Source organism: Dipodomys merriami, unplaced genomic scaffold (assembly GCF_024711535.1).
Source record: "Dipodomys merriami isolate MVZ:Mamm:240054 unplaced genomic scaffold, mDipMer1.0.p SCAF_16, whole genome shotgun sequence".
In the NCBI taxonomy this organism is placed as follows: Eukaryota; Metazoa; Chordata; class Mammalia; order Rodentia; family Heteromyidae; genus Dipodomys; species Dipodomys merriami.
In genome coordinates this window covers 1,105,334-1,247,352 of record NW_027202937.1, presented here as the reverse complement: position 1 = coordinate 1,247,352, position 142,019 = coordinate 1,105,334, and the positions used below count along the sequence as shown (strand labels likewise).

Here is a 142,019-nt window from a genome sequence, read left to right as displayed (position 1 = left end):
CGAGGGGCTGTGGCTCAGGTGGGGCAGCGCCAGCCTCGGGCCCTAAAGATCAGGGGCCGCGCCCGGCCCCAGGACGGGCACCACATTAATAAGTAAAACACTCGGGAGTAGACGAGCCCAACGCAGAGCGGCCCCGCATCACCGGGCCCGCACCGCCGGCCCCGCACCGCCCGGCCCCTCCCGGAGCGCCCCGCACCGCCGGCCCCGCACCGCCCGGCCCCTCCCGGAGCGCCCCGCACCGCCGGCCCCTCCCGGAGCCGCTCTGGACCGCGCTGTCTGGTGCCGTCCCGCCTCGCCCGGGCCGGCAGCGCTGGACGTGGTCGCACGAGGTCATTCTGCGGACCCCGGGCTAACGAAGCGGGTTAAACCTCCGGACTGCGGACCCACGCGGCGGGAGGACGGCGGATCCACGCGGCGGGAGGACGGCGGATCCACGCGGCGGGAGGACGGCGGATCCACGCGGCGGGCGGCGGGAGGACGGCGGACCCACGCGGCGGGAGGACGGCGGACCCACGCGGCGGGGCGGCCGGTGGTCCGGGGTCAGACGCAGCAGACTTGCACCCTGAGCCTCAAGCAGAGCGGCTCGGCCGGAACGGCCGAAGGCTGCGGGGGACGAGCTACACCTCTGCGTGCGACAGAAGGGCTGCCACCCATGCCCTCCTGCCTGAGGAGCACAGGCCACATCTCTGGGATGGTACCTGTGCGTGGGGGGGGGGGGATATGGTATGGTGTGGTATGGTGTGGTGTGGTGTGGTGTGGGGTGGGGTGGTGTGGGGGGGGATATGGTATGGTGTGGTATGGTGTGGTATGGTGTGTGGTGTGGTATGGTGTGGTGTGTGGTATGGTGTGTGGTGTGGTATGATGTGTGGTGTGGGGGGGATATGGTATGGTGTGGTATGGTGTGGTATGGTGTGGTATGGTGTGGTATGGTGTGGTGTGTGGTATGGTGTGTGGTGTGGTATGATGTGTGGTGTGGTATGGGGTGGTGTGGTGTGGTATGGTATGGTGTGGTATGGGGTGGTGGTGGGGGATATGGTATGGTGTGGTGTGGGGTGGTGTGGTGTGGTGTGGTATGGTGTGGTATGGTGTGGTGTGTGGTATGGTGTGTGGTGTGGTATGATGTGTGGTGTGGTATGGGGTGGTGTGGGGGGGATATGGTATGGTGTGGTATGGTGTGGTATGTGTGGTGTGGGGTGGTGTGGTGTGGTATGATGTGTGGTGTGGTGTGGGGTGGTGTGGGGGGGATATGGTATGGTGTGGTATGGTGTGGTATGCGTGGTGTCGTATGGGGTGGTGTGGAGCAACACAATTTGAGCCATATTTCCAGCGCCTTTTGCCTTAGGTTAGTTTCCAGACAGGGCATCTTTTTTTTTCCTAGGCTGGTCTTGAAATACAATTCTCCTAGTCTCTGCCTCCTAAGCAGTTGAGCTCACAGGTGTGAAATAGCACACACAGCCCATTCGCAGAGGTTAATGCCCTGTGGTTCTTACATTCATGGCCAGATAAAGCTTATTTTCATGGCTTCATCCCATTTCCTATTTGATCAGAAAACCATTTGAAAAGGTTGTCACAATTTCCTCCCTTGTTGCTTATTTACTATGGCATAGGATTGTGTCAGGCTGATATATTGGACCCCAAATATCAACAAATATCACAGAATTGCTGATTATGTAGCAGTAATCCCAATAAAATGGCTCACGGTTTAAAAAATAAAAGAAGGTCTAACACTTCTGTCTCACTCCTAAGAACACGGAAGGGAAAGACTGGGCAAAGTTACCACCCTGTGAACAAAAGAAGCTCCACTAGGATTTCCAGTAGTGCACCTGCCTCGGCTCTCACCTGTAACTTTTCTTTTTGCCATAGCTTTTCCCATCCATGGTCCCATATCATTTCCCCACTAATAGGAGAGGTCACGAGAAAGGAGATCTTCTCCTTCGCCCTTCTTGCCTTTGATAAAAGAGTTAATCCTTTAATCAAAAGAGACTCATTTGGGAGAAACCCCACATAGTATATTAAACCTCCAATTTACTTCAGTGGTAGATAGAGTGAATCTCTTCATCTCTATGAGTTTCATCACTTGAGGGCTGGTTACAAGCTGTCCCACCATGGTGACAGAAAGAACAAATGAGAGAAAATGAGTACAATTCTCAATCCAGGGCTTATCCCTTACTGAGCACTCAATAAATCAACGCCTCTGCTAAAATTCCTAATTGGGGAAAAGAATCATTCATAAGCTACTGTGATTATAGAGGAGAGACAATACATTGGGGAGTTTTTAATTTCTTCAGACAGGTTAGATTTTAGGAAACATACATTTTGGGGGGGGGAGGTCCGGTCTTGGGGCCTGAACTCTGGGCCTGGGCGCTGTCCCTCAGCTCTTCAGCTCAAGGCTAGCGCTCTACCACTTGAGCCACAGCACCACTTCCAGCTTTTTCCTTTTTGCTTCTGTGGTGCTGAGGAATCGAACCCAGGGCCTCATGCATGCAAGTCAAGCGCTCTACCACTGAGCCACCTTCCCAGCCCAACAGTACTTATTTTTATGATCCCTAGTTGGGTTCAAGAAAAGTAAGACCTGATTGCTGGTCTTGACTCTGGAATGAACCAGCTACATGACTTTGGACAAATCCTTGCACCTCTCTGTATGTGTCTGTTGGTTATTTTAAGCTTCCTCATATGCACATGTGATCATTGTAGGCTTGTGTTTGTTTGTGAGGTTGCAGATCAAACCCACGGCCTCAGGCACACTAGGCAAGTGCTGCGCCCCCACTGTGCTGTTCCTCCAGCTCTAACGTTACCCTTTGTCATCCTTTACGCCAAATGGCTCATGGTGGGGTCCACCAGGCCTATGGAATGAGGCCCCCATGAAAGTCCAGGGCAGATTTGTGAGCACTTCCTGGGTGCTCAATCCTCTGTGCAAATGTTTTTCTGCTCAGGCAGACGAGCCAGCCTCAGATAGAAGTCTCCTCTTGCAACCAGGCTTTGCACTCTCCTCAGTCATAATAATTATGACCATTTTTTCCCAGGCAAATTGTAAATGGAATTTCTAGTCCCTGGTACTATCTTGCCTGGTGGGTGATTTAGACAAGAAACTAAGCCAGTGGAAGCCATTAAGAAAAAGTCACAAGCGAGTTATTAACCTAACATTGATTGCACAAGTAGCAGGGAGAGGGGACCTACCTAGCCTTTGAGGTGGGAATGAGGGTCGCCTGCTGATGAGGTCAGGGCGGTGGCCTGGATTCCGGGCTGCATCCACTCCTGCAGGAGCCAAAGGGTGCTCCAGCATCTGTAAATCCTGGGTGGAAGGCCGCGGGAGTCTGTCTTCCCATCTCACATGACTGCGGAAAAGGGCGCTCCCTGCATGCACTCGCCTCCAATACTTCAAGTTCCAGTTTTGCAACCAGTAGTTCAAGTTCCAAAAAGAAAAGAGAAGGAAATGAAAAAGGAGTGAGGTTTCTCTCTAAGGTCATCCCTTTCCTTTAGATTTCCATGCTCACAAAGATGTGAAGAGGCAGGAGGTGGATTGTGGGGTTTTGGTTGGTTTGTTTTGTTTTGTCGGTCGTGGGCTTGAACTCTGGGCCTGGGCGCTGTTCCACAGCTTTTCAGCTCAAGGCTAGTGCTCTACCACTTGAGCCATAGAGCCATTTCCAGTTTTCTGGTGTTTTTTTTAATTGGAGATAAGAGTCTCACGGACTTTCCTGCCCCCGTTGGCTTTGAACCACGATCCTCAGATCTCAGCCTCCTGAGTAGCTAGGATGACAGGTGTGAGCCACTGGTGGCTGGATGGTGTTTGTGTACCGCACTAACTTCCCCCACAATAACAGAAATAGGTTCTATGAATTTCTCCCTTCCCCATTGCAGAAATTCAGTGAAGATGGCAACTTTCCACCACTAACAGGACAGTTAGACAGTGGATGGGTGGGGAGAGTCAGATGTGAGGGACAGGAATTACTGAAGAAGAAAACTGAGCCCAGAGAGGGTAGAAGCAATCAGGACATTAGGAGGAGGAGCTGGGAATTGGTGCTTTCACAGTGGTCCTAGTCCTATCTTTCAAGTGTACATAATGGGTCTGGTGCCTTTTTCTCCAAATGCCAGTGACACATGTGAATACTCAGGTGAATACTCCTGTCTCCACTGGCAAATTATGATGAGCGTATGTGCTGAGCAGGGTAAGAGTGGGCCAGCTGCAGGGGAAAGAAAAGGAGGAGGAAGAAATGTGTTTGAGGGTTTTGCAGGACAGGATGACTAATGCCAACTACTTGACACCATGCAGACTTCTGCCATGTGATCAATCAACCTACAACACAGAAGCAAACAAAAAACAAACAAGAGACACAGGGATGTGTGTCCAAACACATCGTGAGCTTCCATCTTAGTGGGGCTTCGGCTTTCTACAGGGAGCACAAGGAAGGCCCAAGGACCAGGGCATGCCCAGCTAGGACCCAGCTCCTAGAAGCCTCTAACCAAATCTGTTGAAGAAAAATAAAGGAGAGAAGAAACGAAGATAAAGGGAAAGGATGTAAATGCTCAGACCTCACTTTTAGAACCAAATCTCGATTTACTTAATGCAAAGGTGGTTATGAAAATACAAGTGCTCCAAGATTCAATTTTCACTGACAAATTGTCAACAGAGGCACTAACAAAGTTACAAAGAATGAGAAAAATCTGCCTTGGCCTCACTCATTACTTCCTGGACATCGGATGCTATCACCAACACATCAGCAGTGTGCAAAGTGACTTTCAAACCCTTCAAGATGTCTCAGAGAATTGGATGTACATGGGAGAGAAGAAAGTTGTGTGTAGGGGAGGTCAACCCACTGGTTCTGAGAGCACATGATAATCATTCAGGTGTGTGCCTTCACACCCTTTCCCTCTATGAATTCCCCTGCCTGAGAGAGAGAGAGAGAGAAAAACACAGAGAAGGACCAAACTACTGCACCATAGGCATTGTACACACCCCCCCTCCAAACTGCTCTCCCACATTCTGATCCCCATGCTGTGAATTTGGCAATTCTTCCCCGGAGATGCTGCATTCATAACTACCCAGGAGGCCACTTGATTTGCCCCCCAAAAAACTGGAACTTATTCAGTGTTAAGTGAAGTCTAAGCAATTTTTTTTCAAATTCCTGCAGTGATGAAAATGTTCTCAAATTGGATTCCGACGATGTTTGCGTGATTCTACAAATTTACTGAAAATTGTTGAACAGTACACTGAAAAGTGGATAGGTGCAATGGTGTGTAAATTAATCCTCAACAAAGCTGTTTAAAAAAACAAAAAAAAAAGGAAAAAGAAAAGCTTCGTGGGTCTTCTGTACCTCCACCAGTGAGAACGGCTGTGCCTGAAGGTCTGACAGATCGCTTTGCTCATATTAAGTGTATAAATTAAAATGTAACTGGATTGAGTTAAATGTATGGAATGAACACCTTCTACAGAGCAGACAGAATGAAATTACATTCCTTTGAAGGCTCTAAGTCCTTCATAGAAATATGTGTGACACTTGGATCCCAGGGCTGGCTCAGCCACTGGCTTCCTGGGGCCGACAGTGATATTAAAGCCAGAAGACAGCATGCATTTTCACCAAGCAGAAGTCTGGGCCTTCCTGCCCTGGAGAAACTTGCAGCCTCTCTTTTTATGATGAGTCATGGAGAAGCTGTTAGGTTATATGTCTTCAAAAATGTCCCAGTGGCTTAAGGATTTGATATTATATTTAGCTATCACACTTCTAGCAGTTACACTGTCCTTTCTTACACTTCTGTTCATTAAACTGTTTTCTAGATTGGGGAACACGAGGGTTAAATCACCTATTTTTCTGATTTGTTATATCATAATAGACCTACATGGGATTTTTTTTTAATTTTTTGTGCCGGTCCTGGGGCTTGAACGCAGGGCCTTAACACTCTCGCTACGCCTTTTCTGCTCAAGGCTGACATTCCACCACTCGAGCCATACCACCACTTGGACCATATTTTAAAACATACAGGTTTTGTCCAGGGTGTTTTATTTTCCTTTTCCATATATACTTCACACGAGCTTTTGAAATATTTTCTTTTTGAACTCTACCCTCCCACTTGGTCTCTACCTCATTGAGCTACTGGCCAATTTAAACAAATGAATAGTACCGTGTCTAAAACCGTGTCTGGCTTTTACCAGAATAATTCAAATGATGTTTTGTGTTTTGAAAGCTCATCTGATTCTAAAGCTGCCATGTAAGGTAATCAGAAAAGCCTGACAATGGCCGGCTGCACTTTTAGCTGCATGTACATGCCTAATCTTATTAATCTTCTTTAAGATTTGAAATGTGTCTGTGTTCATTTCTCCAAAAGATTGAGTGGATAAGAGAAAAATAATGAGAATTACACATGTAAGGAATTACATAGTAGATGCATTTTAAGAAGTTAAAAGAAACCAGTAATGATAATTTTAATAACATTTTATTTAACCCAACGTATCTAAAATATTGATATTTTAGCATATAATTAATATAGCACAATTATTGATGAGTTGCCTATTTTACTTTATAATTTTATTTGTGCCAATACTGGAGTTTGAACTCAGGGCCTGAGTGTTGTTCCTTAGTTTTTCCATTCCAGTCTGGTGCCTGTTGACCACAGCTCTACCTTTTGCTTTGGCCAGTCCTCAGGCTTGAATGCAGGGCTTAACACTCTTGCTAAGCTTTTTCTGCTTAAAGCTGACATTTTACCACCTAAGCCATGCCACCACTGCTGGCTTTTTTTCTGGTTAATTGGAGATAAGAGTCTCTTGGATTTGTCCACTGGGCTGGCTTCAAACCTTGTTCCTCAGACCTTAGCTTCTTGAGTAGCTAGGATCACAGGCATGAGGCACCTGCATCCAGAAAGTACCAGTTTTTCTAGGCACCAGGAAGAAGCAGAAAATGAGTTCAAGAAAAGGAGAAGAGAATTTGTGTCATAGATTTCCTGGTAAGGTAAGAGTGATACCATGAGACATAATTGAAACAGTAAAATAACCACCTTCAACTCCACCTGATGGGTAAGTTCCAATAAAAGAGACATGGGTGGGGACAGGAGTAATCCTGAAGAACAGGAAGGCATAATAGTGTGTAAATACTGGTTGGAGTGCCTATCTTTTTTTTTTCTTTTTTGTCGGTCATGGGGCTTGAACTCTGGGCCTGGGCACTGTCCCTCAGCTCTTCAGCTCAAGGCGAGCACTCTACCACTTGAGCCACAACACCACTTCTGCTCCTAAATAGGCTGTATTTAAAACACAGGCTTCAAATCTCAGCTTTCTGAGTAGCTAGAATTACAGGTGTGAGCCACCAGTGCCTGGTTATTTTAATTCTTTAATGCTTAAAAAAAAGTTAGCATGAAAAAAAAAAGTTAGCATGCACTTTACATGTTGCTTTGAGTGAGCCATATTGCAAGCAACTTTTTAGTCATAGTAGCTAGGTACCTACCCTCCACAGCACTGTGCTAACACAGCACAATTCTAGGCTCACCACTGTTATGATGCATGTCTGGTATTCTTGTTTGCTGGCCTTCTCCCTCCGGATGACAAGCCCATAAAAAACAGAGTCTATCACTGCTCGTGTCTCGTCATGCCATCTAGCATAGAACCTAAGATATATATGCTTATGAACATTGAGACATTCGCTTTTGTGGTCTTATTCCCTTCAAAGGTATTTAGAAAATGAACCAGAATGCCCTTCTGTGAAGAAATATCCACTGCCTCTTCTCTCATTAACATTAATAATCATCGCTATTCTCAGTCAGTTTTTTTTAAAAATTCCCATTATGTTATTTGATGACAAATTTATGTGAAATGGAATTCATTTTGTTCTCCCTCATTTAAAGTTGAAGAATGAGGCTCAGAGATACTAAATGACCAGTTCAACATCATACATCATGATGTTTGCTTATTTCTATTTATTTGTATTCATCGAACCATCCTTGCATCACTAGAATAAAATCAACTTATTATAATGTGTGATTTTTCCCCCAGTCAAACATACATTTTTTTTTATTTTACAAGTATTTTACTGAGAAGTTTTGCATCTCTATTTATGAAGGAAATTGGTGTATAATTTTTTCTTCTGTTGCTATTATGTCTTCATGTGGTTTTGGTATCAGGCTAAAACCAACTTCCTAGAATGGGTTTAGTAGTAATGCTTCCCTTCCTATTTTTAAAAATAAATTTCAATGTTTTTGTACTCACAGGTTTTTTATAAATTCATTAAGTAAAATTATTTACTTTAAAAGCCTCAATCCTGGGCTGGGAAGGTGGCTCAGTAGAGTGCTTGCCTTGCATGCATGAGGCCCTGGGTTCCATTTCTCAGCACCACATAAGCAGGAAAAGCCAGAAGTGGCACTGTGGCTCAAGTGGAAGAGCACTAGCCTTGAGCTGAAGAGCTGAGGGACAGTGCCCAGGCCCAGAGTTCAGGCCCCATGATCTACAAAACAAACAAACAAACAAACAAAAGCCTCAAACTCTGCACTTTGTCAGAGCATATGGCAAGGCACTGATAATGGTCTTAAAAGTGAATACGATCAATCATTTTCCATGCTCCCTTTTAATACTTTTTCCTTTTATGTTTCACTCCCCTATCCCTAGACCTTTTTTCCTCCCCCACCTACTGTCAGGCACATCCCCTTCCAAACAGTCCTCCTTTTACAGTAGTGACCTTTGCAGTCTATTCTAATTTGCATTTGAAAACTGACCTTCTAGGTATGAGTATGGCTACTTCTGCTTGTTTTCAGGATCCATTTCAATCCATTCATTTTAAACCTCTATTTGCTCTTTACCAATGGAGGTAGTTTCCTGTAGGCAACAATGATTAGGTCTTACTTTTAATCCAGTGAATAGTTCTGTTTCTTTTTTTATTGGAGAATGGAGACCATCAACATTCTCATTTGCTTATCGACTCATGTATGGATAATCATCTTCCTTATATTCTCATGCTTGTGCTTACCTTGCTCTTCTCCCTGTAGGATTTCTTTACATATATCCTGCTGTTCTGTATTCATGGTCATGAAAGCCTTTCATTTTTGTTTACAATAAGTGTTTTTTTTTCCTTCAGTTATGAAGAGTAGCTTTTCCAACAAAGTAATTGAGGTAGACAGGTTTTTTCTTTTCAGAAATTGTTCTCCTTGCTTTTAGAGTTTCTGTTGAGAAAGTTGCTATTTTTCAAATGAGTTTGTACATGATTGCATGCTTTTTGTCTTGTAACTTTCAATAGTTTCTCCTTTCTCTGTATAGTTACTGCCTTACTATAGTAAGATTTGGAGCTCTTTTCTAATCATATTTGTTTAGATTCCCTAAAAGCATTCAATACCTGCATGACCATCTCAAAGAAGATTTGGAAAACTTTCTGCTATTTCTTTGTTACGTATTATTTCTATGCCCATGATTTGTAAGTTTGGTCTTTTAACAGTATGTGAGAGGGAGGTTGTCAATGTTATTTCTGTGCCCATCATTTATAGGTCTAGTCTTTTATTGGTGTCCCAAGAGTCTTTAGATAGATAGATAGATAGATAGATAGATAGATAGATAGATAGATAGATAGATAGATAGATATGTATATATACATATATGTGTGTGTGTATATATATACATATATGTAAATGTTTTAACTCATCTGCTCTGTTTTCAAATTCTGATATTGTGACTTCAATTTAACCAAACCAATTGGTGAGGCTTTCATCTGTCATCTGTGTTTTTCTCTTTGATTTATTTAGCTTTTTATTTCCAGAATTTCAGTTTGATTTGTGTGTGTGTGCATGCACATGTGAGTGTGTGGTGTTTGTGTGTGTGCATGTGTGTGCGTGAGCACTCCTCAGTCCTAGGACTTGAAATCAGAGCCTCCATTTCTGCCTTTTTCCCCATGCTCAATTAGAAGAGCCTCAAGGACTTTTCTGCTCAGGCTGGCTTGGAACCAAGATCCTCAGATCTTAGCCTCCTGAGTTGTTAAGGAATATAGGTGTGAGCAATAGGCACCTGACAATGTTTGATTTTTCTATTTTAAAGAATTTCTTCAAACAAAGGAGGAGGCAACAATGTTTAATAAGAAATATACTCATTACCTTGCCCGTGTAATTGGTATTCTCACAATAAAAAATTTAAAAAAAAAAGAATGTCTGCATCTTCATTGAATTCCTCTTTTATATCTTGCATTATCTGCCGCCTTTCAATCACCTGTTAATTTTTACTCTCTTGTAATCCACTGACATTTTTAATCCCTTTAGATTTATTGGTTAGTTTTATATCATTCTTTTGAATTCTTTCTCAGGGATTTCATCCATCTCATGATCATCAGTGACCATTATTGTGGATTTGTTGACTTTTTGCCTTGGTTTTTTATTTAGTGGGTTTGTTTTTTGTATTTCTTTGGCTTCTGCATTGCAATTTTCCCATCTAAAACCAAGTCATTGGTTCAAAGCTTCCATCATGTGCAATCTTTCAGTTGAAGTATTTTGAGTGTCCTGGCAGGACTGTGTAGAAGTAGTGCTGCAGTGTAATTTCTAGCCACTGAGCTAAGTATAGAGCTCAATCGTAAAACATACATGTGCTCAGGACATCATACCTGATCCCCAGCACCATTCAAACAGAAGAAAACTATCTGCAGTCTCATATGCTTCCTACTGTTCAGGTTGGCATTATGTGTGTGTTGGGTTGGGGCTGATCAAGGGTCAGGCTTTTCACTTCTAGCCTTCATCTACTCTTGAAGTGTCTCTTCTGTGTATACTAGGAATCCTTGCTGATAAGATGGAGTTCACATCCATGCGTCAGGTAAGTTACCACTTGCTCCATGAGGCCCCCACTTTGTACCCCCAGGGGCAAAGCCCAAATCTAGGAGTATCCCTCGAATGCATCCGGAAGTGGAGCAAGCAAACAGAACATGAGTTCTGCACAACTACAGGAAACCTGAGGGACATGGGCACTCTTCCTATCAATCTCAGTGCCTTCAGACTCTGCCCTGCAGTTTCTCAGTCTCCAGGTAAGGAAGAGCTGGCGAAACTGTATGATTCACACACAGCCAAGTGCTGTGCCATCTGCAAGTCTTGGGCTCAGGGCTGTGCTTCCCAATGACCCTCAGGTGATGGATCTCATAACTGGCCAGGAAGGACAGGACACCAACTGCCATGGCCTTAGCTGTCTGAGTTCCCCACTGCTTAAACTTCCCACCCAGCAGATTCACGTCAAGCCCTCTTCTCTCCACCACCACTCCTTGTGGTCCTCTCTCCCCGAGCCAGCATGTCAGGGTATCCCAAAGTTCTCTGAGCAGTGATTAGTTTCAAGTCCCCAGAATGGCTCTGTCTCAAGCAGCAGGCCCTCTCTCAAGATGGTGCTTTGCGATAGCTCTCTGAGGTAAGAAATGTCCTTCCTCTTTGAAGCCAGCCCGCCATGCGTGAGCAGCCATCTCAGGAAGGTTACCCACTGGGTGTAAGGGTTATGGGCAGTGTGGGGTTACCCTCAGGACGGCACCGCATGGCTTCCCTTGTGTTTGTGTTTTTGGCGGCTTCTTCCCACTTGAGGAGCCAGGAGCTGTGGACTGCTACTTTTATCTGTTATTTTTCAGGTTGTCTATATTTTTTGGGTTGTCATTCCATCTGAAGATACCTATTTATTTGTTTATTAATATTTCTTTTAGGGAAAAAAAGTGAAAAGTGATGACTTTCTCCTCTCTGTCTATAATAGCAGTGAATGAGCTTCATCCTTTTCCTCCCCTGTGTCAGAAACAATAACTCCTACCAGTTTTCAAGAGGTATAATGAGGCATGTAATTTGCATAGGTGTCTCAAATTCTTATAATCATCCTAAAAGGTTTGTATGATTATCCCCATTTAAATCAAGGAAACAGGGATGAAGCATTTAAGTGATTTACAAAAAGAGCCTCAGCTGATAATTAGTAAAACTGGGATGTGAACCTGAATCTACTTCGCCTCCAAGTACATTGTGTCTGTACCACGCCTTCCTGAACCAGACAGCTCGCTTACACAGCAGCCTCTCTCAGTGCCTTTTCTCTAACCCTCCATTCCACATTTCCTTGTTTGCTTGGACCATTCATGCCAATCTCAGTCTGATCATTGAGTGAGCAGCACCTGGCATGTGGGCAGATAGGTAATTAAGACATTTCCACCCCCTGCCCTCTTTGGTTAGACAAACAGCAGCTAATGAAGCTATGCTGACGTCAAACCTGAAGTCCTGTGGGAAGGGGTGGTGCTCACACACCCATTTTACAGATCAGCTGGGCAAACAGAGGACTAAAGACCAGACCTATTCAAAACAAATAAGAAGAAAGCCTAACACTTGGTCCTTCGGCCTCAATACAAATGCCTGTTCATCCAGATTGCCTCGGAGATAGTGTTAATATTCCACAGCTTTACATAGAGAGGTGCATTTCAGTATTTTTCCACAAAGACAAGTGATTTCAAGGGTGAAGGAGGTGGTTTCTCTCTGTGCAGACTTTTTGAGATGACTTGATCCAATTTAGCATTTCCCTTCATGACAAATAATGCATTCTTCACCACAAAAGAAGTTTAGAGGACTGGGAATGTGGCTTAGAGGTAGCACGCTTGCCTAGCATACATGAAGCCCTGGGTTCAATTCCTCAGCACCACATAAACAGAAAAAGCCAGAAGTGGTACTGTGGCTCAAGTGTTGGAGTGCTAGCCTTGAGCATGGAGAGGTTCAGGGACAGTGCCAAGGCCCTGAATTCAAATTCAAGCCCCAGGACTGGCAAAAAAAAAAAAAGGAGTTTAGATATGTACTTTAAAAAAAAAAAAAACAACCCTGCAGTGGCATTGAAGAACTTATAAAGATGGATACAGAAGGCTTAACTGAAGGTGGCTCAGTGGTAGAGTGCTTGCCTTGCATGTATGAGGCCCTGGGTTCAATTCCTCAGCACCACATAAGCAGAAAAGGCTGGGAGTAGTACTGTGGCTCAAGTGGTAGAGCGCTAGCCTTGAGCTGAAGAGCTGGGCACTATGCCCAGGCCCAGAGTTCAGGCCACGAACGATCCCCCCCACCATTTTTTTTTTAAAAGCAGGCTTTCTTGATAAAAAGAAACCACCACAACCTGTCATGGATCCCTGGGGACACACGGTAAAGTTTCAAAGCCAGCATGTTAGACAAAGTATGGCGTAGAAGCAGGGTTTGGGCTGACCTCTGACTGTTGTGTGAAGGGCAGGCCTGAGCTTCTGTATCAATGAGGTCAAAGTCCTGTTTCCACCCATCTGTAGGGCCTAAACCATCGTTTTTACCACCTCCTGAAGACTATGAGCTAATGCGTGGATCATTTGTTTACTGACTTGACAACTGTTTACTGAGCCTCTGCAAGGTACAATAAAACTCGCTCCAATGTGAGAAGTCACAGGCAGACAATCTCAGCCCTTCTGGAACCAGTAATCCAATGGTGAAGAATGATATTATTCAAGGAGCCACAAGAGCACTGAGCGTGCTGGAGATAACCGCACCGAAGCTCTGTGAGGAAGGGGAAGTTGAAGTCATTCTAAGCATGGAAAAACCAAGACTTTAACTTTTTTTTGGAGGGCTGGGAAGGTGGCTCGCATGCATGAGGCCCTGGGTTCAATTCTTCAACACCACATAAGCAGAAAAAAGCTGGAAGTGGTGCTGTGGCTCAAGTGGTAGGGCTCTAGCCTTGAGCTGAAGAGCTGAGGGACAGCGTCCAGGTCCAGAGTTCAGGCCCAACAAATGACCCAAAAAAATAAATAAAAAATAAATAAGATTTTTTTTTTTTGGAGCCATGAATGTAGAAAGTCTAATTGACTTGGACTTGACTCAGCTCTACAGACCCCTGCATCCAGTGCTGTATCCAAACGTGGAAAAATCAGTTTCCATTTGTATCACTGGTGGGCTAGACCAGGGGAATCCCTGCCGTGATAAATGCATAGCTATGCCATTCATTTCCCGGGAGAATCCCACGGGCCTTCTCAAGAGTGTCAGAGCACAGACCTGAAGAGACTGAAACACACCACCTAGTCTGACTGCAGACTGCAGTCCTGTTTTTGTCCCTCTTGTTTCCGAATGGATGAGGTAATTAGCGGTGCCCATCTGCCAGCGTACAGGCATTACAAATGGGATGGGGAAACTGAAAATGAGGGCCACAGCTCCACCCAGACCTGCTTCCTGTGGTTTCAACCAACACCCTAAGTGAGCCTCCCAGCTAAGACAAGCCTGCTGAGCCAGGCACTTGATGGCGAAGGAGAATGTCCCAGATCATGGACCTCCATGGAACTAGAAAGCTCTCCTCAGTGCCCTTTCTCTCTAACACTGTCACAGGGTTTCAACCACTCCGAGAGCAATAGAAATGGAAAAGAAATGCACCTGTGTGAGAATGGTACGTGTACTCCTTCCTGGAGTGCCCCAAAGCTCCCCTCACCAGCTGCATTCCTTGTAATCAGTGATTCACTGGTGATATGTCTTGAAACTCAACTGTTTGCTAGATAATCCATACTATTGTCTTTTTACTTCTAAATCTGGAAGTGGAAAACAAGCTATCTGCTCTCACTGATTGAGCTTCCCTACTCACCAGAAATCATATTATGTTGTAGACAAGAAGTTAAAAAAAAATCTCTCTTACTATTCTTCCTCCTGAGTTTTCTGGTTAGGGTCTTGTAAATTGGAAATGGGGAAAACAGCCCGAAGTTGATCAGCCTGTGCACTGTACTCACATGAAGTACCTAGAGCTGAGTAACTGGAAGGATTGGCTTGAACTTGGGCCTGTGTAGCATCTTAGCAAAACAAGGATAACATGGTCCCTAAGCAGTGAGATCAAAGAACAGAGAGCAACTTGATCAGGTCCGGGAGCAGTTCCAGCAGAAGGTGTGGGGCAGTCTTTTGTGCCATTTATCCTTACTGCAGATCAGACGGCCGGAAAACAGTGATGAGCCTCTGGAAGAAGAGAGTTCTGGAATGCAGAGGATGAAGGCAGTGCAACGATCGGCATGTCAACCACCAGAACAGGGACGAGAACCGAGGGGAGTGGACAGGGGGTGCAGAGGTCTATGCCGTGGAATTTTTTAGGCTGTAGTAGGAGCCCTTCAAGAGTCCTGGAACACCAGGAGCTGTGTGCTTCAGGTTTATCATTCCCTTGCATTTCCCTTCCAGTGGTTTGGAGACTCAACCTAGGAGCAGGTGAACAGAGGTTAGGAACCTGGAACCTTGCCTCCCATTAGAGGAGTTAATTACAAGGGCATTGCCAGAGCAGTTGATTGTGAAGTACCTGTTATTATCTTCTCCTCCTCCCCATTTTCTTATCTGCCAGAGGCAGATGCCACCTTCGGGAGCTTTACTACTTCTCAGAACACACCCACTTCTCAGGAGGAAATCATATTAAGGTATGCCCTTATCATGGACGTATGATGTTCCTATTTGCAAGGAAAGAAAAGCTTCACAAAGATTATTTACCGTACCAAGTGCCACTCAACAAGACTGGAAAAAGAGGCATTGCTACGCAGTACCCTGTGTCCCAGTGTAGGAGCTCTGGGCAACACTCCAAGACACGTGGCTTGGAGATACAAGGAGCCAAGTGTGCACCAAGGAAGCAGAGGCTGGCCGAGAGTATTTCTTCAGGAAACGCTAGTAACACACTAGCTCCCACGACAAAACACACCTCAAGGATCTGAGAAAAGTACCTTATGTTTTTTCCCCCTCCTTGTCTCTTTTCTCTGAGTTTTTACTTCCTCAAACCCGACCACCACATTATTAAATATATTTTATGCTGTCCTTTCACTGTCCTGAAATCCGAAGATGGTACTACCTCGGCTTGCTTGTAAAGTCGAGCAACATTCCAGGCTCAGATAATCGCACACAGGTTTGTAGCCTACACAAAAGCCTTCAGAGTCCCACACAAGTGGAGCGCAGCTTTGGGAAGCTGTGCAGACAGTGGCACGTGACGTGGGGCACTCCGCCAGCCAAGCCTGCCATTGTTCATCACTCCAAAGCCCTAAGGTCCTTCGGGCGGACTCATCGGTAAGTGATAGAACTGGCATTACCCAAGCTAGCCCCTCATGGCCGGCAGGATTTTGCTGGTCCCTCTGTGCACATCGATTGACCACCAAGAAGGAAACAGAGACTCAGTAAGAGTCATTATGCAAGGTCATCATGGCAGACTGCTCTCCTTCATCTCAGGCCCCAATACGCAGGGACCCAGCACCTAGTATATGCAATGTATGAAGGGACAAATAAAAGATTGGGTACGCTGTGACTCTTAAAGGGAAATAAAAATCCCCAGACACCACAAGGCAAGCTTTATGCTATTTGAGTTTGATTTTGACATCTGAGACTGGGAGTGTGGCTCAGTGGTAAAGTGTTTGCTTAGCATGCATAAAGCCCTAGGTTCGAGTCTCAGCACCACATCGGCAGAAAAAGCCATAAATGATGCTGAGGCTCAAGTGGTAGAGTGCTAGCCTGGAGCACAGAGAGATTCAGGGACAATGCCCAGGGCCTGAGTTCCAGCCCCAGGACTGGCCAAAAAAAGAAAAGAAAAAGATTTTGAAATCGGAGGTTCCTAAAACCAGGGCCATAAAGAAAACTGGAAAATCAACGATGATAATGATGATGATAGCGTAATGTTTGGAGTAGGCCCTCCTCTGTGGGTCCCTGCAGGGGATTCCCTAGACTAGCTTTCCCTAGAAAACATCAGCAGGAAGTATTCAGTTACCACCCTGGGTACCCACTGGCTCTCTCTTGGTTCTCTCTCTGCAGTCTCTGTTCTCATGGGCGTGATGGTGGGTGGAGAATGGTCACTCAGAAGGCTTCGTCCTCGTTTCATCTAGAAAACATGTCTCCAAGTACATTATACAGGAGTATTAAATGTCAAAATGAAACCCATTCTATTGAACAACTAATATATACAAATCAAAATTTTAAGATAAAAATAAAACAAAGGCAAAAAATTTAAAAGATGAACACAATCACTGTGATTAAGATTAAATGAAACAAAGACAAAAAATGAACACAATCATTCACTGATTTCTGTAGACAGCAACTTCCCACATGGCTATCCACCTAAGTTATTATTGGGGGTGTGTGTGTGTGTGTGTGTGTGTGTGTGTGCACGTGTGTGTGTGTGTGTGTGTGTGTGTGTGTGTGTTGTTCCAGTACTGGAATTTGGGGTTTTGAGCTCTGGCTTTTTTACTCAAGGCTGATGCCCTACCGCTTGAGCCACACCTCCACTTCCAGCTTTTTGCTGGTTAATTGGAGATAAGAGTCTAACAGACTTTCCTGTCCAAGCTGGCTTCAAACTGCAATCTTCAAATCTCAGCCTTCTGAGTAGAGAGGATTACAGGTGTGAGCTGTCAGCTCCCAGCCTCTGCCTAAATTTAACAAAAGTGAATTTCAGATGGGAGCATGGCTCAAGTGGCAAAGCGCCGGCCTAGCAAGCTCAAGGCTCCAAGTTCAAAACCCTGAATAGAAAAGAAAGATGAGTTCCAGAAAAACAAGGGGAGAGTAAGATGTCTACAAGTGAGAATGGAGCATTCCATCCATACTGGGTTTTTAGGTTGTTAATGAAATGCCAGGAAGGTTATTTCCTGTTCAACTCTGTATGAAACTGAAGGTTCTTTCACATTAGGAAAACACTTAGGGTTTGGTTAAACTTCTGTAGCAACAGAAATCCTTTGCTGTGGATGTGGTTTGCTTGAATTCAGAATTTTGGCATAAATAAAATGAATCTACAACTGAATATAAAAATAGGTAATTTCATTAACTATACTAAGTCAAAGGACAGAAACAAATATTTCTTCTTTTCCTCACTCATTTTCATGACATTCTTACAATCCCAAATCACTTTACCTTCCTCTTTATTTCTCCTGTACGCCAAAGAAAAATTCCCAATCAGCTGAATACTCAGGGTCTTGTCTTTTTAGCACTCAGCAATATGGAGGGTTTTTAATTTTTTTTTAAATGTTTGTTTCCTCTTTTCATTTCAGGGAGTAAAGATTATGTGAAAATACCACTATACTTTTTCTTTTTTTTGCTGTGAACAATCCCTGAATTTAGACTTTCAAAAGAGCTAAGTGTGGAATTGGGAGTTGGGACGTGGCTCAAGCATCTGCCTAGCAAGAACAAGGCCCCCAGTTCAAACCCCAGGACCACCAAAAAAGAAAAGAGAAAAGAAAAGGCTATATGACTTATATTGGGTTAAATCATCACTTTGTATCAGAGAGTAAGTTTAGGGAGAAATATTTTGTAAAACGAGACATCAAAGAAAGGATTTAGCAAGTTGAATGCAAACCCACGCCTTGAGGTCTTTTAAGACCTGAGACTTAATATATTTTAGGTATAAAAACAGATCACCTCAAATGTGTCTGCCACAAATGAGAAGAGATGTATCTACCATAGACAAAAACATCAACTATTGTATTTGCTGAATTTTTCCCAGTTCTAGGACTTGAACTCTGTGCCTGAGCCTCTGTGCTCAAAGCTACCCCTTTACCACTTGAGCCACAGCACTACTTCTGGCTTTTTCTGAGTAGTTTATTAGAGATAAGGGACTCACGGACTTTCCTGCCCAGGCTGCCTTCTAACCGAGAGCCTCAGTTCTCAGCCTCCTGAGTAGTAGCTAGAATTAAGGCATGAGCCACTGATGTCTGGCTGAAATTGTTTTTAATTGTAGAAATTTTACGCATAGAAAATATATTTTAAAGCCTAGTTTCTAGTGATCTCAAACCATACTACAGAAGAATGCCTCTCATGTTTTTTTTTTCCTTGTCTCTATTTATTCTTAAGTCCTAAGTCTTTCCAAGACAAAAACTGCAGGGAAATGTACTGGCTCCAAGAGCCCCATTTCTCCTGGAAACTCACTGATATGGAAAGTATGAATATTGAATGCAGTGAAAGAAGTTGGGCGAGGTGGATTCCCAGGAGACTTGAACAAATAAACAAACTTTGTGATGTTTGGGAAATGAAATAGGCAATATTAATAAATTATATATAAAACAGCAACTTGAAAAAATACAGAGATAGGCAAGTGGAAGAAACTACTTCTATCTACTGATTTTTTTTTCAAATAATGGGAGGGAAGATGAGAAGATAAATAATAGATTGGATGTTCTTTTTTTTTTTTTTTTTTTTTTTAGATTGGATGTTCTTAAGAGCCTTTAGTAGCAATCAAAGTACACAGTGACAAATCTTATTTTCTTTCTTTTTCTTCCTTCCTTCCTTCCTTTCCCTCCCTCTCTCCCTCCTTCCCTTACCTTCCTTGCTTTCTTCCTTCCATTCTCTCTCTTCCTTCCTTCCTTCCTTCCTTTCTTTTTCTTTCTTTCTTTCTTTCTTTCTTTCTTTCTTTCTTTCTTTCTTTCTTTCTTTCTTTCTTCCTTTCTTCCTTTCTTTCTTTCTTTCTTCCTTTCTTCCTTTCTTTTTCTTTTGTGCTATCCTTAGGAGTAAAATTGAGACCTCACACTTGCTAAAAATGTTCTACCACTAGAGTCAAGCTCCTCCTCCTTTTAGTTTCTTTTTTTTTCCAGGTTGGATTGCCTGCTAATTTTACCTGTGCTAGCCTCGAACCCCAATCCTCCTACTTCTCCCTTCTCAAATAGCTGAGATAAGCTACCACCATGTCCATCCAGAGTTCTCAATCTTTACTACAAAGGAACATGTTTTTGTTGTCTTGGCCAAGCTTCTTCAACCCAGTTGGCAGCCAGAAACTCCCATTATGAGCAGTTCATGCTTATTTTTGCTTCTTCTTCTCCATATTTTAGAACCAGCATCCTCTGCACACATTTGTCCCTCTCTGAAAGCATGTCCTCTCTCTGGTGGAAGGATGTATGAGTGGACAGAACTCAGTGTCTTCCCTGGAGGGGGAGCAAGGTAGACTCTGGTAATGCTTATGACTCCAGTGCAGCTTGATGGGCAATGGTCCCACCTAGCCAATTCACCCCACACTGGAGGAATCTCTTGAGAGCTTTCATAACTTCCTTACCACCCCTCCCCCCCACCCCCCACCCCCGCATTCCTAAAACCCTTGAACCCAGTAATTGCTGGCTCATGAGCTAATAGTCCATTTTTCATGACTGTGGTTAATGGAGAGAACTTTCCTCCAGAATTCTCTGCAAGACTGGGGGCCTTTGTACCTTGCTGGTAATGAGATTAAGCCCCGGGGAGCTGTGGAGGAAAGTGAGCCTGTCTCAAATGTCATGTTTCAGAATCTCAATTATGAAAATCCATGATTGGCTGCCCACCCCCTTTAAGAACAGCAAGAAAGATGACTTGTCCACTCCAAGAGGGAGGTCGAATTGGAAAACAAGGGAAGAACTGTTGCTGTTAGGGAAATGAGATTTTTTTTTTAAGTGATCTAAGGACAACGGATGATGGAGTTCAAGGAATAAGTGTGCACATGTGAGCGCCCAACCCTTGGCACATTTTCCTCAGGAGAAGCCTTCTAAACGAACGCTGGGCTGCCCTGGTCCGGGCAGGGAGTTTGAAGGTAACCCGCTGGGACACTCAGGTTTGGAGACACAGTTTTGAACAACTGACCTTATTTTTGAGCTGAGTGAATGTCAATGTTGAATTTCTGCTCCGCTGGAACCAAATTCTTTCCTAGCCGTCTGGCTCACGAGTCGGCAGCACTTGGCTGAAATTCTCTGTGTCACTTATGCAGAATTAATTTGAGGTCATTGTAAAGTCTTTCCTCTTGGGCCTGGATGGGCGGTGCAGGGCAGGAAGCAGCAAGAGTATTTGGGTCTCAGGTGACACCTTGTGGTGGGAAGCTTTGCAGCTTCCTTCGCTGGCCACCAGTAGTGGATTGCCCAAACATGTATGTACGTATGTAGTATGTATGTATGCATGCAGGTACTCTGGGCCTGGGACCTGCCCCTTAGCTTTATCACTCAAGGCTAGCATTCAACAACACGAACCAGAGTTCTACTTTCAGCTCTCTGCTGGTTAATTGGAGATAAGGGTCTTGTGGATTTCCCTGCTGAGCTGGCTTTGGACCCCGATTCTCAGATCTCAGCCTCTTGAATTGCTAGGATTACAGCAAGAGTCACAAACGTCCTGAAACACAGCCCGGCAGAAGAAAACTCTCTACTCTACTCTAGAAGCTGGCAACTGACAATAGGAAATATCTAAGTAAACAGTAGCACATGGCAAATCAACACAGACAAATCACGTGGCCTGTCTGGGAAGCGGCAGAAGGAAAGAAGTCAAAACTTCAATACACATATTAAGGCAAAGCAGCTTTCAGACCAAAGAGAAAACACATGGCAATTTCCGCATTTTTTTCTTATCATCATCTATAGCCAGGATGAAGTGGTAAGCCTGTCTCATTTAAATTCTATTATATCTCAAATCATTAGAAACCCACGCATAAACTAAAAGCGGTTTGGGTCTCTAAGATGAAGTACAGCTTTAAAGTTTTCTAGCTGAGGAAACAGTCTCTTTGGTCACTTGACTGAAAAAAGCAACAGAGAAAGGTTTCCCCGCCCTCGTGGACCATGAAACTGGAAAAGTAGGGAAGCCAGACTCCGGCGTGCAGGCCTGAAATCTCGCTGCTCAGGAGGCTGAGGTGGGGGGACTGCAAGTTCAGGGACAGCCTGGGTCACCTAGCAAAAGAGAAAAGGAGGCAGGGACCGATCGCCCACCTCTACAACCCCAGCCAGACTCAGTGCAAAGCCTGCCTGGGCAGGAAAGTCTGAGAGACTCTTGCTTCCAATTAACCAGCAGATAAGTGCCGGACATAGAACGCTAGCCTCTAGCAGAAAAGCGAAGCACAAAGCACTGAGTTCAAGCCCAGTACTAACAGAAAAAAAAAAGAAAAGAAAAGCAGAGGGAGAGGGGGGAGAGAGTCATGCTTCTTCTTAAGTTTGGCTGAGGAATACTCTGATTTATTAAGAAAAATACCATGCACAGCCAGGCGCTGGTGGCTTACGCCTGTAATCCTAGCTACTCAGGAGGTTGAGATCTGAGGATCGCGGTTCAAAGCCAGCCCAGGCAGGAAAGAACGTGAGACTCCTATCTCTAATGACCCACTAGAAAACCGGAAGTGGTGCTGTGGCTCAAGTGGTAGAGCGCTCTCCTTGAGCTGAAGAGCTGAGGGACAGTGCCCAGGCCCAGAGTTCAAGCCCCATGACCAACAAAAAAAAAAAAGAAAAATACCATGCGCTGTTATAATAATGTATGTATATATGTAATAATACATATTACATGTACATAGTATAATGATATAACATAATAGTACATATATAATACATTATACTATATTATAATATGTACTGTAATGTAACACATACTATGATTATCTTATATATAATTATATAGTATTTGAAATATAATAACATATTATATACTATATGTAATATAATATATACTATAATACAATAGTATATATTATAGTATAATAGAACATATTATGTTATAGTAGTATAATAGAACATATTATATTATACATAGCATTTGTACACACATGTAATAATAATATTATATCTATTGTAATAGATGTAATAGTAACATGTATGTGTAGCAATGCATATATGTATCTAACATAAATGTGTGGACATGTGTCAATATGTACAATGCATATGTATTATGCAATGCAGTCATAGAGCAATTGACATCAATGACCAAGTTATCTAATCTTTACATGGCAACTTTTGGCACACAGGAGCTCTCTTAAGGTTGTGACCCTCTAAATACAAAAATAGCATAGGTGAAGCCACGCCTCTGGCTGTCCAGGGCTCCAGGAAGCAGCTGGCATGTGAGTGAAATGCAGATATTTAAGGCACCAGCTGCTCTCCACAAAGGGAGCATTTGGGGCCTCCTAACTTGAGAGGTGGATATTTCCAGAACTTTAATTCTAGGCTGCCTTGTTCTTGTGTGTGCAGCACACACCCTCCGTACGAGGAAGAACTGTCCCAGCCAGGAACAGCAGTGGTGACCGTCCACTCCCTCCTACCTTCACTGGGCTGGCCAGCTGGCCTGCCCTGGACTCGCACCAGCACACTGAAATGCCAATCAGTGGTTCACTTTACTGTCACTCCTAAAATGTACACTGGCTGTGCACCAGTGGCTCACGCCTGCCATCCTAGCTACTAAGGAGGCTGACATCTGAGGATCGCAGTTCAAAGCCAGACCAGGCAGGAAAGGCCGTGAGACTCCTATCTCTAAATAACCACCAGAAAACCAGAAGTGACGCTGTGGCTCAAGTGGTAGAGCGTTTGCCTTGAGCTGAAGAGCTAAAGGACAACACCCAGGCCCAGAGTTCAAGCCCCACAACTGACTAACTAAATAAATAAAATTGAAGCTGTGTAATGGTGGGGCTCACCTGGAATCCCAGCACTTGGGAAAGGGAAGCTGAGCCAGAAAAATCACTACTGTGAGGTCAGCTTGAGGAAGGAAGGAGGGTAGTGGAGGGGAGGGGAGGGGAGGGGAGGGGAGGGGAGGGGAGGGGAGGGGAGGGGAGGGGAGGAAAGAAAAGAAGAAAGGAAGAAAGAAGGAGAGAGAGAAAAAAGAAAAAAAGAAAAGCCAAGGATCCTAAAATAATCCCAATCCAATTTCAGCAGCTTCACCAGAAGTAATCTGTCTTTCAAAGGCAATTTGTGAGGCCAGACACTAGCGGTCCATGTCTAAAATGTGAGGACTGCCATTCGAAGCCAGTCCAGGCAGGAAAGAAAGTTCATGAGATTGGTATTGGTGTTTGTTTGCTTTCCTGTTTATGCTTTTGTAATTGTTATTGTAAAGGTGATATACGGGGGGGGGGGGTTAATTATATAAGTCAGATAACGAGTACATGTCTTATCTCCAACCAACCACCAGAAAGCCACAAGTGATGCTGTGGCTCAAGTGCTAGAGTGCCAGCCTTGAGCAAAAAGCTCAGGGACAGCGCCCAGGCCCTGATTTCAAGTCACAGGACTGGCACACACACACACACACACACACACACACACACACACACACACACACACACACACACACACACACACACACTCATGTGCATAGAGAGTGGTTGTGATTGTCAGGAAGCTGTCATTTCTGTAGCCAGGGTGATTCTTTCCCTTCATTGTCTCAATATCACTTCACATATCTGACTCAATCTAGGGCGAGGGACAGGACAGATGGAGAGATGACCGCCATGATGGTGTGGGCAAGAATGAGGGCATCGGGAAGCAGAGAGCCCGCGTGGATTCCTGGTAGCAAGCCCCAGGTAAGAGCTTCTGGCATATCCCAAGTCCCATGTGTACAGCAGGTCATACAGGCAGGTTTCAGAATTTCTGTAAATCTGTTAGGCAGAAATCCATAATGATACTAATAATGATTCTTTTTTAAAAAACAATTTTATGAAACCCTGGGGACAGTTTAGTTACTATTTTTAAATTTCCCTTTGTTTTGTTTCTCTTAAACTGAAGTAGCCTGGAGCTATTTAAGATCTGGTCTATTGAGATTTTCCAAGCTTGTTGTCAACTCTCAAATATTTTGATTTACTAAGGAGCTCAAATCAGATAAGGCATTCTGGGGGATGAAGAATCATCTCAAAATTGTTATTTTAAGAAATTCAGCTCTTTTCTTAGGCATCTGCCACAAAGAACATGCCTTAAAAAGCTAGCTTTCTGCTAGCGTTTTACTTCTGAGGGTGTAATAACCCCCGAGGTCTGATATCTGGATTAATTGCTGATAAGAAACTCCCCTAAATAGAATCATACAGCCTGCTTAAAAACTTCTCAAAGTTTTGAACTCTATGAACTTCAATAAACCTCTGCATATCACACACTGGTCTAAGATGGCTTTAGAAGTGATTTCTAACATAAATAAACATGGTTAACTTTGAATTAGAAGAGTGGCTGAAGTGGTAGAGCATCGGCTTTGGAAGAATAAAAACAGGACTTGGAGTTATCTTTGTGGTAAGTTATTCTACCTAAAATGAGATGCCCATTCTTTTTGTATTGCTTGTATTGTGCTTCAAGTATTTCCCACGTATCAACCCATGCAGCTAACCCGATGGAAAGAGAACTGCCTATTATTAGCCCCACTTTTCAGCCAAGGATTAAACAGATAGTGAATGTAGTATTTTGAGTCAATCTCCCAAGCTGTACACGTGTCTCCTGCCATCTTGGTGTCAAAATAAATCACATCTGTGCCTTGGCCTCCTACATCAGAATCACTTAAGGAGTACGCCAGCCAGGTTTCCATTGCTGGGGCGAAATACCTGAGAGAACCATCTTGGCGAGGGAGAAGGGACTTGGCTGCAGAAGAGCTCTACGCATAGAGGCCAGGTCAGGAAGCAGCGAAAGAGAGCAAAGCTGGGCCAGCCGTGAGGCCAGCGCCCTCGTGATCCAACCGCTTTCCACAAGTTCCACCTCTGAATGCATGCACATTCAACAGAAGCATCCACGCAGGACCTTTTGCCAAACCTTCCTTATCTCACCCGTAACAGAGAGCTTATTGAAGACGTCCTACCTTCAAATTGGCCACCCAGAGCTCACATCTGTAACCCAAGATAGTCAGGAGGCTGAGATCTGAGATCAGTTGGTTCAAAGTCAACCCTGGGTAGAAAAGTCTGTGAGACTCTTCTCTCCAATTAAGCAGCAAAAAGCCAGGAGTGGAGGTGTGGCTCGAGTGGTAGAGCCCTAGTCTTGAACAACATAGCCAAGCAAGAACTAGAGCCTCTTGAGTTCAAGCCCCAGTACCAGCACACCAGCGCGTGCATGCACACACACACACACACACACACACACACACACACACAGAGAGCTTCAATTTGCGCGCGCGCACACACACACACACACACAGCTTCAATTTCCTGAAAAAACCATCCTTGTGGGCTGCTTCACAGGGTGAAGTCATCTTCCTTTCAACCTTTTTTGTTTAAAGATATCCCCGCTATGTAACTTGGACTGAACCTGAACTCATCACCTTCCTGCTTTGGCGTCCCAAATGCTGGTATTACAGACATGTACTGCCTCATCCAGCTCTTTTCATTTTCTGAAGCCTGAGATTATGAAATGTTGTTGAATTCCAGAAAAACTGTGAAAATAGGGTACAGAGTTTCTATATATCTCATACACCAATTTCCTTCTATTAACATCTCACACTACTGAAAATGCATAAACCACCACGGAAGTCCGTGGCTTGCTTTGATTGTCTTAGGTTTTACACGTCTGTCCTCTTGCATCACGCTATTCCATTCATAATACTATATTCAATTTAGAAGCATGCCTCCTTTACCTATCAAACTGTTTCATAGTTGGTTTTTGAAGAGTTCGGTAGTTTTGAGAAGTATTGGTAAGGTATTTTGAAGAATGCTCGCCACGTTAGATTTATCTGACGTTTTTCTCCTGAGCAGACTGGGACTGTGAGTTTGGGCATGAAAAGCAGAGAGGTGTCATCTTATTGTGTCACGGAAGAGTGCACACGGCACCACTATTTCTGTTCATGCTGACCCCGTGGCTCAGACTGGTCAGGTTTCCCCACGGTAGTGCTGCCCTTCCTCATGTTTCCACGCTCTTTGTAGCTTAATTGTAGATACATGCTACGGCATGTGTGAGCCTGAAATGTGTCATGCGAAGAGAAAGAGGCCAAGTGTGAAAGATCATACAGTGCCTGATTCCATTCATGAGGTGAGTGGAAAAGGCAAACGGATGGAGGCAGGAAGTGAACACGGGGCTGTCTGGGGCTGATGTTGGAAACGCGGAGTTGACCGCGAAGGAAGGAGAGCCGGATTTCCTTTGGGTTGATGGAAAGGCCCTAAAATTAGACTGCAGAGGTGGTTGTATAATTTTGTAAGTCTGCTTTCTAAAAATTTCACTGGATGGTGTGCTTGACCTGTGTGGATTTTATCATTCAGACACGTTGCTTTAAAAGAAAAACCCTATCTGCAGAGACATCGGTCTCTTCCGCTGCTGCCCTCAACCCCTTACGAAAGCAATTTTGTCAGCTGCTGTTCACCCACTGGTTTTCCTTCATCAGACATATAAAATGTATCCAATGATGTTTGAATCACTCTGATCTTACTTTAAATGTTGGTGTGGGGAAGGAGGTTGAGAAACCTTCCTTGGAGATTTGTAGAAATTCTAAAGAAAGACAACCATGCCATGCCACAAAAGTTTTGATGTAGCCGGGCACAGCGGCTCATGCCTGTAATCCGATACTCAGGAGACTGAAATCTGAGGATGGCAGTTCAAAGCCAGCCCAGGCAGAAAAGCCTGTGAGACTCATCTCCAATTAACCATCAGAAAACTGGAAGTGGCCCTGTGGCTCAAGTGGTAGAGTGCCAGCCTTGAGTTGAAGAGCTCAAGGACAGAGCCCAAGACCCATCACTGACAAAGGAAAAGAACAGTTTTAACGTTTTATGCTGTTCATGGTGACACATGCCTGTAATCCCAGAACCTAGGAGGTAAAGGCAAGAGAATCCATAGTTCCAAGCTAGGCTACACTAAGGAGTGGTACACCCATTAATAGACAGATGATTAGATATAATAAAGAATAGTGATTAGATATAATAAAGAATACTGATTTCTCTGTGTTAAATTACTTTTGAAAACACGAATTTCACTCGTTTGAATGAGGGGCTCACAAGCAGAGAAGAGAAAAAGTGAAAAATGAAAATAAAAGGCTTTGTAGGAAAACAATTTAGTAATGATGCAAAAGACAAAAGGTGAGCGAGTGTGTGTGTGCATGTGTGTACGAGTGCGTGTGTGAGTGTGCGCGTGTGTGTGCACGCGTGTGCATGTGTGTGCATGCGCGTGTTGGCACATGTGGTGTCTGAGTGTGTTCAAATGTAGGATGGCTTTTGCTAGGCTGTGCAAAGGCACCAACAATTGTGCAGCTGTGAGAGGAAAAAGCCATTCTGCTGCCAGCCTCACATCTTGACCACCAGGTGGCAGCATTGGCCTTAGCTGGTCCTGCGCTTGCACACAGTAAAACAGGTGTTTGAACATCCATCACTGTGAACCTGGTCCTGTGCACTGCAAGCACCTGTGATGGACAAGAGCCAGGCGGTAAACAGAGATGCAAAAGTTCCCCCAGGGTTGTTATCGCCCATCTATTTTCCCCCCAGGTTTTTAAAACAACTAATCTTTTTCAAGTTGACATATACATTCCAGGAAACAAACACCCGAGCAAGCAAAGAGTACTCAAGTCTCCCCTGGCCACAGGCGGTCAGTGGACAGAGGGAGCATTCACTTCACCTTCCATCTGAGGGCTTTCCGGACATGAACGCGACTCTCTTCAGTCATCCTTTCCTTGACTGGCACGCTCCCATGCTAGCCAGCATGTGACCATCTGCCTGGGAAGGTTTCCTTTCCTGTCAAAACTGCCTTCTTGTCTGCCACTCCACCGCCCCCGGCACCCCATCTCGGGAGTTGGGGTACAGAGTAAGGTGAGGAATGGCCGGGATGAAAGGGGTTGGGTGCTGCGCCTCGCTCTTCTTCCCGTCTGGCCAGGGCGGGACCAGCAGCTCCCATTTTCAGTGGTGTTTCCGTGAGGAAGTTTGTCCTCTCCAGCACCCCATACACAAGAAAAGTTTTTCAACTCCATCGCCATCTGAATTCAAACCACATTCCAAGGTTTTGTTTGGTGAGGTTTAACTTTACTAATATTAAAGGCAACAGGAAACCAAACACAAACTGAACTGTAAAAAAATAATCAAAGAGCAAGATACAGCGTGAGGGGAGGGCGACACTGTCTGAAAAGAAATGTAGCCATAGCCCCTGCATATCACCTTCATCATAACAATCCAAATTACCTGAGAAGAACAAGAGCAGGCCTGGGTGGCGCACGCCTGTAATCCCAGCTACAGAGGAGGCTGAGGTCTGAGGAGAACAGTCCAAAGGCAGCCCAGGCGGGAAACTCTGTGAGACTCTTACCTCCAATTAGCCACCAGAAAACTGGAAGTGGCGCTGTGGCTCAGCTGGTAGAACACCTGCCTTGAGCTGTAGAGCTGAGGGACAGCGCTCAGGCCCAGACTTCAAGCTGCATGCCTGATAAAAAAGGAAACAGAGGGAAAGCGAAATGAAAAGGGAAAGGAAAAGGGAAAGGGAAAGGGAAAGGGAAGGGCAGGAAAGGAAAGGAAGGGAAAGGAAAGGAAAGGAAAGGAAAGGAAAGGAAAGGAAAGGAAAGGAAAGGAAAGGAAAGGAAAGGAAAGGAAAGGAAAGGAAAGGAAAGGAAAGGAAGGGAAAGGAAAGGAAAGGAAAGGAAGGGAAAGGAAGGGAAAGGAAAGGAAAGGAAAAGAAAGGAAAAGAAAGGAAAAGAAAGGAAAGGAAGCAAGATACAAAGCTTCAGAGTCCCTGCTGAGGGGCCTCATAAAAGGAGTGGTCCCTGGGGTGCACGGGACTGTGAAGGAATGCTTTGATCATTTTCCTTCATCTCCAGACATTCTACATCTTTCTACTTTTTTTTTGCCAGCCTTGGGGCTTGAACTCAGGGCCTGGGCACTGTCCCTGAGCTTCTTTTGTTCAGGGCTAGCACACTACCACTTGACCCACAACACAGCAGCACCTTTGGCCTTTTCTGTGTATGTGGTGTGAGGAATCCAACTCAGGGCTTCATGCATGCTAGGCCAGCACTCTAGCACTAAGCCACATTCCCAGCCCCTACAGCTTTCTTCTTGGGAGCTCTGCCAACCTTGGAATCTTCGGTCCTGGAGGTGCTCACGTTGACTGGCCTCCCAGAGATTTCCCCACCACCCCAGCCTCTCTTCCTCCCTCTGGTGTCTTTCACTGCACGCACAGAAACCTGTTTCCCATGGGCTACGACGAACTACAGATACAGGAGGAATGACATGAGCTTTGATTACCTTCAGAAGAAACAACCAGATTCCCAGCCTACTTTTCTTCTTCAGGAAGGAAGTTGTTTTAAAAAAATCCAAACTAGGGGCTGGGAAGGTGGCTCAGTGGTAGAGCACTTGCCTTGCATGCATGAGGCCCTGGGTTCGATTCCCAAGCACCACATAAGCAAAAAGAAAAAAAGCCGGAAGCGGCGCTGTGGCTCAAGTGGTAGAGCGCTAGCCTTGAGCTGAAGAGCTGAGGGACAGCGCCCAAGCCCAGAGTTCAGGCCCCACAACCGGACCCCCCAAAAAAAATCCAAAGTAAACCTGTAAGAAATAATAGAAGTTGGAGCCAGGTACCTGTGGCTCATGCCTGTCATCCTAGCTGCTCAGGAGCTGAGATCTGAGGATCGTAGTTCAAAGCCAGCATGGACACAAAAGTCCCTGTGAGACTCTTTTCTCCAATAAGTCACTCAAAAACTGGAAGGGGAGCTGTGGCTCAAGTGGTAGAGAGCTCGCTTTGAGCACTAAGAGGCTCAGAGACAGCACCCAGGCCCTGACTTCAAGCCTCACAATGGACAAAACACAAAAATGAAACATCAGATGCCGCGGACCGGGTTCTGTCGGGACGACGGAGGATACCTAGGGGAGGAACCTGGAATAGGATGGGGAGATGGCAAACAGACAACTCACACACATTAGGAGTGGATGCTGAGTGCTGAGTGCGATTTAATGCAGAGGATAGCAAACTTTTATAACAGAAGTCTCATGAGAAAGGGCAAAAGGTTACACAATCTTGCTGCATGGCTTCATTCTTGGGTGGTCACCAGCTGGTCGCCTGATAGGCATTTGTCTCCGGCTTATCTCTAAGAAATACAATGTGTTTGGGTTTCGATGTTTGTCACCAATTAACCATTACCTATTTTTATAGAGGCCTTAACTTTCCCATAAGATCTTTCCTGTCTCTTCTTTAATAGTAAACTTTAAGGAGACCTAGCAATTCTCTTAGTAAATAGCAGGAAATTCTCTCTCCTAAATAATTATCTCAGCAATTGCCATACATTCTTTCTATTTTAGCTGAGCCTACTGCTTCTTGTAAGTCCCTTACAAACAATTCCTTCTGCTGAAGTGACTTTGTGAAACCCCCAATACTTTTATATTTACTTATAACTTGTCCACTAGCCTTCATAAGAGGGGTTTCAGGGTAGCACTTAACTATGGTGAGTTAGTCATATTTTTTAAGACACTCATCAGATATTGGAGTCTTCAACACTCTTAAGAAAGAGCTTTGAATAAGGGAACGTTGACAATGAGCAAGTACATAAAGCAGTAGAAGCAGTAAAAGATTAACAGGCACTCTTATGAGGAAAAGATAGGCAGAAACACATCTTTTCCAGGGGTTTTGCCAGCCTTTTCCCAGGAGTAGGCCTCTTAGAAGCCCTATTCTCCGAGGTAGACTTCGGTGAAGTCCCAAAACTTGGAGATAGGTCTCGAAGCCCCTATCATGGTCTGATAGATGGTTTCCCATGCTAAGCAGACTCTACTGGGGTCGGCGTGGCACTCAGAAAAGTAATGGAAGTTGGAAATGATTTCTAGGGAAACAGAGCCCGAGTCCCATTCTGCAGGCCCTCGTCCCTCTGTCCTGCCAGCTCCCCCACTGAGCTGTCTGCGGAGTCCCATGCCAGGTTCTGGCTAAGTCCTCTCTTCCTAACTGGCTCTATACCTCCATCTACCTCCCGGTTCTCTAGCCAACAGTGCATTTGCTGGTGCTGTTTGGGTGGACTCCACATTTTGCCTGTTTGGATTTACAGTCACCACCACCGCCAATCTGCATGTGTTGCGAGTCATACGTGCCATGTGTGGGAGCCAAGATGGCGTGGGGCGTGAGTCCCCCCGCAAACCCCTGGGCTTTGCTACAGCAGCCCCAGTCTGAGGGTCTGTAGCTCAGACTGGCCTGGAACTTGCTATGCAGCTCAGGTTTGTGTGGAACGCATGGTGGAACCTATGTGGAATCCCTACTGGGATTGCAGGTGTGAACCCCACAACCAGCACACAAGTTTTCCAATGGAAGGAACAGCTGGCCACTCAAAATGAAAACACCAAGCGTGGCTGTGCCGAACGCATGCTCTCAGTGCCTAATTAAGACCCATCAAGCATTGCAGGACAGCCGGCCACCCCAGGGCCAGAGAAGACAGATGTGCAAGGCCTATGCAGTGTACAGGGCTGGGCCAGAGCCCTGGACACACTGGACATCATTTGGATGTGACTGGAGCAGACTGCTTGCCTACCAGACTGGTTTTCAGTCATCAGCCAGTTATATTACTTCTCTCAGTGATGGTGCAGATTTGACACCCTCCAGCGAGATTGGTGTTCTGATTAGTGTTCATCCAGACACCTCTCCCTGTATCATGATTGTTCCTCATGTGCACCATGACTTGATCCTGGAGCCACACTCCTGCCAGGATCGTGTGTCTGAATCCTCTGAGGTCACCACACAGACTGGGTGGCACATGTGCTGCTTGAAATGTATACAGAAGATGGATTTCCACTGCCTCACATACCTATTGTCCATGTGTGGCCTAGGTGTGCATCGGGGAGGACATTCATACAGAGGAGCCCTGGACCCGTGCTATCCCAGAGCAGCTGGAAGAGCAGGTGACATGGAGAATGAACTTCAGAGGCTCCCTGATCAGCCAATGCTGTCAAAACAATAGGACGAAAGCTGCATGAAGAAGACAAGAAGACATGCATGTGGGCAGAGAGCTGTGTTTTTTGGCACTACTTCCTGAAGGGCCATTTGAAATGTGGGGGAAACTCTGGTGACCACAGTTGTGTGATGGAAGCCAGGAAAGGTGACTTGGAAAGTTATACACCTATCCAGCTAAAGCAGGTCCCCCCACCCCACAACCAAACTGGTCAGGGGGCACGGGGGAGGGGCTACAGGAGCAGCTCTCACGGTGACTCCACCCATCCTGCCTGGATCACAATCGCCTGGCCACGCCCCCTAGCTTTCGTGTTTCTCTCTGACCAATGGGAGCTCAGAATGGAGGCCACACCCACATTCCCTGCAGCCCAGAAGCCCTGGCGCTCTCCTCTCTCGGCTCACACCGCTGGGAGCAGTCGAGGGAGGTGGAGGTGCTAGCGGTGCTCAGCGAATCGAGGTAGTTTTGGCGACACATAGGAAGGAGACGTAGTTGGAGGTGATTGATTGGAGAGTAGAGGAGGTAGAGGAGGTGATTGGAGAGTAGAGGAGGTGATCGGAGAGTAGAGGGGATTGCAGACAGCCTGGGAATGTGGCCCCCACATCTTCCCCGTCCCAGCGCTGGCATGTCCGAACAAACCAGACGAGAAAAGGTAGCAGCAGGAAAGAAACTACTGCAGAAATACCAGCAGAGGAAGGGTCCGGACGGACCTGGAGAATCCAAGAAAAGGAAGAAGACCAACAAGGGAGGGAACCCCAAGACGAACACCACTGGGGACGGTCATCCAGCCGAGGGTGCGACCAGAGACCACGCAGACCCCCAGCCTCCCTGGCCTTTGCGCACGGGCGGAGCGGCCCTGGGCAAGAGTGGCACCGGCCCCAGTCACACCAAGGCCATGGACAGAGGCGACCAACACCCGGAGCTGGCCCTGGACTCCGCCAAATTCCTGCGGCTCTGCAGTGAGATCCAACAAGTGAAGCAGGAGAAGGAAGCCCTCCAGGATCGGCAGGGGAAGGAGCTGGAGACGCTGGCCTGTGCCCACGAGGCCCTGCGAGCAGAGCTGCAGCAGCACCAGCTGTCGGCACAGAGGTGGGTGGAGGAGAAGTTAGATCTGCAGGCCTCCCTGGCCCACCTGCAGCAGGAGGCCCAGGAAACGGCGCTGGAGCAGGAGGGGCTCACCAGCCGCCTGCAGGCCGCGCAGCAGCGCGTGGAAGAGCTGGAGACGAAGCTGTCTGCGGCCTCCAGCACGCAGAGTGAGATGGAGCTCAACAACCTCGAGCTCACGAAGGCGCTGAACCGCGTGACGCTGCAGCTCCAGCAGAAGAGCAGAAGCTGTGAAGACCTGGAGGACGAGAACACCGAGCTGCGGGACAGGCTGGACGCGCTCCTGACGCAGAAGGCCAACATGAAGATCCAAATCAACAAGTGCCAGCGGGCGCTGGTGGAGCGCGCAGAGTTGGAAAGACAACTCAAGAGCATGAGAGAGCTGGCCACCACCTTCAAGCTGGAGAGAGACTCTCTGGAGGAGGACCTGAGGGTGGAGAGCTCTATGGGTAAGGAGAAGGCCCGGCAGCTCTTAGAGGAGGTGGGCAGGCTGAGAGAGGAGAGAGAGCAAGGGGCCAGGCAGGTGTTGGAGCTGGAGGGCGAGCTGGCTGAGCTGAGAGAGCAGCTGGCAGAGCTGCAGCGCCCTGCGGGGCCATCTCAGGCTGAGCAGCGGCTGCAGGCCCAGGCCCTGCAGTTGCAGAAGGAGCTCGAGACCCTGGAGGAGCACCTTCACCTCCAGGTGGAGGAGAACCAGAGCCTCCATCTCCAGAGCCTGGAGCAGCAGCAGCGGCTATGGCTACTGGAGAAGAAGGCGGAGGAATGGGAACAGCATGCCGAGGACCGGCGAAAGATCCTGGAGACCATGGAGAAGGAGCAGGAGACCACGAGACGCACGCTGGTGTGCAACCGCGAGCTGAACGAGCAGCTGGCCCAGCTGCAGGACGCCTGGCAGAGGCTGAGCGCTGAGAAGGACTCGCTCGCCGGCCTCCTGCACGCCGAGCAGCAGGAGAAGGAACATCTGCAGGAGAAGCTGGAGCAGCGGGAGGAGACGCTCAAAGAATGGAAGGAGATGGCTGAGTTCAAGTGCCAAGAGGCCGAGGAGCTGCAGGATCGGTCCCTGGCCCAGCTGCAGCAGCTCAGAGCCACCTGTGAGCAGCACCTGGCCGCCCATCAGCAGCTGAGCGCGGAGAAGGAGGCCCTGCAGCAGCACCTGCCGAGGCAGACCCAGCGGCTGGAGCAGCTGCAGCAGAAGCAGGTGCAGAGCACATTGGAGGACCGGACGGTGCCTCCAAAGTTCCAGGACACACTGACGTGCCTGGAAGCCACGAGGCAGGAGAATGCGCAGCTGAGGGCCCAGCTGAGCCTCCTGACTCTCCCTAGACAAGGCGAAGGAGTGAGCAGAGGGCACAAGGGGGAGGAGGCGGCTCCCCCCGCTGTGACCGTCCCAGAGGACGTGGACAACCCACATACCATGTGGGATTTTTACTGTGCAGCACTATCCGCCGCTGAATCTAAGAAGGCGCAGCTCAGCCGTGAGCTGCAGGAGCAGCAGGCCCGCTGCGAGGGCCTGGCCCACCTGGCAGCCCAGTGCCAGACAGAGCTGGCGTGCCAGGCCCTCTACCCCAAGACCTGGCACCACAGCCCACCTGGGGAGGGAGAGCAGGACAGCCAGAGTCCCACAAAGCAGCTGAAGATCTGCTTCACCTACGACCTGCCCGGCCAGGTGGGCCAGCAGAGTCCAGCGGATGACCTCCCCCGTCGCTGCAGCCTGCTGTCAGAGCGCATCAGCGCCATGGAGGAGGAGATGGCGTCCTGTGAACAGCAGATGGCCGTCCTGGATAAGCTGCAGCGCGAGAAGGACGAGCGTGTCCGCCGGCTGTCGCAGGAGAAGAGGGAGAAGAAGAAGGAGCTGCAGGAGCTGCTGCTGCACCTGGCAGGGCAGGGCACAGAGGGCCGGGAAGCGAGGCCGGCCGCCGCCCTCACCCCTGCTGCAGAGATGCCCGCAGACCTGCCGGGCCCCAAGGAGACGGTTGTGGAGGAGCAGCAAGGTTTTGAGGAGGAGCAGCCTGAAGACAACATGGAGCCTGAGCAAGGAGAAGCGGAGGTGTCTGGCCCCTCTGTGGTGGACAACCCCACCCTAGAGCAGAGGGTGCCCCCAGAGCCTGCAGCCCCGGGCAGCGAGCGCCCCCTCCCCTTCTTCTATAGACTCACGCAAATGATGAGTTTGACATAGTTGCCGTCGGCAGACCTGGCGGGGTCGCCTGCAGCAGCAGGCCGCTGCCCACCGACGTGTGCTTGGGGACCCAGCAGCGGGGGGCTGAGTAGAGGCAGACGGGGCAGAGGCTGCGGGAGCCGCTCCGTCCTCTAGGCCCAGCTCAGCATTCACCGGTTTCCAGGGGAGAGGGACATGGGGTGGTTACTGCAAACAATAAATCCTTCTCAAAGATGATGAGGGTGGCGGCGTGGCTTTCTATTAGCACAGTGTGGTAGTGATGATATTTTACAAATGACCTCCCTAGTAGCATACTCATTATTTTTCTGGTATATTTTTTAGCGATTTTTGATTGTGATTAAGTGGTCACAAATTTCACTGTATGGTGAGATAGTGATACATAAAGTCACACATTCTCACCTTCATGGGGCAAATTGTCTTTATAGTGGTCTATGAAGTTTGAGTTCTATATTTTGTCATATCATTGCTAATTGCCTCCATGTTCTTGATCATACATATGGTATATACAAGCACGCAATGGAGGGAAGCCAGGAGGAGGACACAGAATAAGTGGGAAAGGGAACAACATACAACCAAGGGGCCCTGCACTGGACCTAGAAGAAATAGAACTAAGCAACCCAAAGACACGAGATGTGAAGGGAGGGATGAGAGGGAAGGAGGGAACAGCTTACACTGAGCAAAAGGAAAGAAATGTGAACATCACCTGATGTGGAAGAAATAATTTGTAGAATAGAAACTTCTTTGTACAACTACTTAAAGATAACAAATTTAAAAAACTAAAAAAATTGAAACCTTGAATTAAAACCTTGGTAAGGGAAATAAATGTAACAAATAACCCCCAAAAAAGTTTATGAGCTTTGACAATACAGTTATTGCTTCCACATTTCTTTCCTTTTGCTTAGAGCCAGCTGTTCCTTCTTTCCCGCTCATTCCCTCCTCCCATCGCTGCCCTTGAGTTGCTTAGTTCAATTTGATCAACGTCCAGTGCAGCTGCTGGGTGCCCCTGTTGTATGTTTTCCCATTTCCCTCTACTTCTGTGTCCTCCTCCTAGTTTCCCTCATGTATACCATATATGTGGTCAGCAGCATGGGGTCATTTAGTCATTTGACCAGATGACTGGAGGTCCTTTCTTCCTCGAGTCTTGTTTACTTTGTTGTATCTCCTTATGTTTTGGATTTAACATTCAAATATCAAATGATGTTTGAATCACTTTGATTTTTCTTTAAATGTTAATGTAGGGAAGCAGATGGAGTTGGGAGGTTGAGAAACCTCCCTTGGAGATCTGTAAATATTCTCAAGAAATACAACCATGCCATACCACAAACGTTTTGATGTCACCAGGAGCCACGGCTTTTGCCTGTAATCCAAGATACTCAAGAGACTGAGATCTGAAGATGGCAGTTCAAAGCCAGGCTGGGCAGGAAATTCTGTGAGAATCTCATCTCCAGTTAACCACCAGAAACCTGGAAGTGGCACTGTGGCTCAAGTGGTAGAGTGCCAGCCTTGAGCTGAAGAGCTCAGGGACAGCGCCCAGGCCCCACAAGTAACAAAAAGTTTCGATGTTTTATGGTGGTCATGGTGACACATGGCTGTAATCCTAGAACCCAGGAGGTAGAGGCGGGAGAATCCATAGTTCCAAGTTGGCTATGCTACAGATTGGGATTCCTGTTAATAGACAGACAGACCGATGATTACAGACATAGGAAACAATAGCTATAATATTAGTTTCTCTGTGTTTCATTACATTTGAAAACATGAATTTCACTCATTTGAATGAGGGGCTCACAAGCTGAGAAGAGAAAAAGTGAAAAATGAAAAAAATGGTTTGTAGGAAAACAAAATTAATAAAGCCAAAGAGGAAAGGTGTGTGAGTGAGTGTGTGAATGAGTGTGTGTGCATGTGTGTGTGTGTGTGTGTGTGTTGGCACGTCTGGTGTCTGAGTGTGTTCAAATGTAGGATGGCTTTTGCTAGGTTGTGCAAAGGCACCAACAATTCTGCAGTTCGGTGAGGACCAAGCTATTCTCTTGCCAGTTTCACATCTTGACCACAAGATGGCAGCATAGGTCTTAGCCCATCCTGCTCTTGCACACCGTGAAACAGCTGTTTGAACATCAATCACCGTGAACCAAGCACTCTTACCCTGGTCCTGTGCACTTTAACCACCTACGATTGGACACAAGCCAGGCAGTAGACAGAGATGCAAAAGTTCCCCCAGGGTTGTTATCACCTATCCATTTCCCCCCAGGTTTTTAAAACAACTAATTTTTTTCAGGTTAACACATACATTCCAGTAAACAAACACCCAAGCAAGCAAAGAGTACTAAAGTCTTCCCTGGCCACAGGCGGTCAGCTGGGCAGAGGGAGCATTCACTTCATTCTTAAATCTGAGGGCTTTCCTGACCTAAAGAAGATGGGAGAGATGGGGTTGTTTTCTTGAGTTCCCTCTCTGCTTTTACACTGTTGGTGTATAGAAAGGCAACTGGTTTTTGTGGGTTGTATTTTCGTTTTGTTTTTTGTTTTTGGGTCCAGTCGTGGGGCCTGAACTCTGGGCCTGGGTGCTGTCCCTCAGCTCTTCAGCTCAAGGCTAGCGCTCTACCACTTGAGCCAAAATGCCACTTCCAGCTTTTTTCTTTTTGCTTATGTGGTGCTGAGGAATCGAACCCAGGGCCTCAGGCATACAAGGCAAGTGCTCTACCGCTGAGCCACCTTCCCAGCCCTGTGGGTTGATTTTCTATCCTTTGCCAAAGAGGTTTCTAAGTTCTAAGAGTTTGGAGGTGGAGTTTTTGGGATCATGGAGATATAGTTTTGTGATATCTGCAAAAAGGGATAGTTTAACTTCTTCCTTCCCTATGTGGATCCCTTTCATGTCTTTTTCTTGCATTAATGCCTTGGCTAAGGGTTCCAGAACTATATTGAAGAGGAGTGGAGACGGAGCATCCTTGCCTTGTTCCTGATTTTAGGAGAATTGGCTGTAGTTTTTCCCCAGTAAGTATAATATTGGATGTTGGTCTGTCATATATGGCTTTTATTGTTTAAGGAATGTTCCTTCTTTTCCTATTTTTTCCAGAGCTCTTAGCATGAATGAATGTTGTATCTTATCAAAGGCCTTTTCCTCATCAATGGAGATAATCATGTGATTCTTGCCCTTGGATCTGTTGATGTGATGGATTACATTTATTGATTTACATATGTTTAAACCATCCCTGCATCTCTGGGATGAAGCCTACTTGGTGGCAATGTATGATTTTCTTTATGTGTTTCTGGGTTCTGTTGGCTAGAATATTGTTAAGGATCTTTGCATCTATGTTCATCAAGGAGATTGGTCTGTAGTTCTCTTTTTTGGAATCCATCTGGTCCTGGGCTTTTCCTTGTTGGAAGACTTCTGATTGCTTCCTCTTTTTTGTTGTAAGATAATGGCTTATTTAATTGATTTATATCTTCTTGGTTCAGTTGAGGCCATTTGTATTTCTCTAAAAGTTCATCCATTTCTGCTAGGTTTTCTTTCCTTAGTGAGTATAGATTCTGGAAATAATTTTTTAAAATTGTTTGGATGTCTTGGGTATTTATTGTAATTTTTCATGTGGCATCCTTGATCATATTGATTTGGGATTCCTCTCTTCTTTTTGAGTTAATCTTGCCAAAGGTCCATCAATTTTATTGATTTTTTTTTAAAAAAACAGCTTTTTGTTTTATTAATTTTGTTAGTTTCTATCTTGTTCATTTCAGCTCTTATTTTGATTATCTCACTTTGTCTAGTAACTTTAGGTTCAATTTTTTCATGCTTTTCTAGCAGTTTTAGTTGCAACATGAGATTATTTACTTGATCTGTTCCTATTTTCTTGATGTGGACACTGATGGCAATAAATTTGCCCTTCTGGACTGCTTTTGCTGTGTCCCACGGGTTTCTTTGTGATGTATCTTCATTTTCATTGAATTGTAGGAACTTTTTAATTTCTTCTATTACCCAGGTGTTGCTTAGAAGTGTGCTGTTCAATTTCCATGTATTTGAGTAATTTCTGCAGTATGCTTTGTTATTGAGAACTAGCTTGATTCCACTGTGGTCAGATAGGATACAGGGGATTGTGTCGATCTCCTTGTATTTGCTTAAGTTCCTTGCATGAACTATGATACAGTCTATTTTGAAGAAAGTTCCATGAGCTGCTGAGAAGAATGTGTACTGGGTCATTTTAGGGTGGAAAACTCGGTAGATGTCAATTAGTTCCGTTTGAAATATGGCATCACTTAATTCGGTGGCTTCTTTGCCAGTCCTATGGTTGGTAGACCTGTCCTTTGGTGAGAGTGGAGTGTTAAAGTCTCCTAGTATTATCGTATTGGGATCTATTTTATTCTGTAAGTTTGAGAGTATTTGCTTCACATATTTGGGTGCTCCAATGTTTAGAGAGTATAAGTTGATAATGGTCATATCCTCTTCTTGGATTATTCCCCATATTAATATGTAGTGTCCTCCTTTGTCTTTTTGTGTTGATTTTAATGAAAAGTTTATTTTGTCAGATATCAGAATGGCAACTCCTGCTTTCTTGCTGGGAGCATTTGCATGGTAGATCTTCCTCCAACCCTTCACTCAGAGTTTTTTGTTTGGTTGTGAGATGGGTCTCCTGAAGGCAACAGATGGATGGGTCGTGTTTTCTGATCCAATCTACAGTTCTTTTTCTTTTGATTGGTGAGTTGGGCCCATTAATAATTATGGTTATTATAGAGAGATGCATTATGTTTCCTGTCACTTCCTGTTTTCTTAAGTTTTTCTTCTTTCCTTTCCTCCTCTGCTTACTAAGTTGGACATCTAGTAATACCTGTCTGATGAGGATCCCTGTTCCTGATTGCTTTCTTAAAGTTGTGTTCCCCTTCTTAATATTCTTTGTAATGCTGGCTTATTGTTTATACATTCATTTAGTTTTTCTTTACTATTAAAATTTTTAGTTTCTCCATTGAATGTGAATGCTAGCTTTGCTGGGTATATCAGTGTGGGCTGGCAGTTATTGGTTCTCAGGCCTTGGATCATACTTTACCAGGCTTTCCTTGCATTCAATGTCTATGTGGAGAGCTCTGCAGTGATTCTGATTTTTTTCCCATTATATTATAGCTCCTTCTTTGTTTTTGCTGCATGCAGGATTGTTTATTATTCAGATCTATCATTTTTACTATAATATGCCTAGAAGTCTTTCTCCTGAGATCCTGCTTGTTAGGTGTTCTATATCTTCTGTTATGGAGGTAAGATGTTTTCTTTAAGATGGGGGAACTTTTCATTGATAATCTTATGGAATAGGTGTTGCATTCCCTTGCTTTGATATTCCTCACCTTCATCCACTCCAATTATACAAAGATTAAGTTTCTTGGCACTGTCTGCTTGCTCTTGGATTTCTCGCTGGCATAATTTGATTCTTTTTCCATATCTGTGACTTTTTTTCCAGTTGCTGCATTTTGTCTTCCATATCTGATTTTTTTTGGGGGGGGGGTTCGGTCATGGGGCTTGAACTCTGGGCCTGAGCACTGTCCCTCAGCTCTTCAGCTCAAGGCTAGCACTCTACCGCTTGAGTTACAGCACCACATCCGGTTTTCTGGTGATTTATTGGAGATAAGAGTTTCACGGACTTTCCTGCCAGGGCTGGCTTTGAACTGTGATCCTCAGATCTCAGCCTCCTGAGTAGCTAGGATTACAGGCATGAGCCACTGGCGCCCAGCACCATATCTGATATTCTAATTTCCCTTTTATTCACTCTGTAAACTATGGCCTCCACTGTGGTTTGCATGGAGGAAATTGATCCATGTATGGATTCTATGTTGGTTCTCAGGGTACTAATCTCAGCTCTTGGTGAGGCATGTACTGCCTCTATTTTTGTGCTAATCTCACCTCTTAGTGAGGTGTGTGCTGCATCTATTTTTGCATGTATCTCCTGCTTGAAATCCTGCATTGCTTCTGATGTTTCATTTCTGTGTTCTTTAAATTTCTGATCTATTCTTCACTTTAATTCTTGAGTCATTGCCTCCAGCATCTCTTGGATGTAGCATTTGTCTTCCATTCCTGCTTTGCTCCCACTGGGGCTCTCTCCTGGGTGGCTGCTAGCTTTTGGGGGTATCTTGCTATCCTGGGTCTTATAATTTTTCTCTGTGATTTTCACATGGGGATTCAGGGATTATTAGAGCCTAATCGGAAACTGACTGTTTTGGTCAATAGGTGGCTGTCTTTGCTTGGTTCTCAGTTGGTTCCTGGATCAATTGATGACGCTTGGCCCTGGGTTGGCTGAGAGTCTGTACCTGGTCTCAGTTCTGTTGGGGGAGAGGCTGACCTCCAGCTGCTAGTCTGACCCATGTAGGGCTCTCAGCTGTCTGCTGGAGTTCCACCTCTAGCCTAGGACTGAGCAGCCTACACTGCTCCTGCTACTCCTCTGGGTGCTCCTGGCAAGACTGGATCAGCTGGATGTACTTTCCCAGTTGCTGGAGTGCACTGTGAGTTCCTGACTATAATCAGGTGCTGGTGGCCTGGCTGTCCAATCGCTGGCCTGGGATATACAGGTCAGGCTCTGGTGGGGTTTGGGCTTCTGGTTCTCCAGCCCTGGACACATAGATCTTTTGCTGTCACCCATGCGATTCCCGGGGGGTGTGCTTCCCCGCTTTCCCCCCCTCTGCTGAGGCCTGTGCTCAGCTTCTGATTTCAATAGGGAGGAGCTGGTTGTGTTGCTCAGGCGCCTGATCCCCAGGCCTGGCCCTGGCTTCTGGTTCCCTATCTGGGGCATGCCGCCTGGGGTGTGCAGCCCGGGGTACACAGTTAAGGTTTCTTCCACTGCTGGCTGCTGTGGCCCCAGGGTGCTGTTCTCCGGTTGGGCGTTTAAGCTCCCTTCCAGGGGCGCTCTTGATCCAGCCTGGCGGGATGGATGTGTTCCACGGGCTGGTGGAACGCTCCAACAGTTCCGTTTTAGTGGGACCTGTAGTCCAGGTGTTGGAGCGGGGGTCTCGGTCAAGACCTGGGGGTTCCCGACAGCTCTGGTCTCCCTTGGGGGGGGTACACTGTCCCCTGTGGGGTACTCACCCTGGAGCTAGTTGGGACCTCCCCGGCGGTGCTGTGGCAGGTGGCTGTGCAATGCAGGTCACTGGCTGCCCCTGCGCTCTGCATTGGGTTGAGATGCTTGTGGGCTGGGCGGGAGGTGGCCGCACCGGGTCTGTGTTTCTCCCATCTCCGCCTCTGTTGAAGCTGTTGGGGTCGTGGGTGGTGTTTGCGCTGGCCGCCAGCCAAGGAGCTGGGAAGGGGTCTTCACGCAGGTTCTGAGCTCTGGGCTTTCTGTCTCTACGCTCTCCGGGTCAGCACCGGCCCCGTGGGGGTCTTCTGCACTGGTGCTATTGTTTTTTGTTTTTGTTTTTTTGGAAAAATAGCACTCACCTTCACAGATATAAGGGTATATCTCATTTTGGCTGGTTTTCTTTTGCATTTTCTGAACTATTAGGATTCGGTATCTTTCTGTGTATTTCTTCGTCAAGTCCTTGGTCAATTTTTTAAATTAGATTATTCTTTGTACTTCTTCAAGTCCTTGGTCAATTTTTTAAATTAGATTATTCTTTGTACTTCTTCAAGTCCTTGGTCAATTTTTAAAAATTAGATTATGTGGGTTCTGGTAATTGTCAGAGTTCTTTATATAGCCTGCACATTAACCCCTTGTTCTATATGTGCTTGGCACATGCATTTTTCCCTCTGTGGGATGGCTTTCCACTGCCTTGATCCTGCCTTTAATCCACAGAAATTTTAATTCTGATGGGACCCAATCAATCTTTGCTTTTGCCGTCTTGTTTTGATGTCAAATTCAAACTAACAGTTTCCCCTTACAATTTTCTCTGGAGATTTTCATAGTTTGTTTTCTGTTTACTATTATTATTATTATTATGTTTACTTAGGCATTGGGTTCATTATTTTGAGTCCATTTCTAAAACTCTGAGGTGGTGAAGTGTCCAGCTTGGATTTTCTTTCATATGGGAAATAAATGAACCTTAAAATCAAGACATCTCTGGTTACTATATTATGATAACCTAGTCAATGGCTTATTGTTTGTAATATTCCTCTCAAACTCTCATTTGCATTGTGATTTCTGGTCACTTAGCTATGACATCATGAAAATGCTCATACGTGCAGGTCACTAATGGCTGTGACCTCAGTGGGAGGAAGGAGGACCCAAGACCACATGAGCAGCTCCATCGTTAGTGTGACTTCTACTGTCTCTTCATTTCTTTCTTTCTCTCTCTCTCTTTTATTTTTCTGGTACTGGGTTTTCTTTTTTTGGGGGTGTAGGGGAGGTCCGGTCGTGGAGCCTGAACTCTGAGCCTGGGCGCTGACCCTCAGCTCTTCAGCTCAAGGCCAACGCTCTACCACTTGAGCCACAGCGCCACTTCTGGCTTTTTTCTTTTTGCTTATGTGGTGCTGAGGAATCGAACCCAGGGCCTCAGGCATGCAAGGCAAGCGCTCTACCACTGAGCCATCTTCCCAGCCCCTGGTACTGGGTTTTCAACCCAGGGCCTTGAGCTTTGAGATACTCACTCTACCACTGGACCAATGATGCACACAGCCCTTGTTGGTGTAATTTCTTTTTTATGTAAGACCTCAGGTTTTCCTCATGCCTAGCCTTACAGTGTGATCCTCCTTTATTGCCGGGACTATGGGCATGGTCCACTCTACCCAATCACCTTCCTGGCTTTTGAGGAGCAAACTGACTCAAGTATTTACACTGTAGTGATATAATCTCTAAGAAATACAAGTAATCATCAATTAGATCAGATGAGTTCCCAGGTTAAACTGACAATAGCAGCTTGAGATTAAACATGGCCATGCATTGATATAACCTATCGTATTACACTACATTCAAATGGGTCTACTTTTATCCTAAATTCAACTTCTACAGCTATCAACAAAACTATTTTCATTATCTGTGTTATGCCAAAAAAAAAAAACAACCAGTATTTGGAAACATAGCAATGTAGGAAAGGGAAAGTTTCACAGTAACTAGTTGTCACTAAACTTTAAACTATTTATAACTTTGAGTCATTGTGTCATTATGAGAAATCTACAGGAACAAATGTAACTTTTTAGAACTATGGGGAAAGGGGCTTTGAAAATGAGTTTAACTTTTTTAATCTATAAAGAACACAAAAAGAGCACAGAAAAAAATCTGCCTTTCTGCAGATTTAACTCTGTAATTATGGAGTTAAACATTCAACTCTGTATGTTATCCTAGGACATGTTAATAGTACAATGTGTCATTAGGAGAGGGTAACAACTTTTTCAAATAAAAAATCAGTAGTAAACATGCATTTCAGAACTGCCATTTTCGGTTTTAACCAGAGTTCACCTGACATTTAAAAACAATATGGTTAGGGGCTGGGAAGGTGGCTTAGTGGTAGGTAGAGTGCTTGCCTAGCATGCATGAAGCCCTGGGTTTGATTCCTCAGCACCACATACACAGAAAACGCAGGAAGTGGTGCTGTGGTTCAAGTGGTAGAGTGCTAGCCTTGAGCAAAAGAAGCTCAGGGACAGTGTCCAGGCCCTGAGTTCAAGCCCCAGGACTGGCCAAAACACAAAAAAACCCAATATGGTGTGGTAAGGCACAGCTATAGTCAGAACTGGGAAGGCTGGCTTTGAAGGGTGAGAGTTCAAAGCCAGAATTCATAGCCAAACTGAGTCGCCGTACCCCACAAAAGAAAGGAAAAAAACCCCACCTTCCAATGGGGGCAAGTAGTGGAGCAATCCACTTTCCAAGGGACTCTGCTGCCTCAGGTGTACGGAGGCCTTCCATCCCACTGATGATGAGCAGCAATGCCAGTCCCTCAGCGGTGGTCTGGGATTGGCTATAATCATTTCCTGTCTACAAATGCTTTGCCTCTGAAGAGATGGACACACCCTCTTTCCCCTCAGATAACCAGTTTATCAAATCTCACTCATTTGCAATTAGATCATGTTGACTCTCCTTTCTTACATCTTACAGTAACAGGAAAAAAAAATTTAAAAAACAAGTTGAAAGTTCGCTTGGCTGTTCAGAATTGGACGACTTTGTCTCTCATTTTGCAGCCCAGCTGATCCCATCATTCAACTATTATGTTCTTTTTTTTTTTTTTTAACAATAACGAGTTTCCTTTAGAAAACTTCTCCCACAAAGGAATCACAAGTTGTTGAAAGGCAGGAAAGCAAAACAAAAGGCACACACACACACACACACACACACACACACACACTTAGATTTATTACATAGTCCATGCTTAGGAATCTTGCCAAATTGTGGTATTTTGTTAGCTGCATTAGGCTTCGTTGTATTTTGTTAGCTGCATTAGGCTTCGTGCTTGCTCTGCAGGGCTGAACTTCAACATCTCCTGCTTTGATCCTGGCAGATACGTTGGCTGCAAATCTCTGCTCTGTGGATGTCCTCCTCAGGCCTACAAAACTTCCAGCAGACACAACCCACGCTCCGTGCGTGCCTCTCCCCGGCTCTGGAGCTGGTGCTGGGGCCTTGAGGATCCAGTAGGGTTCTGAACTAATCAACAAGTCTTAGCAGCAGACTTGCAATATTTAGATGCCTGGAAAATAGCTGCGGGTTACTAAAGCACCCACCTTTGGAATTCTGAGTCATCTTCCTGGAATGCAACACGGGGTAAATAGGTTTCCACCCACCCTTCTATCGCCACCTCCTGGAAAAGATCTTGAACGAAGTAGACATTTCACAGTATTGGCCCTCAGGCTGCTCTTCCCGGAAGTAACTCTCCCAGCCTTTCCCGGTGGGGAGAAATACACTTCCTTACTAAGAATCATGGGAAGCCTGGAAGCTAGGCCTTGGCCAGGCCTTGCTGCCCCACAGCTGCGGCCGCAGCTGACCTCCCACTGGGGGCCTTCATCAGCCTGTCCAGCCGGGTGGCATCATGGAGGCCTATTTCTTAGGAAGGAGCAGCAGGCCCAGATCAGGTACGCTCTATTTCTGCCTGTAACCCACACCAAACTTCCCATGTTGCTCTTCTGATGCCATCACTCTGCCATCTTGTTTGTAGACTCTCTTCCCATAGCATAACATGCGCTCATGGAATACGATGCATTATGATATTAATAAGGGTGAGTGAGGTAACTGAGCAGTGAGAGTCCTATGGAAAGCAATGTATTTCCATTTTTGTTCTCATCATCCTAACATTGCCTCTGATTTTGCCTGTCAGTTACACACACACACACACACACACACACACACACACACACACACACACACACACACACACACACACACACACAGAGCTTCAGTTTTATTAGTTATTATCTTTAGTTTAGCATAATGGTCCCAGTCCTAAGAAATATTAGAAAAGAGGGGCTGGGAAGGTGGCTCAGTGGTAGAGCGTTTGCCTTGCATGCCTGAGGCCCTGGGTTCCATTCCTCAGCACCACATAAGCAAAAAGAAAAAAGCCGGAAGTGGCACTGTGGCTCAAGTGGTAGAGCGCTAGCCTTGAGCTGAAGAGCTGAGGGACAGCGCCCAGGCCCAGAGTTCAGGCCCCACGACCGGAACCCCCCCCCCAAAAAAAAGAAATATTAGAAAAGAAAATGAAAAGAATGCCCCCGTGCAATGATACATAACTGTAATCCTAGTCCTTTATTTAGGAGGCAGAAGCAGAAAAATTGGGAGTTCAAGGCCAGGCTAGGCAATAGAGCTAGATTCCATCTAAAAAAAGACAAAGCAAAAGGAACTAGTCATTTTCACAGACAATTATGGGCACAACAATGACAAGGGGACATTCTTGTACCTCAGTTTACTTCCTAACACGAGCCAATCCGAGGAACTCATTACCCAAAGTAAAACAACACCAGACACCCCCATTCCTTCAAGCAGCATTTTTCTGTTCCTCACTGGTGATATTTCTTTTTTTTGGGGGGGGGGGGTCCGGTCGTGTGGCCTGAACTCTGGGCCTGGGTGCTGTCCCACAGCTCTTCAGCTCAAGGCTAGTGCTCTACCACTTGAGCCACAGTGCCACTTCCGGCTTTTTTCTTTTTGCTTATGTGGTGCTGAGGAATCGAACCCAGGGCCTCGAGCATGCAAGGCAAGCGCTCTACCACTGAGCTATCTTCCCAGCCCCAGGTGATATTTCTTTTCCAGAATGCAATATTACCTTTTTTTTTTTCAGCAGAATCATTTCTTTGCCTTTGGTAAGTGGATCTAACCTGCTTCTCACATAGAGAAGTTTTCTACTTGAGTCTATACAACATCACTGTAGAGAAAAATCCTTGTCTGCATTCATATTCAACCACACTAAAACTGCTTCTCCAGAGCAGGTTCCATTGGGTACAAGGCCCAGGTCATGTTTGTTGGAAGAGCTCAGTTCCACCCATGAAGTTTTCTCTAGCACAAGTACCAAAAGTCAACATGAACAGAAGAGGCCCTGGAAATGCCTACCCTATTGTCAGAACTGGAAATTAAATCTCAGTTTCTTCTGACCACATTGTGGTCCAAGTTAAAGCGGCCATGTACATCTCCTAGGGAAGCCGGGAGTTTCCACCACTGGCACCTTGTGAAATGTTTTAAGATGTTTGCCATCACAGATGTAACATGTCTAACAAATTCATTTTACAGTTTTGTTTTTAATGAGATTTCTCCCCCCGTAAGAAGAGCTTCCTGTTTTCCATATCCCAACCTTATTATCCAACAGGGCTCAATCAAGATGGTTCTAGATTAAGTATATTCCATAGAACAGTTCATTTCTCTTCAAATGAAAGCATGAGCCCAGACCCAGCAGTTCACATACCGTTCCCCAAGTCTCTGAAAAAGTTGGGGTACAGTCCAAAGTAGCCAGCAAGCTCCAGACCCAATATTAAATTTCCTGGTCTTCTCTGGAACTAGCTCTCCCACACAACCATTTTTCCCCTTCTTTATTTAGTGACTAAGAAAAACTCTCCTGGGCTGGTCATTTACATTTCTAGTCAGATAAAAAGCACAGGAATTATGTCAGAATGAGTTGGACTGTGTTTGCTGACAGAAAAATAGTTTCAAAGTAGGAGTGTGAGGAAATAGCAAAGAAGTAAAAGCTACCCAAGCTTTCTGGGCAGCTTTCAATCTCCTAGGAGGAACAGAGATAAAATACTCTTTTCTTTATCTAGACGTCCACAGTAGCACAGTCGCCAGTAACAGTGCACAAATTAACACCGTCTGGGTGAATGAGATTATTAGAGAAAATAAAGCTTTGTTGGGGTGAGAACAGGGAAAAAAATCTTTGAATAGAGTAAGGTTATTGCTGTCATTTTACTTACTCATTTATTTATTATCTTTAAGCATTTGTCCTATAATAAAAACAGACAGAAATACTGGTGAGGAAGAGGGGAAGAAAGAATCTTGTTTACAGCCTGGGTGGGATGTTAATTAATCCAGCCACTCACTGTGGAGTTTCCTCAATAAATCAAAACTAAGAACTACCATATGACTGAACCACCTTGCAGTAGAAAGTCGTAGATGTCTGTGTTTACTGCCATGCTGTTCATAGTTGGTGAGTCATGGAGTTGGCCTACGCGCCCATGAGTTGGTGAATTGGAAAAAGATGTGTGGGATATATACAGTGAAGTATTTTGCAGCCATAAAAAAAAGGAATGAAATCCTGTCCTTCCTATGAAAATGGATGAGATGGGAAATCATCATGTTAGTGAAATAAACCAGACTCTGAGGATCAGTATCATTGGGTACTACTTAAGTCACATCTCCACTTTCTTCTTTTTTTTTTTTGGTCGGTCATGGGGCTTGAACTCGGGGCTTGGGCGCTGTTCTTGAGCTCTTCAGCTCAAGGCAAGCGCTCTACCGCTTGAACTACAGTGCCACTTCCAGTTTTCTAGTGCTTTATTGGAGATGAGAGTCTCACGGAGTTTCCTGCCCGGGCTGGCTTTGAACAGTGATCCTCAGATCTCAGCCTCCTGAGTAGCTAGGATGACAGGTGTGAGCCACCGGCACCCGGGCTTCACATCTCCACTTTCACAAATGGTTTTTGACATCTGTGAATACAAGGAGAAAAAAAATATCAGCTGCTAAGGAGGCAGGGATAGGGAGGATGGAGGTTCAAGGCTAGCCTAGGCACAAAGTTACTATCACCCAATTTCAATGACAAAGCAAAGCATGGTGGCCTCTACCTGTAATCTTAGCTGTGGGAGGCAGAGACAGAAAGATTGCAGTCCAGTGTCTATTGTGGGGGCAAAAAAACACCAGAGTAGTTACTGAAAAAGTAACTGAAGCAATAAAGGGTTAGAGGTGTGGTTCAGGTGGTAGAGCACCAGCCTAGTAGGCACTGAGTTCAAACATCAGTATCACCAAAAAAATAAAAAGCCAGAGTGATAGGAGGTCATTATAATCCAAGGACATGCTGCATGCAGAAATCTGTGCCCGTGAAACCTGGTATTTTTACAATGATTACATATTGTACAAAATATCTTAAAAGCCAGGCACTTAGGACTCACACTTGTCAACCTAGCTATGGAGAAGGCTGAGATCTGAGGATCAAGGGTCAGAGCCAGCTTGGCAGAAAAGCCCATGAGATCCCTGTTTCCAATGAGCTAGCAAAAAGCCAGAGGAAGTGTTGTGGCTCAAGTGGTAGAACACTAGCCTTCTTCTGAGAACATAAAGACCCAGTACTGGTGCGCACATGTACACACACACACACACACATACACACACACACACACACACACACACACACACACACACACACACTCACTTTTAAAAATATTTTATAAACAGAAAAAGTTCTGCTTTCTTCTGTGGACTCCCCGGCATGTGCCATCGGTGATTCTGAAGCCTTATCTACTACAGGACTAGGAGGGCCTATGTAAGTGCGCTTAGTCCCCAACAAGGAGGTCTGAAAGAGGTCAGAACAACCTGGAGTGGTCTGTCCCCAGGGACAGAGCCTCTGGAAGGTGCCCATTCCATCTCAGATGCTAACGTCCTGCTCTTCCGTGTGCCAAAAGCCTGTTTCGTTCCAGCCCAAAGCTACAGTTTAGAAAAAGCATTTTTGCTCCCTTAGGCCTTTGTGAAAAGGAGGGAGACTCATGGGTTGGGGGCGGAACCAGCCTTCCCTTTCCCCTTGGACACACAACCACTCAATAAATAGAACAGGTGCCCCCCCCTTAATCCCTTCCCTTAGCCTGGCTCTCGGTCAGTAGTTCTTGGTCCCCATCAGTTTTCCTATTTTATTATTGGCACTATTCAATCACTACACTCCACAGCTCAGGTGCACTGCAGTACCTGCTCCACATGGTTCCCTAGAGACAACAGGCCGGACCATAAATCGCCACCTACCCAAGATGGCCTGGAACTCATGAGCCTACTGCCTCGTCTCTGGAATTCTGGGATTGCAGGCAGATGCCACCACACCACACTTGCCTGTTTTCTTTTCATATCTCTTTTGTCTATTCCCTTTGGAACCAGCCTAGGTCAGATTCTCACTGACTTCTTGCCTCTGTTTTTCTCTCTCTTTAAACATTTTTTATTGTTATTATAAAGGTGATCTGTAGAGAGGGGTGACAGTTACATAAGTCAGGCCAAGAGTACATTTCCTCTTTTTGGACAATGTCATCCCATCCCTCATTGTCTCCCAGTTTTTCCTTTCTGTTTTTGTTGTTGTTGTTGTTTTTTGTTGGTCGTGGGGCTTGAACTCTGGGCCTGAGCACTGTCCCTGGGCTCTTCAGCTCAAGGCAAGCACTCTACTACTTGAGCCACAGCGCCACTTCTGATTTTCTGGTGGTGCATTGTAGATAATAGTCAGACTTTCCTGCCCAGGCTGTCCTTGAACTGTGATCCTCAGATCTCAGCCTCCTGAATAGCTAGGATGACAGGCGTGGGCCACCAGCTCCTGGCTTCCAGTTTCTCCTCTGTTACCCCCGTCTCTCCTTTCTAATTCATTACATTTGGATCATTTGCTAAACCATTCCAGCAAGCAAACACTGTCCATGCAGAGGAGACCGTCCAGCCCTCCAAAAGAAAAAGAAAACAGTTGGGATAGAATTATTTTTAAAATGTACATAATATATAACAAAGAAGAGAGAGAAAAAGAGAGAGAGAGAGAAAAAAAACATGCAGAAGGACACAACCTTAGCCTGCCCGAATTCCTGAGTTTGAGTCCCAGCATCAATAAGTAAATACCTTTTAAATGCACATATACCTTAGATACTTCATTTAACCATTTGCTAGACTTTTCACGGAGATGGAAGAAGACTTGGAGGCGTTGGCTCTTCCCTTGAGCTTACAGCTGTCCCTTGGGGCACTACAAGGCAGGATCCTTTGGTTCCACATCGTTGCCTTCAAATTGCATCTTTCTCTTAAACTTTGGGTCAGATTCCTGCTCAACTCTGCACGTAGACACGCTAATCACTGGAGGAGGCTTTGTCTGAAACTTAAGACAACCTCATAATCCACAGTGGAGCAAGCACAAGCTTTGACAACTTGAGGTCATAACCCACCAGAAGAGCCTGGACTCTCTAAGCCGTCTCCCAAACCTGAAGGAAGTCTGAGTCTCCTTCCTAACTAACTCTGTTCTGCCCTTCTGACTTGTCCTTCATTTCAAGCATTCCCCGCAGCAGCTAAGTCAGATTCCAGGAACAAGAGATCCGACTGACAAGCCTCTGGAGACAAGAGTTCAAACTAGCCCACAGGCAACAGGAACTTCTTTTTTCTTTATTCCTTTTTATTTTTGTGGAGGGCGTGGGAGAGGTGAGGCTAGGCCTCCGCCTAAAGGCCAGGCTAGCCTCAAACCTGTAGGCCTCGGCCCTCAGCATCCTGATATTGGATTTAGGGACATGCTTGACAGGTAGCAAGACTGGTTTCTTATTCTATCAAGGCTCTGTATGTCCAGTCCTGAGAGATAAGGATCAAGCAGAGCTCAGCCCTAATCAACATCACCAGTTCTGGAATTCTCTGGCCCTTGCTATTTTTCCTCCTCATAATTCCAAACTAATTGTTAGCCCCACCAGGACTGGGACCAGGGTGGTGTTGCTCTGATTTCTTCTCATCCTGAGGATAAATTCCCTTTCTGCATCTACCGCCACTGACCTCTGACTTGCTCAGATGAGGCAAGGGGCCAAGTCTAGTCTATTGAAACACTCAGAATCAGGTGTCTGCCTAGGACTCTGATAACACAGGTCCAAGACAATTCTACTTGGCTAAATGGATATAGTCCTAAAAATAAGTTTAAGGAAAGAATGGTTGGCCTGTCATCAAAACAAAAATACATCAATTGCCAAAAAGCCTATGTAAAGATACTGAATGAATACCTTTAGCCACTAGTGAACTAAAAATTAAACCCCGATGGCCCAGCACTGGTGTTTCATGCCTATAATCCAAAATACTCAGGAGACTGGGATCTGAGGATCACAATTCAATGCCAGTGCGGGCAGGCAAGTCCTTGAGACTCTTTTCTCCAGTTAGCACCAATAAGCCTGAAATGGAGCTGTGGCTCAAGTGAAGTGGCCAAGTGTCAGCCTTGAGCACAAGAGCTCAGGGGCAGAACCCAAGCCCTGAGTTCAAGCCCCAGGACTGCCACAAAATAAGACAGAACAACAACAAAAAAAACCACGATGGAATGCTACCTTAGTCTTTAAAAAATACTGACAATTCCAAGTGTAACAAGAATGTGGTACAACTGGAAATCTCTTCCACGGCCTCTGGGAACGCAAAATGGGACCGCTTCTCTGGAAATCAGAACTGCGATTACTTAGCAAGTTAAGCACACACTGACCATATGACCCTATAATCCATTTCTGGGGTCTTCATCCTAGACTAATAGAAACATATTCATTCCAAAATCCATGTCAGACTGCTATAGAAGTTCTATTTGTAACAGCCATAAACTAGAACCCAACCATTCTTTCGCAGGTGAATAGATGAACAAATTGTTATACATCCGTACAATAAAATACACAATGGAACAAAAGAATATACCTCCTACTTGTTTGGGTGAATCACAAAAGCTTCATGCTAAATGAGAAGAAACTCGTCTGTCGAGATCATATCATGCCTTATATATTCATTTGCAAGGTTCTTGGGAGGCCAAAACTGTAGGGTTAAGGAACAGATCAGAGCTTGCCTGGGCTGAGATAAAGGGAGTGAATGACTACAAAAAGATAACTGGGTATTAACGGCTGACCTTGCAATCCTACAGGAGGCTGAGGTCTGGACAGTCAAGATTCAACGCCAGGCTGGGCAGAAAAGACTATGAGGTTCCATTTTCCAATAGCCAGCAAAAAAAGAAGGCTGGAGGCATGGCTCAAGTAGCAGATGGCCAGTCATGAAGTCCAGTGACAGACTGAGATCTCTGAGTTTGAGCCCCAGAACTGGCACGCACATACACGCAAGCATGCACGCACGCACATGCACACACACACACACACACACACACACACGCACACACACACACAGCATATAGTGTTCAAATCTTTCTTCTAATCCTCATGCTTTGCCTGAAGTCTTGCTAAGCATTGCTCTAGCTTTCACATAAGCCAGCAGGTGAACTGCAGGAGCTCAACGTCCTGACGGCCAATAACTGTGGGTGGGTGTGAAATGGAGACTAAGACTTCTGCCACTTCATGGTCTCCATTCTCGGCCTGGCAGGCCCCACACTGTGTCTCCTACCCCAGTAATATCGTGAGGTTCCCTTCAGTCAGGCTGAGGACAGCTGAAGATCAGTGAGAGTGCACCTTTCTCAAGGTCTCTTTCTATGTCCTCAGCCCAAGATGATGTTCCTGTAGCTTCCTCTCTTCACGTCGAACTCACAAACTATACAAAGTTGAGCAAATATCTTTAGCTGACCCCATCCACCTATCCCAGAATTTCTCTAGCCATTGTGAGGCAGCTTAATGTTCATGCAAATAAATACAGAGGGTTACATGGTTTAGGAGCATAGGAAAACGTACTCCACCAAACAAGAGATTTTAGGAGTGGGTAATTTTCACTGCAAATAAGTTGTGGAATTCGAAATACATAGGATTATTACAGCTTTAAAAGGGGTTCACCTTCCTTCCTTCCTCTTTCTCTTTCTCTCTTTCTCTTTCCCTCCCTTCTTCCCTCCCTCCCTAGCCTTCCTTCTTTCCTTTCAGAAGGCAAAGATGGTAAATTCTGGACACTCTCAGGTGGAGCTTTAGATAACTGTGGGCCTAAGCTGTCTCAAAAGGAATGTTCTCCAAGTATGGCCTGAAGGAAACCTGCATTCAAAGTGATGCTTGGCATACATGTGAATCTTCATGAGAGACTAGGGAGCCACCTCACACTGGCCTGTGTCAATCCTTTGGGGGAATGGAGGGAGAAGCAGTCTGGGCAGCCAGGCATGTTAGTGGCCTCGCTCATCAGAATACCATTAGAGCTGCTGACCACAGGAAGGTGGCTGAGGTCACCACCTCTAATGAGGGTGCTGAGGAGGAACCAAGAAGAGTAGACTGGGAAAGAATCTGAAACTGCCCGTGTGGGAGGAGCGTCTGGGAACTCCCGTGTGCTGAGGAAGTGCTGCAGACTGCCCGTAATCCTCAACTGGAAAAGGCTGAGCAAGAGCAAAAGGCCCCAAGTTCAAGCCCCAGGATCAGCACAAGAGAAATAGGGACATTTATATGGAGATGTTTAAATCTAGAGAGTTTTTTTAAGGGAGTATGTGTGTTTTAAAAGAAGAGGTGGGGTGGGATTATGGAAGCACAACTGTGCTCCCCCAGAACTCTGTGTAATGGTGGGGGACCCAGTCCGTGCCAGCCCCAAGAAAGTATTCTGACAGGGGCCTGGGCAGTGCTCTCCTGAAAAGTGCCCCCGCCTGCTCAGTCCTCCTGCTTGCTTCTCCTGAAAAGTGCCCCCGCCTGCTCAGTCCTCCTGCTTGCCTCTACTTGCAGCACATGATGTTCATAATAAGCGCACTTGTGATTACAATGCTACCTTTTCTCTTTGCATTCCTCCAAAATGATTATGAATTGACATTACTTTTCCACTGTACAATTTTACGAATGCCCATACATATACAGATTAATGTAAGCACAGTGTCGACCAAGAATCAGAAAACTGTTAAACCCAAAGTCCCCCTGCTAGCTATCCGTCTGTCTGTCTCTGTCTGTCTCTATTTGTCTGTTTGCCTATCTAGCTACTCATCTACCATTCATCTATGTCTATCATCTATCATCTATCTATAGATCTTCTATTATTTACCTACCAACCATCTATCTACTATCGTCTATTTATCAATATCTTTTATTATCTATCTACCTACCTACATACCTATCTTCTGTTATCTATTGTGCCTACATCATTTATTTATGTATTTATTATACCAGTATATATTTTTAAAAACTTAATGTAAAGGTGATATATAGAGGGGTTCAGCAATGTCACCTCTTCTCTTCTTTCCTCCCAATGTTGTACCAGTATGTATTCTCTAGGGAGTATTTTCCCCACCACAGCTTCACTCATTTTCTGCTTGCCTGTCTGTTTGTTTCCCTGTACGGACACTGCATCCTAGACCCCACTTGCTAGGCAGGCACGCTCCCATCCCTAAAGTCCACCCCCTGAAGGGTGCTGCATGGTGTCTTTTGCTTGTGCTACGCTTTGAGATTTTCATGCCATAGATACACTTTACCTGTTTATGCATTGTGTTCATCTGTGCTTCTCTCTCCCTGTCTCTCTCTCTCTGTCTCTCTCTTTCTGTCTCTCTCTCTCTCTCTCTCTCTCTCTCTCTCCCCCTCTCTCTCTCTCTCTCTCCGTCTCTCCCTCTCTCTCTCTCTCTCTCTCTCTCTCTCACACACACACACACACACACACACACATACACACACACACCCAAGAACCAACTTTCACACAGATTGAAGCAGTAGTATAACTCATACTCTAAGGGAAAAAAGTCAATAAGAAAAATAACTGTGACAAATAAAGTGATAGAGGGGACTAAGAACAAATAAACAGCCTCTTCCTTTTCTTTTTATTTATTTATTTATTTTTTGGGTCCGGTCGTGGGGCCTGAACTCTGGGCCTGGGCGCTGTCCCTCAGCTCTTCAGCTCAAGGCTAGCGCTCTACCACTTGAGCCACAGCGCCATTTCTGGCTTTTTTGTTTTTGCTTATGTGGTACTGAGGATCGAACCCAGGGCCTAGCATGCAAGGCAAGCGCTCTACCACTGAGCCACCCTCCCAGCCCTTTATTTTTTTTATTTTTATTTTTTCTATTGCGGGGCTTGAGCTCAGGGCCTAGACACTGTCCTTGAGCTCTTCAGCTCAAGGCTAGTACTCTACCACTTAGAGCCTCAATGCCATTTCCTGTTTTTCTGGTGGTTAACTGGAGATAAGAGTCTCATGGACTTTCCTGCAGGGGATAGCTTTGAACAAGATCCTCAGACCTCAGCCTCCAGACTAGCTAGGATTACAGGCGTGAGCCACAGGCACCAGGCTGTAGCCTCTTCTTATCTCAACTTCTCTACACTAATGTGTTTCTTTATCTGGCAGGCTCAAAGGTGAGCTTTGGGGAAGACTACCCATAACCCCCTGGGCCTCTTTCCGTTGGATTTCAGTCACTTTGTTCTCACATCTGAAACTTGAAAGGAAGAGAAAGTAAAAATGTAATCTGTGCGTTGCAAATCATCCCCCACCTTTCTTCCTGTTTTTCCTACAAACTCACATTAACCCATGCTCCTCCCTTAAAACAAGCTCCACACCTCAAACAGCAGAGCTGCCAAGATCTGGGCCTTAGAGCAATTTGGTTCACTTGGTCATTTACTGCTGAACAGTTCTGAATGAGTCATTGTCCCGCACTAAGGGGTGGTGAGGTTATCAAAGATAAATTTAACTTGCCTGGTTGAGAAGGAACAAAGTGTTCATAGCTGCACTGGCTCTTTCCAAGTAGTTGTGTTCTGACAGAATAGTGAAGGCAGCATAAAGAAACACTGAAATGCAATAGGGCATGCTTTTAGTGCTGAGGTTAAGAGGATGAACTTCAGAGCCCTGACTGCTGTTTGGAAGTGTGTAGCTTACTCAAACACTCTGACTCAACTTGTTCAAATGTAAAATAAGAATCTTGGTTCTGTCCTGTTGGGTTGTTACAAGAATGATGAAAAAGATAGATTGATAGATAAGATTGAAGGTGATTAGAGAGAAACAGAGAGAGAGAGAGAGAGAGAGAGAGAGAGAGATACTGATGGGTGGATTAAGAGATGCATGGGTAGATGGGTTGATGGATGGATTGAGGGTAGAATGATACTACAGTATGGTAAATGCTAAATGGTTTTAGGATAATTGTTTCTTTGAGTCACTCATGTTTGTTTTGTAAATAGTTATTTTTGTAGAGTGCTATTTTTTAGAGTGACTGCATTAAAGTTTAGTTGACATCAAAGCTGGAACCCTAGTACTTGGTCTTCAGTGACATTTTGCTAATATACATATTTATTACACTATCCTTTCAATTGAATTTGTTGGTTTTTTCCAAAACAATTGGCTCATTTTATTCCTATTTACTGATACATCATATTTCATTTTTGGCAGTAGTAGTGTTTGAACTCAGGACCTCGTATTTGTTAGGCAGGTACTCTAACTTAGCTTTCTTCTTCCCTTAACAGAATTTCTTGGTGGGGCAGGGACAGCTTGGACATCAATCCTCTGCAGTGTGTTTCTTTGGAAAATGTTATGAAGGGCTTTTTCTGGGCTGTGGAGGGAGTCTGTGTACGAATGAATCCTTCCAGCCTGAGATTAGCTGCTTCGTGGTGTCTCCATCGCTGCTTCAGTTTTAGGCTTCATCAGTTGAGTCATCACCTTTAGGTGTTGTTGCAAGACTGAACAAGCCTAAGAGTCAGGAGCCTTGCAATGGACCACAAAGGTTTCCACGGGGGCAGCACCAGCCCCTCCGGAGCACCTGTGTTGGCTGTGCTAGCACTGAAGTCTCCGGAGCCAGGGGCAGCACGCCTCACACTATCACGTGACCCAGGTCCTGGCGGCAGATCCCCTGAGATGCCAATCATTCTTTTTTTTATTTTTGGTTCGGTTGTGGGGCCTGAACTCTGGGCCTGGGTGCTGTCCCTCAGCTCTTCAGCTCAAGGCTAGCGCTCTACCACTTGAGCCACAGCGCCACTTCTGGTTTTTTCTTTTCTTTTTTTTTGCTTATGTGGTGCTGAGGAATCGAACCCAGGGCCTCATGCATGCAAGGCAAGCGCTCTACCACTGAGCCACCTTCCCAGCCCAGCCAATCATTCTTATTATGTTCACATTATGTTTCCACCTACATGAGATTGAGTGCAGCCCTGAGTCCTGTCTGAGAAACGAGGGAGTGGATGTGACAGGCTCCCGGGAGGAAATCATCATCGAAGGATAGAAAAGTAAATGAAAGCAGAGCCTGTGGGAGAACATGTAGTGTGCACGTGTCCAAACTGTGAAGATGAAGGGCAGCTCTACAGACTCCAAGCAGACACCAAAGACGAATGAGAGGAAATGAAATCCAGAGAGACACAAAAAGCCAGAGAAAGACCAAGACTGCATTTGACACGCTTCGTGCCTCTCATCCTAGCTCCTCAGGAATCCGAGATCTGGGAATCATGGTTCAGAGCTAGCCACCGAAGACACATCCAAGAAACTCTTGTCTCCAACTAACCGGCAAAAAAGATGGATATGGAGGCATGGCCCAAGTGGTAGAGCATTAGCCTTGAGGAAAAAGGCTGAGCAAGAGCATGAGGCCTTGTGTTAAAGGCCTAGTCCCAACTGCCTCACAACCTCCCCTCAACCAAAAAAGAAAAAAAAAAAGAAAAAGACTGCATTTGTGCACCTGATAGGCCAGATTTTAGGTGCAGTGTTGGAAAGCTGAACAGCTTTAAAGATAAGCTAAGGAGGGCTGGGCCATGCTCCCACGCCTTCTAGCCTTGTCCCGCCATGTCTGCTGCCTGGTCTAATGTTCTTTGCATGAAGGATCATTTGGAGATTTTCCCATCACCCCACTTAAATCACCTGGGGCTCCCCACGGCCCCCAAGGCACTGTAGAACTCATTAGCCTGGCATTTCTGACTGTCTCCTCAGCGTTTTCCTCCTTCATCTGCTGTCATGTACACTCTGCCTAGGATGATCTCCGTGTCCCTTCTCAGCACGTCCAAATCACTATTTGCCAAGCCAAACCCAGTTCAAATGCCACCCCTTCCGGGAGGACAGCATTTCCCACCCTGAAACACAGTGACTTCTCTTCCTCCTCCTCCTTTACCTTCTTCTCCATCCTCTATATTGCATTATAAATGTTCAGGCATAGATTTTTATTTTCTATAAGAAGGGAGAAGTGCCAGGTGCCGGTGGCTCACACTGTCATCCTAGCTACGCAGGAGGCTGAGATCTGAGGATGGAGGTTCTAAGCCAGTCCAGGCAGGAAAGTCTGTGAGACTCTTATCTCCAATTAACTACCAGAAAACTGGAAGTGGTAGAGCACTAGCCTTGAGCTGAAGAGCTGAGGGACAGAGCCCAGGCCCAGAGTTCAAGCCCCACAACCAAAATAAATAAATAAATAAAAGAATGCTGCCGAAGTTCACTTTGGACAGAATATTTGGCACAGTGCCTTGTATATTATAGGAGTCCAGAATGGTACTAAATAACTACAGAGTGGAATAAAACAACTATCAACACAAGTTTCTGCAGGCCTAGAGCAGGTGAAGGTAGGAGGGTGTGGCAGGAAATGTGCAGGTATCAGATTAGATAAGTAGGATCTGGAATTGCCTTGTCCCACACTGAGAACTTTGAACCCATTGCCGCATGGAACCACGTGTCCTGCAGACCTAATAATACTTGCAGCACAGGGATCTGGGGAGAATTCAGCAAGGTTCTCAAAAGCATCTGGTAGGATTCCTGACCCAGAGGATGCCACTTGAATGATAGCAACTTCTTCACACTTAGCATCTCTAAATCCATGTATTCCTTCCTCAAACAAGAGTATTATGTGATATCACCTATTGCAGAATATGGTTTTTTGGGGTTTTTTTTGGTGGGTCATGGGGCTTGAACTCTGGCCTTGGGTGCTGTCCCTGTGCTCTTCAGCTCAAGGCGAGGGCTCTACTGCTTGAGCCACAGGGCCATTTCCGGTTTTCTAGTGGTTTATTGGAGATAAGTCTCATGGACTTTCCTGCCCTGGCTGGCTTTGAACCGCAATCCTCCGGTCTCAGCCTCCTAAGTATATAGGATTACAGGTGTGAGCCACTGGCACCCACCAGAATACGGTTTTCTATGAGCAAGATATAGTCTGCTCATGGATATCATTTTGCCAACATTGCTCCTAACATTTTAAATATTAAAATATCTCAACTATGACCCAACCAGCTCACAAAATATTATTTGGCATGATCTTGATACAATACTTTTTTCTCTTTTTTTGGTGAATTGTGGGACTTGAACTCAGGGACTGGACCCTGTCCTTGAGCTTTTTGCTCAAAGCTAGTGCTCTACCACAGCCTTACTTCTGATTTTCTGGGTTAGTTGGAGATAAGAGTCTTATGGACTTTCCTGCCTGGGCTGGCTTTGAACCCTGATCCTTAGAACTCAGCCTCTTGAGTAGCTAGGATGACAGGTTTGAGTCACTGGTGCCCAGCCAATACAATACTTTTACTTTGCAATATGTTATTTTATACTTTGACTTATCTTCATTCTGTGGTTAATGAAAACTTTGGGGGCTTTTTAAAAAATAGCAATGTCCCTCCAAGTCACCTGTTCATTTTATACCTCCCTCCCAAATACAAATATTTCCACTTATCTACCATAAATTTCCACTCATTTATTGAAATGCACCATTTCACTTGGCCAATTATCTCTTTTAGCTTTGATTTGAAGACTCCTCTTGAAGCAGGGAGTGGAGGATAAAGGGGGAGAGGGAAGTAATAACTTGAGACATTCTCCTTATCCTTCCTTAATTGCAAAATAAACATCTCCCACAGTGATCTGACTTCAGGGCAGCATCTGTGTCTAGGAAGGGGAAAAGGACAGGGACTGCACTTTGCCTCTGCCAGACAAAGCACATGAGTAATTAAACTTCAACACACTTAGTAACTGAGTAATAGAATTATATTGTACTGAGATCAACCTAAGGGAAAAGGAAAAGGGGGAACATAGCAACCTTTCACATCCTCAAAATGAAATGCACTCTTGTGATTTAATTCAATATTGCATTCTCCCACAAGCAGCATTGCTGAAAAACAAAACTAGCAATAAATACTTGTGCTCTATTGCAAAACTTCTCTTAATAAATGTAGGTTTCTCAGATTCTATGCAGATAGAATTACATCTGTTTTTTTAAGAGGAGAGAGAAACCTATAATATAATCAATGCAATATAAATTTAAAATCTCTTGCTAAGGATTATGAACAACTTCTTCCCAAAGAAGGAACACTGGGACATCATACGTCATCTAGAAATGATGGAGAGGAAGTATTCTTGAAGCCTCCTGTTTTCCTTTATGAAATGGATTAAATATACACAATATGTTCCTCTGTGCCAAAAAAATGTATGTGTTGAAAAATACACAGCAATCAATGTGTATACAATTAGAAGATTAGTAGGCTAGTAGAGGCGGGGATTGGGAGATAAATCATTTTTCTATTTATATAAGACTCAGAAAATCCTTGTAGTGGGAGATCCAGTTATTTAGTTCACAGAGGATAGCTAAAAATAAATCATTTTAACGTCTTAATTTTTATTGGGAGTCTGGGAAGGTAGCTCAGTGGTAGAGTGCTTGCCTTGCATGCTTGAGGCTCTGGGTTCGATTCCTCAGCACCACATAAGCAAAAAAGAAAAAAAGCCGAGGGACAGCGCCCAGGCCCAGAGTTCAGGTCCCACGACCGGACCCAAAACAAAACAAAACAAAAAAAAAAGGGTCATTTAATTTTTATTGGGTGTTGGAATATTTTTAGATTCACTGTACATTTCTCACAGGAGGGGGAAAATGGGGAAGAACAAAATAGGGATGATACTGACCAAGAAGCTTTGTACTCACAACCTGAACTACAGAATTGTAACCCCTTTTACAACTATATAATAATAATAATAGTAATAGGAAGAAGAAGAAGAGGAGGAGGAAGGAGAAGAGGAAGACGAGGAAGACGAGGAAGAGGAAGAAGAGGAAGAAGAAAGGAAAAGAACTATGTAGCTGGTTGGGCATGCTGGTACCTGCCTATAATCCCAGCACTTAGGCTGATGTTGGGAAATGTTTAGTTCATGGCCAGCATGGGATGTATGTATGTATAACTATCTATCTATCTATCTATCTATCTATCTATCTATCTATCTATCTATCTATCTATCTATCTCTCTATCTATCTATCTATCTATAAAGAGAGAGAGCAAAAGAGAGAGAGAGAGAGAGCAAAATAATGTCTCAAAAAAAAAGTCTGAGGACTGAAGATGCAGGTCAGTGATATCACATATGCTTAGCACTCCAAGTTCCTGGCTTGATCTCCAGCACCACAAAAGAAAAAAAAAAGAAGGAAGGAAGGAAGGAAGGAAGGAGGGAGGGAGGGAGGGAGGGAGGGAGGGAAAGAAGGAAGGAAGGAAGGAAGGAAAGAGACTATGCAATATATTATGAAGCTTTTCTATCAGTCAAGATTGTCATTGCCATAGTTATTGAATTAAAAAAGAAATGTGCGTAAGGGCCAATAGACTCAAAGTCCATTTTATTTCTGAGATACCTTCTTTTGAAAAGTAATTTTTCAGTTACGTGTAGGTAATGGTACACCGGGGTTTCGGTTCACCGTGTTGGTGCGTGATACAATGTGTCCTGACAGTGTCAGCCCATGGTTCCCCACCATCTCTCCTAACTCAGGGTATCCAACTACTACTTTTGGACAGGGGTTTAAGATGAAACTGACCCCAAAATAACGTGTCCTTTGTGCAAAGTATAACTAGCAAGGGTCAAAAGCTGAGCCACTTAGCGGCTGACCAGCTGTATATATATTTTTTCTTCGGCTCAGTGCTCATATACCAAAATAAATTTAATCTCATGGCTAAGGTTTGTGAACTACCTGGGGGAGGAGGTGGAGGCAAGCTCTTTTCGATCTCTGTGTTCTAAGAACTGTCGTCACTGAACCATTTCTGTATTAATTCTATGCGGAGCAAGGTAGCTTAGGTTTTAAACCACCGAGGAGACTTGGATAAATTACTGCTGTGATTGTTTCCTTGAGGCAATGATTTTTCTGACCAAACCACTTCTGTCACTTTGAAGTGGTGAAATCTAGCAAGGTAAATGAGACCCTGACCTTGTAAGTGGCATTTGGGGCATCAGAAATATTTGAAAGTGAATCTAAAGTTTCTCATAAGTCCTGAGACTTAAATTCTCTTCTAATACATTGTGTGTATGTGAGTATGTGTGTGTGTCCAAGAAAATCTCACACACACACACACACACACACACACACACACACACACACACACACAAACATTAGGGCTATGGCCAAGGTTTAAGTAGTCAAGTGCTTTCCTCACTAGCCCAACATACTGAATTTCAATTCCAGTTTCATCAAGAAAAAAAATGTTTAAAATCCTACTAGGCACCATTGGCTCACACCTGTTATCCTGGCTACTCAAAAGGCTGAGATCTAAGAATCACAGTTCAAAGTCAGCCAAGGCAGAAAAATACATGAGGCCCTATTTCCAACTAACCAGCCAAAAGTCAGAAGTGGAAGTGTAACTCAAGTAGTAGAATACCAGTCTGAGCAAAACAAAGGACAAGTGAACATGTGTGTGCCTTTACAGGAAGTCTTCCCCAGTGGCTGTAGATTTGGGCTTGAGTTACCATGCCGGCAGTGGCTGGCCAGGTCTTGTAACTCAATCACTAAACACTTGATGTCTTCTGGGAGCCCAGATGGGTGGACACAAACCTGACCTGCCTGCTGACTGTGTTCTGGAGTTCCAAATATACCTGCCACCCACTCATTGGTGAGAAACGATCTCATTGCATCTTCTAAGCAAATCTTATTATTGATGCGAGGCTACTTTGACAAAGGCAAGGAAGGGACAAACCTCCACATGTTCTGTAGTCAGAATATTTTCCCTCACCCATGAACCCCTGGGGTGCTACTCAAGGGGGCGGTGCTGGGGCTCAGTCCTCTCTAGAGACCAGATAATCCACCTAACAGTGTCATTTCTAAAACATCAACAGAATAATCTTTTTATTATTTCCTATACTGCTTAGATATCTGTACATTTTATTATGCACTTTAGGTACACATTGCTATTAAAATATTTTTTTCTTTTTGTATAAATTAATTTGAAAAGCATCTCTCGCTTTCTTTACTGACTTTATCATCCTTCTAATTGTTAGAATTCATTTAAGTACTCAAAATAGTTGTCTGATATCAGAATGTCAGAACAGAAAAAAGACCTATGGTTTTACGCATCTTGAAATGATGTTATAAACACCTAGGATTTTTAAAAAATGAATCTGAAGTCATGGCTCTGCCACTGTATAAATGGAGGCACATTTATAATTCCCGAGCCTCCAATTCATCAATTGTGACATGGGGGCTTTAACAATGCACTTTTCTTTTCTTTTGAGGTGCCAAGCACTGAACCCTGGGCTCTCCCACATGCTGAGCAAGTGCTCTACCTCTGAGATCCAGCCCCTTGCCAAGCACGGACTTATGTCTTGAGAAGTTCAATGCTAGGATTGATGTCCTTTCCATATAGCAAATGTGCAAGGATGATTTTCAGTCATGGTGGGCTCTCAACCCAACTCCCAGGCCTAAACTAGGTCACCAGCTGGGTGCTGGTGGCATGTGCCTGTAATCCTAGCCGCCGGGGAGGAAGGACTGAGGTTCAAGACAGGCTTGGGCAGAAAAGTACAAAAGACCTCCTTGTCAGGGGAGAGCTGGGTGTGTGTACATACACCTGTTATTCTAGCTTGGATGAGAAGGCTAGTTGATGGATACCCAGGCAAGCACCTGGGCAGGAAGTGAGACCCCATTTTAAATATGACCAGCTGAAAATGGCTGAAAGTATGGCCCAGAAGCCCTTAATTTCAAACTCCAGTACTACATCCCCCCACCCCCAAAGGAGGTCATATAAATAATGTTGAATCAATTTATTCAGCCTTACCCTGAAGGTATGTGGTTCTTTCATTTACTAATATGCAAAACCTATGAACACTTCCTGAAGAGAGCATAGGAGCCCGAACTCAAAGTCAAATTGGAGCTATACACAATTCTTTCTCAACAGGAAGTGTCCTCTGGTACTTTTCTGCTAGCTTTTTCTTGTCACCTGACATTTCTATACCCATTAAAAAAAATTAATCTCTGTTTGTTTATCGACAACCACAGCTTTCAGACCTTCACGAAACTCAAATAATGTTTCATTGGGCTGTGTGTTTTGAGGTAGGAGACAGGTGGGTTTAGAGTAATCCTGAGTTGTTGATCGTGATAGATCATATTTTCCAGGTACTTCTGTAGTCCAGAGCCTAACATGATACAGGAAAATAGGAATTGTCTATCGAGATGATATGGGGCATGAGTGTGGTGCCTTCTCATTTTCCCATGTACTCTGCCCCGTTCATAGAAGATATAGCTGCTCTTATCACTTAGCCTGTCAGCTTTGGAAAGGGTCTTGCAGTTCTTTGTGAGTGCACACCAAATCGTCTGGGAAACTTGTTCCAACAATATCCCCAGGTGGTTTGAGTGTGCTGTACAGTCTAACCAGCAAGCACAGTAAAAACTTTCCTGTTTTATTTTTTCAGTGATGGAGATCAAACCTTTGACCTTGAACATGCTGGGGAAGCAAATTGTCTCTGAGCTACATCCTCAGCTCTTGTTCTTTCTTTCTTTCTTTCTTTCTTTTTTTTTTTTGTCAGTCATGGGCTTGAACTCAGGGCCTGGGAGCTGTCCCTCAGCTCTTCAGCTCAAGGCTATCACTCTACAGTTGAGCCACAGCACCACTTCTGCCTTTTTCTGCTTATGTGGTGCTGAGGAATCGAACCCAGGGCCTCATGCATGCAAGGCAAGCACTCTACCACTGAGCCACCTTCCCAGCCCACCAGCTGTTTTTTTAATTTTTTTATTGTTATTATAAAGGTAATACACAGAGGGGTTACAGTTACATAAGTCAGTTAATGAGTACATTTTTTTTTTGGACAATGTCACCCCTTCTTTTGTTCTTTTCAAATTTTTTTTCCCTCCTGGGTTTTTGGAATGGAGTCTCATATAGCTTAGAACACACAATCCTCCCACCTTAGCCTGCTCTTGTGTGCTGGGATTACAGGTGTGCACCACAATGGCCAGCAAGAGTTTATCTTCACATTTTCAGAGCAGTCGGTGAAGAAGGACTAGATTTTTGCTGTCACACTGGAAAAGGACAAAGTACGAGCCTGAGAAACACTCACATCCTGAGCTGTCTGTAGATTCTTGGCCTCCAGAAGTAGCTAACTGCCAACTAAAGGTAGAGTTGAGGCATAGACTGAACTCTACTTGGCAAAAGATGGTGTCAAGTAGAAAATGTGCTTTGGCTAAGTGTCTGTGGCCTGTCTCAGCAGCAAAATCCTGTAATTCAACATTGTTTGCTACAGAATCACTATGAAGGGGTAGTAAGAGGCTTCCCTCGGCATGTGTCCCTGAGTCTCAGGTAAATTCCTCAAGTTCTTTCATAGTATTCTGAAGGTTTCTTTTTTTAATCCGTTCTGTTGTTTTTCTGCTTCGAGTTTCTGAATGAAATATGTGCTTCAACTTGACAAGTAGCCACGTGGTCATTTCTTGCACTCAGTTTTTTTTTGTTGTTGTTGTTGGCATACCGTTGCATTGACAAGGGAGAAAAGGCTTTGCTTTCCTATGTGAAAAAAATTTCATTTGGGAAAATAGGGTAATAATAGTTGCATATTGTAATGCGCAAGGTCCAGTGAACTTGCTTCCTGTTTTTTTTCCCCATCCTCCTTCATCTAAAATATACCATCCTCTCCATAAGGAAGCAGCTGGAGACAATGGGCTTCAGGATTTGAACTCAAGAACTCATTGGCACTCAACCACTACAGCCACACCCCCAGCCTGTGGGAAAGTAATGTGGAGCAGAGGCCTTGAGCCTTACATCAGAGTGAAACCCTCCTACCACAGTGGCTATATCAAGATCTTTCTGCTTGATACTTAGTGCCAACAGCCTACTTTCTGTCATGCCAACTGCAAACAGGCTTTACTGATAGAGCACAATTTTATACCAACCATTACAGGAACAGGAAAATCCCCACCAGCGTTTTCTTCCAGTCACTATTAGAAAAGGGTGAGTCACAGAGTGTAGACTTTCTTTCTCAGGCTGGTGGCCCTCTTCTGCTTCCCCGTTTGCTTGTTTTCCCTGGTTAAAAAGTGGCGATTGCATCTGACACAGGATCTGCAACTCCGTTCATTGTTGGAGTCAGGTTTCTGGTCACGGCTCAGATCTCGGCTGGCAGTGGTTTCTTCCTCCACACCCAGTGAGATCATCAGGGGAGACTCGGGCAGATTTCTACCTGTTCCTGGTTCTAGTCAGTGATTAACTTTTGCAGATCACTTTTCTACTCTGTGTGTGTGTGTGTGTGTGTGTGTGTGTGTGAGAGAGAGAGAGAGAGAGAGAGAGAGAGAGAGAGAGAGAGACAGAGAGACAGAGAGAGAGAGAGAGAGAGAGAGACAGACAGACAGACAGACAGACAGACAGACAGAGACAGAGAGAGAGAAAGAGAGAGAGTACTTAATTCAACTGATGGAACTCTGAATCAGTCGTAAAGAGTAAGTTTCTCAGCCAGTTGTCACTGGCTCAGGCCTGTAATCCAAAAAGCTACTCAGGAGGCTGAGATCTGAGGATTATGGTTTGAAGCCAGTCTATGTATAAAAGTAAGACACTTACCTCCAATTAAACATCAAAAAAAGCAAAAAGTAGAGCTGTACCTCAAGTGGTAGAGTGCTAGCCTTGAGCAAAAAACATTCCAGGCCTTGAGTATAAGCTCCTGGATCTGAACATGCAGGCAGGCAGGTAGGCAGGTAGACACAGACACAGACACAGACACACACACACACACACACACACACACACACACACACACACACACACACACACACACACAGGCAGAGGAAAAGGAAGAGAAAGAGGAAGAGGAAGAGGAAGAGGCAGGAGAAGAAGAATAAAGAGGAACAACAACAACAAGAAGATGATGATTCTCTTCTCTCCATAATCTATCAATTAACAGAAAAGGGAAAGGGAGAGATTCTTCTTGAGACACTTTGCTGTGGTCCCCCAAGGCGGAGCAAACTGTTTTCCATGCTCTCCCTTAGCCTGAGGCCAATTCACTGGCCATCTTATTAGGATCAGCCATCAGTCTCACTTAGAGCTGTATTTTCAGCACACTTTTCAGAGAAAGAGCCTCAGGTAACATCCCTACAATTTCCTCTTGAGAAGTTTACTTTATTTTCTTATTTGTATTTGTATTTTCATTTGGCCAGTCCTGGGACTTGAACTCAGGGCATGAGCACTGTCTCCAAGCTTCTTTTGCTCAAGGCTAGCACTCTACCACTTGAGCCACAGCACCACTTCAGGCTTTTTCTGTGTATGTGGTGCTGAGGAATCAAACCCAGGGATTCATGCATGCTAGACAAGCCCTCTATCACTAAGCCACCTTCCCAGCCCCCTTATTTTTAATTTTTTTTGGTTGTGGGGCCTGGGTGCTGAGCTCTTTTGCTCTAGGCTAGCACTCTACCACTTTGAGCCACAGTTCTACTTCTGGTTTTCTTGGGGTCAATTGGAGGGACGAGTCTCATGGACTTTTCTGCCTGGGCTGGCTTTGAACTGTGATCCTTAGATCTCAGGCTCCTGAGTAGCTATGGTAGGCAGATCTAGTCTGAGTGCACATGGGCTTGTGAGACAGCAGGTATAGTGCAAACTTGCATGACACAGATTTCACAAAAGTGTTTGATGATCATGCACAGCAGCATTTCCCTCATCCTCTCTTGAAATTGTCAGTTCCTTGTTTCAACTGACTCCATAGACTTTAAAAGGACATCTCCAACTCTCAACCCATGTTGCAAAAACTGTTCTCCCTGGTCAAAACAGGGCTTCCTCTGCGTTTCTCTCTTTCTTTAAGTAAAGCATTTTCCTTGGCTCTGTGGCTCAGAATTGTATTTGTTATTACTGAAAAGCTTGCCAGAGTTTAGTAGGTTTAATTTCTGAACCAGAAGGATTGTATTTCTGACTTATGGGAATTCCATCCAAGTGAGTACTTAGACTCTTATTCAAGTAAGAAATGATTGAAAGCAAGAATTTATTACACAAGTCAGTCTTCTTTGCATATATTAATGAACTACTACTACTACTACTACTAAAATATGGGGGAAAGATAAAGCAAAATGTAAGGTCACAAAAATAACAGAAAATTTCAAACTTTAAATGACAGTATTAAAGCTGAATTCTAATTGTTATTTATTACCTCTTCACCTATACTATTCCTTAAATGGACCAGATAGACAACACATTTATGTAAACAGATATTGGTGATTGTAGTACCCTGGTCAGTTATATCAGAAACCTATTTTTTTTTATTACTATCTTAGCATACATAGATTTGTTGTATCCTGTATTATTCTAAAAATCCTGCAGTTCTGAATAGCTAGTCTGTATACAAAATATCAATTTCAAGTTACAAAATGAAAATAAAATGTCCCTCTCACCCTTCTTCCTCTACTTGATTCCTCTGTCCAGCTGTATGGTGGTCTGTACTAGTTTCTTAGATTTCCTTCCAGAAACACAGCTGTGTGTATCATGTATACATACTGTGTGTGTTTCTAGCAAGTACCTTGCTTATTTTGTTCAACATCCATCTCACTCCCCTGAGAGAATATCAAGCTAACAGACAAATCCAAATGTCTATTATAACCAGAGTTCCTGACACGATTTCATTTCCTCTATTCAGCTGGATGGAACCATAGAGTGTCATGTCCCACAGGACAAGCCAAGATCAGAAAGATGAATTTCCCATGTTTTTTCTTTTTCTTTTTTTCTTTTATTTTGGGTCCGGTCGTGGGGCCTGAACTCTGGGCCTGGGCGCTGTCCCTCAGCTCTTCAGCTCAAGGCTGGCACTCTACCACTTGAGCCACAGAGCCACTTCCGGCTTTTTTCTTTTTGCTTATGTCGTGCTGAGGAATTGAACCTAGGGCCTCATGCATTTAAGGTAAGCGCTCTACCACTGAGCCACCTTCCCAGCCCCCCATGTTTTTTCTCATGTGTGAAACCTATACATTGTCATTGTCATCATCATCATCATCATCATCATCATCATCATCATCATCATCATCATCATCATCATCGTGTAAAATTATACTTTTGGGAAGGAGTCTGCTGGAAGGGGCATGAAGAAAGAAGATGACAGAGGTTAATATTATCTAACTGAATTATATATATGTATGAAGGAAACATACTGAAACCCATAAAAACTTTTTAAAAAGCAGAAGAGAGGAGGAAAGTGTGTTAGGATGAGTAATACAGAAGGGATGGATTTGATCAAAGTACATTTTATACATGTCTGTAAGTCTTACAAGGAAACTCCTTTGTAATTTCTACTATCTACTTTTCAGATACATTGTATTGTATGGCACTCAATTTTTTTAAATAATTTTTTGAAAGTAATTACATACATTTCACAGTTCCACAGTACTGTGGGAGAATGATACTTAAAGTCACAAACACATTTTAACCTTCACAAGGCAAACTGTCATTATCATGGTCTGTAATGAACTTGGACAATACAACTGTTTCTTTGACATCGGGTGATATGCACATTTCTTTCCTTTTGCTTAGTGTTAGATGCTCCCTCTTTCTCTCTTATTCCCTCCCTCCCATCGCTGCCCTTGAGCTGTTTGGTTTGTTTTCATCAATGTCCAGTGGCACTTGAGTTTCGAAACAGAGCTAAATGAGGAGAGATTGGGCAGCCAACATCCATTGTGCTGGCGTGGACCACAACACAGGCACAAGGCCAGCAGGAGCACTGCAGTGTTACATTCCCTTTGTCAGAGATGGCCTTTATTGGCTTTTTTGTTTTTGAAACAGGTTTTCTCTATTTTATTTACTTATTTTTTGCCCACAATGACCTCAAACTTAATGATCCTTCTGCCTTGACTTTCTTACTACCCGGGAATACAGGTACATGTCACCTTACATAAACTAAATTGTGGCCATAATGGAGATGATACCCCTTCTGCAGGTATCAGCCGCACTGGAATGACCAGATTCCACAGGTGGCAGCAGGAGGGGCTCCTCCCTGGCTCCTTACCTCTGTGCACATTCTTCCCAGGTGACTTGCGGAGACATAGCTGAACCTAGTTAATTATTCAGTTCACAGTGCTGAGGCTGCTCAACCTGGAATAGATATAATCTCTGTCATTGACTCTTGATAAGATGTACAAATAAGCAGAAACAAAGCCCCTCCCCCTAAAAATGTCCCTCTCCTAAATCTGTGGAAGCTATGAATATGCTATATTACATGACCAAAGACAGCGAGGATAGATTCATGTTGCTAATGTATTCATTTTAAAATGGGGAGGGTTTCCTAGATTGCTCAGGTAGGCCTGACGTCACTGAAAGTAGAAGGAGGTGGAGGCACAGCATGGGCATGTACATCTGTAATTGAGAGGCTGAGGCAGGAGGATTACAACTTCCAGTAGAGCCTAGGCTATATACCAGGACCTTGTCCAAAACATAAAAACAAGAAGATTGGATGGAAGAAAACAGAATAATATTCAGCAGAAGCTTGACCAGCAACATGTAAAATTGTTGGCTTTGAGGACAGAAAAGGGGAAACAAGAATCAAGGGTGTGAGTGGCTTCCAGAAGATAGAGAATAAAATGAATTCTATTTAGAGCAAGAAGAAATGCTAAGAAAGAGTTTGGGAGTCACACTATATCCTTTCCATACCAATGAATGTCTGTAAGATTCTTATTTTTAAAATTTATTATTATCATTTTTTTTCAGTGGATGCTGGGGATGGAATCCAGGGCTTAGAAAGTTGAGCCATGTATGGTGACACACACTTGTAACCCCAGGACTCTAGAGGAAGCTGATTCAAAAGGATTATGAGTTCCAGAATACATAACAAGCTTGAACTTGTCTCAACAAAACAAAATACAACAACAACACTGAAGACCGTTCTATATGCTTTTGAGTAGATAAGCCATTACTTCTGGCAGATTTAGCTCTGGAGAAAGGAAACTGGTAATATTGGTAAGCAATTTTATATTCAAGCAAAGACATTCTGAACAACTGTACTCAGTGCCTAGACACAAGAGAAATAGATTGAGAAAAGGGGCTGAAAAATTGTGCCTGCTCAAAATTCCTTTTAATTGAACCTCTAAAGTTTTAAGAAATTTAGAATCATAATTTTTAAAATGATTATTCTTGCATGCTAAAATTTTAATCTTTGATGGGGATATCCAGCTATGATCAGGACTTCTGATGAAAACTGAACTTAATACCTGATTTGGAATTGAGTCAAAGTATGCATGTGGTGTACTTTTGATGCTCAGCCATGCTTAGGAACCATTTATTTATTGGATCTTTACATATGCAAGAACCTGGATAATCTGTCAATAGAAAGATAAACATCTGTACAGTGTAACACAAGACCATTTAGCAACTTGATGCCTGGCTAGAGCCCTTGTTATGCTCTGACTCACTCAGGGGCAGAGCCCTTTTATAATTCTAAACATATAAAGCAGTTTACATCCTGATGATGAATAATTCGGAGGATTAACATGACTATGTATTAAAGGATCATCACCCAGTGAAAAGCCAGAGTAGGAAGAGTTTGTCAGAGTTTGGGGATGCTATACAGAGTTAAGCATATGAGGACATTTAAAATCAGTAGAATGTGGGCGGCTTCTTTTTCTCAAACATTATGAGACAAAAACAGACAAACAAACTTAAATTGCAGTCTTACACCAAGCACCCTCAAATCAAATCCGGTTATATTACAACTTTACATATAAAAGATGGAGCTGCGCAGTGCAGTTAAGTAGTAGTTTACTCAGCATGCGGGTAGGCTGTGAATCAGTCCACAGTATTGACCGTCCCCCCCAAAAAAATTCCAATATGACATGAATACACACACACACACACACACACACACACACACACACACACACACATGAGTCATCAATAACAGGTTTAAACACTTACACTAGCTTTCTTGGATACATGCTCCTGCTTCACTGTTTCTAGTTACTTTCTTCCATTTCTGATTTCAGAAGTCCCTAAGCTAACCAATACAGGCTGTATTACAGACAATGACTCTTCTCACTATGGTAACAGTTGCTCAAATTGCTTTTCATGGTTATCCTAAAATTAGTTGATTTATGAACATTTTTCCAATGTAGCCAAACTTTCTTTTGCCTTGAACGATGATTTGCTCACAGGTTCCAGTGACTGGGAAGTCTGTATCTTTGGGGAGAGCCATTATTCTGCCTTCCACTTCTCCCATCTTCTACTAAGCTCTTCCACTGCCTAAACTGCAGCTGTCTAGGCAATCAGTTTGCCAGGGCCATTGACATCTCATCCCTCCTCCCTCCTTTGCTTACCTAGGGAAAAGAGGAAAGTATCAAAGAGCAAATAAGCACTTAGAAAACAACTACTTGCATACCTAGAATAGAGCATTCTTAAAAACGAGTGGGAAAATGATAAGTTTGTTATGAAAATTAGCCAAGGATAAAGATTGACAGAGCTGATGATTTGTAGACAAGTAAATAAATAATAATATATAAACAAATAAATATAGATGCAAATATTCTAAATCTCCTAAGACAAATGGAAACAATGAGCTATAATTTCTCTCCTATCCTGTGGACAAAGGTCAAAACATTGCTAACATTCAATTTTGAAGACAGGACAGACTACTGAAGAACAGTAATTAGCATAATTGTTTTGGAAGGCAACTTGGCAACATTTACTCCAACTGCAACTGTGTGGTTTTTGATTTAGTGGCTCCATTTTTAGAGACTAATTTTCACAATCACCAGTGTATTACATCTATGCAAAGATGTTCAGCCAGGTGGTGTGTATGATGTCCCTTCACTCCCCCCCCACCCAAGCCCTACCAACTTGGAAATATTCACATCCTTATTACTATAGAATTTTTGAAGGTAGACCAGTGGAGGGCACCATTTGAAGGAACACCCTAGCATGGATCTATATTTAGTGTTAGGCAGAAAAAGTAAATTGCAGAGCAGTGTGCATAGCATAATTAGGAACTATTTGCATGCTAGGAAATGAGTGAAAGTTTAGTAGATGTAAATCGAACTATTAATAATGGTTGTTCTGCACAAGATTCCTGGGGACGTTGGTCCATTGTTTTACCTATTTCTGTAGTGTTTGAATTTTGTTAGACAAGCATTTAAAATTTTTCAGAAATATAAAATTATGGGTTGTTAAAAAATGTAGGACTAGGGCTGTAGCTCAATGATAGAGTATTTGCCTAGCACCCATGAGGCCTTGGGTTTGAGCTTTTGCACTGCAAAATAAATTTAAATAACATAACAACCCCTCTTAATTGAATGAGAGAATGAATATAAAATGACTTTCAGGCTTTTAGTTGATTGACATTTCTCTCATACTAATTTGTTTAAATTCAAGTTCCTCCTTCTGGAGTTTCTTGCCCCCAAAATGATGTGTCCCCTTGTACTTTCAATTCCTGTCTCCTCTAAGAGTCTGCTCTGTGTTCCTTTCCCTTTCATGTTGGTTCTCAAAAATAGCCACCACGACCCATCAATTAACACTTCCATTTGAGGAAGAGAAATGGAAGGTGAACTTAAGAGACGGAAGTCTGCTAAATGCTTTCGCTTCCTTGGACCTTGGAAACTGCTGATCTTTTAACAGAACTCTAATGTTGGTGATGACAATGTATTTTCATTCTGCAGATGTTTTCCATAATCGGTGAATTAGATTCAGACACTTTTTGTGTATCATGAATCTAAGTGCTTGCTTTTGTTCCTGATGTTAGGTTCAACCTCACATTGGTAGTGACTACTCTTCTCCTTAGCAGGATGCCAGGTACAACCTCATGCTGTAATAACCTGGATGTCCTCATTTTTTGCATACTTTTTGGGGATAGGGTGGTGGTTTTATGGTAGAAAGAGGACACACATGTGAATATAAACACAAATGCATCCAGGTGAGGCTGAGGAAGCCACAGTCACTTGCTCAGGGTAGGCTACTGGGCAGATCTGGCCTGTCCAACATTTTCTTACACCAGCATTTCTTTCTTAGGAAAGCTTACAACCTTGTTAATACATAGGATATATCTATCTTACATATACTTCTCTGACTTTTCTGAAATGATATTTTTAATAGAAATCAAATAAATAAAAGTTAACTTAAAAACATTACTTGCTTAACAGGGATTATTATTTTCACTAAAAATGAGAATGAAACACTCAGGCAAACATTTTAGGTAATCCCATCTTGGCCAGTTAGTTCCAGGAAAGATTTTCCCCAGAGTATTGTATCGTTTATTTATAATTATAGTTCACAGTTGGGTATGGTGGGGCATGCATATAATTCCAGAGTATTGTACCGTTTATTTATAATTATAGCTCACAGTTGGGTATGGCGGGGTGTGCATATAATCCCAGCACTTAGGAACCTTGAGGCAGGAGGATTGAGAATTTGAAGGAAGCCTCAGCTGTACAGCAAAATCTGGTCTCAACAAGGAAAAAACAAATGCTCACTTCACTGAAGTAACAATTCCTTAATTTGACTCTTGGAGATAAAAATAATTTGGGTTCTTTCAAATTTAGTTTTGTTAACTTATTTTTGTAGTGCTAGAGATGGAGGAGCCCAGGGCCTGTGCATGCCAAGTAAATGCTCTGCCACTGACCTACCTCCAGCCCATAGAATATAATTACTGATAATTAACCTTCTGTGAGCCAATAGCTGGAATGAATGTCAAGAGGAGTGGGGCAGTCCCAGACCTCAAGGACTTCACCCACAGAACAGGAAACGAAAGTCGTATGAAAATAGCTATCTTTAGCCGGGCGCTGGTGGCTCACGCCTGTAATCCTAGCTACTCAGGAGGCTGAGATCTGAGGATCGCGGTTCAAAGCCAGCCCGGGCAGGAGAGACCGTGAGACTCCTATCTCCAATAAACCACCAGAAAACCGGAAGTGGCACTGTAGCTCAAGTGGTAGAGTGCTCGCCTTGAGCTGAAGAGCTGAGGGACAGCGCCCAGGCCCAGAGTTCAAGCCCCACGACCGACAAAAAAAAAAAAAAAAAAAAAAGAAAATAGCTATCTTTGCAAAAGAAAACACACCAAATATCCTAGCAAAGGAATACAGAAGGGCAAGTTTCATGAAGACAAGAGAATGTACTCCAGAATTGTGTAGGAGGGCATATAAAAAGAAACAGGGCTGGAATGTGGCTTAGTGGTAGAGTGCTTGCCCAGCATGCATGAAGCCCTGGGTTTGATTCCTCAGTACCACATACACAGAAAATGCTGTAAAGTGCTAACCTTGAGCAAAAGCAGCTCAGGGACAGTGCCCAGGTTCTGAGTTCAAGCCCCAGGACTTGCTAAAAAAGCAAGCAAGCAAGCAAGCAACTAACAAATGATGTACATATATGTGTTACAATAAAAAACCTCCTCTTTTAAAATCCTTGAGCTCCATCAAGGGTAGGAATGGTGTCTCCTTTATCTTTTTCCCCATACAAGCCCAGTACCTGACAGACAGCAGGTCTTCAATGAATGATAAAGGGGAAATAAATTGGCCTTAAGCATTTAGTTGGTTCTGGTCATTTCCTGGCTGGTCCTTACAACTACTGAAGGATGATTCTGTTTTTTTTTTTGTTTGTTTGTTTGTTTTGTTTTTTTTTCTTCTCTTCCTTCTCTTTCAACAAAGGAAGAAATCCCAGCTCAAGAAGGAAACTGATGTAAGATAGGCTGGAATAGCAGCTATGGAATTGGCCTGGAATTTAAGCACTGGCTCTGCCATTTCAGTTTGGTGATCTCAGGCAAGTTAAATAACTGTTTCTTCATCTTTAAAATGGACACAACAGTATTACTAATCATGTTGACCTGGCAGCCATGTCTGATGAGGTATATAAAGGGTTTAGTCTGAGACTAAATATGGTATTAACTGTCATTAAGTTTCTTGCCACTAATAGTGAATGATACTACCTATCTCACTGATTTCAAAGAGATTTCACACTGTTAATATAGAAAGCTTTGTTATAATGGTCCCATTATTCTGTGAAAATGTATTTGGTGATAAGGGAGGGTTAGAAGATCAAAGAGGATACCCAGGAAGGCTTATTAAACCAGACAAACTGGATTGGCAATATGAAGACAGGGTGTAAGTGGAGAGACGTGGTATAAGATACAGAAAGGGGGAGGGAGGAAAGGAAGAGAGAAAAGGATGAGAATATGTTAGAAAGGGAATGTTAGCGCAAGAATAAAATTATCAGGTTAATTCAGATGTTACTTGATGGGGAGAAAGAGGATGAGGCCCATGTCAAAAAAAGCAAAAGGCGATGGGGTGCACAGAAGCCATCTGTGTAGGATGACTCAAGTTTCCCTGATTATAAAATGAAGGTACTGGCAGGGGCCTCAGGGTGGGGAGGCTGAGGCCACTTCAAGTGGCCCTTCCACAGATAAGCAGATCTGAGAAAAGGCAGTTGCTGGCTGAGGAGGTGAGGGCTGAAGTGAGGTAGAGAGGTTCCTATAAAATGTGGTGTGTTTGTGGGAGTGGTAGGACATGGCCTGGAATCTGGCAGGATGGAGTATGAATTCTCAGGTGTAACCAGAGAGAAATGTTTTGGTTTAAAAGCTTCTTGTGTCTTGGCAGGCATTTAATTCTGGGCATCAAAATAATGTCACTGTATACCCAGTAACGTTCCCCCACCTCACAAACATGAGAACAGGTATTTTAAAAGCTTCATTGTCAGATGGGATGTAACTCTTATTGTCATCAGTGCCCTTAAAGAAGTGGAGATCTGATCTGAAATCATGTCCATTTCTTGTTTCAAAAGCAAGAATAGGTAGACAGATGTGTTATGTAATAATTAGATGAGGTTCTTTGTGTGTATGTGTGTGTGTGTTCTATTAGGATAGCTGCAGAAATGCCCTGATGTTGTCCAAGAGACAATAATTATGGACAGAATCCTCTCTCATGAGTTCCTTTGTTTTCATTCAAAAACAATTAGAAAATATCTTAGCTGACTTAGCTGGAAATCACATTCCATGAAGGCAGAGTATGTAGCTGCTGAGATACGGATCTCACAGATCCTAGCATAGGAAGTTATTTCCTATGTTACATTTAAAATTGCTTATGTGAATTTTGTATTAGTAAAAAAAAATTACTACTGTGCTTGATTGAGAATAACGGTGCTGAATCAATGTATTTTTTATTTACCCTTTAAAAAAAACATTACTGAGGCTTGAATTTAAAACCTTGCATTTGGTACGCTCGAGCTGGTATGAACAGAGGGTTTTGCAAGCTTTAATCACATCACAGTGATTGAGCTGATAATTTCCTGCAATGGATTTCTAAATAAAGACTTAACATTGAAGCTATACAAGTTTAAATGTACTGTAAGTTAGCCAAGCCACAACAAGATAACAATAAAACTGCCCAGGAAACCTAATACTTTGGAACTAAGAAAACAACAGCAACAACAAAAAGAATTAGTTGCTTGCAATATTTGAGTGAAACAAATACTTTATAAATGATATTTGTCTTCAATATAATCCTCCTGGTGAAACACTTTTGTTGTTGTTGTTGTTGGTCGTGGGGCTTGAACTCTGGGCTTGGGCGCTGTCCCTGCGCTCTTCAGCTCAAGCCGAGCTCTCTACCGTTTGAGCCACAGTGCCACTTCCAGTTTTCTAGTGGTTTATTGGAGATCAGTCTCACAGACTTTCCTGCCCGGGCTGGCTTTGAACTGTGATCCTCAGATCTCAGCCTCCTGAGTAGCTAGGATTACAGGCATGAGCCACCAGTGCCCGGCTTTGGTGAAACAGTTTTTAACCATATGTTAAGAATATGATGAATTTTAATATAGATATACTCTGCTTAATTTCTAAGAACACTTTAGAAAGGTGTGGTGTTTGGTTACCATCCCGTGGTCCTAAATTGGGTCATTAACATAGAAATTGTAGCACTTCTTTGAAGCCAGGTCAACAGCACTCAGTAGTTAACAGAGGGAGGAAGTGATCAGAATGCTGGCAATTCATTTGTCCTGGAATACAAAAAGTACAAGGACAAATGGATGGCAACAACCCTAATTCAATATAAAGATAACAATGAAAGAAATGAAGCAAAAGTAAAAGATGAGCTAGGTGTAGTAGTGTACACCTCTGATCCCAGTTCAAGAGAGGCCGAGGAAGAAGTATTGAGAGTCTGAGCTCATTCTAGGTTACACAGTGAATCTTTCAGAACAAGGAAGAAGAGAAAATCAAAGATAATGTTTTTAGCTGAAAGAATTTTGAAGCTATATTTAATGAAGCTTTTTTTTCCCTCTCCTGTGACTAATAATTGCTACAGAAGAAGGCTATGTTTTGAGCTGAGGTTACTGTTAGCCAAATGAAAATGTATAAAATACAGACCTATGTATTCTTTGAAGGCTTTTGAAAGGTTGGAAACAAGAGTTGTAAGAAGAGCACTGTGGAACAATTGCTGGTATTTTATGTACTTATGCACAACTGCATGGTTATGTATTATTTTTGTACACTTAGAAGTGAGTACAGGGCTGGGAAGGTGGCTCAGTGGTACAGCACTTGCCTTGCATGCTCAAGGCCCTGGGTTCGATTCCTCAGCACCACATAAGAAAAAAGCCGGAAGTGGCGCTGTGGCTCAAGTGGTAGAGTGCAGCTTTGAGCTGAAGAGCTGAGGAACAGGCCCAGGCCCAGAGTTCAGGCCCCACGACTGGACCCCCCACCCCCAAAAAAAAAATGAGTCCAAAGGAGTTCCATTGACCATCTTTGGAAGACAGTACCTTTGGAATGTGATTCTTTTCCCAACCTCTGTATGGGTCCTATTTCTGATCTTTGCATTTTTTAAATTTATTTTTTTATTTTATTTTTTTACAGTCATGGAGTTTGAGCTCACAGACTTGAGCTTACTAGGCAGGTGCTCTAACACCATATCCTCATGTCTTTCTGTTGTATGAGCCAACACTGGATGCTTACCTCAACAGGATAAGGGTTTCTAAGTTGCTAATTTTAATTTTTAAAATTCTCACACACAGGGGCTGGGAAGGTGGCTCAGTGGTAGAGCGCTTGCCTTGCATGCATGAGGCCCTGGGTTCGATTCCTCAGCACCACATAAGCACACAAAGCTGGAAGTGGCGCTGTGGCTCAAATGGTAGAGCGCTAGCCTTGAGCTGAAGAGCTGAGGGACAGCACCCAAGCCCAGAGTTCAGGCTCCACGACCGGACCCCCCCCAAAAAAATAATTCTCAAACACATATAGTTCATTATGGAGATAAAGCAGATTTTGGAATTTCTAGGACAGAATAGCAAATATTTCTTTAATCACATTGTCAGATCATGCAACTTACATCTGATTAACATGTTCAGCTTACCTATTTGACCTCTGCCTTCAGTTGTTAAAAACTTTAATATGAATTATATATAAAATCTGAGTAACCAAATTATTTTATATATTATATAACTACTTTCAAATGTGATTTTATTGTCAAAAGCACAATTCCCATTTTTGTTTTCCTTAACCTTTCTTCAATTTTTTTTTTGTCAGTTATTGGCCTGAACTCGGCCTGGGCGCTATCCCTCAGCTCTTCAGCTCAAGGCTAGTGCTCGACCACTTGAGCCACAGCGCCACTTCTGGCTTTTTCTGCTTATGTGGTGCTGAGGAATTGAACCCAGGGCCTCATGCATGCAAGGCAAGCACTCTACCACTAGCCACCTTCCCAGCCCCCCTTTCTTCAATTCTTATTGTCCTTCCTTTAGAAATTTAGGGTTCTAGGAATCTAGGAAGTTTGTCTTTTCCAACAGGTGTTTATTTTCCCTTGTTTCCTGAAACATGTCGTTTTATGCTTTCCAGCTTTCTCACTTTCCCAATCTTAGTCTACCTTTTTTCGTTTTCTTTTTCTTTTTTCTCCTTCTCTCTAATAAGACAGGATTTTGTTGCATTGCCCAGTTTGGCCCGAATTGTCCAGCTCAAAGGATCTTCCTGCCCCAGCCCCCCAAGCAGCAACTGGAACTACAGTTATGTGCCATTTCTCAGGCTGTCTACTCTTCTATAGGCTGCTTGAGTTACACAGATTTCTTAAAGGCTTAGGGATATTTGAGTGCATATGCATCTCTGCTTAGTTCTAAACGGCTTAGTTCTAGGGGAATGCTTTCAGACTGCTTCCAAGACTTAATCAATTCAGTTTCTTGCCCAAAGCTATGTATTTTCCTTTAATTCTCATGGATTTGACTTTCTCTGCTTGATACTTGGCTTTTTATTAAATTTCTGTTCATGTTGCATCTTCTAGTTAGCCTGCAATCATTAAGGAGATGCAGTTATTTTTTTTTTTTCCTTTTTAATTTACTCCTAAGGGGACAACAATGAACTCAACACTTGCAAATGTTGGGTAGAAAGGAACTGTGGCTGCAATTTCAATGCTAAGCAACTAGCCTGTGGTGGTGGCACAAGCCAGCAACAGCTAGGCAAGGGGAAGAAGGGGATCAATAGTTCAGTACTACACAAACAGCGTTCATGTTTAGTGTGCATAATCTATATGTTCCTTTTTTCCTTCTGGCTTTTGGATCTCATAAGCCTCATTAAAAAAAAAACATTATATTAACTTATTGTGTGCGTGTGCCAGTTTGAGAGCTTGAGCTCCGCCCCTGAAGCTCTTGCTTGACTTTTCCACTGAAGGCTGGCCAGTTGAGCCATCCTTCCACTTCTGGCTTTTTTTTTTTTTTGGCTGGTTCATTGGAGCTAAGAATTTTTGAACGCTTATTCTCAGATCTCGGCATCATGAGCAGCTAGGATTACAGGCCTGAACCACTAGTGTCTGGCTATATTAAAAATAAGTAATAAAGGGTGACACTGATGTATTCATAAACTTGTTAAATGGCAACCTCTTTTTAGACCTACTGAGTAAAAAAAAAAAATAAAGGAGGAATTGGAATATGGCAGAAGCAGGTTTACAGGAAAGGGGGAACTGACAGATACGCTCACAAGATTATCGCTCTGTACGGTGCAGACTCGAGCCAGGTGGACCTATCCACATCCCCCCCAGCCCCAGGTCGTGGTTCGAAAGGGGGCGGGCAGTTCTGGTGATGGACGAGGGAGAACTCAGGGATAAGCACTCTCCGACACCCCAGACACAACAGCACTGGCCAAGGAACTGGTCGGCACGAGAAGGGAGGACACACACTGGTTGCACTGGCATCTGTTCGGAGCGAGAGGAATCGATCACCCCAGGCCCTCGGCTCCACCGCTATAAACGCAGAAGGGCCTCGGGTCGGTCTCCCGCTAACCAGCGCCCCGGGCCCGCCGCCGGCTTCGAGGTGGACATGGCGGCCCGGCGCGCCCGTCCTCCCGGCCGCCCCTTCACCTCCCGGTTTCCCGCGGCCGCTAGGGACAAACCCAGGCTCATGCACCGCTATAGTAGCCGAGTCCGGGCCCCAGCCCCGCGGTCCGGCACCTGGGCGGGGAGAAGGAAGGAGAGCGCCGCCGCCGCCGCGCACGGCCGCCGCCTCCGCCCGCGCGCCGCACCTGGGCGCCCGGCCGTGACGTCACAGCACCTGGCGCCAGCCGAGGGGGCGGGGTCGGGAGGGCGAGGGAGTTCTCGCGAGAGCTTCCTCCGTTCCCAGCGCCCGGGCCCAGCTCTCCGCACCGTCGGGGCTGGAGCCGCGTCGGACCTGGGCGTCGCGTTCCGTGGGAGCGGCGAGGGCCGAGCTCCGGGGTGGGCGCGGACGGCCGGAGCGCAGCCGCGGGGCTCGAGGCCGCTCCGTCAGCGACTCCGCCGGCGGCGGCGTGCGGGCGTGCGGGCGGGGCGTCCCGCCGCCGTGGCTCCGGCGGAGGCCGAGCGCGGGGAGCCGCGGCCGCGTCGTCGGCCGGGCCCGGCCGGGGGGCGTCGCGGGCGGATGGAGGCCCCTCCTCGCCCCGCCTGATCGGGAGGGGCGGGCGCAGCGCAGCGCGGGGCCCGCCTCCCGCCCAGGAGCCTCGGGAGGAGCGGCGGGCGCCGGGCTGGTCCCCGCCGGAGCCCCAGCATGGGTAAGACTCTCGGGGTGCGGCGCGGGCCAGGGGGGCCGAGGCCTCCGTGAGGGTGGGCCGGGGGCCCGCGGGGTCGCGGCCTCCGTGGGGGTCGGGGATGGCCGCCCTGCCTTCCACCTGGCCCTTCGGGCGGAGCGAGGGCTCGGGGCGCCTCGTCCCGCCGTGTCCGGCCGGGCTCTCGGGGAACGTCGGAGGGGGGCGCCCGGGCGTCCGTCCTCCCCCCACCCCCCCCCCCCAGCTCCGCGCCCCACGGCCGGGCTGGAAGTCCGTCCCGAGCCGCCCTCCCGGGCCACCGCGCAGCTTACCCCCGAAGCGCGGGTCCGCGGGGCTGCGGGGGGCGTCGTGGAGCTGGAGCTTTCCCGGGCGTGGGATCGCGTTTGCAGCTGTGCACACGCGCGCAGGGCGGGGAGCGACTGCGCCCCCCCCCCCACCCCCCGACCTCCCCCCAATCGCCAGGGATGTTTGGCCGGACGGCGAAGTCCGGGTATTCGCGGGCCCCGCTTTCGCCCGGGCCGTACGCGGGCCCGGGGCGTTTCGACCTTCCCCGGGAGGAGGCTGGCGCCTGGGAGGACTCAGCGTGGCACACTCGGAGGAGCAGCTTCCTGTTTGGAGTTAGACTTCCTCGCTGAGAAAAGTACCAGGCCCTTTGATCACATTGTTTTCTGGGAGCTTTGCGAAGTCCGGGGTCGGGGAGAGCGGCCTCGCCCCCTCGCAGCTCGGTCTGAAAAGAAGTCTTGTTCAGTGAGTTGCGCCCGGGCAGCGACTCCCTCCAATGTGAAACGCGTTGCAAAAAAGGACAGATTTCTTTCTTTCTTTTTTTTTTTTTTTTTAAATCCCCTTCCCTCAATCAGATTCGTGCCACCTTGTAAGGCAGCAGATGTTGGCTAGGAGCAGCACCAAGGCTGGTTTTGTGGAGCAGATCAGGGAAGACGCTATCACCTCTTCCAGTGGAAAGTTGGCACCGATTCCTGTCAACAGACCATTACTAAAATTAATAATTCATGAAACGGACAAAAATAATTGAGTGTCGCCACACATGCGGAGTAGTGCTGATGTGGCACCGCTGCCCACACTGCCGCGGGGGGGGCGATGCTGTGAGCATAGTATTTAGACACACTCGCCCAGCTATTGTGTTTTCTTAGACCTTCTAATTTTATGTTCTCCGTTCCTCCTACTTTCAGGTACTTTTTATATGCACAGTGCTTTTGAACTCGGAGTGGATAAAGTATCTGCCCGCTGGAACATTAAAATGTATTTTTCCCCCCCAGTTGATTGAGCTTATAGGGTAATCGTGGGTTTGTTCCTTTACGCATCAAATTTTAAAGTGTCTTTAACTAGTTTATGTGAAAATGTTTCCAAAAGTAAACACACATTTTGTCTCTCAAATACACTACAGAATGTAATTAAACTCTTGGTGACCAAGAGTCATAATTTATAACATTCCATCGCCTTGGTGCCTTGGGCATCGGTTGGATTGTGTCTAGGAGTGTTATTCCCATTGCAGAATAACATTTCCTGGCATTCTGAAGTTACCTTTAACTACAAGCTGGTATCTCCCCCCTGCCCCACTTTCCTATTGGATGTGCTTATAACTGTAATTATTGTCTACCATCACCACCTATTTTGAAATGTGGAAATCATATTTACATTTGTGATTCTGTGTAGAGGAAAAACCAGTAAACAATTAGATGAATGCCAACTCTCAGCCTTTGTAATATCTCCTTTTCGTTGGCAAGAGGCTTTTTCTTAGTGAGTTGTTTTGCTCTGTTTAGGTAAGTTGCCAGATAGTTTTTGTTGGCATACTGTCAACTTGACTGTCTAAAAATGTAATTTTGAAGGTTTGTTTCATGGTGTGTTTGTGAAACATTTCCAATAGATACATACTTTAAATTTACTTTAAATTAAAATTTATTTTAAATTATTTTAAAGTTCTCAAGTTCATTTTTTTTGGTTTTGTTGTTAGCTACTTTCTGTACATTTTGAGTCTGATAAAAATGTTTAATTTACTGATGTTGTGTAAAGAAATGTTAGGTGTCAGGGAATGAACACTGGCAGACAAAGAGGTGGGATGACTTGATTTTGGTGAATAGGGCTGGGTTGCAGGTCTGTTCCCTAGGTTAACTGGAGACACAAAGTGTCAAAGATCTGAGTTTCTAGTGGTTGTATTCAGAAAAGAATGATGCAAATACAACTTTACAATGGGTAATCCTTACTGTGGTTCTTTGACTTTCTTGACAGTAGAAAACAAAACCTACTACAGATTGAGCACACAGTTTAGGGACCAAGTTAACATCAGTAGTTAGGCAGTGTTTCTAGATGAGACAAAGAGAAGGCTAGTCTGGCAAATCTGGGTGGAAGTTCATACCTGCCCCACCTCTAGTCAACATTAGGCATTATATGTAGCAAAATGTAGTGTGTAGATACAAGTGGAGCATGGCAGTGGTGTGGGAGTGAGATTGTGGTGGGGAGGTTCAGACTAGCATCCTGGGGCGAAAAGAGAGGGAATGGCATCTGGCAATAGGCCTCAAAGACCTAACCAGGGAAACAACCCCAGACAGGGTCTAGGACTTTTATGAGGGATATACAGTAGGGTTCTCTCCTGCCCCTCCCTTCCCCCCAGGGATCATGAGATCCTGAGTTCGGTTATTGAAAGTATTGAGGATGAGCCAAGCAGTAGTGCTAACAGGATTCTGAGCCCCTCATCCATGGACCTCATTGGTCAACATGTGGTGAACTAGTCAACATTAGTAGCTGAATATATAAGTGATCCTGAATAATCGAGAACATTTCTATTAACCTCTCTTTTGTTTGGTCCTAGGATTTAATATGCTTGCTTTTCTTTTGCTGCCATCTTTTTCAGATTGCTTCCTTTCCTTTCAGGCTGGAAGTATGAGACAGTGGAAGCCTGATCTAGTATCTACAATGCTTTACCAGTGCCACTTAGCGCAGGGTGTGTAGCATCTAATTACTAGGGCTTTCCAGTAGAGAGATAGTTTTGAGTATAGTTATAGTAACAGTTAACCACCAATATTAAAAGGTTTTGGGGCCAGGGTTGTAGCTCTGTTGTATGTAGCTTAGTGGTGTAGAGCCCTTTAGCATTCATGAGACTCCAGCAGGAAGGTGTATCAAGAAGGAAAGGAGTTGCTGATTAGAGATTAATGAACTTTTTTTTTAAATGAAAATTTCTTAGAATCCTTGATTTTGATAAAAATACTTCTCTTTCTTTTGTTACTGTTGAATGTCACAAATCTGTTGGGATGGCTTATTCATGTGATAGGAATAAGATAACGTAAAACTTAGCATGTGACTGTTACAAATCCACATGTGAGAGGGAATGTAATATCTAAGTTCATGTGAATATTTGAATATTAGAAAAGTTGGAGTATAACAGAAGCATAAAGAAGATCAGAATATAAATTCTTGCATTGGAAGGAAATAGATTTACTTTTCTCAGCAGTTTGACTGTGATGATATAGGAGGTAATTGGTAGTTGTAATTGTCAGCTTTCTGTTGCTGTGGCAAAATACCTGAGATCATAACTTGAAGAGAGGAGAGATTTGTTTGGGGTCATGGTTTCATAGACTTCATGGTCTCTTGGCCCTTGCTTCTGGTGTAAGCAAGAATTAGGTCACCTGCCTGTAGAGACACAGGCTGGGGATGTAGACCTTTTGGGGGCAGTCCGGATTCAAACTCTAGCAACAATAGCCATGGTACTTTTCCTCTTCCTGGCAAAGAGTTGTTGGATTGAAGCAGCCCTTCCCGTGAGACTAAGATGCTTTCTGCAGAGACATCAGAACCGTCTTACTACTGCTTTCAGCATCCCAACAGTGCTTCAGTATAGAGGATGTCAGAAATTTACCTAACATTTAAACTGATTTTAACTATGAGAGTACCAAAATGTTCTGGATATCAAGTATTGAAGTTAATGTTTGTAAAACCGAAGTCACATAGTCCTGGCTAACATAAAGAATGTCTTGCATTCAGATCGTTCTTTTTTTTTTTTTTTTTTTTGTCAGTTGTGGGGCTGTTCAGCCTGAGCGCTGTCCCTCAGATCTTCAGCTCAAGGCGAGTACTCTACCACTTGAGCCACAGTACCATTTCCAGTTTTCTGGTGGTTAATTGAAGATAAAAGTATCATGGACTTTCCTGGCTGGCTTTGAACCTCGATCCTCAGATCTCAGCTTCATGAGTAGCTAGGATTACATGTATGAGCCACTAGTGCATGGCTTCATTCTTTTTTGTTTGTTTGTTTTTTGGGGGGGTCCAGTCGTGGGGCCTGAACTCTGGGCTTGGGTGCTGTCCCTCAGCTCTTCAGTTCAAGGCTAGCGCTCTACCACTTGAGCCACAGCGCCACTTCTGGCTTTTTTCTTTTTGCTTATGTGGTGCTGAGGAATTGAACTCAGGGCCTCAGGCATGCAAGCAAGCGCTCTACCACTGAGCCACCTTCTCAGCCCCGGCTTCGTTCTTTTTTAATCTGCCATTATTTTACACTTTCCTCATAATAACTACAGTTCTGTTGGTAATATTGGGGCTTAAATTCAGCAAATGTTTCTTGACATCTTTGTCTATAAACAGACATTCAAAATAGTGGACAAAATGAGTCATGTGTAACAGGTGTTGTTGGTCTGCTTTGTTGTGCCCTACTTTTTTTTTGTCCATTCTCCTCCAGTCTGTAACTTACTTTAATTTACTTATTGTGTTTATAGTATATTTCAGTATTTCCTTCTTTCTCTCTCTATTTTGCTATCTGACCCAGGGCCTCCTGCATGCTAGGCAAACTTTTTACCACCGAGGTATATCCTCAGCCTCCTTATTATTTACTTATGACTCACTCTGGTTAGAGAATAAATTCCAAGAGTACAGAAAACTTTGATTTTTCATAGCTGCATTTCCCAGTGTACTTAGAATAGTAAGTGTATTCTAGGAGCAATTACTTACATATTTGCTGAGCATGTTGATGTTTGTTTTTTAGATTGGAAAACTAAATGGAAATTAAAGTTGGCAATCTTAAAAGATGAATTAAAAATGTATGCAATAATATCTTTTAGTTCAGTGCTAGAAAAAGCTGTTGATTTTGTGCTATATATCAGGCATTGTGCTAGAGCTTAGGAATATAATGTATGAAGTATGATTTCAGCTCAATAGTTGGGTAGTATTTTGTTTTTCAAATATATATACGTATATATACATACATATATCCTTTTTTCTGGCCCTGGGCCTTGAACTCGGAGCCTGGGCCCTAGTCCTCAGTTTTTGTGCCCAAGGCTAGCACGCTACCAGTGGAGTCACTCACTGCTCTCCTTCATTTTTTTTTTTTTTGTTTGTGTTTTTTTTTGTTTTGTTTTTGGGTCCGGTCATGGACCTGAACTCTGGGCCTGGGTGCTGTCCCTCAGCTCTTCAGCTCAAGGCTAGCACTCTACCACTTGAACCACAGCGCCACTTCCGGCTTTTTTCTTTTTGCTTATGTGGTGCTGAGGAATCGAACCCAGGGCCTCAGGCATGCAAGGCAAGCGCTCTACCACCTTCCCAGCCCACAGTTTTTTGATTATAAGACTACACATACTTTTTGGAGAAGAAATATATTTTTCATGACTGTTTAGAAACATGGAAAAATTCAGATGACTATTTGAGATTTTTTTTTTTTTGGTGATTCTTGACATCTGTAGTTTTTTCCATTTTGCAATCGTCTGTTAAAGTGTTATTTTTAAAAGTCTACTGAAAAATGGAGTGGACTTTTATAGCAACTTCCTACTTTTTGGTAAGTTTGAAATTTCCTTGCAGTTGATATTTTGCTTAGCTGGTGTTTTGCTGATGATTAGCATTTAGAGAATGCTTACTATGCTGGGCATTGCATTCAGCATTTAATTCCCACGAGTGTTATGACATAAAATATTATTGTTTCCATTCTTTAGAAACAGGAATTGAAGTTACAGAGAGATTGTTGCTCACAAGATGACTGGGTATAGAGACAGGATTAGACTCATACTGGTCTGCTAAAACATTTTGAGTTAAGCAGAGCAAGTAACAAGAATTAAAAGAACTATTTCAGTGTAAAACAAAGAAGTTTAACTGGGGCTGTCACAAACCTGCCTGCAACCCCACTAGTCAGGGACGGGACGGGGCCGGGGGCGGGGGGGGGGACACAGGCTACCCAGTGAGGCTCGAGCCTGTAACAGGCAGCCAAGCTAAAGGAATGACAGCAAGGCACTTGAAACATTTACCACCTAGAAAATGTAGCTCATTATTTTACATTGTTGGTAGGTTTGAGCAACTATTTCTCCTAAAGGTACTTTCAGGGATGTGATTTCTGTCTCAAGTGGTAGATTGCCTACACTGATTCAAATCCCCAAACCACCAAAAACGAAAACAAAAAAAGTGCTTTCACCAAAGGTTAATTGTGTTATACATTGTGCTTATGTGTATATATTCAGTAATTCTTCATAGGATTCTTTTGTGTGTGTATGAGGTCTGTACAACTTTGTGATGATTATTCACGTGGTACTTATTTGGTCAGACTTGAAACATGCCTTACACAAGTTTCTTTTTTCTTTTTTCTTTTTTCTTTTTTCTCGGTTATGGGGCCTGAACTTGGCCTCGGTGCTGTCCCTCAGCTCTTCAGCTCGAAGCTAGGGCTCTACCACTTGAGCCATAGCGCTGCTTCTGGCTTTTTCTGCTTATGTGATGCTGAGGAATCGCACCGAGTGGCTCATGCCTGCAAGGCAAAGCACTCTACCACTGAGCCACCTTCCCAGCCCACAAGTTTCTATGCTTCCTTGAAATTAATATTGGAAATAAAAATGAGAGGAACATGGAATATTGGAAGAACATATTAGAATATTGAAACATTCCAATTTGTGTGCCTTTTAGATGGATTTTGGATGCTTTTAGGATTTTGGTAAAAGGCACTAGGTACATGGAAATGGTGATTTTTCTTTTTCTTATTTTTTCTAAATCTGAAATGGTAAGCTATCAGTTGTGCCATTAATTTTTTTTTAATTTTGAGGCTATATTTTTTGTCACCTTTGATCTAATTCTGTAACATTTTCTTTTTCTTTATCTCTCCCTCCCCCACTCTTTTTTTGTTTTTAAACAAAGTCGGTCTGTGTAGCATGGGCAGGCTTCACCTTACCATCCTCCTGCTTCCAAGTGTTGGGATTACAGGCATTTGCCACTATGCTTGCTGTGATTTTGTTATTAATTGAATATATCTTTATTAGAGCAGAGTAGTAGAAGTTTGATGTTAGTAATAGTATTCTTGTGTACAGTAATTCTAAAAAGTTCTAGATTCTAAGGTTTCCCATCTCCCTTTTTCTTGTGTCTGTATTGCCGTGTTGCCCAGGTTTGTCTTGACTTTGTGGGCTCAAGGGATCCTTCTGAGTGGCTAGGACTCCAGGTGCATGTCATTGTGCTTTTCCCTTTTGAAATATGTTCTCAATATGGAACCCAGGCTGGCTTGGAACCAGTGATCGGCCTGTGTCCTGTGACTGGGATGAAAAGTATGAACTGCTTTACTGGGTCTACAGTTTTTAGATTTTTATTAAAAGAATGATTTTATTTTTATTTTTTAATTTTATTTTTATCTTTAGCTGTACAAAGGAGTTGCCATTCAGTAAATAGTATATGGATACAATAACTCTTGATCAGTGTCACTTCCTTTGTTATTCCTCTCCAACCCCTCCTTCCCAACCCCATTAAGCTTGAGTTTTAAACAGTACTGGTTTTTCAACAATACGTCATGAAACCTTACTTTGAGTCCTTGACACCCTCACCCTTGACATAAAAAGTACCCACACACTTCAGTTAACAGAAAAGTAAAATCTCACCATAACCTCTACCAGAACCTTATTAAGGAGAAACCCTCCTTCCCTCCCTCCCCTCTCCTTCTTCTCTTCTCCTCCCTTTCTTTCTCTCTTTCCCTTTCTCTTCCTTCCCTCCCTCTTCTTTCCATTATTTCGGTACGTCGTCTTAGTTTGTTGGGCCTGCTATGACAAAATATAGGACTGGTTAATTTACAGGCAGATACTTATTACTTATGTAGGCTGCTAGGAAATCCCGGATCAAGGTGTAAAGCAGAATTGGTGTCTACTTCAGAGATGGACACTCATCCCACTCATGGGAAGTAGAGCCTTGTGATCAGATCACCTCCTCTTTGTACCACCTCTTAATGCATTTTGGTAGCACACATTCTGACCATAGCAACTTTCCCTTCTTCTCTTCGTGTGTGTGTGTGTGTGTGTGTGTGTGTGTGTGTGTGTGTGTGTGTGTGTGTGTGTGTGTGTGTGTGTGTGTGTGTGTGTGTGTGTGTGTGTGTGTGTGTGTGTCCATAGCAACTTTCCCTTCTTCTCTTCGTGTGTGTGTGTGTGTATGTGTGTGTGTGTGTGTGTGTGTGTGAGTACTTTTTCCTTCTACTAGAATTTACAGGATATGTGAGGTAAAAGTCGCTATGTAGCATGCTCCTCTCATTATATATGGTTTCAAGTTTGATGTTTTAGGCTAGTTAATTCATGGGGCTGGGAAATTGTAGCCTTTTTTGTTTGTTTTGTTTTGTTTTGGGGCTTGAACTTACTGTCCCTGAGCTCTTTTGCTCAAGGCTCTAGCACTCTACCACTTTGAGCCACAGCTCCACTTTCAGTTTTCTGGTGGTTGATTGGAGAGAAGAGTCTCATGGACTTTTCCTGTCCTGGCTGACTTCGGTAGCAGTCCTCATAACTCAGCTTCCTGAGTGGCTAGGATTACAGCCACCAGCGCCCAGCTTCCGATTTGAGGTACTCAAGGGCTATTTTTAGTGCCAGGCATAAGGTGCCATCATGTACCTCAGCTAGATAAAGGCTGTTATCTGATAATCTGTGCTTGGTCTTTGTAATTTATTATCTAGTTATACATTTGAATTCTCCTTTTTGTTTAGAACTCAAAATGGTACAATTTATTTTGAGGAATGTTTTTCTTAGCCCTGCTTTGATGAGTTTGTGGTATTTTTCCTGGATTATTGATCTATTGATATTTAAATTTAGATTTGTAGCGTTATAATATATCAGAGAATCAGCCTGGAGCATTTCTTTTTAGAATGTTGAATTGGCAAACCTCTTTGTGTATTTTGTAATCTCTTGTGGCTCTTTTTGTTTTTCATTGCTCATCCTGATAGGTTCCTTTAAAGTAGTCAATTGTTTGCCATACTTTTGGAAGTGGGTTACTGAATAAGCTAACCACACAAATGCTATGGATGTTTGTAAATAGCTTAAAAGAATTTATGACGTAGGCAACCATAAATTTTACTATTTGGTTAGCAGTCATTTACAGGCTATACATACTCTAGATTCAGGAGTTACATGGGAATGTGAATATAGGAGTGGAAGATGAGAAGTATTGGGGTTCTACTTCATAGTATTAAAAGTCTGCCAGTGCTGGTAAAAGTCTGCCAGGTGCCAGTGGCTCACGCCTGTAATCCTAGCTACTCAGGAGGCTGAGATCTGAGGATCATGGTTCAAAGCCAGCCCAGGCAGGAAAGTCCCTGAGACTCTTATCTCCAATAAACTGCTAGAAAACCGGAAGTGGCCTGTGGCTCAAGCAGTAGAGTGCTCACCTTGAGCTGAAGAGCGCAGGGAACAGCGCCCAAGCCCAGAGTTCAAGCCCCATGACTGACAAAATAAATAAATAAATAAAAATAAAAGCCTGTGCTTTCTACCTAAAAGACCTATGTAGTATTCTAAACAAGATGATCAATAACTGAAGTAGCCAAATAATTAAAATTATGGTTAAAAGTTAAAATCATTGAGATAAGCTTCTGTGTATTTCTATTATTAATTCTTGTTGGTAACCAGATTCTTCAGTTTTATTGATATGGTTTATGGTATTTTGTACATTAGATTTGTTGGGGGGGGGACTGTGTACGCACGCACACTTGTGTGTACATGCATGTGCTGGTCCTACAGTTTGAACTTGAGGCTTAAGCCCTGTCTGTGAGCTTTTCTAGCTCAAGGCTAGCATTCTACCTCTTGAGCCGTACCTCCACTTTGGCTTTCTGGTGGCTTATTGGAGTAAGAGTCTCATGGACTTCGTTGCTCAGGATTGGTTCCAGCTGCCATTCTCATATCTTAGCCTTCTGAGTAGCTGGGATTCAAGCATGAATCACCAGCGCCTGACTTTTATGTTAAATTGTAGACATTTTTTCTCTTTCCTTAGTTGACTATATTGTGGAGTATGACTATGATGCTATACATGATGATGAATTAACTATTCGGGTTGGGGAGATCATCAGGAATGTGAAAAAGCTCCAGGAGGAAGGATGGCTGGAAGGAGAACTAAATGGGAGAAGAGGAATGTTCCCTGATAATTTTGTGAAGGTTAGTATTTTCAGTTTGATTTCTACCTCTTGCTTTACAGGATTTATTTTTTAAGTAGTAAGAAATAAATACAGCTATGGGCAATTTTATTGCTTTGTGTCCTACTTGACAATAACTTGTGTGCACATCTTTGTGTTGGTATGTGTATATACGGACATATCTGTCTACTTTCCTTTTCTCTTTTGTGGTACTGGTGATTGAACTTAGGTCTTCTAGCTTGCTACTCAACCACTCTACCACTTGAGCCATATTTCCAGTTAAAAGTATGTAATTGGGTTGGGAAGGTGGCTCAGTGGTAGAGCGCTTGACTTGCATGCATGAGGCCCTGGGTTCGATTCCTCAGCACCACATAAGCATAAAGAAAAAAAGCCGGAAGTAGCATTGTGGCTCAAGTGGTAGAGTGCTAGCCTTGAGCTGAAGAGCTGTGGGACAGCGCCCAGGCCCAGAGTTCAGGCCCCAAGACTGGACCCCCCCCCCAAAAAAAAGTATGTAATTGTATGGCACTTCTTTTTTTAAAAAATTTATTGTGAGAATACCATACAGAGGAGTTAGAATTACATGGGCAAAGTATGGCACTTCCTAACTAATAAAAAGATCATCTGAAGTCCAAGATGCTTCATGGTTTCTCATTGTATTTTGTTGCTTTTCTAGCTTGCTCTCAGAGGTATTAGATCATGCTTTTTGACTTGTAGTGTTGCAATAGTTATCTGCCAAAGTAACAATTATTCTTTATTACTAAATTTTCTTTTTTAGTTTAGGAAACAATCTTCAGCTTGTTGAATTTATTACAAATGAATAATCAGAAGTTTAGAAAGTAAGGAGGAGGAGAGTTAGTGATGTCTTTACAGATTGCTTACAGTGGTCTTGTTTGCTGTATATTTGTTTTTTTATATCTAGCCTCATCGGATTATGATTATGAATGTTTAGAAGGCTCAGAGTGTGTCTCTCATTTGTTTTTCCAACTTGCATAGTAGTAGTTAGTTGAATATTTGCACAGCAAGCATGCTTAGTTAATGTTTGTTTTCTAAATTATTTGTTTTTTTTGTAGCTGTGGTTTTACCACCAAGTGTGGTAATAGTTAGATGATTTCAGGGAAGGTGAATTATCTGCACTTTCAACAAATAGAAACAATTTTCATATCAAATTGTATGAAGTAGGACTCTGATTGTACTCCCTATCCCTTACATGTGGAACATGGTTTTCCAAGTTTTAAGATGCCATATTACTTTTTTTTTTTAAGAGGCTTATAGTCTAGAAATGCTAGCTAAAGATTTTATAGATGGTTAGGGTCTGAGCACTGTCCCTGAGCTTTTTTGTTCAAGGCTAGTGCTCAAGGCTAGTGCCACTTTGAACCACAGTGCTACTTCCCATTTTCTGGTGGTTAATTGGAGATTAGCATTTTGTGGACTTTCCTGCCTAAGCTGTCTTTGAACTGTGATCCTCAGATCTCAGCTTCCTGAGTGCTTGGATTACAGGCAGGAGCCACTGGCATATAGCTTGAACATTAAGATTTTAGCATTCTCAAAAAAAAAGTTTTACTGAAACATATCTGTGTTCAAACACATTCGTAGATTTAGATTAGATTTAGATTAGATTTAGATTAGATTAGATTTAGATTTAGATTTAGATTAGATTTAGAATTGTATTAGAATAGATTTAGAATTGTATTTGCCTTATTGGTTGTTCATCTGAGGATTTGTTTTGTGTGTTGAGGTAAAGGTTGGGCAGATTTTCAGACAGACTTTCCTTTCTCTTTCTCAAATCTCTAGTTCCAATAAGACCAACTCAGTGGTGATTGTCTGAGTGAGCTGTATTCTTCAAATATGTTTGAACAGAGCTAAAGGTTGGAAATCAGTGCCCCAGGATTTATAGAATAATGACTTTAGCTAGCTATATTTTGGCACTTTACATTTGAGAATTTTGACTTAAATAAAATTCAACTTATATTTACTTCTCCCTTTATAGGAAATTAAACGAGAAACTGAACCCAAGGATGACAATTTGCCCATCAAACGGGAAAGGCATGGAAATGTAGCAAGTCTTGTACAGCGGATGAGCACTTACGGACTTCCAGCAGGGGGAATTCAGCCACATCCACAAACCAAAAGCATTAAGAAGAGTATGCAAATAATTCTTTCTCTGCTTAATTATATCAAAATAGATTTTTTTTTCTTGGTGCTGGTTCTGGGGTGTGAACTTAGGGCCTGAGCTCTTTGGCTCAAGCCTAGTGGTCTACCACTTGAGCCACAGCTCTACTTCTGGCTTTTTTTGGAAATTTATTAGAGATAAGTCTCACAGACTTTCCTGACCAGGGCTGGTTTTGAACTGCAATCCTCAGATCTCATACATGAGCCATTTTTTATAATAGGAAGCTTATTTATAGTTTTATTTTTTTCCCCAAGTACTGGGCTTTGAACCCACGGTCTCCCACTTCCCTGGTATTCTACCACTTGATCCACAGGCCCCCTGGGACTATGATTCTCCTCACCTTTACTTCCTGAATCTCCTTATCTCTACCTCATGACCAGCTGGGATCACAAGCATGAGCCACCATGCCTGACTTTTTCTTCCCTTTTTTTTTTTTAATGACAGAGCTGGCTTTGAACTCGTCCTTTTTAGTTCTGCAGCTGCAAGGCATGTACCACCACGCATGGCCCAGGCTTTGTCTTCAGTTGTTTCGTGTCTGAACAGAATTTGTGGAACAGGTGTAGCAGTTGTCTTAACATAAAAAGTCTGAGGTGCCCTTCTGTCGTACTCCACTGTTACTGCTGCTGTCTGTCAGTTTGGGGAAATATTACTGTTTGGTTTCTTCCCAGTTCACTTTTAGTCTAATTTCAGTCATAAGAAAAGAAACGATCGGTTTGCTTGTTCTTTGTTTTTTAGTTATGTTAAACTAAAAATTCTGTTAACATCCCTTGTCCTGTTTTTCTTTTTCTTTGTCAAATTTGACTAGAACTATACTGTGGGTTACAAAAATCTTTTTTTCTGCTGTTGTTTATCTGTATTTTAGCTTTAATATGTGAAGAACATTTAAGTCTTGAAAACCTTATGTGGGCTGGGGATGTAGCTTAGTGGTAGACTGCTTTCCTCGCATGCATGAAGCCCTGGGTTCGATTCCTCAGTACCACATAAACAGAAAAAGCTGGAAGTAGTAATGTGGCTTAAGTGGTAGCAGTGCTTACCTTGAGTAAATGAAGCTCAGGGACAGTGCTCAAGTTCTAGCTTGAACAGGGTTCAAGCTCTAGGACAGGCAAAAATAAATAAATAAAAGGGAAAAACCTTATAAGAAAAATAACCATTCTCTTTTGTTGCTGCTCTTGGCTTATCTAACACGTTCTCTACTTGTACCCTCTTTTGTGCTGTTTTTGTTTTGTGTATGTTTTGAGGGAGGATCTCACTGATCCCGGCTGATCTTGTCTTTATGATCTTCCTGCTTTGGCCTCAAGTATTGGGATTATTTTTAATGTTTTGTTTTTGGCAGTGTTGTGGTTTGAATTTAGGACTTCAAGCTTATGGCAGGTATTCTATCACTTGTACCAATCCTTACTGTGTTATTTTCCAGAGTCTAACTCTTTTCACTTGGCCCAGGCTAGACTTTGATTCTTCTGTTTATATTTCTTATGTAACTGGGCTGGACATGTACTACCATACCCATCTTATTGATTGAGATGTGGTCTCACTAACTTTTTGTCCAGGCTGGCACTGGACAGTATTTCTTCCTGATTTCCATCTCTCACGTTGCTGGGATTATAGAAAGGAATGAGCTACTGTGCCTTGTCCTTTTTTTTTTTTTTTTTGTAATCTTAAGATTAGTAGTATATATTTTGCTTTTGAGTGAAATGTTTAAATAGATTCACTTGCTGGAAGCCTTGTCATTATTTGTAGTTAATTTTAGGAATGTGCATGTTACAGTGTGGGTCAGGGCAAGCTCTTATTCTCTTATTAATGTGAGTCATATGACTGTGATAAAGGGACCTTCACATCTTTCTCAACCTAAATTTTTATTATTTCCTTTAGAATTGAAGAAACGTCAGTGTAAAGTTCTTTTTGACTACATTCCACAGAATGAGGATGAACTGGAGCTGAAAGTAGGGGATATTATTGATATTAATGATGAGGTAAGGATAACACGTGTTAGCTATAAATGTTGCATTTAGGACAAGGTCTAAGTCTTACAAAAGTGCTTGTAAGAATATTACTTTTAGCTGGGTGCCAGTGGCTCATACCTGTAATCCTAGCTGCTTAGGAGGCTGAGATCTGAGGATTGTAGTTCAAAGCCAGCCTGGGCAGGGGCAGCAATGAGACTATTAGCTCCAATAAACCACCAGAAAACCAGAAGTGGTGCTGTGGCTCAAGTGGTAGAGCGCTCACCTTGAGCTGAAGAGTGCAGGGACAGCACCCAGGCCTAGAGTTTAAGCCCCATGACCAACAACAACAGCAAAAAATTGTCAGAATTTATAGAAATTTGTTTGGCTGTTCTTTACTACTATGTCACTCTACTTCCCAGGATTTCCTTAGGTAAATACCCTAACTATTTAAGAGCTAGATAATAGGCTAATAGTTGGGGTTCCACATACTGGGGTCTCACATATTGATAATACATTGTTGGGATTCCACATATTGATAATAGTCTGTTGATGTTTGTGACCCAGTTTGGTTTTTTACCCCATTACATGTAGTTTGAATCATTCTTTAATATCTTCTAGCAGTTTGTATTCTAGCCACTTTATAATCCAACCCTGCTTTCTATGAGTAAATCATTTACTTTTATGTCACCATACTTGTGTATGAATTTTTTTTTTTTTTTGGGTCCGGTCGTGGGGCCTGAACTCTGGGCCTGGGCGCTGTCCCTCAGCTCTTCAGCTCAAGGCTAGTGCTCTACCACTTGAGCCACAGCGCCACTTCTGGCTTTTTTCTTTTTGCTTATGTGGTGCCGAGGAATCGAACTCAGAGCCTCATGCATGCAAGGCAAGCACTCTACCACTGAGCCACCTTCCCAGCCCTGAATTTTTTTAACTAGTGTTTAATACTGTCTTCTGTGTAGCATGGTGTTCATAATGCAGTAACACTTTTTGATTATTATTATTATTTTTTTTTGGTCCGGTTGTGGGGCCTGAACTCTGGGCCTGGGCCCTGTCCCTCAGCTCTTCAGCTCAAGGCTAGCGCTGTACCACTTGAGCCACAGCACCACTTCCGGCTTTTTTCTTTTTGCTTATATGGTGCTGAGGAATCGAACCCAGGGCCTCAGGCTTGCAAGGCAAGCGCTCTACCACTGAGTCACCTTCCCAGCCCCTGCAGTAACACTTTTTTACATCTGTATTGTAATGTCCTGTTCATTGTTTTTTTCATTAGATTGCTTAGATACAGGGATTTCTCTATTCAAGCTAGAATCTTTCCTTAGCCTTCAACAATATGATAATGTACATAGCGCCTTTTACTAAGTTTGCTTTGCAATTATGACAAAGTAGAAAGCACTAAAAACTGTTGTAAGCAAAATGATGTTTCTAGCTATGATTTTGCCCGTACTCCTACCAAAAGAGTAAACTTGACTTTATGCTCAGAGCCAGTGGTTCATGCCTACAACATTAGCTACTCAGAAAGCTGATCGTAGTTTAAACCAGCCTGGGCAGAAAAGTCTGAGAGACTCTTAAATCTCCAATTAACCAGCAAAATGCCAGTCTTGGGCATGGCTTAAGTTACCAAAGTGGCAGCCGTGATCAAGCAAGCCAAGTGAGAGGTCTGGGTCCTGAATTTAAATCCTGGTACTGGCAACAAATGCTTTTACTCAGAACTCCTTAACAGGCACTGTACCTTTTAGACAATAATTGCTTTATGAATTAACCTAAAGGAGATTGATTAATCTGATTATAGTGAGTATAAGTAATTTTTGGAAGTTTGATTCATGCTACTTCTGTTGGGAAGGAATCATTTTGAGTGTCATTTATATGTATTTTTAAAAACCAGTAAGTTTGTTTTTGTATTTGGTTAAGAATCATTGTTCAAGTAAAAAGTTTTGACATCTAGGAAATTGTGTTCATAAGTCAAACCAAAAGTTTTTTTTTTCATATTTTGCATCTATGTCTTAATTACTGACAAGTGCCTAGTAGTGGCTACAAGACTGAAATGTAACCTCTGTACTTTTTGTTGCTTATATATTAATTATTTGATTATGTGGTTAAAAATTATTTTATATCATATGATTGGTTGCAAGTTCGCATTGTAACATGTAAAGTGTTATTAATGTGATTAACCTTATGTGTGACCCATTAAATTCATTGAGATCCACTGTAATATACTTCTCTACATGTTTTGTTTTGTTTGGTTTTGGTCAGTCCTGGGGCTTGAGTTATGGGCCTGGGCTCTGTCCTTGACCCTCTTTGTGCTCAAGGCTAGCAGTCTACCACTTGAGCTGCAGTCCCACTTCCAGCTTTTTCTGATTAGTTGATTGGAGATAAGAGTCTCAGACTCTCCTGCCCAGACTAGCTTCAAATCCCAATTCTCGACATCTCAACAGGCGTGAGCCAAGAGCACCTGGCTTCTCATTGTTCTCATTGCATTGTTCATTTTATAACTTTTTTTCCCAATAGGGCAAAGATTTTCCCTTAAAAGAAATGTTTATTATTTTTGAGTTGTGAACTCTTTCAGGTAGAAGAAGGCTGGTGGAGTGGAACCCTGAACAACAAGTTGGGTCTGTTTCCCTCTAACTTTGTGAGAGAGTTGGAAGTAACAGATGAGGGGGAAGCTCATGAAGTCCAGGAGGATCCAGGTACAAGGGACAGTTTTCCTATACAATTAAAAAGCTTTAGCAGAGGACCTAGTTTTTAAGTTTTAGTTTTTGAAATGGCATTATCTGCTTTTGAACATTCAGTGAAGCTTAAATGTTGGTAAAAGTAAACTAAACGGTAGGGTCATAGGGCATTTTTCTTTTTCTGATCTCAAGCCTCAGGAAACAATTATTGTAAAAATATGGCTTATGGTAACTGATATGTCCATACCAAAGCTATATTTAAGTGCTCTTTTGAACTACTGAGCTCACAAAGATGGTCTGATACTTAAAGAGATTCAAATTATTTTAGATATTAAATATGTCTTTTCTATATATAATAGATTTATTTTTTTTCTGTGCAGTCAGATGCCAACAGGTTTTGATGGAATGTCATTTTCTACCACAATCCCCAAATCTGAAATTTTTTTGTTGTTGTTGGATGAATTTTCTGGAATAATTTTCCTTCTTAGATTATAAGCATCTTTATAATAGTCTTAGCTTATTTTGTTTTTCATCAAAAGATGCAAATTTGATATATTCTAGTCTGTTTTGTGTTGCTATAATAAAAATTGTGATATTGAGTATCTTACAAAGGAAGGAGACAAATTAAATGTACATAAAATTGTTACCACTTTCTATGACAGCAAAGACGGTGCCCCTTACTCTTACGTACTTTACATATAATCACTTTTATAGCTTTTATTACTTTTATCCTGCCATTAAAAAATAGATATAGTATCATAGAGAGCTTATGGAAAGGTACGTGAATTAGATTTCGTGGTTCTGTGTGGTGTCATCCTTGAAACCCAAATGATTGTTTCAGACTTGGCTTTGCCTGGGTCTGCCTCCCCGTCAGCGGCTTCGGCAAGTGGGAGCGACACTGCGTTGGCACCGGTTACACAGCCCAAAAAAATTCGAGGTATTGGATTTGGTGATATTTTTAAAGAAGGCTCAGTGAAACTTAGAACAAGAACATCCACCGGTGACCCTGAAGAGAAAAAAACAGAAAAGATGGTAATGATGCACTTAATTTAGATGGACTTCCATCCGTTCTCTGATTTAGTTATTATTTTTTTAAGTACTAGGGTTTGATTGAGGGCCTCGGGTTTGCTGGGCAGGGGCTCTGGCTCTTGAGTCATGCTCCAAGTCTTTTCTACGTTAGTTGTTTTTGGAATAGAATTTTGTTTTTGGTTAGGGGTGGCTTGGTTCAGGATTGGTCTTGAATTGTAAGACCGCAGTCTGTACATGCTAAAGAGCTCAGATTACAGCAGTAAGCCACTGTGTCCTGCTTGGATTCTTTCTTTTTTTAATTGGTTTTTCCCCTGTAGTCCAGTGTGGCCTGGAACTCTAGATCTCTGCCAGTATCCAACTGCTGGAGCTACAGGTGTGCTCCACCTTGCCCAGATCATGAAGCATTTTTTAAAGTATAAATGTCAGGTAGTTAGTTAAATTTCTGCTTTTGAATTCAATAATATTTGGTTTATGAAGGAGAAAAAGCTTGTGGGGAAGTTTTCTCTCTAAATTTACAATGATTACTTGAGTGTGTTTGAATCTTATAAAATTGGAATACTTATTTCTGTTAACTTTAACGTGAACTTTCTTTAGGAAAGCGTCAGGTTTTTTAGTTATAACAGTATAAAGATGAAGTTATTTTTCTTTTCTTTTTTCCCCCCTTTTTAACCTAAGATTTGCTTCTCTTTTGAAGTGTACCTAAAAGAGGACTTTAAATGATTTCCCAACGCAATATTAATGACGGTTAGCTCCCTTCCTCTGAATGTATGGGCTTCTATTTTAAAGTAAAATGAAGTTTTACTTTTCATTACCACTTTACTGGCATTTTACTTGGATCTAATAAGAGGCTTTAGTATAAACCCTTGAGGGTTTTTTTTTTTTTTTTTTTTTTTTTGGGTCGGTCGTGGGGCCTGAACTCTGGGCATGGGCGGTGTCCCTGAGCCACCTTCCCAGCCCCATCCTTGAATTTTTGAAACTAAAAGTTTGAAAAAAAAAAAAAAAAACCTCTCCCCCCCCACCACCAAGGAAAAATAGCTGCCCTTTCCATTTCTGTAAAAGTTTTGTTGTTGTTGTTGTTTTTCTAGTGTCAGTTGTTCAGAGATTGTATTCACTGTAGGCATTTGCTCTGACTTTAGGGGAATATTTCCCTATATTTGTCATTTGTAGGTCTTGATCTCTTTTGGGGTGGTGGGGTTAAATTTTGGTTCTTGAGCTTACTTGGCAAGCACTCCTATCACTGAGCCTCACCAACAGCCCTCACTTTTCTCTGGCTATTTTAACAGAAGTTCTTTTGCCATGGCTTGTGCCTGGGCATGATCCATCTGTTCGGTTTCTCTACCGTTTAGGTAGGATAACTAGTGTATGCACCATGTCCAGCTCTCCTTCAGGAGTCTTGACTTCTTGCCTGGGTTAGCCTCAAAACTCGATCGTTTTAGTCTCAGACTCCCTACTAGCTAGGATTATAGACATTAAACACTGGTGTCCTGCTTTAACTCACAAAAGTTCAAAATATTTTAATACTTAGTAACTTTATGTTTTAGATAGTGATAAAAAATAAGAAGTTTTTAATGTCTCCCCATCTCATTTTTATGGTTTATTGCTATTAAGTGTTTACTTTCTAGGTCAGACTTCATAGGTTTAGACCTGGGCTCTAAGACTAAATTGCTGCTGTTGTGAACAAATTATATTAACTGCTAATCTATACAGAGAGAATACCTACTTCGTGGAGGTATTTATGAGTCACTTATTAGATACATGAAGTGCTTATGTTTTTAGAAATTCCCAAATTAAATTACAGTTGTATTATGAACATCAGAATGTTTATTTTTCTCAATGAGTTTTAAAAGTTCATAGCCATAAGTTATCACTTAAGGTCATTTGAACTTTTTATCTCTTCCATTGCTGACTTCAATTCTGTTTCTAACCTGATTGTAAGTATGCTTGGGGCAAACTGTAATGGGAAACTGTATTGCTATTAACTAGAGTCATTTTCTCTTAACTATTAATAGCATCCTTTTCTGTTGTAGCCTTTAATCATACAGCCACAAGGACCCAAAACTCAAAGTGTGGAAATAACGAAAACAGACACCGAAGGTAAAATTAAAGGTAAGTCTGAGTGAAATACACTCCAAATGCATTATTATACGTGTTACATTGTACTGCATATCAGAATATGAGATGCATGCATTGAGCAGGAAAAGATCCTGCCATTCTTTGTTCATTGATGTAACCCTTTCAGATGGAATTGTGCCTTGTACAAACATTAGACAAATACTTGAATGATTAATTAAATTATTTAATATTGGCTATATGTTTTAAATATTAAAATATAAAGTTATTCATCAAGTTTATATATTGCTTTACACAAAATAGAAGCTTAATAAGTATTTGCTTAGTCAATTTTTATAATCCACTTTACTGTCTTTATTTTAGCTAAAGAATATTGTAGAACATTATTTGCCTATGAAGGTACTAATGAAGATGAACTTACTTTTAAAGAGGGTGAAATAATCCATTTGATCAGTAAGGTAAGGTAACTTTCAGTGACTCATTTAACTTATGAGATACTTTTCAAAGTTCACACATTATCTTCAGAATGTCATCTCTAGAGGAACTGGGACTTGGTCTTTGATTTGGGTTCTCAGAACCTTACACAGGGCTCCGCACTTCCATATTTGGATTTGAACTCAGGGCCTTGTGCTTTCTATGCAGATGCTGTGTCACTTGCGCTGCTCTGCATGCTTGTTTTGCTTGGTGGTTTTTGAGATAGGATCTTGCTTCATGGTTAGGCTGGCCTGGATATCAGTCCTCCTATTTGTTAATTTCTAAAGCTGATTAGTAAGTAATTTTTATTATAAAGCATTGAGGAAAAAGATAACTGGAATTCATGCTTTTCTATCCTTTTTCTAACTTTCATTTTTTTTTTTTTTTTTTTTTTGTTGTTGTTATTTTTGTTTTTTGTGCTGGTCCTGGAGCTTGAACTCAGCCTGGGCACTGTCCCTGAATTTTTTTGCTCAAGGTTAGTGCTCTACCACTTGAGCCACAGTTCCACTCCCAGTCAGTACTTTTGGTGCCTGGTTGTAGAAAAGAGTCTCAATGGCTGTCCTGCCTGGGCTGGCTTTAAACCCTTGATCTCAGCCTCCTGGATTGCTGGTATACAGACGTGAGCCAACAGTGCCCAGCTCCTTTTTCTAATTTTTTTTTTTTTGTCGGTCGTAGGGCTTGAACTCTGGGCCTGGGCGCTGTCCCTCAGCTCTTCAGCTCAAGGCGAGCGCTCTACCACTTGAGCTACAGCGCCGCTTCCGGTTTTCTGGTGGTTTATTGGAGATAGGAGTCTCACGGTCTCTCCTGCCCGGGCTGGCTTTGAACCGCGATCCTCAGATCTCAGCCTCCTGAGTAGCTAGGATTACAGGCGTGAGCCACCAGCGCCCGGCTTCCTTTTTCTAATTTTTATCTTTATTTTTTCCTGAGAACCTTTTAGCCTGTGGATGAAAGTTTAAAATTGATTCAATAAAAAAAAAGTTGAACTCATTGCTAAAAGTACTATGTGGAGAATATTGTTCTTTATGAGAATCTTATGATCTGTTGATTTTTTTTTTTTTCTTTTGTGGGGAGTGAAGCCATTTTATGAGCTCAGGTGGGAGGATTTGGAAAATCAGCAAAGTCAGAAGATGCCAGCCAGCTCTCTAGTATCCTGCCCCCAACCTGTAGTCTCAAAAACTTTATTATAAAGGCATTTGAATTCGTTTTTTTTTTTTTTTTGGGTCTGGTCGTGGGGCCTGAACTCTGGGCCTGGGCGCTGTCCCTCAGCTCTTCAGCTCAAGGCTAACGCTCTACCACTTGAGCCACAGCGCCACTTCCGGCTTTTTTCTTTATGTGGTGCTGAGTAATTGAACCCAGGGCCTCAGGCATGCAAGGCAAGCGCTCTACCACTGAGCCACCTTCCCAGCCCCTGAAGTCGTTATTTTATTGTAAACTTCTGTCCTTAAAAAATAACTGTTATTGCCGGGCACCAATGGCTCATGCCTGTATTCCTAGCTACTCAGGAGGCTTGAGGATCATGGTTCAAAGCCAGCCCGAGCAGGAAAGTCCATGAGACTTTCATCTCTAATGAACCACTAGAAAACCGTAAGTGGCACCCAGGCCCAGAGTTCAAGCTCCAGGACCAACAAAAAAAAAGTGAAATAAAATAACTGTTACTGTTTTAATTATTGTTTTTAGGAGACTGGGGAACCTGGCTGGTGGAAGGGAGAACTCAATGGTAAAGAAGGAGTATTTCCAGACAATTTCGCTGTTCAAATAACTGAGCTGGATAAAGACTTTCCAGTAAGCTTTTGTTTCTAGTAGTAACAATGCTTTTTATGTGTTGACATTTTGTTTTGAAGGATAGTTTTTTACATTGCAATTGAGTAGTTTTTACAAAGGAGTTTCTTAAAATTATGTATTTAGGTAAAAGGTATTTGAATTGCAGTAAAAGAATATAATAGATAAATGTAGAATGGGAGAGCTGAGTTTATAAAATAGAGGAGAAAACAGACAGTGGAAAGTAAGACAGACTGCCATATTTGATTTCTGCCAGTGCAGAAGGTCCTAACTGAAGGCTTATAAGAGGAAAACGAAGCTTTTGCTTTCACCTTTTGGAGGTTCTTAAGAAAAGTGAAAGCCAAGTATAGCATTGTTGTGTTTTTCAATAACAAGGTGTCTTCTACTTGTTTTGTCACATATACCATCATCTGTCCTCCAGCTGTGCAAAGGGGCAAATTGGTGGTTAGGAATATTGAACCAGGGAGGGAGGCCAGGAGTGGGGAGGAACATTTTTCTCATTAATATACCAGTTGTTAGTTTTTGAGGTATTTGACTAACTTTTGATCAAGGAGGCTGTTTGGAGATGGGGCTGTAGCTCAAGTGCTAGAGTATTTGTCTAGCAAACACTCTGCAAGGCCTGGGTTCAATCCCAATCATTGTAACAAACAATCAGTTCTAATGGGATAAAAAAAATTTTAATGACTTTCTGTTGAATTGTTACTGTCTTAGCAGTTGGTCATTTTGGCAATAATTAGATGGGGAGAGATACTCATTTAATTTAGGTTACAATCAGAATTGTTTAAAGCAGTCACTTAGTATGTAACTTGTCAACATTTAAAGCAGTCACTTAGTATGTAACTTGTCAACATTTTCGCTGTTTTTCTAAAATAGAAACCAAAGAAACCACCACCTCCTACTAAGGGTCCAGGTATGTAAGAAACACATTATCTACTTTGCTATTTTTCTTAGTTTTAGGTTCTAGCCCAGTAAGATTGGGTTTAATGTAAACTATTAAGTTTTTAATCAGCAAAAATGATACTGTATATAAAAGTTTTTAGAACTATGGCAAAATCATGTTAACATGCATTACAGTAGTCCATTGTTATTATTTTTAAAAGCATAAATGGTATAAAACAGAATCCTAGCTGAATGTAATAGTGTATGCCTGTATTCCCAGCTCTCAGAAGGCTAAGGCAAGACAGTGAGTTTTAAGGCTAGAACGGGTACATAGCATATTAAAATCAAAACATAAACATTAAAATTGGGATTTTGACAATAGCCAGCATCTTAGTTATGTGAAATATTAAATTAATAAAACGGATCAAGCTTAACTTGTTTTAGAAAACTTAATAGATTGACCATATGAGTCTTTCTGCCCACACTACCTTCTTTCTGTTGGGATAGAGCCCTGTGAAGTTTTGAGCCTGTCCCGTTGCTGGAGTAATGAGCATATGATACCTTGCCCAGCTGTTTTTGGTGAAGGGTCTTGAATTTTTTGCCCCACTGGCCTCAAACCATGAACCCTCCTCAGCTTCCTAAGTAGCTAGGATTACAAATTGTGAGCTCGTGTCCAGCTTATTATTTATGTTTTATGAGGTAATGTCTCTAAGCTTTAAAATTACCTTACAGTTTTCTTTCTTTCTTTCTTTATTTTCTGGTCATGGAGCTTGAACTCTGGGCCTGGGCACTGTTCTGAGCTCTTCAGCTCAAGGCACTCTACCACTTGAGCCATAGCACCCACTTCCAGCTTTTTCTGTGTATGTGGTGCTGAGGAATCGAACCCAGGGCCTCATGCATGCAAGGCAAGCACTCTACCACTGAACCGACTTCCCAGCCCCCCTTACAGTTTTCTTAAAATTACTCTCCCCAGCTCCAAAGCCTGACCTGATGTTTGCTGCAGAGAAGAAATTTTCTCCCCTAAAGCTTGAAGAAAAAGGTGAGACCGATGTTCTCCCCCATCTTCTCCCAAGCAATCTTTTTTTCCTTGTCATAAAAGGATGTCTCTGCAGTAACTCATTTGTACCAACTTCTCACAAGTGCCTGTGCTTTTTGAAATGTATAGTTTCCTGAGATGGAATATTTGGTCAAAATGGAATAGGAAGGAATTAAGCTTTTACTTCAAACTGATAGCAGTTTACATTGTTAAAAAATGTAACCTTTTTTTCCCCAGTAAATTGTATTAATCATAGTTATTTCAACTAATGTATAGGAAAACAAGCAGTAAATAACTGATTTATTATATATATAGTGTCCATTAAAATTTAACTGTTTAAATTTAAATTGGAAGTTTTCCAGCTTGACAGTAACTTTTTAAGAAGGAAAAACCTATGTAGTTTATATTGTTGATAACTTGTTAAATGTTTTTTAATCATCAGATGAAAAATCACTTCTGGATCAGAAACCTATTAAACCAACTGCTCCACAGGTCCCACCCAAAAAGCCAACTCCACCTACCAAAGCCAATAATTTATTGAAATCTCCTGCAGCAGTGTACCCAAAGCGGCCCGAAAAACCGGTTCCCCCACCACCTCCCACAGCCAAGTGAGTTTTACCTAATTCTGAACTAGGCTGCTGACTTCCTACCTTTGTTCTAGGTATAAGTAATTTTGTTTTTTTTGTTTTGCTATAGACTATAGTCTGTTACATTTAATCTTATATTTACAATAAGCTGCATGCTCTGGAAACTGTTTAGACATTTCTGATGCTATTGTGGTCAGTGTTTTGACTGATATTTATGGAAATCATTTTACAGAACAGGTAGTAATCAGTGTTACCTTATAAATTTTTTTAATGCCCATAAGTTATAATTTTAAAAAGTTGTATTATATACTCAAATGATTTTTGTATATGTTGTGTGTATTTCAGAATTAATGGAGAAGTTTCTATTTCATCAAAATTTGAAACTGAGCCAGTATCAAAACCAAAGCTGGATTCTGAACAGTTGCCACTTAGACCCAAATCAGTAGACTTTGATTCATTAATAGCACGGAGCTCTAGAGAAACAGGTAAGTCAGGCTGGACAAAGGTATTGCATTGAAAGAACTGGTCAGTATAGAGTTTACTGTTTTAAGAGATTTGTAAATATTAGTTGTAAGAAGAAATACTGAGATTTTTTTTTTCTTTTTTAACTCAGTAACCAAAGTAGAAAAATATAACTTATAGGGCCAAATCTTTATTAGTTAACTGGTCAGAGGTTTCTTACTGATTAGAAGACAGAAATGAGTAAGTTTCTATACTGGTCAGGAAACCTATCTTCCAGTGTTTTTGCAATGGGATGACCATACTACCTAAATCAGACAGATAATGAATACATTTTAGTTTTTAAAAGTTTGAAACTAAAGTGAGGTGCTAGCGCTCATGCCTGTCTTCTACCTATTCAGAAGTTGAGGTCCAGTGTATCACAATTCAAAGGCAGCCTGAGCAGAAATGTCTGTGAGATTCCAATTCCAAAATAACCAGCAAAAGCTGGGCTGGAGGCATGGTTTAAGAAGTAAAGTATCAGCCAAGCAAGCTTGACACCCTGAGTTCATATCCCTGTACCAGCATCAATGCCAGCATTAGTTTATATTTGATAAAATTTTCTGAATTACTTTTCTTTTTCTGAAGATTGTTCCCAATACAAGAGATTATGTTTTTAATGATTATATATCAACAGGCTAATTTTGATAATTGTTTTGATTAAGGTTTAGGGATAACCTTTTCTTTTTAGCCTAATCTTGTCTGTACAAGAGAACAGTGGCCTTCTAAGAAAGCTCTCCTAGTTAGAGGAGCATTACTTTGTGATAGTGATTATTTCATACAGTACTTTGCATTTGCTTAACTTCTTACATTTTTTAAGAGTACTTTTTCATATATGTTCTCATTTTATTTTTATAGTAAATCAAGTCAACATGTTGTTTCCCCTTTTAAAAATCTAAACAGAGTAAGAAATAGATACATCACATATTCCTAATTGTATAAATCAAGAGTGCTTTAAATAACTTTTTTAGCTTTAGTGCTAACACTTTATATTTCCACTTTAACTTTTTTCCATCTTTTGTCAATGCAAAAAATCTAAAGTATGGTAGTTTTAGTCTTTTGATTTAACCTTTTATAAATCCTTTTGTTAGCTCTCTTGTAATGGGTAATATCAGATTCACACTGATTTCTTGGAATTAAAATGTTGGCAATTCAGAGAAATTCACCAAAATTAGTGTTATTTGGTAGAACTCTATGATTTCAAAAATAATTCTATATTCTTTTGTTAAAGAGATTAGTAAAAAAAGGTTTCTTTTTAAATTTAAAATTAGCTAGGAATGTGTTTTTCAAGTTAGTTTGAGCCAAAATTTGCACAATTTTATCTGTAGAAAAATTGAAGCTTAAAAATTTTCATACCTTGAGTCTAGCACAAAAAGTGTTTGTGAGGACCATACCAGCCAGCTCATTCTGGCATGTATATGAATACATGTAGTGTGTGAAGTTTGCAAAACCTGGGTACTATTGGCTCTTTTTGATGGAGTCCCTTGGGGAATTGAAGAAACAGTACTTAAATTCAGAGTATGTATTTGTAGGTCATTTTGTATCATTCTCGAATAATCGCTTTATGTAGTTTGCTTCAGAGTAAGGAACATTTGAAAGTACTTTATGTAAAATGCATCTCACTTTTTTCCTGTACCATTTCTGCACTCACCAACAAGCTGCCCCTTGTAGTCAACATTGCAGTAGTGGAATCTGTTCCTGGTGGTTGGAAAGTTTTACTTTTTTGGGGAGTCTTGTTTTTCTCCTGTATACACAGTGGCTATATATGTTTCATATAAATAAAGAGACTTGGTTGACAGAGTTTGTAAACTCACTGTTGGTTTTTCCTTAAATAAATACAGAAAAAGAGATTCTAAGACTTGTACAAGCCAGAAAATTCACAGCTAACTTCCAGATAACTGTGTCTTATTTCTTGCACTTACTTTGGCTAACTGTGGTAAACCACACTTACATACTGTAAAGCTCAGAATATTTTGAAGATGGAGTTAAGTAAATATTTGGTGAGCATGGTGAGCAACTGCTGTGTCCACAGTAGTATTTTAGACCTAGGTAGTATGTTTTATCTCAATAAAAGGAATAGTTGGCAGGAGCAAAATGTGTATGTCCCAAACATGATTCAGAGGCATCCCTGTGCCCTTTTTTCAGTAAATGATTAGCTTATACCTTGTACCAAATGATTATTCTGTATCAGTAGTACCCTTCACTAGAAATAAGTATTTCAGCGTTTGGCAAAAGGGATAGGTAGATGGGTGGAATTGGAGTTTGAACTCAAGGCCTTGAGCTTGTTAGGCGAGTGCTCTACAGCTTGAGCCATGCCTCTTTCCTATTTGTTTTGGCATGTATGTACATATGGATGTCTTTATTTTTTTCTCATACAGTATGACCAGCCTCAGGCTGAGACACTCATCTCTCCTCTTCCTGAATAGTTGGGACTATATACATGCCATGTTCTTTGAAACAGGGTCTTGCTAACCTTTGCCCAGGCCAGCCTTGGTGGTCATCTATACGCCTGCCCTCCAGAGGCCTGTGATTACAGGTGTGAGCCCGAGCAGCCAGCCCAAATTTCAGACTTTCCCCAGTATTGGCATTAATTCAGTGAGCTGTGTTTGAGATAGGATCCAAGATAAGCATGAGATTTGTTTGTGTCATATACTCTACACCCACAGCTTCAAGAGAATTTCACGTAGTACTTTTCATCTGTTCTTCTTTTGACTGCCTTAACCCCATTACCTGAGGTCAAGGGTCAAGTGTGGAATCAGGCTAGCACTCAAACTATTGGATCATTTTTTTATTTCATATGTGCAGACTAAGAATGTTCTACCTGGGCTGGGAAGGTGGCTCAGTGGTAGAGCGCTTGCCTTGCATACATGAGGCCCTGGGTTCGATTCCTCAGCACCACATAAGCAAAAAGCCGGAAGTGGCGCTGTGGCTCAAGTGGTAGAGTGCTAGCCTTGAGCTGAAGGAGCTGAGGGACAGCGCCCAGGCCCAGAGTTCAGGCCCCACGACCGGACCCCAAAAAAAAAAAAGTTCTACCTGTACTTGTAAAGATATTAATTATTCCTTGTTCATGAGCTATATTTGTCACTAAAAAGTACTTTATGTGTGTCAGGTTTAGGCACAGTTTATCAGTTGCTAAAAAGCATGGTATATGCCTCAGGTTCAGGCATAGTTGATATTTCTGGCTTCTTGAAGTTGCACATTTGTGAAATTAGCCTTTACATTTTAGAAAATAAAAAGTATATGGAAGTCTTTATTCAGTTCCATTATTGGGTGAAGTAATATTGAGCTGATTTACAGTAAAAAGTACACTGACTGCTGTGAAAAATGGAGGTTTAACAAATAGGTTAGTTTCTTCTCCAGATCTCTCTTCTGATAATTTGGTGTATCCCACCTACTAGAAAATGGGGCACTGAAGTTCTGATGATGGTGTCTCTCTTCTACCCCTCCCTCAAGTTAGATCCATCCCATTCTATTAAGTATCTATGAAAGATAGGAATTTGACTTGATGTCTCACGTTTTCTTTTTATCAGCTGTATATACCTATTCATGTATGTGTGTGAGATAATTATATGTATACACACACACAAATTCTGGCTTTTGTACATATGAGCCATCCCTAGAAAATGGTTTCCTGTTTCCGTCCAGAAGGCAGGACATAACTAAGTCCACTAGACATAGTCCCATATGGCCTGTAACACAGTGGTGTACTGAAGAGCTACTAGGAACCATGTTTTAATTTTTTTCTCCTCTTCAAACACTTCATCAAAAATGGCCTGTAGGGAAAATGTCACTGGCATTACAGTTACTTATGAAGTTCACATGGCCCAATTATTTCTAAGTAGTGAAGTTCCTGAGAAGTAAAATTATTTTTGAAATTAATTTGAAAACACTAAACAGAAAATTTAGGATAAACATAGCTATTATATTGCATAAGCTCAACCAGTTAAGGTACTGTTAGAGAGTAGTATGTTATTTCCTTTGATTTGATTGGTATTTTTCTTTTATAAATTCTTCTAAGATTCAAAGCAAACTTTAGGGGGGGAAATGGATTATTTGATCCTAAAACAGTCATACTGAACAAGGAAATTCCAATTTTATTTTAAGGTTGGCCTATTTTTGTTCGAATAGCTTTCTCAGTATTTACTCTGGAATTTATGATGAGCTTTTCCTGATGTTTCCTTTTGAGTAATAGACTTTATTTACTCACTGACTTTGGGCTGGAGCTGGGGCTTGAACTCAGGGACTAGGGACTTTCCCTTAGCCTTTTCACTTTAGGCTAGTGCTCTCTGACTTGAGTCACAGGTCTACTTCTAGCTTTTTTAGTCTCACAGACTTTCCTCCCCAGGCTGGCTTTGAAACACAATCCACAGATTTCAGCTCTCCTGAATAGCTAAGATTCCAGGCTTGAGCCCCTGGTGCCTGGCTTTGAGTCCAAGACATTATAAAAAGTGATCTTGTGTCTGAACTAGGATTCAAAAGTTTTCATAGTAGTTTTCTTAATCGAATTATAGAGTATCATCACATAAGGCATTAATGAATAAATATGCACGAAATATTTTAAGGATGATATTGAGTTAATTTTTTGTAGTGAGATATATTAAAGTACTATTTGGCAATGTATTTCTGTTTTATGATATGTGAGGTAAAAAGTGCTTCTTAATTGTAATTACTGAAGTGTACCAAAGACAAGTAGTTGGCTAAAAGGGGATTTAATTTTAGTAACAGCTATAAGATAATAAAATACTTCTGTAAAAGCCGGAAGTGGCGCTGTGGCTCAAGTGGTAGAGTGCTAGCCTTGAGCTGAAGAGCTGAGGGACAGCGCCCAGGCCCAGAGTTCAGGCCCCACGACCGGACCCCCCCCAAAAAAAAAGAAAAAAGAAAAAAAAAAGAAATAAAATACTGCTGTATAATTTTGGCCTCTTAATGTGCTAAGCTATCCTTTCAGAAATTGTCTTGTTCATTTAGAAATTAATAAAAAGGCTTATTACATTAGCTTAATCTGTATTGAAATACTAATTTTAAAACTTTTTCTCTTGAAAGACAAAGGAGAAAAAAAAAGACAAAGGAGAAAGTCTGAAATCAAATACATACCTTATATATGTTCGGATAACCTGCAATGACTGTCATATGCTATGCTAAACATTGAAATGCTTCTGTTCATTCTACAACTGTTCCTTTTTCCTGCTTTGTAAAATAATTTTTTTGGTTTAGTCTTTTTTCTAGACATTCCTATCCTTGACTTTTCTTTCCAGATTTTGTTTCCTAGCCTGTTTGCCATGTTTCCCTTCTTACGTGTCAGGAAATTATCCTACCCTTCTCCATTTTGGTAAGATAACAATTTATAAAAGAAATCAAAATAGTATATTTAGTAGATAGGTGGTGCACATTTATTTTTTTTCTTTGTAATTTTACTCAAAGTGTACATGTTTGTTTGTCAATTCTAATCCTTTTGGTTTTCCATTTTAAAATAAAATTAAATTCATTTTGGAAAAATGGTCTTGATTTTTAATTTAAAATATTCCTTTAAAAAAGAACTTTAAAGAACGTTGACAACTTAAAAGAAAAAAAATCATCTTATTTTCTTCCCAAATTGGCTGTTTCATTTGGCTGTTAGAAACTTCCACATCTTTCCAGCAACATGCAGCAGTGTAAGTGGCTGGAAGCGTGACACTGCCAGAGTTGAGGGTTAGACCATTGGCGTCACAGTGAATCCAGAGTGCACACTGTGTGTCTAACTCACGTGATAGTTTTAAGTGGAGAGCCTGAGAGAGTCTGAGAATGGTTCAATTGTTTTTTTGTTGTAGACCAAAATAGGATGTATGGAAGGTATTTCACATGAACATGGATCATTTACCCTTTCAGTTTCATTTCTCTTCATTTCTCTCATGTTTTTTGGTTTGTTTCTTTTTCTTCCTGCATGTTGCTTAAATATGCATTTGAAAATAATCTCTGTAGGCCAAATTGATTGTATTTTACTGTTGGAAGTTTTTTTGGTATGTTGTCAATAAGAATCTATTACTATAAAAGGGTATTTTTTTTACCCTTTAAGCTTAATGTGTTGTTCTTTAACCTACCTTTTAAGAATATCAATTATTTTCTTGCTAGCTAATTGAATTTTGTTTTAAAAATAGAATATTTTAAATATCAAACCTTTTCAGTTATATAATGCATTTTTTTACTGTATAATGATTTCGAACTATAGTTTGTTATTATTGACATTTATAAGACAAAAAATATTGAAACAAGCTTATTAGAGTATTCTGATATATTAGTTTGGTGACTTTGTCCCAGATGGAACATAAAAAGTAACCTGTGGAAATAGATAACAATAGTCAACCAGTACTTGCGGTTGTAAAATGCTTATTTCCAAGTAGTAATGCCCCTTTTCTGCTCATACCTGTGTTTTTATCTCTTAGAATTCCATAAAGTCTATAAATTTCTTTGAACATGAAACTTGATGAATAAACTTTGAAGGTGATAATGACAATTGTCGTTTTAAAGAAACAAATATCTGAGTGTTGGTAGTATAGCTGCCTAGGAAACTGATGATGTCCAAAATGAATATGGTGCTAGCAGATTAGATAAGAATACGTGTTACTGCGTAGAACATTGTGGCTGGCTGTGGTTATTTCTAGTTTGGAATCTGGGCTACAGGAAGGTTCTTGTGATCATAGAAAGATTAGCAGATTGCCAAGAGGATTTTTCTATCATACATGAGTACTGGGGCTTCAGAGTTACAGAAACTTCTTAAGTGAGGTTTTCTTGCCTATCTAGAAAAACTCAAGGTAATTACATAGCACTTGTTTTAAAGTGTGAGTTAACTTAGATTTGTCTCTAGAATCCAAATTACTGGGCCAAAGGTCAGTTAGTCCTTGCTGGTGAGGAATCCAGTTCATGAGCTATGCAGCATTTTTCCTGGTGTCTCTTCAATCAGAGACACAGAGAACTCTAAAGACAAGTTTGAGTCCCAACAGTAACACTGGAAGGACATATACATGAAGGTACATCATGCCTTTGCTTTGTATAGCTAGTAGAGATGGAAATAGTGCGGTGCTGGATACAGATGGATCTTGAAAATTCGAATGCTAGTCCACTAGTTGACATTTGAAACACATTTTATATGTAAAATTTGTGATGTGCTGTGATTAATCAGCATTAAATGGACTGTATTAATAAGTAAGACCTTTAAGATTATAGCTTTTTATGCTCCAATTTATGATACAGATTTATCTTTCCCTAAGAGCTTTCTGTTGAGGTCTAAATCTGTATTGGAAACAACCATTGTTGTTAATAAAAATATTACACTGTAAAATATACCAGCTAGAGAGCATGCTTGTGGTTTAAAAAGGGTAAGTGTTTTCCAAATGCAATATGCAAAGCATAGATAAACTTGTGAGCTTTCAAATTAGTCGTGCTCTTTTTAATTTATAGTTTAATAACAAAAAAACCACTGCTTTCTAAGAGGTTATCTCAATAGATAATGTTAATTTGTATTCTCTAGATGTTGTAAATTTTGATGACATACCTTCCTCAGAAAACTTGCTGCATCTCACTGCAAATAGACCGAAGATGCCAGGGAGAAGGCTGCCTGGCCGCTTCAATGGCGGACATTCGGTGAGTCGTACGTCGTACTTATTACAGGAAAATACAGATGCTTTAGGTGACCCAGAGTCCATTTGTAGATGCGAATGAGGAGGGCTTATCACTGTACCAGAGTTTACAAGTCAGGAAGATAACTGTAGGCCAGGAGACATTCTGGCATTTAAGAAAATACAGAAAAAGAGCTAAATTTAATTGTGGAATCAAAAGTAAGGATGAGACATAAATAGAGAAATGTGAGACCCATAATCACAGAGCACAGGGCCAACAGGGAATATGGGACTTGTTTAATCTATCTGTGGTTAGAATTACATACTAGCTGCTCATTTTAAGAAAGACTTTTTTTTTTGGCCAGTCCTGGGGCTTGAACTCAGGGCTTGGGCACCATCCTTAAACCTCTTTTACTCAAGACCTAGCACCCTGCCACTTGAGCCACTACACCACTCCTGGCCTTTTCTGTATATGTGGTATTGAGGACAAACCCAGGGCTTCATGCATGGTAGGCAAGCACTCTACCACTAAGCCAGCCCTTAAGACTTTTTTCTTAGTGGAATATTTGTTGTTTTTGTACTTGTCCTGGTATCTAAGTAGCTCCTTTAAAAAAAAGAAAAGTTATTTGCTGCCTGGAATATAGGCCATACTTTAAGTTGATATATTTACTTAATCACTGTTGTATCTTTAAATAGCCTGGGTAAATGGTTTTTTTAATAATTACTGTAAGGTAGTCTGCTTTTGCACTCAAGATACGTGAAACTATGTAGCATCCAGATAACATCAGTGGCAGAAGTGTATCCAGTGTGAAACTGTATAGCACCCAGCTAACATCAGTGGGATATCAGAAATAGAAATGGCAGATGTGTAAAGTTTATTTTATTACCTAGTTACTACTGTTTTCTTCTTTAATCTGTTCTGTGTCTTGATTTACCCAAAAAAAAAAAAAAAAAAATCAGCCAACTCAAAGCCCAGAAAAAACCTTGAAGTTGCCAAAAGAAGAAGATAGTGCCAATTTTAAACCCTCTGAGTTTAAAAAGGACACAAGCTATTCCACAAAGGTGAGATGCATTGGGGTCTAAGATTTACGTATTTCATAGAGTTCTTTGTGAACATCAGTATTACAGAATTTAAGGTATTCCCTTAAGAAGAATTATTCTCAGAAATAAAGTAATTTCTGCTGAAAACTGATTTGTTAACTGGTCACATGATTCTTCAAGTGTTTTTAATAGAGCCTGCTATTTTAAATGAGTATTCAGTATTTCATATTTTAAGGCATAAATCTATACATTCCTCTTTAAATGTTCTTGCTAAGCATATACTCTGAAATTAGGTCACATAAAATAATTTTCACTTAACCACTTATGAGGGATAAGAAGTCAGGAGGTAATTACTTGTTTTGCATTTTATGTAGCTTGGCTCTTACCTTGCTTAGAACTAAGTATGAACTGGAATGAACCAGAATACATGGATCTCTCTGTTATATGGTTTTACTGTCTTTGTTAAACTCGTATCATTTTTTTATGTTTATATAACTAGCACATCTACTCATGTATATGTGTCTAATTATTCTTTAGTTCCATAGCTTGGTTTAATCTGATTCTGTAAACTGTCAGCAGACTACTGACATTTACTAACATGACAAATTTTAGAAGAATTAGGATATGGACTTAGGATCAATGAGCTTACAAATATTTTTATAATTACTTACATGTGGAGCTCTTTGGACATTCTAAGCCATGTTTTTATTAATAGGAAATCAAGAAAACACCTTAATATTGCTAAGACATTCTTGCTTGTAGATGTTCCACTATGAAATCTGTCCATACGTAAATCTGATGGGTTAAAAAAAATAAAACTATTAGTGTTTTCCATAATAACCACCAGTGATTGCGAGTTTAGTTAGTTGTCTGGTGGTTTTGTCAGGGATGAACTTCAAAATGTCCTTTGAGTTTCCATATTTGCCACTTATCTTCCAAGTGTGGGTTGACTATCCATTATTCAGATACTTAGAGTAGAAAGTGTTTGATATTTCATGGTTTTGTTTGTTAATGTTGGAACATTTATCTGTGTGAGTTGAAGCATCTTGTGAATGAGACTTGAGAAAGCATGAAATTTGTTTCATGTTTACATGAAACAAATGTAGTATGTTTATATGAAACAAAATGTAGTATGCCTACATTTTCACTACAAACCCATACTTGTGGTCCAGTGTAAAATTTTCAGATTAGGAATGGTTAGTCTGTTTAGATTGTTTTATGTCCTTGTTATAAAATTTTTTTGAACTTAAGTATAAAAAATATAAATAAAACTAGGAAAAACAATCCTTTTATTATGCTTCCAGCCATCTCCAACACTTTCAAGTGCATCTAAGGCAACTACAACTGCTTTCCTAACTCCATTAGAAATCAAAGCAAAACTAGAAGCAGACGATGGGAATCAAAATTCCTTGGATGAACTTAGAGCCCAGATTATTGAATTGCTGTGTCTTGTGGAGACACTGAAAAGGGATCATGGGTAAGTAGTCCATGTTTTCTCCTGGGTGTACTACTTTACACAGACTTCTCAACCTTGATCCACAGAAGATCTAGTAGTATGACAAGTCTGTAGAGTCACCAGGGTTTCATTGAAATTGTCAGCTGTAGTTCTTTGGGTTTAAAAAGCAACTTGAATAGAAAAACTTATTCTAGTAGCTCAATTTTTTAGAAAAGACACCTTATATATGTTTATGTTTAGGCCAGAAATACGCATGTGTGCGCGCGTGCGCGCACACACAAACACACACGCATACGTGTTTAGGCTAGAAATATGGTCAGACGCAGTGTTTTAATTATGCTTGAAAAGAACAAGTAAACCATATTGTGTTTTAGATATAGCATGTATCTAAAATGTATCAGAGGACTTCAATCCTTGTTTCTGCTGCTTGTAAGTTAATATTTACAAAATGGATGTGTTGTGATAGGTGCTCTCTAGTGGCCTTCTCAGCTCTGAGTCTATCACTTACCTATGCTGAGTACCAAACCCAGAGCTTTGTTCATGCTAGACAAGTGCTGAACCACTGAGCTAAACTCCCAACTTTGAAAATATTTGAAAATTTTGATTTATATATATATTTTCTAGTCCCAGGGTGTTAGTTTGGTCTCATATTAGCTTAATTTGCTTGTTCATGGCTTGGTTCTCTCCTGTTTGAGCTATGTCTCCAGTTCCACTTTTTGCTAGTTAGTTGGATGAGTCTCCAAGAATGAAATTTTTCCAGACTGGCTTTGAATTGCAATTTTCTTGTTTTGGTCAGTCGTGGGACTTGAACGCTGGGCCTGAGCACTGTCCCTGCGCTCTTCAGCTCAAGGCGAGTGTTCTACCTCTTGAGCCACAGCGCCACTTCCATGAATTGCAGTTTTCTTATAGCTAGAATTATAGGCATGAACCACTGTCACTTGGCATTACACGCCCCCCCTCCCCCTTTTTTTTTGCCTGTCCTGGGGCTTTAACTCCCTGAACCTCTTTATGTTCAATGCTAGTACTGTTCTATTTGAGCCACAGTGCCACCTCTGGCCTTTTCTAAGTAGTTTATTAGAGATAAGAGTATCATGGACTTTGCTGCTGGCTTCAAACAGCCATCCTCAGATCTCAATCTCCTGAGTAGCTAGGATTATAGGCATGAGCCACCAATGCCCATCCTAGAGCTTGAACTTGTCTCTAAGTCTCTTTGTGCTCAAGGTTAGTGCTCTACCCCTTAAGCGATAATGCTATTTCTGTCTTTTTTTGAGTAGTTCATTGGAGAGAAGAGTCTCACAGACTTTCCTGCCTTGTCTGGCTTCAAACCATGATCCTCAGATCTCAGCCTCCTGAGTTGCTAGGATTATAGCTGTGAGCCTCCAGTGCCTGACTTTCCTTTGTTTTTGAAATGAAGAAATGTCTTCAGAAAGATAAAAGCTGTTTGCTTTATAATTACATGGTATTTGAATTTCAAACCTTGTTACATTGTAAGCTTAATCCTGAAAAAGCAGAGGAAACATCAAAGAGAAACTAAGTGACAGAAGCTGAGAGTGTTCACCCCATCATGTCAGCTCCCATCGAAAAGGGTTTCTTGGAACATAGTACAGAGTTCACTTCCAGGGCCATGTTACCTTGAGCCAGTAATGACCATTTTTCTCTCAATTTTCAGTTGGCCTAGGATTCCTTATGAATAACAATATTGAGATTAGCAATGTAAGGTACCAGTAGTTTGTAGAACAATTTTGAATATCTCTTAGATGGAGAAAATAACTTACATAGCTTAAAAATACGCTTTATAACATTCATACAATACAGAATTTCTTGGATAGTTTATTTGGAATTTTAGTTGTTGTGAATTTTAACTCACATTAGTGCTGTGAGTTATTCCTACATAAATACTGAGTACAACATACCAATTCTGATTTTTGGTTTTTGTTATTTTTATCCTTTTGATACCAAGTGTACTAGTTTTAGTGAAGCACTAATTAAACCCACAGATTTGCTTATAGGTGCTCTTAAATGAGCGATGGAGTGAAAACAATTTTTCTGATTTTATAGATACTTTGAAGTGTATGTTATGCATTTCAGAAGTCTTTATTTTCAGCACTTCAAAGTTCCTCTGGAAAAACTGGAGGGAATTTTTTTTTAAAAATCCATTAGAGAAGAGGGTCAGCAGGAAAGTGGGGAGGGCCATACTGGTATATTAGTAATGTGTGCAGTGTAAGTACATGATTTGTGGTGGGTATCTGCAGCCGTGGGAATTAATCTAAAAATGAGGGGTGAGAGCAAATTATATATACATATGTGCATCATGCATACATGTGTATACATGCAGTATTTTACTTAGCGAAAGTTAAAAGTGAGTAGTAATAAGTGCTATAGAACATTTCCAGTGAAAGAGAAGAGCAGATGGCCTTGAGAGAGCATCACTTTGGCAATCCACAGCATGTGTGCTGACTTGGAGTTCTCCTTTAATTTAAGGATTTAATAGTAATGCTTTGTTTTCAGGAAAGAACTGGAAAAACTACGAAAAGAGTTAGAAGAAGAGAAGACAATGAGGAGTAATCTGGAGGTAATTTATCTCTCCCATTATTGAGATTTTATTTATTTATTTATTTATTTATTTTGGGTCCGGTAGTGGGGCCTGAACTCTGGGCCTGGGCGCTGTCCCTCAGCTCTTCAGCTCAAGGCTAGCACTCTACCACTTGAGCCACAGCGCCACTTCTGGCTTTTTTCTTTTTGCTTATGCGGTGCTGAGGAATCAAACTCAGGGCCTCAGGCATGTAAGGCAAACGATCTACCACTGAGCCACCTTCCCAGCCCTATTGAGATTTTATTGTTTTTTTTTTTTTTGTTGTTGTTGTTTTTTTTTGGATCCAGTTGTGGGGCCTGAACTCTGGGCCTGGGCTCTGTCCCTCAGCTCTTCAGCTCAAGGCTAGCGCTCTACCACTTGAGCCACAGCACCACTTCTGGCTTTTTTCTTTTTGCTTATGTGGTACTGAGGAATCGAACCCAGGGCCTCAGGCATATAAGGTAAGCACTCTACCACTGAGCCAACTTCCCAGTCCCCTATTGAGATTTTATACAGCATAAACTGGTCATATTCTTTTTCCTATGTGATTGATTCTACTACAAATTCTACTGTCCTTTCATCAGATGCTCTCTGTTATATGTTGCAGTTTTATGTCTCTTGTTGACTGCTGTGTTCTGTTTATTCATGCATTTTCTCTGCTCACTAAAATTGGTATACACCTTTGGACTAAAGATAATTCTAATACATCTGGTGGATGATTTAAAGGTATTTTCTTTTGATCCAGGCTAAAGACTGAGGCTTGATCCAAACCAATGCTGCTGTAATATTTAACTAGTAATAATATAATTTACTTATATAATAAGTATAGTTATGTATAAAGTAATATTGTCTGGAAAGAACCTGAAAGTAATAAGCCATTCTTGGATGGTTAGAATTCTTTAGGTGATTGAGCATATGACAATTACAGTGGCACAGTCCTCATCATTTAATAGTGAGCTATCGTTAGGCAACGAAAGCATATGTATCCTTCATGTAGAAGGAGAAGAAGGAGAAAAGCTGTCAGGAAAAAGCAAGGCTTTCAGTATTTCCACATGAAGTGAGGGGCCCAGGATGCTCAGGAATTCAGCTGTGGGCTTTACAGCCTCTGACCTTGTCTTAATTCCCATGTCCATTCCTACAATGGAAACATGGACTCGAAGCGTTAAAGCTTTCTACAGGTACTGTGAAGATTTCTTTCAGAAGTTCTGTAAGGAGTTCCTGTTAAACAAAGCACATCTCCTCCTACTTTTCCACACATTGAATCTTCATAGAAAATTAATTTCACAATACTGTTTACAGATGAGAAACTGAAATCAAGTAGTTTACTTACATCACATAGTAAAAAATGTAAAACAGTTCTTCAGTCTTACTGTTTACCCAGATCTCTTATTTGATTACACATATGTATATTTCAAATACATTTGTATTCAAAAGGTCCTTTTACTTTTTGGAGGCCTGATTTTCTTGCAGTTCTCATTTCAGAAGCTCACATTAACATTACTGTGGTTGAAAGAATGACATTTAGGAACTAACATTGTGACATCTTCTCCATGACCTTTATTTACCACTTTTTTATGCACCATGGAAGATTACATTTTAATGTTTAAATCTAAGTACAGAGGCTTGAGAGTATGACTATGTTAATGACACACAAATACACCAAGAAGCTTCACAAAAGAAAGGGTATTTTATGTCACCCGATTTATGTTTACATTTTAGGTGGAAATAGAAAAGCTGAAAAAGGCTGTCCTGTCTTCGTGAGGCAGCAGGGACCCAGTGTTCTTCGTGTTCCAGGAGTCAGAAACAACTCAGAGCATCTCTCCTGACTTCTTAGTTGTGGTGAAGAAACACAGTGTATGAACTCTATAGTATCTCTTGAAAAATTAGGGAGACGGTGAAAGGTTTTCTTTTTATATATATATATATATATATATATATATATATATATATATATATATATATTTTGTTTTGCCAATATATAAAAAAAAAGAGGCCTTATTTCTTACTGCGCTGGGATTGCAAACATTTTGTTGTCGTTTGCCTGAAAATACTACTGAATCTGTATAAAAAGGAAAGTTAACAATAGTTTTTAAAATTGAAATTGTAGTATTATTTTTAAAGAGATCTATACTATAAATATGGTGGTATCCTTACAAGTAACCTGTAAGATAAACTATTTGAGAGGGACAAATTAGCTTTGTAGTTTCCACAGTCACTACTTCCCCGAGTGTAAAAGACAAAATAAGCTTTGTGTATGTACATATATACATATATATAAATATATAAATATATTTTTACTTTTAGCTTCTTACCCAGGATTACACTGTTGTGCCTGTTTGTCTGCAGTGCTGTTTATATTTTGGGTGATGAAATAAGAGTTTCCTAGATAGAAACCAGATTGCTCACCCATGCATTTAGTAATAAATAATAAAAATCATTCAACTTTTAGAGTGTTTATATTGCTTGCACTATAGGACTCATAAGAGGAATTTAATTAAAATGGATTATTAAGCATTTGGGGAAATAGGAGCTTTATTTTAAACTCATAAGGTCTAAGGAAACTAAAATGTCAGTTCTCAATTTGTGCCTAGAAACTACAGCACATAGGAAGTACACCAACACCAGCCCTATTGCTGTACCTTTTGGTTTGTTTCACAGACTGAAATACTGCTGATTTTATTATATTGTGATTTTATTCTCCATGCTCCTCCCTCTAATTTTTATGATAATAAATATTAGGAAAAGAAAACCCAAATCTTGTCACAAATTCAACGTGAGGATTCCTATTCAGACAAGTTACTATAGTGTAAATACTCAGGTTTTCAGTTAATCATGTAATTAACCAGATGGACTCATGGAGATGCTTTGGACTGTCGTTTTGATAAAAGAATTTAGAAAAAGTGTTACTATCGCATAAAAATAAAACATTGCAGCTTATTTAAACCAAATCCAGTTGGCCATATTATAGTACATTTTCATAGAATGGATGTTAGCAGTTTTGTCAGTCACGTGAACAGTTGAACATTTTAAGTTAGAGATGATTTGTCTGAAAGCATAGATGGGTTTATTTGAAATTAAAGAAATGAATTTTGTTTGTAAAATTAGGTTTTAAGCTTTACTGTAGCAAATGAGTATAAGATACTGAGTACTGGCTATTAGTTCGTTTATTTGTTTTAAACAACTAGACCAATATTTTTCCTTTTACATTTTTTAAATCGTAAAATATTGACAACGGATCTGGGGCTTCCTGCCTGTTGTCCTAGCTACTCAGGAAGCTGAGATCTGAGGATCGCGGTTTAAAGCCAGCCCCGGGCAGGAGCCTCGTGAGACACTTACCTCCCAATTAACCACCAGAAAAACTGGAAATGCAGATCAAGTGGTAGAGATAGCTTTGAGCAAAGCAGCTCAGGGACAGTGCCCAGGCTCTTGACTGAGTTTAAGCCTTAGAACCAACCAGCACACAAAACCCAACAACCACAAATTTTGTGAAAATTAAATTTTGTCATGTGTTTTCAGTGAAAGGAGAACTGGAGTAGAGATGCCGGTGCAAGGATATAAATGTTTAATTCATAACTTGGGGTGTGCACCTGGTGGCCATTTGAGGTCACTACTGGACAGAATTGCTGCCTCCTGTTTCCTCTTTAAATGGATAGTCAAATTATTTCCTCATTAAATAAATTAGATCTTTTAATGACAGTCTTTGGGTAAAGCTATAAACAGTCTGTCTAGAAATCATCCTCCAGTTTTTCCCAGGAATGGGGGTGGAAAGGTTCTAAGAGATTCCAGGCTATTCTCAAAAGTTCTTCAGAGCTGTGTGTGGCTGTGGCAGCTGCGGTCCTGACTCCAGCACTGGACAGGTTGGAGAGAGGGGCGTGAGTAGCAGTCAGCCCGGGCTCCATGGGGAGGTGACGGGTCCTCAGCACAGGATCATTGTGAGTACTGAAAGAAGAACAGAAAAGTCAGTGGGGTTCTGTGTGTCCATTCTTCTGACCAACCCAGCAAGCTTGAATGTAAAGGGAAAAGAATAATTCCTTTATTTTTTTATTTTTATTTTTTTGGGGTCTAGTCGTGGGGCCTGAATTCTGGGCCTGGGCGCTGTCCCTCAGCTCTTCAGCTCAAGGCTAGTGCTCTACCGCTTGAGCCACAGCGCCACTTCTGGCTTCTTTCTTTTTTCTTATGTGGTACTGAGGAATCGAACCCAGGGCCTCAGGCATGCAAGGCAAGCGCTCTACCACTGAGCCACCTTCCCAGCCCCGAATAATTCCTTTAATATGGTTAATTCGCCTGTATTTATTCTTGCTCTTGATCTTCTGCTAATTACTGTTCCTGAAGTTCATATCAGAAAACAATATAATTATGGCTTTTACTTAAGGGTTAACAATTTTTTTTCCTCCATGTGAATGCGAGTAACAAGACAAAAGGTGATCAGGATGGAATGAATCTGCCTTGTCAAATTATTGCTGAATGTGTAATTCAGGTTTGCTTTCCTTTGAACCACGTAATACTACCAATTTCCTCAATGTATTTCTGTTTTTTTCCTCTGTGTGTGTATGTATGTGTGTGCGCATGTGCGTACACGTGTGACCACTAAGCTGTCATTATCACGTTCCCTAAACTTTACAGAAACCTGAGATGCAAAGAGAATGGGCCGTGTCTAGAAGGCTCGCTTTTATGCTTCTTACTGTGATCCCAGAAGAAGAAAAATCCCAGTGCTGTGCTGTTTCTTGACATTTTATGCTTGCATTTAAACTTGAAATGTCTGAGAATGAGACAATCAGTAAAAATCAGGAATGAAAAGTGTTATAATTTAATGGCCTTGTTTTGCTGTAGCAATAAAATGACCAAGTGCAATGACTTAATAAAATCATCTTTTAAAAGTTGCTGCTATGAATATTTTTAGCTGTAAAATTTTCCTCTTTTGTCCTGACTTGCCTTCAATGAGTATTCTGTAATGCAGGGGATGCAGGTGATGTTTTGATAATCTAACATTCCAGAAAAACCACAACATGTATGAGGAATCTCAGAATAATATGCTCATTTTTTACAGGTGCTCTTAAAAAAAATGCTTCTCCCTCAAAAGGAAACATTTATAATAAAAAAGAATTGTTGCCAGTTGTGTCCATCTTTCTTGGCATTCTTCACTAACTTCAGCATGTTTATTTTGACCATGATGAAAATTATATCACTTTGAATTTTCCAAAGAAACAAATAATGACTTGAAAAGCATTAAAAACCTCAGACCAGCATGACATATATTGCACCTTTTGAGTGTGTTTCTTCACCAGAAACTATTGTGTCTAAGGATTATAGGGACAGTTTAGAAAAATTAGGTAGAAGTGCTGGTAGAGTATATTATGAAGTCTGCTTAAAAAGGGAAGTTGGTGAAGTGTTTCGTGGTGTTGGATGTGATGACCTATTAGATGACCAAGATAAAGAGCAAGGAGGTATGGTACTCTCCCTCTGCTAGTGACCGCAACATCCCCGCGCGATAGGTAGATACTCTGTTTCTATACTGTTGACGTTTAGCCATGACCAGCTTCTCGGCCCTACCTTCCTAGCCGTCCTGCCTGCTTCCTATCTGGGAGATCAAACTGGGTGAATCAGAAATGGAGATTTAAAAAATCAGAGACATACCTCCTGCATGAGAACTTACTTTCTGTTACTTGGGAAAAACCTGATTTGAGAGAGCAGCAGATTAGAATGTAAGACGATGGAACCCAGGCCTGGAGAGACTTTGAAGCGGTCTAGTCATCCTGGAGCCTCGCGTTCCATGACTGGGCTCCGGGAGCACAAACTTGCTCCTTGGCTTGTTGGATTTCCGAACTCGGCTCCAAAAGTCCGTACAGAAAAGATAGAATTGGCGATGGCAGGGATTGGGCACTAGGCCCTGGGAACTATTCCCAGCATACATACTGGGGGGAGAGGGCCCCCCCGCACTAGTGTAAAGAAGTGTCCCAGGGACAAAGTAAGACTGCCAGAAAGCAGTGGCAAAGCAAGTCATTCAAGTTTCTGTAAAATGTTCATTGTGTGAACTCTGGAACAGAAGCCATGCAGGCTCATATTAATGTTTTGAACAGTATAATTTTGATTTTGAGGGGGTGGGCAGTCCTGGGGCTTGGACTCGGCCTGCGTGCTGGCCCTGAGCTCCTCTGACGGGCTAGCGCTCTTACCACTTGAGCCACGGCTCCCCTTCCTGACTTTTTGGTGACTAATTGGAGATAAAAGAGCGATGGACTTTCTAAGAGTGATGGACTTTCTTGCTGGGGTTGGCTTCGAGTCCAGTCCTTCCTTGGATCTCTGCCTCTTGAGTAGCTAGGATTATAGGTTTTTTGTGAGCCCCTGGCATCTGGCTATAATTGCAATGTTTATTTAAAGGAACATTGAAGATTGTCTGATGCAGCCTTGTGTTTTGTCTGAAGATGTAATTTTCAGATTCAGTCCTGTTCTCAGAAATAAGCAGGTAGCGATTCTGATCTAATGGGCTCTGACACTTTCCAATTAACATTCAAGAGAGACTAGGACTGTGTGTTGATTCTTTTCTGACTCTTAGCCATGAGGAGTTTTATCATTAGCACCCTTACTGTGCTGCATACAAGCAAGAAAAGGATGTTTAGAATTAGATATCAGTGTTTTCTGTAGAGAGCCAGTAATTTTTTTGGGGGGGGGGTTGATTGTGGGGCTTGAACTCAGGTCCTGGGCACTGCCCTGAACTTTAGGTCAAACTTATCTCTACCACTTTGAGCCACAGCACCACTTCTGGTTTTCCACTTAATTGGGGAAAAAGAGTCTCACACTTTGCCTGCCTGGGCTGGCTTCAAACCTTGGTTTTCAGATCCCAGCCTTCTGAGTAGCTCAGATTACAGGCATGAGCCACCAGGCTTGGCTCAGGAATTTATTTTAAATATAGAAGGTAATAGGGCTCTCATTTTGTAACTGTGAAATATACACAGAGGAATGATTCTTTAGCAAAGGAAATAATTTGTTAACATATGGTAGAGTATACTTTTAGGAATATTCCTAAATATTTGAACATTGAAAATCACTTTGACAGAACAGTAATGATTTGTTGTTGCTTGTTTTGTTTTGGTGCTGGTCCTGGGGCTTGAACTTAAGGCCTGGGTGCTGTCCCTGGCCATTCTTGATCAAGTCTAGCACTCTGTCACTTGTTGAAGCCACTGTTAAAGTGGAAGGACTGTTTTGGTTCTTAACTGCCTGGACTGGCTTCAAACTAAGGGTCCTCAGATCTCGGCTTCCTGAGTGGCTAGGATTACAGGTGTGAACCACCACCATCTGGTAATGATGATCTTTTAATTGTCAGCCTTTTCCTTGAAACATACTGTAATAGACCAATAAATAGAGTAAAATTTCAAACAGCTGTAATAAAACATTTCCTCAAATGAAATAAGGAAACTAAAATTTAAATTACCACCCCCCCAAACCCACCAATACTTGGTGATTTAGAACAAAACAAGGGAGCGGCCTGAGAGGAGATCTCTCCCAGAAGTGCCCAGGCTTTTGTAGCACTTGCAGAATTCTTTGGAAGTTCCCTCTGATCAACTTTGGCCTAAATCATACAGGCCAGCAGAGAAATGTGGAGCCGGAAGAAGCCACATGAATTTCAAGCTCCAGTTGAAGGCTGACAACCTGGAAGGGAGATAATGCTCTTTGAAGACTGCTTAAAGAAGGGGGTTTTAGATAAAGGTGAATTTGCAATGGGTTCCTCTTGCTCATTAGGGCCATTCAGTGGTGAGTAATCAGATACAAAGATCTTTATGAGGGGCTGGGAAGGTGGCTCAGTGGTAGAGCGCTTGCCTGCGTTCATGAGGCCCTGGGTTTGACTCCTCAGCACCACATAAGCAAAAAGAAAAACCAGAAGTGGCACTGTGGCTCAAGTGGTAGAGTGCTAGCCTTGAGGTGAAGAGCTGAGGGACATCACTCAGGCCCCACGACCGGACCCCCCCCAAAAAAACCCCCCAAAACAAAGATCTTTATGGGTGCATATTACATTCAAATGTGTAACCAAAAACCTTGACAAAAGGCCTGATTTTAAAATCCCATGTGTGTCAGGTGGAAGAATACCAAGGAATGAATTGTTAAAGAATACATACTGATGCTTCTGGAAATGGTAAGATTGAAATCACTAGGAATAAGTAGGAAATGGATTTCATTCAGTCTCTACCACTGAAAAAGGTCACAAGGCCAGGTGCAATCATGGCTGTTGTAACTGACCTTTGGACTGTGTAACGCTAGGAAAACAAGGAAAACTTCCAGATTGCTTCTATGAGTCCACTGTAACTTGAGTGTCTAAATTCAGTCTCCATAAACCAGTCTCACAAACATGTCAGGAGATGCAGCCATTGTAGGTGTTGAGTCGTGAGAGCTCAGTCGTGGTAGCAGTGGGGCATCCGCTTTGGTCTGTAAGGAGACTGCAGCGATTCTATTCATCAGTGCAGCAAAAATTCACATCACAAAGTCGACAGGAGTCAGTTCTTAGATCACACTTTTGAGAACTGCTTGCTTAACCTACTATGCCATCGAGTAGATAACAATAAAGACATAGTCAATACGTGAACGACAAAGGAGACTGATTGCCTTTACCCATCTCTTGACTTCATCTTTTCAAATATGTAAGCCATCAAGCTGAGATTCATGAGGCTAACATGATCACACCAGTTGCTACAGAATATTCAAGCCTCTGAGGAGAAATGATGCTTTATGTATTTCATAAATTGCCTTAAGGTTTATATAATTTTAAAAATGAAATTTAGCTAATTTTTTTTGTGCTTGCCAAGTGTCAGGCAGTTTTAAGTAATTGCCATCTTCATTATCAATCAATAAACTTAGATGCTGTTCAGATCATCCCTCACTGGTGAAGAAACAGGCTTAGGAAGACTAGCAGTTCTCATGTGCTGCTAATGAGGGATGAAGATAATCTCTGAGCTCAGGCATTTGGGGTTTGAAACCTGTGCTCTTCATAATACGCTTTATCACTGCCTATCTTGCTGGAATGGGGAATCTGGATTTTTACTTTTCATTCTTTATTATCACATTTTTCCATTGGAAAAAAATCAGCCCTTACATTGGCAGGGATACCAGGATGTGTTTAGATTTCTCTGACTGACATGGTCCTGCTTAGGATTTAGAGAATATTATTTCTCACGCATGTCTTTGCAAACAACCATTTTCAGCCAAGACTTGGAAAGTGCAAGTACTAGTCACCCTAAGAAATGACCACTAGATGGCAGTCAAAGCCTTTTGAATGTGGCTTCTGCTGCTGCAGTACCTGCAAGTAGAACCCTGGAGGCATGGCATCATTAAATCGCCCATCCCAGGGACAGCCGGCCCCCTCCCCTGGTCAGAACACCTCCACACAGTGCCACCCGGCACAGGAAAGAGGGTGGAGCCTTGAGTTGGCCCACACAGGCTCTGAGAATGGGCTCAGAATTGGTTCTGTGCACTTTGCAGGTCATTTCAAATTTTCTTATAAGGACAAGAGATGGTGAAAACGACAACGCTTGGTGCAGTTTAAATGTGTTGCCTGTTGTCATGTACTGGGGGGAGGGGAGGTGGTTTAGTCAGTCTGTGTCATGAGATCAGCCTCGGGATCATCTGGCTCCTGTCCTGTTGGGTGCTGGAGACTCTTCTGAGTCCAGGCTGCCTCCCTGAGGCTCTGAACATTCGCTCCCCTCGATTCCTGGTGAGTGATTTCTGTCTCTATTTTGTCCTATAATACGTTCCTATTTCAGCCAAGTCCCAGAGGAGACCAATTCCCCCTCAGAACGTACCAAGCAAACTCACAGGAGCGCTGATGCGGGCTTCTTAAAGGGTTTCTGGTAGGGCACCTCTTCTTTTTGCACATCTATCTTCTTTCCAGGAGCCTCACACGATTCACACCAAGTATAACACAGACCGGAGCAGGTGGGCAGTGGAGAGGTCCTAGTGCCCTTGATCATGCCTGGGGGGGAAGAGGGTGGAGAATCTATTTTCAGCGTCAACGCTAAGTAGGAAGTAACGTTTCTCTCCAAGGGAGGGTTTAAGCTGTCCACCTGTGGCGCAACACACACACATCACAGAAACACAGACCAGTTCTACCCCAGAAAGGATGCAATGGCCCGCAAGGCTTCAGGGATGACGGCTCACAGCTGTCCCTGGGCCGAAGGGAAGATAAGTCGTCCTCAGTAAAGCAGAATCCTCTACGGTTATCAGTGAGCTGGTCTTGCTGGGGGCGGCGTGGCGGGGCCCCCTGAGCCTTGAGGATGTCTTGGTGTTCAGGTCCCCACACTAGATGGGTAGATGGGGACACCCGTGGCCAGCTGACCACCAGCTTGGTGCTCTGCTCTCTGTCTCCCTCTGGTGGAACCCATGGGCACTGCAGCTTCCAGAGAGGCCTGGCCCTTCCCCAGCACATCTCCTCCCTCGCTCTGCACAAGGGCTGCTCAGGGCCGTTTCTCTCTGCCATTCCGGTGGGGGGCCGGGTGGTCCCAGGGCTCCCTGAGCTGTGACTTTTCCTGATTTCTCAGTCCTCAGAGTAGGGAGCTCTCAATCCCTGTCTGAAAGTACTCCTCCCCTGGCCGGCACCTGGGCACTGCACCCTCAAGATGATCCATCACCATCAGCACGAGGAGTGTGTGATGGAAAATAAGTGGAATGTGAACCAAGAGTGATCTTCTGTAAGATCAGTTAAGGTATTTTGGCTACAAATATAGAAAATCTTAACCGTGAGACAGTCTTCGAGCAGTTATTATTTATTTACAAGGCCCAGGACCCAATGATCCCAAGGCGAATGCAGTAATTCAGTGGTGTTACCAAGGACCAAGGTTTCCATCTTTCTAGCCCCCACCCTCAACATACTGTGGTTCCTCTCTGGCACGTTTGCCCCATGGTTGCAAGATGGTTGCCCTCGCTGCTGATACTACTTCCTTTGAAATTTCTAAAACCAGGAGGGGAAGGAAGAGATGGAGCAAGATGATTTTCTTTTTTCTAATATACTTGTCTCATTTTCAGTTAAATGTCCTTCCTAGAACTTCCCGTCATCCATGGTCTCCAGTTCTGTGACCAGCAACGAGGATCTCAAAGACCTGGCACCATGGGTGGAAAATCATCCCGAGTGAGTCATCAAGAGGTTTGGGGTATGTAAATGACGGCAGCCACGCCAGGGATTGCTTCTCTGGGCAGATGACATTTGAGCTGCTACCTCCCCGGGAAGGTGGTACCAGCCTTGTGTGATACATTCCAGGGAGAATGTGGAGGCCAGCTGGGGGAGGGGGGTGTCATGGAATGTCTGACGGCGGTTGTGGGCAGTAGGTGGCGGCAGGTGGAGGCCAACGAAAGGAAAGGGTGCGAATTGGTTTGCATGGCTGGAGCAAGATGAAGGGGACAGGGGAGGCTGCTGCCTCGCTGGCGGTGACTTCAGGGGGGGAGAGATTGGATCCCAGTGTTGCAAAATCAACCAGAAGGGCCCTGAACGCCCAAGGTACACCTGGGCTTCCGGTGAGGTTTTCTCCAGCAAGCGCTGGGTTTCACCCTGATGGAGCGTACAGACTCAGTGGAGGGCAGAGGCAGAAGGCCTTCTCAGGCCTAGGACCCAGCATGCACAAAGGTTTGGAGGCCTGATTCCACAGACAGAAACCATCATTAAAGCACTGACGAAAGATCTCATGTGACTCGGAGAGTAACTTGTGATGTGGCTGGAGCCTTGGTTAGAAGTTGTGCTTTCTTTAAATTATTTAGTTATTTTTTGCTGATCCTGGGCCTTGAACTCAGGATCTGGGTGCTGACCCTGAGCCTTGTGCTCAAGACTAGTGCCCTGACACTTGAGCCTCTTTCTACTTCCAGCTTTTTGGTGGCTTATTGGAGATAAGAGTCTCAGAGACGTTCCTACCCAGGCTGACTTTGAAGCATGATCCTCAGCGATCAGTCTCCTGAGTAGCCAGGATTATAGGCGTGAGCCACTGACACTTGGGTTTTATTTATTTATTTTTTAACGTTGGCTATCACCTGCCTTTTAAAATGCTGGAAGTTCCAGATCAACCAGTAATTACTGAGCTAGTTTTCTCATTTGAGTGCGGTGGCTGGGCTTAGATGAGCTTTGAGAACCTTTGTGTTTTTATATTCTCCATCTCTAAGAGATACTTGGTGAGGGTTTACTGAACCAAGGAAGAATGAGCAAGTCTTTGTCTCTGCTCCTCATACGTCACTCCTCATGTAGATTAGATGTGTCCTTCTAGGCACTAGCTGGCCCTGTGTGTGGCACCACCACCAGCACAGCGTCCAGGAACCCCTGCTGCTTAGGAATGATCACCCCATCTCTCCACAAAGAAGACCTGACATGTTTTCCACACGTAGGTGTCTCGTTCCAAAGAGACGGTAAGGGCCGCAGTCAGGTGCATATATGTAGGGGAGACGCTTGGGGGGCTCCTCAAATCTACAGTTAGTGAAAGATAAAAACGAAGCATAGAACGTGTGGACATCTTCCCCACCCTGCTCACTTGCTATAATGTCTAGAACAGTCCCAGGCCACCGAGTGAAGGAAAATGCTGGCATTAAAATGAGGGGCATCTCTCAGTATGTTATGAGAACCTCTTAGGGTGTCTTTTTTTTTTTTAATACCATACTCTAGATAAACACAAATGTTGTTTTTTTCAAATGTTTGAATGAGGGAAGCTGGAAAGCCCATGAAATGTAAAACCAAAGTGAAGAGGAGCTTTTGACTCCTTGATTAGAAAAAAGATTTGGCACCAGCTCTGTGAGTGTTTGTCTTTGTCTTTGCATCCGTCACTATGGGCTGGGTTGCACGGAGCTAAAACACAGCCTCCAACTGTCAGTGACTCAGGACGGTCGCCTGAAGCCTCTCCTCGAGCGCAGGGTGCGCAGCAGGGCCTTCTGGTCTGTGGATCGCAGTTGTCCAAGATCCCAGGAGGGCTTCCTAAGGTGCCATGGTAAATCTATGTGCGTGCCCCAGGCAGCCACAAGGAATGACGAGGCTCCTCTTGCCTGGAAGTGGAACTGTACGAGTCTAATCTGAGAGCTGGAAAAGCAGGCAGGCCCCGAGAGAGCCCAAGCAGGCGCACCAATGACTTCTTGATTGACACCCTCAGACTGAGGTGGGGCCAAGGATTCCGGATCCCAAGCCAGCCCCGCAGCTCAGAGTCCCTGGTAGGCGATGGAGCCTCGGCTTGTGGTGGTGACCCTCTGCGTGTGAGCGGGCTGGTGACTCATCTCCTCTCGGGTTGGGGCCCCACCCTCTGCAGGTGCTGCGCCCAGGTAGAACTTGTCTGTCAGGCTGCGGGGCAGCTGCCTGTGGGTGGGCAGAGCCCAGCTTGGGCTCCTGAGCCTCTGGAACGGCCATTTGGGGCTGAGTGGACAGCTCAGAAGTCCTGGGGCCCGGCCTGCTGGTGGAAGCCAGATAGGACACAGGAAAACCCATGACGCCTTGTCTGCAGCTGCCAGGAGCATCCCTGTGGTCTGGTCTCTGGCCAGGCGCGGTGAGTAGCCCAGGCCCTCCTCCTCCTCCATTTCACAGGGGACCTGCCAGTCCTGAGTGTGTAGTTCTCTGGCAATGGGGGGGGGAGGGGTGTTCAATGAAGCCATCCCATACAGTGATCAAGTATTAAGGGGGAATTTGGTAACCTGGACATCTCTTTATGTAATTCATTACCAGCCCTAGCCTGGCATGAACATATTTTGGGTTTCCTCTATGGTCTTCATTTGGAAATGGGAACCCATAAAACCACCATTTTCCCCCCTCCCTGAGCCTCTCCCAGTGACCAAGTGCAAGTATATAGGTTAATACTATTCTTGTCATTTCCCTCCTCAGACTTTATGTTCCCTGCAATATCAGCTTGCCGCGATGCACTCACCAAGCTCAAACATTTTTGAAACCAGAGGGATATATCTATATCTATATGTCTGTATCTATGTATAGAGATAACTATGTATAAGATAGCTATGGATAGAGATAGCTATGAATAGAGATAGCCATGAATAGATAGACATGTACAGATATGTATATGTTGTACAGATATGTATATGTTATATGTATATATATATATATATATATATATATAATTTTTTCTCACAACCCCTTGAAAATGTCTTTAGCCTATGACACTGAATTAACTTGGTCCTGGTATTATTTTCTTGGCTCACTTGAACTTTGGGATTTTGATTTAGAAGCTTGTCTTCATTTTGTCACTCTTTGCTGTGATGGCGGCTGTATCCATATGTCCACATTTGGATTGCCTCTCATACTATTCCTTCAAATACTGTTGTAACTGAGCTCAAATTTTCCCTGTTTTTTTTTTTCTAAAGGACTTTTGCAAGTGTTTGGTGAGTGTAAGTTTTGAAAATTGAATGTTGCCTCGGCACTTTTACCTTCTGAATTTGGAGCATGTGTGGGTTTTTTTTTTTTTCCTCAAAAGACTTTCGCTGCGTGAAAAAGGAAGCATACATTTTACTCATATGTTTGGTTTTCTCTTTCAAAGTGCAGTCATATACTTACCATTTGGGGAAACAAATCAACTTACTAGCAGCTGAGATAAACAATTTGAAATTCATTTGCCAGCAAATTGTTAGCCCTAATAAGCTGCAACTCTATTCGATGACTGCATCATGTAGGAATTAGTCCCTGTTCCAGGATATTTGTGTACTATAGACTTACAGCATTGTTATTTTTTTTGCAGAATAAGTGGAAATTAGTAAACAAATACTTTTATTTGAAGATGATGAAGTCAGGGTGGAGAGCTCAAACCTAGTAGAGAAAATTAATCTAGACAAAACCCTAACTACATCAGAGTAGTTCATACAAGTTGCTATGCATAAAATCAGGTACAATAACAAATACCATGCTATATTATGCAGGTATATATTTTACACATTAGCACACCTGGTTGTTAAGATATTACATTTCCTCAAAGGTTCTCCAGATCATTTAGCAGGCTCTCTACTCTTCCCTCTTATGCTCCAGCAGTTTTGCAAGGTATTCCACTTTGTCTAGAAAAGCTCCCTCTTTGCTGAACACCCAAGGAAATTGAGAGTGAATAGGGATGGAATGTGAATGGAGTGCTTTGTATATGTGTAGAAAAAATGGAATAATGAAACCTGTTAAATTGTTTCAAAAAATAGCAAGGCAAGCCCTCTACCACCGAGCCACCTTCCCAGCCCTGTTAGTCATTCTTAAGCAGTCTCAAATTGCCATTGAAGGTGGATGAGAGTGGCATTTTCACTTTTCTGCACACTTGGGCACAGAGAACATTTTTTTTTCTTTTTGTTTTGTTTTATTTCTGTGCAGGTCCTGGGGCTTCAACTCAGGACCTGGGGACCTTTATGATGGCTTCTAATACTTCACTGTCAGAGTTTGGTTTCCACCACACCCTGATCCACGCACGGAGGCCCTGTCAGCTCTAGAGGTTCTAACTAGTGATCAAGGAGTTCATAGAACCTGCCTTCCCCTATGTCCAGAAGGAAACCTTTGAATCCTTTCCTCTTATTCAAAATTATTTCCCTCTGCTCTCAACCCCTGAGACAGGTATTTCTATAAAAATAACAGCCTGGGGCTGGAGGCATGGCTCAGAGCGTTAGGAAGCATCATACCAAGTTCAAGTCCCCGCCTCAAATCAAAAACAAGCAAACAGCCTGGCTTGGAATTCTGATCTGGATGCCTGTCAATTTCTTTTTAGGTTGTATCACACAAAGCCCTCCATCACCCATTGAATTAGGGAGGTAAGAACTTGGAAAATAAGTTCTGAGATGGTCCTTCTTGAGTCTGTTCTGTCACGCAATGACGCAGACAGCAAATACCCACAGAGTCTCGAGATTGCCCTGCTACAGGTTCCGTGCCAAGGTCCCTGGCTTGATGGCTATGAGTGGCGGCCATCAGCACGCTGTTGTGCTTTCATGGAATGTTAATGATGAGGGCATGTGTGTGTATAAAATACCAATGCCAAATGGCAACAGAATCAGAACTGGGCTTTTTAATAACAGGAATTGGACTGCGGAAGGAGACAGACAGGCTCTGCAATGCCCGAAGAAGCACACCAGGAAAAGCAGAAGGAGAACGTATGATGAGTGAAGAACATGTTCCCACATCCCTGCGAAGTGACATTGGCTAGGCCTGAACCACAACAGTCTTTGGCCATTGAGAAAACAGAATCAGTGTGATCGTTGTACATAAGAGCGTGGGACCAGCTGCTGAAGTGTGGGCTAAGCAGGCCTGACCACTGATCCCAAAGACCAGCAAAAAGTACTGTCTCTCAGTGGAGCTTCATCCTTGGACATTCGTTTTCCCAGTGCCACGCATCATCAGGGGAAGAAGTCACAGGTAAGGAAGGAAGAAGTGCTGAACTAATGAAAAGAGACTTAATACTAAATGGAGCCAATGACTTTGCCTTGCTAGTTCTCCATCATTGACTCAAATAAAGGTTCCAGTGTTAATTAAATTCTGTGATGGTGCAAAACACTGATTTCATTGGTGACCCGCTAGTTCCATGACTGCCACACTTATTGTATGTGTAAAAACCATTGATAGTCATGGACTCTATGAAATTACATATAGACATTGAATACTGATTCTTCTTCCACTGAAGAGTCTTCTTACTATTTCTTTTTTTCATTGCCTTATAATGTCTATTATAGAGATCTTTAACATCTTTGGTTAAAATCATCATTAAGTAGTCTTTTTTTTTGTAAAGCTCTTGTGAATAGTATTGCTTTCCTTCTTTTTCAGTGAATTCATAGTAGTATATACAAAAGCTACTGTTTTTTGGCATGTTAATTATTAGGCAGGTGTACTGCTTAAGACATTTCCACATTCCCAGATAATAACTTTTGTTAGTTTGTGTATTGTGTCTCACATTTTTTTTTTTTACTTCTTGAGGGCCAGCTTCAAACCAAGAACCTTCTAGTGTCCATCCGTGAACAGTTGAGTTAGCATGGTGTGTCACCATGCCAAGTTGATATGTTGTCTTCATTTTAGAATTTTACAAAGTGTAAATTTTAGAATTTTCCCTTGTCTTTCTCTTATGACCCACTGATATTCAAAAGTGAAATTTTCAGTCTCTGTGTGTCTGTGTATTTTTCTATTGTTTTGCTTGTTCTTGATTTCTAGTTTTATCATCCTATGGTGGCCTTAGAAAAATAAAATTTACTTAAAGTTTCTTGAATTTGTTAAAACTCACTTTATATCATACAATATGTCCTCATTTGAAGAAAGCTCCACCAGCTCCTGGGAAGAAGGGTATTCTTCAGCTCTTGGTGACATGTATATGTCTGTTAAGTCTATTTGCTCTGTAGAATCATTTAATTGTTGGGATTCTTTGTTTTCCTTTGTCTAGATTACCTGTATTGGATGATAATTGTATATTGAAGAACATACTATTACTGTGTTGGATTCTATCTGAGATTTTACCCAGTGGTGTTTGTTTGATAGAATTGGTGTCAGTCTTTGGTGCATGTATGTTTGTTCTTGTATATCCTCTTGATGGATGGTTCCTTTTAGAAATATGAAGTGAACTTCTTTGTCCTTTCTGACAAGTTATGGTTTGAAATTGCTTTGTTAGATATGCATATTGATATTCCTGCTTGCTGTGGGGTTTGATTGCTTGGAATACCTTTTCTACCCTGTCACTTTTAGTTTGTTTTTCTTTTTGCCAGTAAAGTGCATTTCTTCTAAGAAATGCATAGTTGCATCTCATTTTTTCATCCAGTCCACCAGTCTGTGCCTTTTGATGAAGAATTAAAACTATCAACATTAAGATTTATTATTGAAAAATATCTAGTAATTCCTGTCATTTTGTTATTTTTGTAATGCTTGATTCTTTCCTAATCTTCAATTGTTGGCTAACTAGGTCATGAATTCTGTTTTCTGTTTATCATGGGAGGTTTTCATTTCCCTTTCAGTTAGGACACATAACGTTGCTGGAAGTCATTTTCTTTCAGCAATTAAAATTCATCATTTCATGCCCTTTTGGTTCTCACAGTTTCTGTTGATAAATCTGCTGTTAATCTGAGTTTGCCTTTACATGTGACTCTGAACCCTTTTCTTTTGGCTTTCAATATTTTTTCCTTGTTCTGTTTATTTAATTTTTTTGGGGGGGGGGTCCAGTCATGGGGCCTGAACTCTGGGCCTGGGCGCTGTCCCTCAGCTCTTCAGCTCAAGGCTAGCGCTCTACCACTTGAGCCACAGCGCCACTTCCGGCTTTTTTCTTTTTGCTTATGTGGTGCTGAGGAATCGAATCCAGGGCCTCAGGCATGCAAGGCAAGCGCTCTACCACTGAGCCACCTTCCCAGCCCTTATTTAATGTTTTAACTGCAATATGATGTCTTCTCAGTTTTGTCTATTTTGATATTCTAAAAGTCTCCTCTGTATAGTGATATTTTGCTTCACAAGACTAGGGAAAATTTTTTTTTTAATTTAATTTTATTTTATTTGAGAACATACTGTACAGAGGGGCTACAATTACATGGGCAGGATAATGCATACATTTCTTACCAAGCATTGCAGCCTCCTCCTTTGTTTACCCTTCACCTCCCTTCCCAGCCTCCCCCCTCCCCCCACCGAATTATACCCCCCTCCCCCCCCACCGACATTGTATAGGGAAATTTTTAAATACATTTTCTGTGACTTTAGCTTGTACCTCCTTCTTCTTTGCCCATGGTTTTTTTGTTTGGTCTTTTATTGATGTTCAAAGTTATTACGTATTGTTTGAGCTTTCATGCTTTTTTTTTTGGGTCCGGTCGTGGGGTCTGAACTCTGGGCCTGGGCGCTGTCCCTCAGCTCTTCAGCTCAAGGCTAGCGCTCTACCACTTGAGCCACAGCGCCACTTCCAGCTTTTTTTTGTGCTTATGTGGTGCTGAGGAATCGAACCCAGGGCCTCAGGCATGCAAGGCAAGTGCTCTACCACTGAGCCACCGTCCCAGGCCTTGAGCTTTCATACTTTTCCCCTTACTATCTGGATGTTCTAGTTCATCTACCTTTTATTTAAGCTCTGATAGTTTATTTTTAGAAGGTGTATTGGTAAGTCAGAAGATTTTTTTTGTTTTTCACCAGAAGCTGATTGGACCTCAGGTCTTCCTGCTTGTTTAGCTACTTCTTCACTTAGTTGGTGCTCTGCCACTTGAGCTGTGCCTCCAGCCTGGCTTCTCACTGATTGAATCCCATGTGGGAATTTGGCATGATGATAGTTCTTCCTGCCTGGCAATCTAAATTTGGAGAGGAAAAAAAAGACATTTTGTCAGACCTCATATATCAGAAAAATATTAAAAGGAAAATAACCTCATATTTCCAGTCCTGAGAAAATGTTCTTCTACTGTATTCTATTCCATTTCAGAATTTTAAACGTTTTACCCTCAGCCATTTTGAGTTGTTCCATTGACATAGTTTCCCCTTTGCTCATTTTGTTGAAGTGAGATGGTTGTATGTTTTTAGTGTTTTGTTAGGTGTTGGTGACTCAGATGTGGGTGGGTAGGAAATCTCGCTGGCCGTGTTCCCTGTATGTGCAAGACAAGTCTGGTTGACTGCTTTTTCCTATTAATACTAAAATCTTACATAATACCACTTTCTGAGACTGATGTTTTTCATCAATACTCCTCCTAACATTACATTTGATATGTGTGCCAGTGTTCCTTTAGAGAGATTTGGCATAATTTGGTATGTGCTTATCATTGTTTGGCATTTTAATTCCTTTTTTTTGCTACTATATCTACAACTTCTGTAAGAAAAGTTGCTGTTTCCTGCAGCTCTTTCGATATGACAGTCTGAGAAAGGCTGCACGCGCTCCCATAGGTTGTGTTTACCTAGTTAAAATTCCCATACAATTAAAAAAATTAGTACCGGAGTTCAAACTCGGGGCTCTGTACTTGCTGGAGAGATACCGTACTGCAGAGCTGCACTTCCAGACTCTTTTAGTGCTGGATGATCTTAGGATAGGGTCTCTCTTCCTTTCTAGACCAGAGCCCAGGCTTCAGACCACAGGATGCTACTACTTGAGGCGTCCCCCGGTAGCTGGTATGACACACACGCATGCACTGCTTCTACCCAGCTTCTTCTGTGGAGATGGAGTCGCACAGACTTTGCTGGCCTGGGATCCTGATCTTAAACCTCTCAGCCTCCC

At 42.6% G+C, this 142,019-nt stretch overlaps 2 protein-coding genes and 1 long non-coding RNA gene across 4 annotated transcripts; 2 read left to right on the top strand and 1 right to left on the bottom strand.

Moving 5' to 3' along the window:
• Positions 1-32,809: 32,809 nt before the first annotated feature.
• Positions 32,810-35,733, top strand: LOC138827906 (golgin subfamily A member 2-like). The gene has a single exon (XM_070023497.1). The coding sequence runs from the start codon at positions 32,981-32,983 to the stop codon at positions 35,666-35,668; it is 2,688 nt and encodes an 895-aa protein (XP_069879598.1). The 5' UTR covers positions 32,810-32,980; the 3' UTR covers positions 35,669-35,733.
• A 21,632-nt stretch (positions 35,734-57,365) lies between these two features.
• LOC138827999 (uncharacterized) lies at positions 57,366-84,217 on the bottom strand. Of its 2 annotated transcripts, none has more exons than XR_011372204.1 (3): positions 84,119-84,217; positions 71,880-71,965; positions 57,366-57,555 (listed from the first exon to the last, which is right to left on the bottom strand). It is a non-coding gene; the product is annotated as an uncharacterized lncRNA (long non-coding RNA). The 2 variants fall into 2 exon arrangements; XR_011372203.1 differs by lacking the exon at positions 57,366-57,555 and adding an exon at positions 66,682-67,423.
• On the top strand, positions 83,639-127,023 carry Cd2ap (CD2 associated protein). The gene is made up of 18 exons (XM_070023574.1): positions 83,639-83,813; positions 93,993-94,153; positions 96,119-96,272; positions 98,171-98,271; positions 100,799-100,919; positions 101,743-101,933; positions 103,958-104,036; positions 104,364-104,458; positions 106,152-106,256; positions 107,127-107,163; positions 108,106-108,171; positions 108,611-108,776; positions 109,101-109,240; positions 116,755-116,867; positions 117,803-117,904; positions 119,188-119,360; positions 121,848-121,911; positions 123,631-127,023. Exons 1-18 carry the CDS (start codon positions 83,810-83,812, stop codon positions 123,670-123,672), a joined length of 1,914 nt encoding a protein of 637 aa, XP_069879675.1. The 5' UTR covers positions 83,639-83,809; the 3' UTR covers positions 123,673-127,023.
• Positions 127,024-142,019: the final 14,996 nt, after the last annotated feature.

Excerpts from the sequence above, each read along its gene's own strand:
- LOC138827906 (XM_070023497.1), top strand. The coding sequence starts at position 32,981 with ATGTGGCCCCCACATCTTCCCCGTCCCAGCGCTGGCATGTCCGAACAA.
- Cd2ap (XM_070023574.1), top strand. Across the intron at positions 98,272-100,798 it reads TTATTGATATTAATGATGAG|GTAGAAGAAGGCTGGTGGAG; the intron begins GTAAGGATAACA and ends GAACTCTTTCAG. Across the intron at positions 100,920-101,742 it reads TGAAGTCCAGGAGGATCCAG|ACTTGGCTTTGCCTGGGTCT; the intron begins GTACAAGGGACA and ends TGATTGTTTCAG.